Below are 144179 nucleotides of genomic sequence, written 5' to 3'. Positions count from 1 at the left end.
CTAATATGCAAATGAGTTGTTGCTGAGCTTTTTCTACAAAAAAGCCCTATGTGAAACAATGGTGATGTCAGGGTGTGACCTAATATGCAAATGAGTTCCTGCTGGGCTTTTTCCTACAAAAAACCCCCAACCCTGTGAAGGGGTATAGGGCAGATCTGCACCTACCATTGTGCCAACTCAGCAAAGTATGAATAACTGTTTGCCTCTCTGATTTATCTGATGGCTAGAACTGGGGATGAATGTGGTCACCAGTGTTCCCTCTAAGCTGCAGAGTCTTGTGAGCAAAAATTCTACTTTGTGAGCTACTGGTATTAAAGTTGTGAGCTGCTGCATAAATTAGTTTGCTCAGGAATCATCCTTCCTGAGCTAAGACAAAAATGTGTGAGCTGGAGGCTAAAAATCTGTGAGCTAGTTCATGCTAACTCAGCTGAGAGGAAACACTGGTGGTCACTTGTTTACATTTTAAAAAAATATTCTTCCATGGGCCCTCACTGTTGGAGATCCTGAAGTACACTGTGGTCCCACATGGCCTGATCTTGCTGGCCCACAACAACAGTTAACTTCATTCAACCAATTAATATTTTATTTGAGAGTATATATTCAAGATCAACTACCCACTTTTGGTTGTTTTCCAAGACCCTTCTGTATGTTTTACCTCCTTCTGAAGCAAGGTTAGTAGGCTTTTCAGAAGTGGACCTTAGATTGCGGGTCTCTCTTGCCAGGGAAGACCATCCAGCACCCTCCCTCCCTCCTCTTGTTCAGGAAACAGGTCAAAATTGTCCCTATTCCAGAGGGCTTTTCAAGAAGGTGGATGTTGAGTATTTTATACTACCAAGTAGTGGAATTTGTAGTTTTTATTCTTGTTCCTGTGTATTATGATTTTCTTAGATTTCTGTAGGACTCAATTTAGATCGATGATTATTATCTTATTTATTTTTTATTACTTTAAATTTCTATCCTGCCTTCTCCGCAAGCGGACTCAGGGCAGCTAACAGTCAGTTCAGACATTTAAATTAGTTTAAGACCAATAAAATACAATTACAATTAAAAACATTCCATGGTGCTGTACAAACTTCGATATAGGCGGGCTCTTTCTTTCTAGGTCATGGTCCTATAGTAATCGTAACTCTTTAGCGATATGGGGTGGCAGTCCTCTCCCGGTTTAGACACTAAAGGCCTGTCGAAACAATTCTGCTTTGCAGGCCCTGCAGAAAGCGGAGAGATCCCACAGGGCCCTTATGGCCTCCGGGGGGGGGGGCATTCCACATTTCTGGTGCTGCCACCGAGAAGGCCCTAGTCCGTGTGGAACATAGCCTGGCCTCCTTTGGCCCAGGGATGGACAGTAGGTTTTGTGTCCCTAAACGTAGTGTTCTCTGGGGAACATGCGGAGAAAAGCGGTCCCGTAGATAGGCAGGCCCCCAACCATAAAGGGCTTTAAAGGTCAATACCAACACCTTGAAATGGGATTCAGAACACAATAGGTAGCCAGTGCAGCTCTTTCAGCACTGGCTGAATGTGCTCCCATTGAGGGAGCCCCATTAACAGCCATGCCTCAGCGTTCTGCACTAGCTATAGTTTCTGAGTCAGGGTCAGGGGTAGCCCCATGTAGAGGGCATTACAGTGATCTATTCTCGAGGTGACCATAGCGTGGATCAGCATTGCTAAGTTGTCATGCTCCAGGAAAGGAGCCAATTGCCGTACCCGCCGAAGATGAAAAAAGGCCGATCTGGTAGTGGCTGCTACTTGGGCCTCCATTGTCAGAGAGGACTCCAGGAGCACTCCCAAGCTCTTGACGTTAGGGGCCAGTATTAGTGACACCCTGTCAAGAGCCGGCAAAGGGATGAAGTGGGAATTTATACAAGGAATAATGTGCAGAACTAGGGTTATTTTTCGTGGCGGAATAATTAATGCAAAACACAACTCATGATTTGATAGAAGAGGTCTCCTGACATAGGATCTATCATACCTCCATCAAAGAAAAAAAAATATCAGGCAGTCTTGTTGATATTTTGCTCCTGTCCTTCACATAACACCTTGTGACACTAAGTTCAAGAACGTTTATGTGTCTGTGTGTGTGTGGGGGGAGTGCTATTTGTTTAAAGGGTGTCACTAAAGTTATAAAGGATTAGTCAACATCCATAAACAGCTAAGGCTCCACCCTTTAGAAAACACACCTCTAAGAAGTTATTGTTCGGATGATTCTGTATAATTTAGCATGAGCTTCACTGTCCAGCCGTATTATGGTTGAGGATCTTTCCACACAAAATGTGGACTGGACACACTACTTTTGATTAAGCAGTGTGTCCAATCCACATTTTGTGGTTACTCCTACACGTTTAGTCTGCATGTAACTGAGAGGGAGGGGTGGACAGCTTTGCTATATGGGAATCACCTGCTACTGATCGTTCTGATCATCGAGGGGTGAGGAAATAGAAGCGATGGAAAAAGAGGCACAGCCTGAAGGCCACTAGGTAGCAGCAAAAATTCCATCTTTTTGTCAACAGGGGAGAGCTTATAATCTTTTCCTTTTTTTTTTAATAATAAATTTTATTTTGTTGAGACAGGTCTATAAGAAGAGATTATGGCCTGGCCAGGGTGTGACCACAAAGTGCCATGGATACCTAATTGTACTTCCTCACCAGATAGAGGTGGTCAAAGATCCTGGATGGCCAATCCATCTGAGCCATTATAAGCAGCATCTCATTATCAATAAATTCCTTGTAGTCCTCCAGGCTGCAACCAGCTCGGTGCTCCAGTTCTGTGCGAATCTGTAGAAGAGGAGGAGCTCAAGTCATGCCATAGCCTTGCTGCTCTTTCATCTCACACTTATATCTCAGGTCTTACTCCTCAACTCATGCCCATCCCTGCTACCCCAATCTCCCAGATTTCTCTCATTCCCTGACCTTCTCAGCACTGCTTATTGTTCTCATAACTCCATCTTCTCTCTCACACTCATTCTCTCACATTCACACAAATGCTTCCAATTTCTCAGCAACTCTTCACCCCCTCACCATACACTCCCATCATTTCCTCTTCCAGCACCCCCCTGTCCCAACATCCCACCTCCTTGGAGGTGATGCTCTCCAGGTCAGTGATGGCCATCACCTCACGCAGCTTGGCCCGGATCATCCGTTCTGTCATCTCCTGTGCTGTCGGCCTGAGGCACAGAGACGGGAGGGTCGGCAAAGCTCTCGGCCCACCAGACTTGGCCCCAGACACTTATCATACCAGAGTTTCCCCTCTATGCTCACCATCGCTATCACGAAAGGCTTATAAATCTGATACTGTCCTCAAGCTCTACCTTTCCCCAAAAATAGCCTTAATTTGGAGCTGAAACAAATGGTGCTATGGGAGCAGTACTGGGATGGGTTTTTGTTACGAAGAACATCTTTCACCAGCATTTTCTGCTCAGTTCTCATAAAAAGTCTCCTCTAATCCCTGTTGGCTATCAAGCAGTGGTGTAGAAGAGGGACTTCATGGGGAATAGTAGACTTGAGGCCACCCCAAACCTCCATGCTTTGAACTACTGCACGGTGTAGAATTCCACCTTGGAACCATCAGGTCTAGATAGCTTGTATGGCCCCTCCCAACTCTATGGTTCTGTGATTAACCCCACATAGTCTACGATGAGCCCCAGGGAAGGAAAAACAGCATCACTGACTGGTCTGAAGAAACTGCAGGAGAACTGGGCCGCACAGACTCCAGGTCAGACATGGCCAGCCACTCATTAATGCAACTTTGCTCAGAGGTCACCGCCTTCTGGTACCACTCAGTCCAGCTCAATGCGCTGCCACCTGGGAAATTATTGTTGCAGACTGCTTCACTGCATGCCTTGTGTAGAACCTGCAGTGCTGACCTGAGCGCCAAGATAAAAGAACAAGAAAAACAGGCAGATGTAACAAATAATACCAAGCAGCCAAAGTACCCAGAATGTCTGCCACCACCTCCAAAGGCTGGGGGCTCCCTGTAATGTTTGCTTCACACACAACTTCTTTCAGACATGATTGCAACTGAACACCTGTGCAATGCTTTAGAGCCAAACAAAAAACCTTGTCTTAAAAAATGTAAAACAAAGACGTACAGGAGGAATATAGATGGAGGAACCCCTCCCATTCAGTTCTCTCCCCTGCCCTTCCAATGGTATGTTTGTAATCTCTGGCAGCTGCCACTGTCATCAGAGAAATTCAGGAAATGTCTCTTCTCTGATGCAGCCCATATCCTTTTCCTTCCTCTCCCACCAATATCATTACCATTTCTCACCTTACCCAACATCCTTGCTTACCACATAGTCTGGACAGAGATGGGCTTAAAGATACGTGTCTGCCCCCCAGAGGTCACACTGAATCCCCTAGAGGAACAGAAAGAGAGAGTTGATTTCACAAGAAAAAACAGAGGAAGGTGTTTTATATATATATACACACATACATACACACACACACACACACACACACACACATATATATATGAGGGCAAAGAAACATATGGGCTGGAACCGCTGTATAACTGCCTTGAGATATTTCATAATGCCAGATCCCATTTGTAAGCAGGAAAATTGGGCTTTTTCTACCCCCAGGAACTAAAAGTCAAGTTGCTGTCTTGTGTAATGGCAAAAGCAGCCTTAATCTAAGGGTTCTAAATATGGAATGTACCAACAAAAGTCAATATGCTAAGCATCCTCGCTCTGCACAGCACGATCATGCTAGAGATTTTGAGCATTCATACAGAAATTCGATTCTTAGCATAAACCCTTTTTGTAGCAGGGAGAGATCGAAATGTGGGAACTTAGTATCCTGGGGCCTGACAACAGGCAGCTAGTTGTCAGGTCTCCTGGATAACTAGCTGCCAAGGAAAAAATGATTTGAATACAGTAGTGCATGATTTTGCTTTGGCGGGGGGAAGCTAGGAAAGTGAGGTGTACAGCATTAAGGTCTATTTATGCGATTTTTGAAGGGAAATGAGAAAGCAGCTTGTATTGTTTAGCATATGACCGGATGGGATGGGAATGAGGCTTTTGTTGCTACTTCATCCTCAGTCCCTTGAAATATTGCTTGCAGCCTTCCAACAGTTGTTATAGTACACTGGGCAGAACTTCGGGGAAGAGGGAACGGGCTCAGCGGTAGAGCATCTGCTTTCTTTCCATTCAACCTCTGCTATCTCCCGTTAAAACTATCAGGCAGTAGGTGATGTGAAATATCTCTGCTGGAGACCACTGCCACAGATCCTGTATAGATGAGGAAACCTGAAATCTGCTTGCTTGTGCCTGTGGCATAATGGGTGGCTATTATCCTGTAAGAAGATCTAGGATTTTAGATATAGTTTATTTATTTATACCTCAACTTTCTCCTCAGTAAGGACTCAAAGAGGCTTACATTGTTTGCTTCGCCTCCATTTTATCCTCATGACACAGGGAACCGAGGGTCAAGCTACACAATACGACTTCTAGCAAGCTGCAGAGTAACATGCCCCTCCTTCCCCCACACCATGGTTCTGAGCAGAATTGGGTCTTTGTAGGCTTTTAAAAGGCAGTTAAAAGTGAGCTGAGTCTGGAAAACCTGGATACAACTCACTAGAAATCACATAAAGATTCAGATTTAGCAGAAGAGGTCTGGGTGACCTCTTAGGATGAGCATGGAAAAAAACAGCCTATGTGGAAAAATAATGGAAAAATGTTTTTCTACTAAGACAGGAGGGAGGGGGGTGGCTTAATCCAGAAGCAGTCTTAAATCCCCTTCTTAGCTATTCTGGATAAACTTCATGCCACTTCTCTGTAGATATAATTATTAACTAAGATCAGGAAAAAAGACAACTATTTATTCTACTTCAGGCTTGGCACAAATATGTGAGGGCAGGAAAAAAAATCAGAACACACACACACACACACACACACAAGTGACCTCTCACTATCCTAGGCTGTTGTCCAGTTGCAAAGCAAACTTACTTTCAGAGGCTTTCACAAGGACTACCAGGGGGCTGTATGAATTGGGGAGGGAGACATAAATAGAATTTCTTACCCATCACCATCAAGGAAGACCTGGGTGTCACTCCAGAGTGGCAGCACCATCCCCAGGGTGCAGGCAGCTGAGCTGGGGAAGATGCAGAGAAGAGATCAGACAGCCCCCCCAAGGGGTTATAGGTCTGTGCTTGTTTAAAAGATATTTATGCCTGCCTGTGCTCTCCCCACAACCTGCTTTTGCAATAGCTTGGCAAACACTGTAGAACTAATTGCTGTTTGGAAATGCAAAGGCAAACAAACAAGTGATGCTACATCTGATTTCGGGGAAGAAGCCATAAATACTAGACATCAGTATAGCAGTAATGGTGACAGAGGTATCATTGCCCAAAGACGAGCTCCTGACTACGGTTAAAGAGAAGAAATGCACACATCTTCAGTTCATCCCCTTGACCAGGGAGTCCTTTTGCAACTGCTGCGTTCTAACCAAATACATAAACAAAAGTTTCTAGGGCATTCATATGAGGAGTAAAGGTGGTGGTGGTAGCGGTGGTGGGGAACGCAGTCAAAGGCTGCTAAACTCGTTTGACCAGGGAATAAAGCACATTAAGGAGGCTTGACACCTAGGAAGACAGGAAGAAACAACTCTCAGGGAGCAAAGATGCTTTAGATAAGAATTTTTCCACAGAGAGAGCAAACAGGCCATGATCTCAAGTTCTACATGATTTTACTGGGAAGTAAATCCTATTTATTTTAAAAGCACTTGTTTCTAAGAAATAGTCACAGCCTTGGTTATAAAACCAGAACCTGCAGCCCGAGTCTATGCATGGCCACTCAGGAATTGAGACCTGGTAGGTGCAATGGGACTGACATCAAAGTTAAGTGTCCATCAAGTTATGCCCTGTAAGATTTATCTGGTACTCGACAGAGAGCCAGATCTTGCTGAAAAATACTGAGCAGGCAAGATACAAGGCAAGCGAATACAAGCCACTGAGGGGCTTTCCTGATTAGGTCTGTACTTTTCATTGGTGCAACAGGAAGCTAAAGTTTTGTGCCTTCTAGTACTTTGTTCCCCTTTGTGAAACTAACGTGGCAGTTTTATGAAGAGTTACTACAGTCTTAAGTCTGCTGATTTCACCTCCTCTACTCTTGCACATCCCCCATACTATGTCTTCCAGCACACTTGCTTGTCCTCTCACCCTTCTTCAGGAAAGTCCACTCCAAGCAGCACCATCTCACTCTGGCTCTCTATCTCTGACGCTGACACAACCAGCAGGTACCGGATTCTGTGAGCTCGAGCTGACTCTAGCCTCACAGCCTGTAGAGAACAAAACGCAAATACTCATCACGTAAGTAACCTTAAAGATCATCTACATATCTCAAGGAGATTTTCTTGTAATCAAAAGCTATAGTGCTATCCCCAGATTCGAAAGGCTGTCAACTCGCTGAACATCCACAGTCATCACGGAATCATATTATTGTTTTTGAGGCCAATGCTAAGTCGTGTGTGTACTTGCGTTAAATACACACGCAACAACATTTCTGCATAACTATGGCACATTCCAGTCTGCCCCAGGCTACAAGATGGTTTAATGGTTTATTAAATTTATATCCAGTCCTCCCCGCTGAAGCAGGCTCAGGGCAGCTCACAACCAATAAAATCACAATAACATTTCAACACATTAATTACATCGTAATTAGATTAAAAATTAAAATATTAAAACAGTCAGGTGCTAATATCATTTTATGTCATTTCATTTCCGACGGGGTTCAGTATTTATTAGATATCATTCTTTACTACTGTATCAGTACCTCAGAATCAATTAAAGGCTAGCCGGAATAGTGTTGCCCTGCAGGCCTTGTGGAACTGGATGAGGTCCCGCAAGACCCTAACTTCTTCCGGCAACTGGTTCCACCAATAGGAGAAATGTGTCTCATTTCTTTGAAGCAGTCATTTGTGCAATTTCCAACATGAGAGCAGCAGCAATTTCGAAGAAAACTCTATTTATATTTATCCAGAAATGAAACATTTGTTTACAAGACAGCCAACAACTAAAGTAAATCTAAGTTGCATGTTGCATCCTACTTGAATATTTAAATCTGCATAAGAGTGCTGTCATTTACAAGTCCTCAAGTCTCAATACCACAGATCATTCCTTCAAAAACCACGATTACGTAGGGCTTCAAAAAAATAACTTGGAGCATGTAATTAAAGCTTCTGATTAATCTCGCACATTTGTAACCCGTTTTTATATTATCTCAACAGTTAAAAGTTCTAGAAATAGTCTTCTAAAAGGACATGTCTACGAAACACTTAATAGTTCTGGAGGGAGAATAGATGCATACCCTGTAAACTTCTGACTGCAAACAAATGGGTAGGGAAAGGTCAGATTTCCCTGGCTATCCTCTAGAGGCATACTGTGATGCTGTCTGGTATACAGTAGCCTATGTTTGAAATTATTTTCATGTGTGACACTGAAAAGTGCCTGTAAGCTCCTCTTCCACCATGAATGGGGCTAATATGGGACAGAAAGTAAAAGAGAAATGAAATGTAAGTGCAGATCTTGTTCTGTCATTACAGTCTGGTTTAAGCAAAAGTCAATTTCAGCCTTATGTGTAAATCGGTTGCCAAGTCCAATTCAAGAAATATCTGGGGACTTTGGGGGTGGAACCAGGAGACATTGGGGTGGAACCATAAGCAAAGTTGTGACAAACACAACTGAACTTCAAAGGGAGTTCTGGCCATCACATTTAAAGGAACCGCACACCTTTTCAATGCCTTCCCTACGTTAGAAATAATGAAGGATAGGGGCACCTTCTTTTGAGGCTCATAGAATTGGACCCCCTGGCCCAAACTTTTTGAAACGTGGAGAGCATTTTGAGGAGAGTCACCAGATGCTATGCTGAAAATTTGGTGCCTCTACCTCAAAAAACAGCCCCTCCAGAGCCCCAGATCAATTCCCCATTATACCCTATGGGAATCGATCTTCATAGGGAATAATGAAGTGCCCAGCTGACATTTCCCTCCCCACCCCCCGTTTCTGACAACTCTGAAGTGGGGGAGGGCCTGCTCCCACCTGGGGATTGGCATCTCTACTCATGAGTTGCTGAACTTCCAACTTCTTCAAAGTAACACAGAGCAACCAAAGGTTCAAGTTTACCTTTCCTATGCAAACAACCTCTGAAAAGATTGTGCAACCAACGGAAGGTCTGGGCTGCTTTCACAGCCACTGGGAGCAGCCATGCTTTTCTGCCCCCGCCCCCATTCAGCCTTAAAGACACAGACACAACAGCCTTTCCAAGTGGAGTCTGAAACCTCCGGAGGTGGAAAGGCTTCTCCCCCACCGGCCAGCTGACTGGGAGCAGGAAGGAGCCTGGGAAAGCAGGAGAACCCCTGCTGGAACCTGGGGATTGGCAAGCCTATGTGTAAAAATGACCATAGCAATAAGATGCACACACAGTTCTTGTGGGGCACTGACTAAACATGCTGAGCTTCATTGCTGCCCTACCTGAATGGAGAGTTCGCTGTAAGACACACCCAGCAATACCGTGACTCCACATTTATTCATGTCTTCAACCCCAACATTATAGGGAAAGGACAACAAGCAATTTTTCAGAGCACCTGGTCTGCCATTACTGAACTCACTGACCACCAAAACATACTTGCATTCCTCCAGCTACCACCCAGAATTTATATAAAATATAGTTTTGTAATCCCATTTGCTGTGATCCCTAAGACAGGGACCCTCAACTGAAGGATTTATAACAGATATAACTAGAATTATAATACCCACTTAAATGAAGGAAATAAACCAACTGACAAAGCCAGGCTGATACAAAAAAGTTTAAAGCTAAAAGACAAGCCCAAAGCAGATCACAATATACCACTATCTGGTCACAAGTCAAAGCAATCCAATGCATCATCAATGATCCTTGATAAAAAATATTTCTCTTTCACCATCCTTGGGTTGCAGGTTGTTCCTTGCTTACAGGTGGCCCCCCCAACATAAAACAGGTTCTCACCAACAATGCACTGCTTAACAAAGACACAAATCCGGAACCACACCCTGCAACAAATCTAGATGCCAGCTTTGCTTGGATCCGATGACATTCCCCTCACAATTCTGTCCAGCCCCTGTGGAAGCTTTCCTCCAATGGAGGGCTTACTTTTACTGCTAGCACTTCTTTGTGTCCTTAAGTGTTTCTGAAAGAGCCTCTATGCACAAAGAAGTGCTTGAGGGGGAGGAAGGGCCACAGTGGAGTAAATCCTCCACAGGAGCCAGAGAGAAGCACAAGAATAATGATGTCATAGGATTCAAGCCACAGTCCCTGTGTGTGTGTGTGTGTGTGTGTGTGTGTGTGTGTGTGTATAAAATGCTGTCAAGTCGAAGCTGACTTAGAGACTCCATAGGGCTTTCAAGGCAAGAGACATTCAGAGGTGGTTTTGCCATTACCTTTGTGTAGTGACCCTGGACTTCCTTGGTGGTCTCCCATCCATTAACTAACCAGAGCTGACCCTGTTTAGCGTCCAAGATCTGCGAAGATCAGGCTAGCCTGGGTGTTCCAGGTAAGACAGTCCCTATATAACCTGGACAATTCTATTACAGGACCTAAGAACATCAGCTACTATCTTGGCCTCATTTTCCTATGTTGTTATTTTTTCCTTTCTACTTTAATGTGCGCCACCACATGCCAACAGTGCCCTTCTACTATCTACATCAGACGAACAGGTCAGTCCTTCCGTAATCGAACAAATGTGTAGCAATAGGACATCAAAATTTTTAATATATAGGAACCAGTGAGGGAACGTTTTAAAATTCCTGCACACACTGCTTTAAATCTGAAAGCCACTGTTCTCCTACAAAAGAAAATTTCAAAGGGAGAATCCAACAGAACTTATTAAGAGATTAAGCCCTGTCCTCTGGGCTTAAACAGTAACATGGCTTTTCTTACTAACCATAACTGCTAACAGCTTAACAGTGCCCACTCTTCAGAGATATTTATGGGTTTTACAATGTTATTGTAACTATTTACATGTCAATTAATTTTTATGTTCTATATTGCATCTTCCTCTACCAGAAGTTGTGTATTCTTTTTTATTACACTGTTTATATACACTTCATGAGAGGCTGGAACTTTTGATCTCTCTCATGACTTATTATAGGTAAGAACCACATCCTCTGGTCCCTTACACAGGGATTAACACCTGAATGATTTACAGTGGGTTTCTACAACTCCTCCCCTTCTGTGATTCTGATTATAAAAAATTCTAAAAAGATTTGCCATTCCCTATGCATCTGATGAATTGAAATCAGATCCATGAAAGCTTACGGTGGCATAAACTAGGTAAGTCTTAAAGGTGCCACTTGATTCCTGTTTTACTACACTACAACAGACTAACACAACTATCCTTTTGAAATTACTGATCAGGTAACTGAAAAACTCCCAAGAACCTTCTGAGCAGCACTGGAATTTTCCAGAATTCATTTTGAAAACTACAGCCTTAAAAGATTGCTTCAGGTACACAGAGGCAGCTGTGACTCACTTTTCTAGAAAAAAAAAATTACTTCAGCCAGCTTGGAAATCTCCCAACAGTGTCCCCAGAGCTGGAATCAGGAACCGCAAGCTCTGGCTGCCAGCCCAAGAGAGCAAAAGACCTGCAGGCCATAAATGGGGAAATGGCTGCAGCTCTGGGATAAATGTCTGCCTGAGAGCCACATTCCAAAAGGAGAGGAATCCCTCCCCATCCCCCCCCATCCCGCACCAATGCATGGACAATGAGGCCTTAGCCATGTCCTCCCAAGCTGGGCTCTTGGGTGGGGGCAGGGCTGATTTCCTTAACCGCAAGAATGCCAAGCAAGAGACAATGCAGATGTTGGGACTCACACTGAGGAGAAGAAAGGCTAAGCCAGGTCACAAACAGGGAATAATATTCAACTACACAGAAAGTCTGAATCATGACAAACCTCTCAGTGAGATAGTAAACTTCTCTCTCACTCAGATAGTAAACTTTTACTGCCCATCCACAATATGTAAGTTATATAGGGTATGTAAAATTCTATTTCCATTTTTGTATTGTTTGAGGAAGTGTGCATGCTTACAAAAGCTCACACCCTGAATAAAAAAATCTGTTGGTCTTAAAGAAGAAGAAGAAGATATTGGATTTATATCCCGCCCTCCACTCCGAAGAGTCTCAGAGCGGCTCACAATCTCCTTTCCCTTCCTCCCCCACAACAGACACCCTGTGAGGTGGGTGGGGCTGGAGAGGGCTCTCACAGCAGCTGCCCTTTCAAGGACAGAGGCTCAGAGTGGCTCACAATCTCCTTTCCCTTCCTCCCCCACAACAGACACCCTGTGAGGTGGGTGGGGCTGGAGAGGGCTCTCACAGCAGCTGCCCTTTCAAGGACAGAGGCTCAGAGCAGCCTACAACCTCCTTTCCCTTCCTCCCCCACAACAGACACCCTGTGAGGTGGGTGGGGCTGGAGAGGGCTCTCACAGCAGCTGCCCTTTCAAGGACAGAGGCTCAGAGCAGCCTACAACCTCCTTTCCCTTCCTCCCCCACAACAGACACCCTGTGAGGTGGGTGGGGCTGAGAGGGCTCTCACAGCAGCTGCCCTTTCAAGGACAACCTCTGCCAGGGCTATGGCTGACCCAAGGCCATTCCAGCAGGTGCAAGTGGAGGAGTGGGGAATCAAACCCGGTTCTCCCAGATAAGAGTCTGCACACTTAACCACTACACCAAACTGGCTCTCTTCCTCCCCCACAACAGATACCCTGTGAGGTGGGTGGGGCTGGAGAGGGCTCTCACAGCAGCTGCCCTTTCAAGGACAGAGTCTCAGAGCGGCCTACAATCTCCTTTACCTTCCTCCCCCACAACAGACACCCTGTGAGGTGGGTGGGGCTGGAGAGGGCTCTCACAGCAGCTGCCCTTTCAAGGACAGAGTCTCAGAGCGGCCTACAATCTCCTTTACCTTCCTCCCCCACAACAGACACCCTGTGAGGTGGGTGGGGCTGGAGAGGGCTCTCACAGCAGCTGCCCTTTCAAGGACAGAGGCTCAGAGCAACCTACAATCTCCTTTCCCTTCCTCCCCCACAACAGACACCCTGTGAGGTGGGTGGGGCTGGAGAGGGCTCTCACAGCAGCTGCCCTTTCAAGGACAGAGTCTCAGAGCGGCCTACAATCTCCTTTACCTTCCTCCCCCACAACAGACACCCTGTGAGGTGGGTGGGGCTGGAGAGGGCTCTCACAGCAGCTGCCCTTTCAAGGACAGAGTCTCAGAGCAGCCTACAACCTCCTTTACCTTCCTCCCCCACAACAGACACCCTGTGAGGTGGGTGGGGCTGGAGAGGGCTCTCACAGCAGCTGCCCTTTCAAGGACAGAGGCTCAGAGCAGCCTACAACCTCCTTTACCTTCCTCCCCCACAACAGACACCCTGTGAGGTGGGTGGGGCTGGAGAGGGCTCTCACAGCAGCTGCCCTTTCAAGGACAGAGTCTCAGAGCGGCCTACAATCTCCTTTACCTTCCTCCCCACAACAGACACCCTGTGAGGTGGGTGGGGCTGGAGAGGGCTCTCACAGCAGCTGCCCTTTCAAGGACAGAGGCTCAGAGCGGCCTACAATCTCCTTTCCCTTCCTCCCCACAACAGACACCCAGTGAGGTGGGTGGGGCTGGAGAGGGCTCTCACAGCAGCTGCCCTTTCAAGGACAGAGGCTCAGAGCGGCTCACAATCTCCTTTACCTTCCTCCCCACAACAGACACCCTGTGAGGTGGGTGGGGCTGGAGAGGGCTCTCACAGCAGCTGCCCTTTCAAGGACAGAGTCTCAGAGCAGCCTACAACCTCCTTTACCTTCCTCCCCCACAACAGACACCCTGTGAGGTGGGTGGGGCTGGAGAGGGCTCTCACAGCAGCTGCCCTTTCAAGGACAGAGGCTCAGAGCAGCCTACAACCTCCTTTACCTTCCTCCCCCACAACAGACACCCTGTGAGGTGGGTGGGGCTGGAGAGGGCTCTCACAGCAGCTGCCCTTTCAAGGACAGAGTCTCAGAGCGGCCTACAATCTCCTTTACCTTCCTCCCCACAACAGACACCCTGTGAGGTGGGTGGGGCTGGAGAGGGCTCTCACAGCAGCTGCCCTTTCAAGGACAGAGGCTCAGAGCGGCCTACAATCTCCTTTCCCTTCCTCCCCACAACAGACACCCAGTGAGGTGGGTGGGGCTGGAGAGGGCTCTCACAGCAGCTGCCCTTTCAAGGACAGAGGCTCAGAGCGGCCTACAATCTCCTTTATCTCCCTCCCCCACAACAGACACCCTGTGAGGTGGGTGGGGCCGGAGAGGGCTCTCACAGCAGCTGCCCTTTCAAGGACAGAGGCTCAGAGCAGCCTACAACCTCCTTTCCCTTCCTCCCCCACAACAGACACCCAGTGAGGTGGGTGGGGCTGAGAGGGCTCTCACAGCAGCTGCCCTTTCAAGGACAGAGGCTCAGAGCAGCCTACAACCTCCTTTCCCTTCCTCCCCCACAACAGACACCCTGTGAGGTGGGTGGGGCTGGAGAGGGCTCTCACAGCAGCTGCCCTTTCAAGGACAGAGGCTCAGAGCAGCCTACAACCTCCTTTCCCTTCCTCCCCCACAACAGACACCCAGTGAGGTGGGTGGGGCCGGAGAGGGCTCTCACAGCAGCTGCCCTTTCAAGGACAGAGGCTCAGAGCAGCCTACAACCTCCTTTCCCTTCCTCCCCCACAACAGACACCCTGTGAGGTGGGTGGGGCTGGAGAGGGCTCTCACAGCAGCTGCCCTTTCAAGGACAGAGGCTCAGAGCAGCCTACAACCTCCTTTCCCTTCCTCCCCCACAACAGACACCCAGTGAGGTGGGTGGGGCTGAGAGGGCTCTCACAGCAGCTGCCCTTTCAAGGACAGAGGCTCAGAGCGGCCTACAATCTCCTTTATCTCCCTCCCCCACAACAGACACCCTGTGAGGTGGGTGGGGCTGGAGAGGGCTCTCACAGCAGCTGCCCTTTCAAGGACAACCTCTGCCAGAGCTATGGCTGACCCAAGACCATGCTAGCAGGTGCAAGTGGAGGAGTGGGGAATCAAACCCGGTTCTCCCAGATAAGAGTCCGCACACTTCACCACTACATCAAACTGGCTCTCCACTTAAAGGTGCTACTGGACCCTACTTTTGTTCTATTACTTCAGACCACCTTGGATCTGCTTTGCTTTGTTGGTAACGCTTGCAGCTCGCATGATGAAACGCTCCTTCGTGACAAGAGAATTCTACAAAGAAAATACTCTCATCAGGGAGAACAAGCCAAACTATTCACCCTTAGATTGTTTCCTGTGTGCAGGGAATTGTTTTCGTGTAGCAGTGCAGTCAGTCTTATGAACCCCAACCTGTAGTCTGAAGCTGACTTCCTCTGTGTGAACCAGGCCAGCGCCTTACATCCCTGTCTTCTGAAGTGCTGCTTCTTTTTTAAAAAAAACCTAACAAAACAAATCCTCTTGTTTCCAACAGTTCCATGATCTGTCTCAGCCTGTCCAGTGACTGCAGACTGAACCTGCAGGGCAGGTGCAAAGTAATAGAGGTGATGACTCCTACCAAGAGCGTAATAAGAGTTAGATACGTACGTGGGAGGAAAGGTCTAACTGGCCCTCTAACAGTGCAAAGGGGAATATCTGAAGCAGATTGGATCATTTGATTGACATGGTGAATCTGATGTGACAGCAAGAAGCTAGCCCCCTTATTAATGCAACAGCAAGAAATGCTAAACCAGGAAAGGGAATTTGCTGCAGGTATGAGGCCATCTGTGTTGTCAAGTCTGAGGAGCCAGTTCTTGGAGAAGCAGGCTAGAACAGAGCAAGAAGAGAGGAAGTGATGCAAGGCCTAGAGGAGGAAGAGAAAAAAAGGCACAGATCCCCCATTCCTCTGTCAAACAACCAAAACACTGAATTAGATAGTCCAGTCCCAACGGGGTTAAACAAAAAGGCACACAAGTCACAGTTGGTTTCCTTCCCACACTGCTGTTTCCATGCGCCCCCCCCCCCCCCCCCATTAATCATCTCACCAGCCGGATGATGTCTTGTGGCCGTAGGAGCCCCACCATTTGCTGTAAGTGCAACTCCTGCTGTCCTGCAGCATTCCCACTCTGCTTGTGGTCTGAAGGGGCTGGGCTCTCCTGCAGGGCCTCAAGCTTTTCTTCTTCTTGCAGAAGCAGAGCAGCTCCTTTGACCATGACAAAGCTGTGTCTGCAAAAGGGGGGAAATCAATATAGTAAAATAATCTAATTGTTCACAGAAGAGATCCAAGAATTAGAAAAGACCAAGGGGGTACCAAAAGGGTTTTGCTCTGAGGGGAGGGGGGAGGAGAGCCTCTTCCCTTAAAGTCCCCCCTCCCAGTTTTTTTTTTTTACAAGGTCCAGAATTCAAGCCCTTACCTGGACGGCCCAGTTCAGGGCTTGAAATCTGTCAGCAGATCTCGGAAGCTAAGTATGGTCAGCCCTGGTCAGTAATCAAATAGGAGACCACCAAAGAATACCAGGGTCACTAAGCATAGGCAGACAATGGTAAACCACCTCTGAATGCCTTTTGCCTTGAAAACCCTATGGGGGTCACCATGAGTCACTTGTGACTTGATGGCAGGAAACAAGAATTACACGTAAATCTCAGACTCTGAAGTGGTAAGACAGACGAGTTCAAATGAAAGCGAAGAAGGCTCTGCTGGTTTGAAGCATTAAGGCGTATTAAATATCCTCAGAGAAGGTGCTGCTGAACTGAAAATATTTCATTTTGAACTAAAAAAAACACTAAGGAGCTATAACTATAAGGAATACAGGATTGACTCTAAACGCAGTCCATTTACATACGTACAGTGAAAACAAACATTTTTAGAAATTGCAATGACATTTTAAAAACAAAATTATTTACTTTACGCTTTACAATCCTCCCTTTTGACCCTAGAGGGACCTCAAAAAATCAGTTTTTTAAAATTAACAGCATCTTGCCAAATTCTCCTTCTGTGCATTTATATATCATCTTGCCAAAAAACTGATGTATGAAAAGTCCCCGAGGCTCGTAAGAGTAGCGGGGAATAGTCTCTCTCTTCTAGTGGAAAATGTAATTCTAACAAAAATGTGGATGGACACTGTCTCTTAAATAAAAACATCTCATGAAAACAAACTAATTCTAGTGTACTGTAGGATTCATAACTGGAGAAAATATTCTGTTTTGCTTCAAAAGCATTTTGAGCCCCATGGTAGAGGCAAGGAAATACAGGGGGGGGTGGGTTGAAGGGAGACCCAGTAGTTTGTGGGGTGGGATTATACACACTCCTCCCTGCCTCTCTATCCTGCCCTCCAAAAGCAACTCTAAGTTTGTTTGTTTAAAAGTACTGTGCCAAGCAAAATTGTCTGGTGTCATTCTGTTTAGCATGTATGTCTAGGGTTGCCTATCCCTGATGCAACATGGAGTTGACTTTTCCCCTCTCATCTGTGCTTATGGAGGATATCTGGAACACAAAGCCATAAAACTGCACAAAAGGGGAATCAGTACAATAAGCATGCAACTATTATGCTTCCGCTGCACAAAACGTTCTTCCTCGAGCTTATGCGTCTGTTGCAAAGATTATACGTTCCCAGAAGTGAATGCAGTCTGTTTTGCGTGCAACACCAATCAGCCTTGTGGCATCCAAGACCAACAGACTTATTGACGCATATACTTTCATGAGCTAGATCTCACTTTGTCAAATGCATCTGCAGTAGGCTCTAGGCATTGGGAGCAGAGTGCCAATGTGGTCATTGTTCTAGGACGACCGGGTTCGAATCCCTTGCTCAATCATGGAAACCTGCCAGGTGTCACAATCTCTCAGCCTAACCTATCCTCACAATATTGCTGTTGTGGAGATTGAGGGGGGAACAATGTGAAAAGCAGCTCTGGGTTCCCCATCAGGGAGAAATGTTGGATATAAATTTTAAAAACCAAGCAAAATAAAAAAGCAGACACTTGAATACATTTAAGGCCAACGAAGTTTTATTCAGAATGTAAGCTTCCATGCGCTAGAATAAAACTCTGTTGGTCTTAAAGGTGCACTTGACTATTGCTTTGTTCTACTGCTTCAGACTAACATGGCTGCCCACTCGGATCTATCTTCAATACATTTGTTAGTCTTTAAGGTGCTAAAACAGGGGCCCCCAACCCCTGGGCCATGGACTGGTAGTGGTCTGTGGCCTGTTAGCAACCAGGTCGTGGAGCGAAGCAGAGGCACCGCACCTCCCCTTCCACTCACCTGGGGAGGCAGCCTCAGAGTGAGGCAGACCATCTCCATCACCCCTTCCGCCCACCTGGGACCTGGGCAAATGAAAGAGGCAGCAAAGCCTCGCTCCAAAGCACCACCTCTTTCATCTGGCCAGGTTCTTGTGTGGGTGAAAAGGGCAGTGCGGCAGTGACCTTTGCCTACCCCCCATTTAAAAAACCCAGCACTCGCCCCTCCACCCGCACCAGTCTGTGGAAAAATTGGCTTCCACTAAACTGGTCCCTGGTGCCAAAAAGGTTGGGAGCCACTGAGCTACAACACTCCTTTTTGCTTTTACTTAGAAAATATAACTGTGTCCCCAGAAACAGTCCATTGTTTTGTGGTGACCGCTAACTGAAATTTCCTTGTGAGTGTCATACTAGTTCCTTACTGGATATTAATGATGTTTAGTGACAGGTAACGCAACTCCCGCCTTTTGTTGTCAAATGGCCACACTATTTTGTGAAGTCCCATTTTCTCCATTGTTATTTTAAACGTATTGTAAGTGGTTGTGAAGTACTCCTGAAGCACACATGCAGAGCTAGCTTTAAAAGTTTTTAAAGCTGCAAGGTTACTCCCTGCCCACTCCCCACCCCATGTTTCCTTGCAATGCAAATACAGTAGGGGAGCACTTACTCAGTCCTCTTTTGTAAACAGCTGCAATCAGCAGCATGACTACACTGCAACTTTACTGCCTTCACTATTAAATCTTTTATATGAGGATGGAATATTGATGCCAAATTGCTGCTAATGAGAATATAACACTAAAACTTTTTAAAAAAATTCCTAATGTATAGAAAAGGGCACAGATACCAGTTCTAGACGTTTTACAGCTTTGCAAGCATGGTGTAGTTGACAGGATATTCAACTCGGATGTGGGAGACTCAGAAAACTTATTGGGTGACCTTGGTCCAGTCTCTCTCTTTGTCTCTCAGCCTAGCCTACCTCACAGGGTTGTTGTTGAGAGGATAAAATGGAGATGAGGAGAATGATGTCCATTGCTGTAAACTCCCTGGAGGAAGGGTGGCATAAATGTGTATGAAATAGATATTTGCATGCAAAAAAAGGACAGGATTATGAGGGATGACTCCTCACCGTCTTTGCAACTGTCTCTTCCTGGGAAGATCTTCATCCTAGAAAGGAATTCCATATGGATTAGTCATGCTAGTTCCAGACCAAAGAAGGAATATTATGCTCCAGATTAAGACATGCACTAGATTCCACATGCCCATTGCTGAACAGTTTTCTGGTCACCAGTTTGAACCAGGACCTTCCAGTGGGATAAGACTGAAATTAAACAATGGGTGATGCTTGCAAGGCAAACCTTCAGCTCTCACTTGGAGTGATGAATAACCTAATGATGAATAACCTCATCTAGAGGCCAAAGGCCCAAGTCATCATCTATGCTAGTTCACCAGTACAGCAAAAATAGCATCTAAAATGGTAATCTCTACAATCATATCAAAACAATCTACCTCATGCACATTTGAAAAATGTAAACACCCTCGTCATAAGAAACACACTTTTTTGTTATATTCCCATCCCTACTAGCTAACAAAAGTTCATTTTTTGCTGGCTAGATCCAAACAGCAGAAAGCTCAGGCAGGCATTCCATAATTGCTCAGTGGCAACTTCTTTGTACCACAACTGAACGGAATTCGGGTGTTTTTGAGCTATCTCAAACTGTTAGCTTTGTCACAGAAGCCATAGCATGACTGAATTTTCCTCTTCCAAACAACTTCTGTGCCACAGACAGAATGGAGGCCCATGTATTGTTCTGAATACCAACAGACCTTCCATGTAGGGCTGGGTACATTATGGGCTAAACCATGCTGCCTAAATTTGCATATTTGTGTTTATTTTGCATAATCTATTCTGCATCTGCATAGTTATGGAAAAAGCACAAGGTCCTAGTCTGAGTACCCAAAGCTCAAATAGCTGTACAAGCTTTTACTGATTTCTAAGCCTTCATGAGCAATGCCCACAGGTTCTTAATTCTTCTATTGTAGGGCTATTGTAAAAAAAGAGTTAAAAGCAGGGATTCTCTGACAACCAAATCCTGTGCTTGCATGAAGTGGCTCCAGACGTGGGTCGCCCTGCTTAATGTTAGTGGGTTCAGTACTTCAACCTCATTTGAAATAAAAATTGCAAAGGTGGAAATGTCTCGTAATTTATAATGACACGAAGGCCAGTTTAACAGTGGCAAATATTAAACTGCTGGTTAATATTTAATTCAAGATGAACACCATTTTCCCACCTCCATTCTGAATCTCTGTGTCATTTAAGAAGAGTTTCGGTTTGTAACATATGGTGGTCCTATTGACCTTCATTTCAGGTGTGAAAATACCTTTAAGGCTTGTACTAACCACAGATAAAGGATACTTGTCTTGTGTTATTTTCTTAATTCTTGAGCTATATAAAAGTAGCTGAAGCAATTGCTCAAGCAAAAAGCTGCATGTAAAGGTGACCAACTCTAGTAATTCCAGTAGCTGTGTTAATAGTACAATCCTAAACAGAGTTATTCTCTTCTAAGTCCACTGAAATCAGTGGGTTTAGAAGGGTAGCATTCGCAGTTTCAGGTGTTGTGCACTGTAAAGATTAACAAAACTTTATTCCTGCATAAACGTTCATAGACTACGGCCCATTACTTCAGACACTGACAGTGCAATCTTATGTACACTTACTTCTAGGAGTAGACCCACTGGCTACAGCAGGACATATCTGAGTAGGATGCATAGGATTCTGCTTTAAGACTCGCAGCAACAAGCATTTGCGGTGGATTAATATTAATGTCACTTATATGACTGATGGTGAAGTTGACCATGGGAGAATAGTGACTGGAAAGGGCAATAGCAAACCACCCCATAACAAAAAATCTGCAAAGAAAATGTTGTGATGTGATGTCATCCCATGGGTCATTAATGACTCGGCACATGCACAGGTTACCTAACAAGTATACAGCTGAAGCAACATTTAAACTAGGAGTTGTTCAGCTCAGTCTTTACCACTGCATCAACTCTTGCTTTAGGACACCAGGCCCACACAACTTGTGCCTCATCTTATTCTTGCAACTCATGAAGAGGTGTCCCCCACCTCATCTCTGGAATACCATAATATATTGCTGGATGGCTATTGAGTCTGGTAGGTCACAAGCTGTGCAGACCAATCTCATATATACACATAGGGAACAGAATGGTTCCCTTTCAGGCCACTGCCCATGCTAGACTTCCTTCTACAACTGAAAATATTCTCCTGAGCCAGCTTTGAATTCAAACCCTTGCATAACCTTATCTATGTATTTCCAAGCCTGTAAACTATTTCCTGTGACATTTTTAAGCATGGACAAAAAAGAAAAATGTTCCCATCACTTCCTAATTACCAGTTCCTTGCATAGTGCCTAATTACACTTGAAGCTCCTTCAGTCCTATACTTTTAAGCCTGGGGTGGTAACTCGAATGCTGAGTGCTCCAGTTTAAGGAACACAGGGTGTATCTCAGTGCTGGCATTGTAGCCTGGGGTCTCTTGTTTTTCTGAGACCCTTAAGCAAAGGATTTTGTGTTGCATTTTCTATGCCTGTGATGTAGCTATGTGCAAGGAACGGGCAGGAAGTGTGAGTTGTGAAATTCGCCGACAAGCCTCTATTACTGCCTGGCTCTCCACCACACCATCTTCAGTTTTCAAAACTTCATTAAATAAACAGCACATTTGTGGGGACACAAGGAAGTTATTACTATTGGCCACAGGGATGCTGCTAACATTTTTTTTTAAACCCCACCTCCCTTACATGAAGGAACTGCCCAGAGAGGGAAGTAGCACTACAACAAGCTACTCTCTGTTGCGAGGGCCCATAGCAAGAGTAGCTGACTGGTCCTTTCTCAGCAGGCCCCTTCTTTCAGAAGCTGCAGTGAGGAGGGGGTTTCCACTCAAGTAGCCAAGTTTCATACAGTCAGAGCCCTCAGGTTACCCTGTGCCTTCGGTGAAGGCCAGTTTGTGAACCTCCTCTAAACAAGGAAAAAAGCATAATACCCCCACTGCAACCTGCTGGGAAACTACCTTGAATCCCTGTCTTGTAATCCAGAATAACTACACGCACCTCTGCCTTGGTTCTGTACTCATAAGAGCTAACAGAGATGGGAATCTGGCACCACTATTTATTGTAATATACCACTGCTCCCTAAGACCATACCCAAGGCAATTTTTTTCCAATAAAAAGATGCCAAACACGCGCCCGCCCCCGGTTGAAATGCAATAAGCAGTAACTGATCTATCTTAAGAAGCAAAGCTGGGACATTCAAGTCTCTGCAACAGGCCGGAAAAAAGCCCAGAAGGCAAGAACAAGAAGTTATCTTATCCCTGATCCTATCAGCGCTTCTTTCTTCACGCAGCTCCCTCTGCAGGCAAAACGGAAGATTGGGGAAACGAGAGATCTCGCCCAATCCCCTCTGCCCTGCTTTCCGACAGCGCCCTCTACAGGGAGATACGGGAGGGGGGGGGTTGGACAAGTCTTTCAAGAAAACGGGACAGCTATAGGCTCCCCCTGCACAAGTCGCAGCATGCAGCAGCAGCGGCAGGGCGCAGGCACTTCGGTAAATAAGCGTCGCGGTTACTACTGCAGCCTACGGGACCGAATGAGCCGTTGCAGGAACAGCAAGATCAATTAAGGCGGGGTTCCTTCGGGACACCCCCAAAGGGATCCTGCCGCGCTGGAGCAGGTCTAGAAGGGGACTCACCTTGCAGCCGGTGGGTGTCGAGTGGCCGCTGCCCGACGGAGACCGACAGACAGTAACAAGAGCCATGCGCGGATCCCTGCAGCGCGCCCTCTCTCCGCTCGCAGCACGGAGAAGCAACCGGAGAAAACCGTGCCACTTAGAGCCAGCCGCCGCGGACAGCCTGCAGGGGGCGGAGGAACCGAGCCTCCCACACACCCCGGGGTGGGACCTGCCAGCCGTAAACTTTCTACTCCGGCACTCGCCCACTTCAACCAGGAAATGCAAGGATGCTGTAGGGAAGGCAAACCTCGGCACGTCCTTCGGGGGCGGCTCTAAAAGGAGCAGGCCCGAGAAGCAAAAGGGTTCCCCTGGCTGAGATGGGAAGGATGGAGGTGGAGCGTCAAGCTGCTGCAGCCACTGCTGTACTCGCTTGCCCAGGCGGCAGCCGCCCCCAGCTCCCTCGTTATCTACTCCTCCCTTTCCTTGGTTTCGGGGCTTCTTTGGAAGGAAAGGCTCAGCCTCCGCACCTGTTGGGAAATGGTGACACAATGAACAAGAGAATGTGCAGAGGGCCTTGCCACCAGCACTGAATAATCAAAGCACACATCTTAGGGCTTCCAACGACGTCTCCCCCTTCCCCCCCAGCTACCACTTCTAGCAGGCTGGATGGAGGTTGTAGGCAGAGGGAGAGCAGCTGATCATAACGCTGGTTCCCGTTGCTGTTATGGGGGGGGGGGATTTAGCCACACTTTATTATTTTTTTGCATATTGTTCACATCCATGGTGTTATTGCAATGTGTGGAGATATGTCTTGCCTTTGGTTTGATGTGGCTTCAGCATTACAAGGGAAGAAAAGGTGACAATTTGTTTTTATGTATACAAATTTTAAGTCTCATCAAAATGTATAGGTAATTAGAACTTGGGGCAGGGCATTTGTTGTAACTCTACAAAATCAGTTATCCTGGGAGACTTAACCATGTACAGACAATACACATTTTACTTCCACGCGGGTCACTTTGTAGAAAAACAGGTGGTGGAGCTCATCCAGGGATTGTTATGCAGCTGCACCTACTATTCAATGGACAAGGAGGTAGAACTCTCAGGAGGAGGAGGAGCAACTCTCAGAAAGGTTCAGGAGCTGTGCTCCTGTGAGCTCCCACTGAATCCAAGGCCTGCTTACATATGCTTTAAAGTGTAGTTGAAAGGGTTTCATTCTAGCTGTCTGCATACAACCCCTACAAGCACTGACTGAATGTGTAAAGAGCAGGACCAGGCACAAGTACACAGCATCCTTTTTCGTGGGCAGGGGAGCATACTCATGGACGTTTCCTCTGCATGTAAGTGCCTTGCTAGCACACTTGCCTGCTCCTGCTATCTTGGGTTGCTTTGAGGATGCAAGAGGATTAGAGATGCCATATGCCTGTTTCAGAAAGGCATTCTCCTGCCAAAGCCCCTCCTACTGCCCCTGCCTCCAGGACCAATAGGAAAATAGTGAGGAGAGAAAATGATGCTTTATTAAGTAGTAGTAGAAGATGATGATATTGGATTTATATCCCACCCTATACTCTGAATCTTAGGCTGATTACAGACTGGCACTTTGGGTCGACTCAGAGACGCCTCTGAGATCGACCCCAAAAAATCCATCCACACGTCAACATCTGCTAGCCACCCCTGTCCCGTACTTAGCCTGTCCTCTGGGCCGATCCACCCAGCTCAAAAAGGGACCACTGCAAAAGTGGTCCCTTTTCACTGGGGCGGTTCCGAGGTGGCTCCTGGCCATCTGGAAGGCCGGAGAGTGCCTGAAGAGTGCCCGGGGAGCCGTGAGCAGGACACGTGAGTGTTCCAGATGCTCCCTGGCTGCCCACAGCCTGCCCCTTTCTTTGAGTGCCGTCTGGAAGCTCCAGGGCACTCGATTTCTGGCCGTCTGTATTCAGGGCGGCTGCCAGCCACCCCAAAGCAGCCGTCTGTTATCAGCCTTAGAGCGGTCACAATCTCCTTTGTGCCAGTTTGGTGTAGTGGTTAAGTATGCGGACTCTTATCTGGGAAAACCAGGTTTGATTCCCCACTCCTCCACTTGCACCTGCTGGAATGGCCTTGGGTCAGCCATAGCTCTTGCAGGAGTTGTCCTTGAAAGGGCAGCTGCTGTGAGAGCCCTCTCAGCCCCACCCACCTCACTGGGTGTCTGTTGTGGGGGGAGAAGACATAGGAGATTGTAAGCCGCTCTGAGTCTCTGATTCAGGGAGAAGGGCGGGGTATAAATGTGCAATTCTTTTTCTTCTTTATCTTCCTCCTCCACAACAGACACCCTGTGAGGTAGGTGAGGCTGAGAGCTCGTACAGCAGCTGCCCTTTCAAGGCACATAGTGGAATGTAATGTCTGCTCCTTGCTTTGCCCCCAGAGGGGTGCCGGGCATCCCTAAAGAGAATGGAAGTCTCCACAGGGGGTTTGGCTTGCCATACACTTTAAAGTGGGTCCTTCAGCATATGGTACATATTGGTTTTGAGGTCCATGAAAATCCTGAAATTAAAATGGAGGTCCTTGAGTTGCTAATATTTGAAAGTCAAAGATAAAAGTTTTTTCCAGTATCCGTATTTCAATGGAAGTAGTTTAACCCTGCTTTTTTCTGACTGCGATATTAGAAGCTTTGGACATCCTATAGATACAGGGGAATAAGTTTATATAACTTTATCTTTAAGCACTATCCTACTTGCAGCCCATCCTTGGCTCCCCTAATTCTTTAGCCCTTGGTCAAATGTACCCATCCCTTCCCCTGCTGTGGGCCCTGCCAAAATCTGTCCTTCCTCTTCAGGCTGCTCTTGTTCCTAGCCTGCATCCCTTGTTCCCAAGCAGAGTTGAGGAAGATGAAGGCACTCACCCCACTTCAGAGCCCAGCACAGACAGTAGGCAAGAACTGAGCATAGAAAGGAGCGAGGCAGTGGTTATTGTTCAAACTGTCAGCGTGGAAGGGGTTTAGGCACGAATACAGCGGATAACGTAGTAGGAAGCAGGGCTAGGTGAGTGGTTGTGTGGTTTATATTTAGATAGGTAACCTGATAACTGGATATCCAACCTATACAATGGCATGGGTAACTGAAAAATCTGCCCAGATAAAATTAAAAGGATGTAATTGATCAGGTTGCATTTTCATCCAACATATTAAAACAAAATCCTAGAAGAAATAATTGAGCCAGATGCACTAGAGCAGAACAAAGTTAAGAGTCCGGCGACACCTTTAAAACCGGCAAAGTTTTATTCAAGGTATGAGCGTTTGTGTGGACTCTAACTTAGTTCTGTTGCTTCAGACCAAGATGGCTGCCCACCTGTATTTATCTTAAATTCGAATGGTTAGCGAGCAGTTGGTATGTTGTTGGGTTCCTTGTTTAAAAATCCTTTATTATTGTATATGTATGAGATGTTGTTAGCCGCCCTGAGCCTGCCTAGGCGGGGAGGGCGGGATACAAATAAAATTTTACCTTACCTTACCTTTCAAAATGTCAAAAAAAGTAGTGATTATATGTCATGTCAGTAAACATTTCAGTGCATTTTCATGCAAGCTATAGACATTTGTTGCCACTCTTCAATGTATACCCTAGCTTTTTCATATTTAAATAGCAATACACACACACACACATATATAAAATCCTTTCCTTCTGATGAAGCTAGTTCACCAGAATTGAAGCTATGAAATATTAAGCATGGGAAGGAGGTTCAGTGTCTCCAAGTAGTTCAAATAATTAGCTCTTTGCAGGGGCATTTCTTTAAAAATTAAAGCATATTGAAAAATTCTAAACATTTCAGTTAATACTACATAGTTCCCACAATTACTTAATATCAAGCCTCCAAGAGATTTATTTATTGGGAGGAGCTTAGTGGAAGCTACCGATGCGCCTCCACTAACCGGGGCAACTGGTTTTCCTCAATATAAGCTTCCCACACACGTTGCAATGTTTTGACAAGTGGTACATTTTTTCATTGCTCAAGAGGAAAGATATAGCTATTGCACCTTCCACCCCATTCTTCGACCCAGATCCTTTACATGCTGTAGGCCAAATCTGAAGTTTGCTGGCCAATGGAGCAAAAGGCTCATCGGTGGCACTTTGGAAGCAAGAGATCAGATTTCTGGGTTATCGTTTGGACTCTTTCCCTCACTCTTCCAAGCCAGTAAACCCCAGCACCATTTGTAGCATAGCTCTGCACTTTGAACCCAAAGCCACAGTGAATATTGATAGCCTGAGCTAGGCAATTGGCCAGGCAAACAAAGTTATAGGCTACAAGGTTCCTGGCAAACCTTCCCAGTGTGCAGGAATACAAACAGTAGGAGAGACTGTTAGATAAGCACAGCCAAACAATAGTTGCTGCAACATCACCATCACTCTCCTGCCACCATTCAACAGCAGCTGAACTCCTTCTTGACACTGTGCCATCACATGGCTAGTTTTCTCATATACTGGTTGTGTAGTTCCTAGATTTTCCCATGCAGATTGAGCAAGGTGAATGGGGTGGTAGTGGTGATGGGGATATTGTAATTATATCTATGGACACTAGATGGGGATAGGTATAGTAACAGACAGGAATCGCAGGAATCTATATTGTATTGTAGTTATGGCAGTGAAACCTTTAACTGAATGTCAGGGGTTCAGAATGTCCAATTGCTCAAGGAACAAAGTGGGTTTCCTTACAGCTTCTGTGAGCTAGGAGAGAATCGTTAGTGTGGCAGGGATTAAAACCTCACAAAGGAAATGGCTAGGTACTGTAGGGATCTCAGGATGCTGGGAGGTTAAGGGATAAGAGGTTAAAGGACAAAGGCTAAAGGGAAAGTACAGGACTAGCAACAGCCTGAGAAAGCGGAACCTGACAAAAGAAATGGGGAATGAGTTTAGAAGCAAAAACCTACAGAGACCAAGAATTGAGGCAAAGTACTAATCAGGGAGGAGTCTCTGAAGAAACTTCACAATACTTGAGTGATTATATGCTGAGGGGGAAGGGAGAACAGAGTACAAGGGAGGTTGGTCTGAGTAAAAGGGCTAAAGTAAGAGGGACAAAGAAGGTAGTGTCCTGAAAAGCAGAAACCTGTAGAAATAATGGATCAGGGAGACATGAAACTGAAGAAGGAAGGAGGAACAAAGGAGAAAGTAGAAGTGGGCTAAAATTAAATGGGCCTACAGGCAAGAAGGCTGTGTGCCGCTGGCAGGAAGGAAGTGTGCAGGGAAGGGAGTCTAGTTTCTGGGTCATGACAGGGCAGTTCTGCTACTTGTTGCTTCTGCTGTCACTGTACCATTATGTATAGTCCTTAAAGGGTGATGCGATTCTTCCTCAATCTCCTTTTGTCCAAGAATCGCACTGCTACAGCACCAACCCCAAATCAGACTTTTCCCTGCAGCCACTGTGGCCGGATCTGCCTGTCCCGCATTGGTCTTGTCAGCCACCAGCGAGCCTGCAGCAAACGTGGACTATTGCACCCTTCTTAAATCTTCGTTCGCGAAGCCAAGCCGAGAGAAAAAGGGTGATGAGGACCAAAACGCGTGTCTGTATGTGAGCACATGTAAGGTGAATTTCACATTATTTGAATAACCTAGCCATTCTGACTATAGGCTTTTAGTGAGTAACAACATTAAGGCTGTCTCACTTTGTGACTTCGGGGTCTAACTATTCCTATATCCCTCTTTGTTTCTCCTCTCCACTGCACTGCTCTCCCACAGAGGGGACTTTATAGAAGGCAGCACATAAAACCAACTAGGAGAGATCTGTACAACTTGAGGCTTCTCAGACTAAATGCACCCCTCTGGCTATGTATGGCACCCCATCAAGGGACCTGATAACCCTTTGCATTGGCTGGGGAGCCAATGGTAGGGTTGGTCAAATATCTGCAAGGCTGGTGGGCTGCATTCAGCATTGTGACTAATGTGTTGTATAGGTATGAGGTCAAGGTAAGACTAAACCAGCTGTTGACTCCCTGCCTGAGTTAAGCCATGCTAATGCTAAATTGCAGCCCAAACTGCAAACTGGCTTTGAATATACAAATCAGCTAGTTTGGTAATTTGCCTGAGGATCAACAGAAATCCCTGCAGTTAAAATTGGTGTGATAACCAAATAATCTGAGACAGAGGAAAGGGAAGAACAGCACAAAAGAGCAACGCTGGTTTCTTTGTTTTATTTAGTAGTTCTTGCTGCCCAGAGCCTCCCCCCCCCACCCCCGTGTCTGGTCCCCAGACAACAGGAAAAAGCCACTCAGGAGTGGGCACAGCTGTTCCCTTTCGACCCACTGGGTTCAGTTTTTAAAAAATTACACACCTCCCGCTCCCCTTCTCATATATATCTTCAGAGATATAAATAAAATAAATTAAACACACAGGTGAGGGCGGGGAGCAGCTCACGATGAGGAAGGAAAAAAAAAAGGCAGGAATGAAAGTTATTCATCACGCTGCAGCCAGGCTTCAGATCTCACTGCAAACGTCAAGCTCCAGGACTCCCCTCCCCTCTATTGCCACCTCCCCAGCTAAGCCGTGTCTCCCAACAGGCCAAAAGCATAGCAAGGACAGAAACAGCAGGGCATTTATGTAAGTCTTGGAAAACCATACACTGATGCCAAGATGACATGACATGCTGCTTTCCTCAACTTACTGCACTTCCTCTACTCCTATCTGCTGCTCCATTTCCCCCTCCCGGTGCTATATAAAACACTTTCCTCAACGAGGGATGAGGATATAAAGCAATTTTTAAAATATCTTACAGGAAATAATACCAGGGTAGAACTGAGTCCCAGGAAATGCAGAAGGTGCTGTCTTCTCGTATCCAGGCCAACTCTAGTGGGGAAAGGGCAAAGCATGGAACTCACCCCCACCCCACTAGAGGGTAAAAATACAATGAGAGCAAGGGCTTGGTAGGCTGGATGGTGTGAGGCTTGAGGGAGGCGAGGGCCCTCTTGCTGGCAGGGTGGGATGCTACTTCTCCGTCAGCGAGAGCTGGAGGATGCGCTGCAGCTCCTCGTCTTCCTCGCGGCGTTGGCGTTCCCGTTCTTCCTGCTCCCGTGAGGACAGCTCCATGGCCAAACGCAGCTGCTCATCGAAGCTGGGGTAGGGAGGTGGCAAGGCAGAGGAGCTGCCACCGTTGGTGCTGAGAGCTGGGCTGCTCTCAGAAGAAGGAGGAGCGCCATTGCTACCTCCTGTCTCCACTGTGCCCAGGCCTGGCCCTGACTGAAGGAACATGCTTTCCTGGATAGCTCTGAGGGAAGAGAGAAGGGGGAGAAAAACAGGCTTTAGCAAGTGGGTAGCCAACTGCTCACGTGGCTGCACTCCTCAGTCCTGTGTCACTGTGCTTATAAAAGTGTCTAATAGAACATTTCACAATAAATCTGGTTGTACTTAGTATCTGCAAGTTATGTCTAGCAACATCTAGTGTCGGGACAAGCAGTGAGGTTGTGTGTAGTGCTCTCATATTTCATTTCCATTTGCTTACATTTTCTCTCTATTCAGTTTTGTTTGTATCATCCCTCTCCAAACATACAATTGGCAGAAGGTCACTTGTCTTCCACTTTCTTATATCTATATAAAAACTCTTCAGGAACTGCACAATTGCAATAGCCCAGACAGGAGTCTTACAGTGGAATGTGAAATACCACAAGCCTCCAAAAACCCTATCCACTCCACATAGCACAACATTAAATTACATATGGAGGGTATTTTTCCCCGTGTGTAAAAAACAGACTTATCTGATGTATGATCACATTTTATATTTATTGGAGTGAACAAAGACCAAAGCACAAACTACTTCAACAATACCAAAGCATAAACTACTTCAACAATACCACAGCTGCAACCATGACGGCAGAAGAGGGCAGCTGGGAACTTTCTTCTTCATCCTGGTGTACCCCATAAATCGTAGCATGGAAGATTTTACCCCTATTCAAAAATGCACAATCTGAAATGTGCCTCCTGGTTGTGGCTATGTCAGTTCTTACATTTTTTAAAAAATAATAATTTATATCCTGCTTTTCTCCACAGTGGGGATCCAACAACCCTGTGAGGTGGGTTTGGCTGAGAGTATTTGACTAGCCTAAGGTCATCTAGCAAGCTTCAATGAACCCAGGTCTCCCAAATCCTAGGCTGACGCTCTGACCGCTACACCACACTCTGTATTCTTACTCTAGCTCTTTTGTGACTCAAGGTAAGGTAATGTAAGTAAACTTTAATTCTCCGTTTAGCATTTTGTTCTCCAGAAGGGCCTTCCCATAATACTTAGCAGGAAAACACAAGAGGGAAAGCTGGTGACATTGATGGTCTCATAGTTGAATGCAAAGGAAGTGACTGGGGAAGGAGATGTCAGCTGAGTCCAGGCTGCTGGCTCAGAAGAAGATATTGGATTTATATCCCGCCTTCCACTCCGAAGAGTCTCAGAGCGGCCTACAATCTCCTTTACCTTCCTCCCCCACAACAGACACCCTGTGAGGTGGGTGGGGCTAAGAGAGCTCTTACAGCAGCTGCCCTTTCAAGGACAACCTCTGCCATGGCTATGGCTAACCCAAGGCCATTCCAGCAGGTGCAAGTGGAGGAGTGGGGAATCAAACCCGGTTCTCCCCGATAAGAGTCCACACACTTAACCACTACACCAAACTGGCTCTCAGGGTACAGCATGCTGACCCAGAAGTGAGCCAGCAGAAACTGGAGCACCCTGGAGCATCCAGATGGCTCACAGAACAGGGACAGGATGGAGAAGCGTCCAGAGTGCTCATGCACCCCATCCGCCACTCCCTGGGTGCTTCCTGGCCATCCAACTGGTACCTTTTTGAGCTTGCTCCAGGTAAGTCGGGGACGGGTCGGAGGGGGGGTGGTGGTAGACAGATGTGTGCATTTGGATGCACTTTTTTTTGTGCACTCACCTGCTGTCTCTGGGGTGGCTTAAATCGCCCATCTGAACCCACCCATCATGTGACACTTTGGGATTCGTTGTCATTAAGTAGACTGAATACATTTGGTTGTGCCTCCTTTGTGTCAAATATTAGTAAGGCAGAGAAATCTATGGATATTTGGAGGCAGTGATTATCTGGCACTTCTAATCTGCTACAGACCACCTACATTGGAGCAGTAACTTAAGCCCTATCTGCTTCATGTTGATTTTACCCACTTTATGTGGCTCTTACCCTCTGCCTTTGGATTCATTTTTTGCATTACGTGCTGTGCAGATGTTTGGACCCTTGCCTTTGAAACTGAACCTTTATTGTCCCTGCTTTTACTCTCTCACTCAACTTCTTTGGTCTTTTGCTTCTCCCTTCCTGAGCAATGCGTATTGCACAGCTAGTGGGGTATTTTGAATATCTGTATCTGAACATGGACACTCCAGTTCTGAAGTATTATTACTATATATATCATATTATTGTGACTGCTTCAGTGAGTTAATTATCTCCCTCAATTAACTCTCATTCCACATTAGTCAAAGTCTCAGTACTTTGGAACTTATATCAGGAATCTCTTTGCTCTGTCTGGTCTTCTGGACCATACACGAGACCAGGTGAAGAGCTTATACCACATTTATTCTTAAACAATTATGCCTGTTACTAGTTTCTTTCTTGGCTCAAATGTAAAGTGTTTTTAAAGTCCTAAATAGCTTGGGCCTAAGCTATCTGAAGGAAGACCTCTTCCCATATTTTCCCATTTGTCCCAGAACATAATCAGACAGGGTCCTACTCATAGTTCCTTGTTTTCAGAGAGCACATTTGCAGGTGACTAGGATTAAGACCAGTTACTAAGAGTACAATCCTATGAGGGGGCAAAGTGCTTTGGGAGCAAACCTTCCCCCACATTGGTGGAAATCGCATTTGTGCTGGTGTAAGTCCAGTCCCGCCACATTGGAGGGCACTTACGTGGGCATGGGGCCGCCGAAGTGCCACTCCACCCGAGAGCGGCGCTGCTGTATGGCTGCTCCCGAGCATTGGCAGAAGTGCAGCAGAGCGAGGCGCTCCGGTGCAGGAGGGGGTGGAGTTGGGGGTGCAGCTCGGCTTAGATGGCTCCCTAAGGAGTTCGGACCATGACATGCGTAGTTACATCTGCGAAAATGGCGGCGTATCCCATAGGCACTCATTAAAACCAAAAACAAAGGTTGGCCCCGCCGCTGCAGGAGCTCGCAAACCCCTTAGGAAGTGGTGTAATTGCCTCACCAATCCCCTTACGCCCCGGGCCAATGAGCCCCCTCCCCAGCAGCCAATCATTGTTCTCCCCCACTCCTAGAAATACTTCCGCTCTGGCCTCACACAACTCAGTTGTTAGGGACAGGCGTGCGCGGCAAGAGGCTCTGCCAGGGAGCTCCCTGCCATGCGGACTTAGAGTGAGGGACAGGCATGCTGGTGATGGGCTTTTCACTGTGCGATTGCTTTGACAGTATTTTTGACTTGTGAGGGGGAGAGCGAGGTCTCTCCGTTGGAACTAACTGCTCTTGTTTCCAGGTCTCCACAGGTTCCCGGCTCCCGGAGGCTCAGCATGCGAGGCCTGCCGCTCATGGCTGGGTAAGTGCAACTGTGCACCCCCACTGTCCTCCCCCTCCCCTCGCTCAAGACCGGGTGGTGTGCAAGCGTCTCTGGCACTTGACCTGGGCAGTGGGTTCAGGCAGGGGGCATTTGCTGGCCCCGCTCCCCTGTGCTGCTGCCTGCTCCCTTCCCTTGGTCTGTCCTCTGCCGCATTCCCACGCCTGGCAGGGCATGGTGTGTGTGTGTGTGTCTGGCAGCTACCCCGATGCGAGGAGGTGGGTTGGAGACTGTCCCTTTAAGAGAGCGCCGGGCTGAAACACAGTCCGCTCCTCCAGCTGCCGCCCCTGCAGGTGCATTATTTTGGTAGTCACTTTTAGAGCCTTCTTTTCAGTTGTAAACAGATTCAATATATACTAATAACAGAGTTCAGTACCACTGTGACTTATGAAACACAAACAAGGCCCTACCTTTTTCTCTTCAAAGGCTAATAACAGTGCAGCAGTAATGTGTTGATTTTGATTGACACAACCATGCAAAGGTAGAACTCCCTCTCTACTTCATCCCTTGCATGGCCTCAATCTAAATTAGGGTCCAATACTACTAGTCCTATTTTTAAAAATGCTGGAAAACACTATCTCCGAGTGGCCTCTCTAGTTAAACACTTAGATCCTATTGAAGTAGTGAGGATTTTAGTATTATTATACATAGGCATATAGCTTGCAGAATTCAGCTTTTTTTGGCACAGGATTTCAGGGTGATCAGAAGAAGGTTTAACACAGATAACTGGTTATAAACAGAAATACTTTGCCTCGAGAGCTAAGTATTTTAAGATTAGTTAAGTTCGAACTCTAGTCTCAACCCCTTATACTCTTATACAAATACTAATCACAAGAAGTCTTTCATAGATATGATCTGGTACCACATTTATCTCTGGCCTGCCATCCTCTCACTCTCTTCCTCAGTAATTACAAACCCAAACTCTTTTAAAAGTTTCTCTTAAGAACTCAAAATGACACATTTCCACTGCTACATTTTTGTAGTCTCTCCATTTAGAGACTACTCAGTTTCCTATTGTGGGGATGGATTAAATATTTTACTTCCAATAATAAGAGTTTTTGTGTTTGTCAGATAATGGTATGTTGGACAGATATCTCTATTTTTAATGGAAGTTTTCTCTTCTGGAATTTAGGGCCTAAATTTAGGTCACCTGACTTGTAAACGGCAATTTAAATAAATAAATTAAGGGGCAGTTCTAAGGCCAGTCTATAAACTGTTTATGATAACAACTAAACCCAATGTCAGTGTAGCTTGTAGACACACCAGTAGGTATAGCATGCCACCCAAACTGCACTTGTGTAAAACCAGTGCTGGCGCACCTGCCAGAAATGAGCATCAGTGTGGGCATATTGAGAAAGGATGAAGAATTTAGTTGGTATCCTAAGCCCCGTGCCTGGCATAATGTTATGCTGGAGGAAACATTGGCATAAGTATAAATGCTTCCACTAAAGGCAGTAGGAGTGACAAGCTCCCCAAACATGCATCCCATCCAAATGTACATAAACAAATACCCAAAACACACTTCTGAGTCTGCAGCCAATCATAACTCTCCCAAGTACAATATAAAAACCAGCCATGACATCCATTTCTCAGATGACAGGGCATGCATCATAGAGCTCTGACCACATGTTGGACGAATGTAGAACATATACCCATATGGGAAACTTTTGTTATGGGAACTCTAGGGGAAGGGCACTTTGCACAAAAAGAAAGCACTTTAGATAAACAGCCGAAGAGGAGAACAATCACTGCTTCATTGCTCAGAACCTTTATAGGTAATCCATTTTGAGACAAACAACCTGGCCACTCCATCTCACTAAATGGGGGTGCAGGGACAATGTGCTTCACACAGGTGAGGAAGGGAGAGAGATCTCCTACCTGAAACTTTGCCTGCTACAAATGCTCCCCTTCCCCAGCCAATATGTACCTACAAGGTTCTGCCTTAACATTCTTTCCTCCCTCAACATTTACCAGCACTGTCTCCCACACAGGGGGCACACTGTAAGTATGTATGGTGCAGAAATCTCCCACACCACTTGGAGATATGTTGGTTGAACATGATTCCAATACCAGCACAACATCACATGTGGAAGAAACATGAAGTTCAGCAGCTTACTCCAACTATTGCTAGTGCTGACCAAACACTCACAATCCCTTTTGCCCTGCAGGATTACAATCCCCTACAGTACTTCTAACAGAAACTGAAGAGACAATTCCAATGCAATTCTCTATTAGGAATGTATGCATATTGGCCTGATGACTAAAATATCTCCCTCAGCTGGAGAATTTACCATGTGGGAATACTCAAACAGAAGGGGGTGGTGCTGTGGGAACGTAAAGAGGACTTTGGAGAAGCCACTCTCTCAAATCCGTAGCTCACAAAATGTGCAGCATCTGGGAGCCCTCTTGCTGCCAACAAATATCACTCACTACTGTGAACTGGAATCACTACATGAATAGGCTTGCCAATCCCCAGGTCCCAGTGGGGGTTCTTCCGCTTTCCCAGGCTCCTTCCCGTCCCCAGTCAGCTGGCCGGTGCGGGGAAGCCCCGCCTCCAGAGGACCATCTGCCTTTCCACCTCCGGAGGCTTCAGTTTCCAACTGAAAGGCTTCCTCTTGGGATGATGTGTCTGTTACTTTGAAGAAGTTGGCAGCAACTCGTGAGTAGAGAGACCAATCCCTCACTTCAGAGTCACCAGAAATGGGGGGGGGAGGGGGAGGGAAACATCTGCTGAGCACTTCATTATTCCCTATGTGGAGATCGATTCTCATAGGGTATAATGGGGAATTGATCTGGAGGTTTCAGGGGCTCTGGGGGAGCTGTTTTTTGAGATAGAGGCACCAAATTTTCAGTATAGTATCTAGTGCCTCTCCCCAAAGTAGCCCCCAAGTTTCAAAATGATTGGACCAGGGGGTTCAATTCTATGAGCCCCAAAAGAAGGTGCCCCTATCCTTCATTATTTCCTATAGAAGAAAGACATTTAAAAAGGTGTGCAGTCCCTTTAAATGTGATGGCCAGAACTCCCTTGGAGTTCAATTATGCTTGCCACATCCTTGTTCCTGGCTCTGCCCCCAATATCTCCTGGCTCCACCCCCCAAAGTCTCCTGGCTCCACCCCCAAAGTCCCCAGATATTTCTTGAATTGGGCTTGGCAACCCTATACATGAATCACACTAAACGACTGGTGTCTGAAGCAGCATGAACAGCCTCAGTGACTGGGGATGACGGTGCAAAACCTCAGCTTGACAAAAGGGAACATGCTGCAGGCTGGGATTCAGATGCCCTGAGCAATGAGGAGTGTGGTAGTTACAGGACTCCTATGAGGTATACCACAGGTCTCCCTTTAGTGAAAAGTATTGTGTTTCCTATGTTCCTTCCTTTGTTGCATTCTGTGGTTGGATGGGGGCAGATATGCTGGCATCACTGTGTACAGGCTTCCTGCTGTGTACCACTCAATGAGTGACAGATGCCAGTGGTATTACTATGAGCTCTAGTGCAGTTACCATTTCTTTTCTCTGTTGAAATGAGCATAGGACACTGACAAGCTACGCAGGCATGAACGATGCGTAATATCTGTAGCAGAGGGCTGAGCTGCCTGTCATCTTAAGCATATCAGTTTTATATTTAGGTTTGCTAAACGGATATACAATTCACCCTTCAGTTCTCTTATCATAACATTTCTGGCTGTGTTCTGTACACAGCCATGAGCGTGACTCTGGTATATACAGCCTGCTGCTCATGGAGTCTGCAATGCTACTTCCTTGTTGTGCCAGAAAGAGACTCACCGTTCCAGCTGTAGTTCCTCATCATAGGAGGGGGGATTGGATCCTGGTCGTGTGTTGGTCAGAGCTTCCCATATAGTAACCTGATGTAACATACAAGAAAGAGCATGCTAAAAATCAACCATATTACTTATCCCCTAGCTGGACTCAGGGACTGGTCTTGAGCTAGTTGTAGACTCAACAGATTTAGAAACAGACACACTGACTCACCTGTGTGCAAAGGTATGTGAGATTAAAATAAATACTAAGCACCACCTGGGAGCTGGCTTGCTATACAACCTAATTCACCTTCCACTTGGTATCCATGTAGCCATGGTTAGGCTACTCTGCAATTGCAGCCTTTTAAAGATCGTTTGCCTTGATTCCAGGAACCAGACAGGCTACTCATGTCTCTACTAAGGCTGAATGGATCTGCACAGGGCTTTTTTTTGGAGCAGGAACTCCTTTGCGTATTAGGCCACACACCCCCTGATGAAGCCAATCCTTTGAGAGCTTACAGTTGGCCCTGTAATAAGAGCCCTGTAAGTTCCTGGAGAATTGGCTACATCAGCGGTGTATGCCCTAATATGCAAATGAGTTCTTGCTACAAAAAAAGCCCTGGATCTACCGTATATCCTTCCCACATAGAGTAGCTGCTGCACTCACCTGGTCAGTCTCTGTGCCAGCGTCCAGAAGGCTCTGCTGAATGGCAAACTGAAGTAAGTCATCATCTTCATCCCTCATGGGCTCTGTGCGGCCTGCACCCAACATTGTGTAGCCCTGGGGCACTTCAAATACTGATGGGTCCACTTCACAGGGAAAAGGGTACACTGGGACCAAGGAGAAAGACACAATGGTTAACATGGTGGTCAGGGATGAGGGAGCTCCCATTTCCATAATTCCTCACGTCACCAAAGACCAGTTGGTTGACCTGTGCCTCGTCTTCCCATCTACAAGAGAGGTGCTTAAAAACTTTTGCCATACCAATCTCCTTAAGGTAAGAAGCCAAAAGTTTAAGTATTCCCAGGGAGATTTAAGTTGAAAAAAAATGACAATATGCTGGCAGAGCTTATTCTCATAAGCAACGGTTGCTGATTTATTAGTGATTAAGTATGTGGTAGTGTAGTGGTTAAATTGGAGAACCGGGTTTGATTCCCCACTCCTCCACTTGCAGCTACTGGAATGGCCTTGGGTCAGCCATAGCTCTTGCAGGAGTTGTCCTTGAAAGGGCAGCTGCTGTAAGAGCTCTCTCAGCCCCACCCACCTCACAGGGTGTCTGTTGTGGGGGGAGAAGATAAAGGAGATTGTGAGCCGCTCTGAGCCTCTGTCCTTGAAAGGGCAGCTGCTGTGAGAGCCCTCTCCAGCCCCACCCACCTCACAGGGTGTCTGTTGTGGGGGAGGAAGGGAAAGGAGATTGTAGGCCGCTCTGAGCCTCTGTCCTTGAAAGGGCAGCTGCTGTGAGAGCCCTCTCTAGCCCCACCTACCTCACAGGGTGTCTGTTGTGTGTTTTGGGGGGGGGGAGGTAAAGGAGATTGTGACTGCTCTGAGATTCAGAGTATAAATCCAAAGTTTAAAAAAAAGTTTAAAAAATTATTTAAGATCACCAAGCAAAAAAACTTAGTGTAAAAAATATCAGAAGTTATTCCACTGTCTTCCCACATCATCAATGTACTTGACTAGGCAAGTAGACAGATATTCACCTTATAGTGATAGTGATAAGAATATACCTGGAAAGATCGTTTCTTTGACTCTAAGGCCATCCATTACTCAAAATCTGTGCCGGAGGTGAGACAGTCAAAGGATAGTTCAGGCTTAGACTGGGAGAATACAAGGTCGATATTGATCACCATCTTGAATAAATACAGCTGGTGGGTTGGGGGTGTGAGAGGAAGATGTGTCTTCTTCAGCAAATCCTTCTTCACCAAAAGAAGAGGGGCTCACATAATTACTGGTGATCCATACCTATTACTGTTTTATGCCTCCTTCCCACTGTTTCCTCACTGCTGTTGGTGCAAAGTGGCCTAGCTGTCATAGCATGTGACCCCTCAGATAGCTATCTATTTTTCTCAGCCACAAAAGCTGTATCCTCTTGCCCACCCTCATGCCTCTGCAAAGATTCAGATCACTGAAGGCTTCGAAAGCATTGGACACAGTTCAAAGTGCCTCCCAGTCTTACCTTTGGTGTTATTGGCTGCTTCTGCCCCGGCACTCAGCTCCTCAGTGCTCCCTGGACTGTGTGTAGGAGTACAGATCCTTACTGAACTCAGGGGCTCATCACAACCACACAGGTTACTGAAAGTGATCCGAGCGTTCAGCACGTGGAAGAGGGGGATCTCTGATAATTAGGTGGGAAATATACAAAAGAAAGTGGGGAAAATTAATACTGGCAAAGGTCTATTCTTAAGCCCCATCATTTTCCCCACCTGATCTTCTTTTCCCTATCCCTTTTCCTCTACCACCATTTCCAAGTTAATTCTTGCTAATCTCCAGATCTATCTCCTTCTACAAGAGTTAGGCTTCCTTCTCTCAAACCACCCACTGCCACCGACACCCTGCATCGCTCACCAATTTTGACAGGGAAGCCAGGCGGTAACTTGAGGGTAATGAAGTCACGCAGCTTGGCGAAATGGGCGTTGCTGATAGCCATCAGATCAATGATGGGTGTTACCTGCTCCACCAGGGAGAGGGGATGATCCTCACACAGCCATAGGGTGGCCTTAAACCTAGCAAATAAGGAGTGTGTCAAATGCCACAGAAGCCTTAGCACAGGGAGATCTGCCTGCAGTTTGCAGAGCCATGCTTTCATTTCTCTTTCTATCGATTTCATTCCCCTGCAGACCCTTTTCCAAGGGGCATGTACAAACATCCTGGTTTCTTGTTTCATTGCTTCCACCCAATCCCTGCTGCACCCCCTCCCACCGCTGCGCACCTCACCTCTGCACTTTGCTGGACATCTCAATAGGGCGGCCAATATTGCGGGACTCCAAGTTAAAGTTGGGGTCAAAATATTCCTCGGGGGTAATAGCGGTTGGGTTGGTAGGGCTAGCAGACTGCAGCACGGGGGCCTGCAACAGTAGAAATCAGGAACCACCTACATGTACCCACAATCCTTCATCCATGATGCAGCTTGTTCCCCACCCCACATCTCCTTTCATCTCCCCTTCCCTGCTCTTTACGCAGCCTTATTTGTGAGCCTGGGCCAATGTCCCTTCTCCCCATGTACAGATAGGGTCTGGCCCTGTCACTCACCCCATTCTGGGCAGCATGCTGTTGGGCAATTCCCAGGAAGGACTGGAAGGGAGTCTTGGAACCTGTGAGGAAAGAGAGGAAGTCCAAAAGAGTGAATCTAGTCTGCCCTTCCAAAGGCGTCTTTTCTCCACCTCCTTATTAATGCGCAGGGGCAAAGTGATTTGTTTTAAGAAAAGATTTAAACTAAGATTTCCAGATTCAGCAAGGCACAGTGCTCCTCTGTCTTTTATAATCATTGGATCTGTCCCGTTCCCTTTTGGACTTCCTTGGCAACCAACCACAGTGTAGAAATGGGTGGGAGGCAGTGTTCCCTCTAAGCTGAGTTAGTGTGAGCTAGCTCACAATTTTTAGCTTCCAGCTCACTCATTTTTGTCTCAGCTCAGGAAAAAGTGGCCCCAGAGCAAACTAATTTATGCAGGCGCTCACGACTTTAATGCCAGTAGCTCATGAAGTAGAATTTTTGCTCACAAGACTCCACAGCTTAGAGGGAACATCGGTGGGAGGCCCTTTCCACGATCTGTTTTGACTTATTATAGATTTGCTTTCATTAGCAGACGTGATGGTTTCTGTTGAAAAAGGTGAGATAGAAATTTAATAAATAAGCAATAGTTACTGAGTGGGGAATTTGGTGGCTTTCCTCACTGCAGCACTGTGATGAGAGAAGCCACACATGCCATGGTAGCAAAGCACACTATTAAATGCTCTGCAGTGTATATGAACAGAGACTGGCTGCTCTTCAATAGAAGAAGGAGAGTTGGTTTTTATACCCAGCTTTTCTCTATCCTAAGAAGCCTCAAAGCAGTTTGGAATCACCTTCCTTTCCCTACAACAGGCATCTTATGAGGTAAGCGGGGCTGAAAGATTTCTGAGAGAACTGTGATTGGCCTAATGTTACCCAGTAGGCTGCATGGGAGAGGAGTGAGGAATCAGACGCAGTTCTCCAGATTAAGAGTCCGCCACTCTTAACCACTGCATCAATCTGGCTCTCTGATGGTTCCTTTGTGATGTCCTCTACCTGTGCCCCCCGATGGGAAGCAAAAATACCCCCATGCTAATATCCTGACCAATAAATTTAAACAACGGCAGAACAGACAGCTCTAATGGGTTACTACAGCTGGAGAAGGTAGGAAGACAGCAGAGTTTCCAGGGTTTATGTTTGAGCAGTGGATTTAAGCACTTGTTAGTTCAATGTACCTTTAGTGGCACTAGTTGCTATATAGGTATGGTATCAATAACAGAGGGGGATTACCCTGTTGTACGATGCATGGTAAGTTTGAGGCACGATTACTTCAGAGCAAAACTTGGCATGGTACAGGATATCTGGAATCAGATTGCCTATTTGTCTTTTTCTGTTTTCTCCAAGACAGCTGTATGAAATTGCCAAGGCCTAAACTACACTTTACATATAACATGTGATCAGGGGAGGGAGAGACTTCTGACTCGAAATAGCCCTAGGGCGCATTATTTGCCTCTCAGGGGAAGCTGGATATGTGCTGAATGCTCCGGAGACTGTTTCAGGTCAGGAAAAGAAAGTGAAGTGGGAGGCTGAAGACTCCCCCCACAAGTATCAATCCAAATCCAGCCCCTGTGGATTTTAAAAATGAATTCCCACTGAAAATGTGCAGACGCTCTATGGCTGCCAGTCCCCGTGGTGATTGTGTATGAAATGCAATGTGTAGTTTGACCCTAGTTTGAGGGTGGTGAAGCTGGGGGAGGGATAAGCCTTTCCCCCCTGTGCAATCTCCCTAATCTAAATTATTTTATTGAAGGGACAATTTAGAACAGGGAAATGGTTCAGGAGAAAGGGTTAATTCTCCCCCAGTGCAGCTTTCCCAATCCAATTAGCAATGCAACACAGCTGCTTTGTAGTAGAAAAACAAACAAACTCAGGGGAGGTCTGATCTTGGAGGGCCTGAGTCATATGGTGTTTGCTTCTTTGTGCTACCTTTCAAAAGGTTAAGAAGGGAGTAACTATTTTTCAAATATGCACCATTGTTTCAACTAAAAGAAGGCTCATGCCTCCAAGTGTTCTCCTTTCTCAAGATTGACACTGGAGGTACTAGACAGGTACTAGACAGACTGGAGGGTGCAGAACTCAAAGCTCCTATGTACCTCTTCCCACTTGGCATCTCCCCCAAATGCTTTACAAACATCTATTTCCTACATAATTTACTCTCTAGCTTGAAGTAACTAAGCCTGCTGCAAATGGTGGCTAAAATGAGCCTTGAGAAACAGGAAGGAGTCCTTATTTCATGCCATGTGGCCATACTATGTGCCATGCCGTTCACAAAAGCTAGAGCATTTAACTGGAGATGACTGTCCAGGAAGAAGTTCTAAGCAGACCTTAGGAACTCAGGCAAGCATGGGGACAAATCACTGGAGGCCAGAGGGCAGCAACTGCCAGAAAACATAACATACAAGCGAGTGGAGCTCCAAGAGGAGTTGGGGTGGGGGAAATAATTTGCAGAATGTGTGTGGGGTGGCCCTGGTTGGATCAGCAAGGAATCACAACTGGAGAAGGTTCAGGTATGTTTTACCCTTGTTGCGCGTTTTGTCCTGGTCTGACAGGTGCTCTGTACGAGTTTTGGTGACAAGTTCCACATTGATGGCACTGTAAACCTGGAGAAATACAAAGGCCACTGATAGCATATACGAACATATGAAGCTGCCTTATACTGAATCAGACCCTCGGTCCATCAAAGTCAGTATTGTCTTCTCAGACTGGCAGCAGCTCTCCAGGGTCTCAAGCTGGGTTTTTTCACACCTCTTTGCCTGGACCCTTTTTTGGAGATGCCAGGGATTGAACCTGGGACCTTCTGCTTCCCAAGCAGATGCTCTACCACTGAGCCACCATCCCTCCCCTATGATCCCATCCAACACAAGCTTTTTGGGAAACTGGGCTAAACCCTGAGCCATGGAAGTGTGCTATCCTTGCTGGGGAAGTACGCACACAAGTTCAGGTGGGTAGCCGTGTTGGTTTGAAGCAATTGAAAAAAGTTTAAGTCCAGTAGCACCTTTAAGGCCAACAAAGTTTTATTCTGAGCATAAGCTTTCAGGTGCATGCATACTTCATGCATGCACAAGGAAGCTTATACCCAGAATTAAACTTTGTTGGTCTTAAAGGTGCCACTGGACTCAAGTTTTAAGCACACAAGTGTCAGGGATAAAAATGGAAAAAAATTATACCTTAGCTTCATAGCCGCTGATGTTCTCCATTTTCTCTGAGCGCCAGCCCCAAATGCCAGATTTGTTCCTGCAGAGAAGGGAGGTTCTAAGTCAGGCATGACAGAATCCCTGGTTCAGACCTGGAGCTTCCTCCCTAGCGTAAGGACACAGGCTTCTTCAAATGTGGCTTTTGCATGCAAACGCACAATAAGAATCCTAACCAGCCTTATTCAGTTAAAAGACCTAGAGAGTGCAGGTGTAGCATTTGTGGTAACAGGGTTACAGGCTAGTTGGGGTCTTAACTTATCTTCTCAAAGTGGTCCTTTGGCAAAACTAGTTGCTAACCTAGGCAAACTAGATGGACTTCCTTTCCCCTATATTTGGCCCATGCCCTCCAGCACCAGCAAGTATTCCCTGGAGTTATAACCACTCCCAGAGCCTTCCCCCCCCATCCCAGCTCACCGCTCGAAGGCAATGTTCTTCGTGTCCAAGTGGGTGGAGACGATGGGTGAAGTGAGCCGGCTGGCAACGTGCTCCTCTGAAGGCTGCATGGCAGCTAGCATCAGCTCAGGCTCATGCAAGGCTAGTGACAATGTTTCAGTGTACACAACTTGCTTGTCGTGATCCACCTCCATCACCACAGCATTCTCATCTGGCCAGATTGGAAGGGGGTGGGGGGTGGGAAGCAACAAAGATCAGTATCACAGCTCCAAAGTCCCACAAAGGACCACACTGATTTCCTCCAAACAGGGATTTTGCTGACCTTCGCCTTTAAAGATGTAGCTACGCCGGCCCCGCTGCCAAGTCATGTGCTCAAAACCCAGCAAGGTTGTATCAACCCGTAGGTTTTCGCCACGCTTCCACACCCGGTATACATCACTTGGGCACATCTTGGAGACCAGGGGCACTGGGGATGGGCAGGGAGATAGACAGTAAGCAGAAGGACAGAAGTCGCCCCCAAAGTTACCACATTTGCATTATCCCTGTAATTGTCCAAGGAGGCATTCTAGCTTTGCAACAACTGTGTGTGTGGTAGTTCAAGCAAGAGATAGTGATGTGCACAAAGAAAAGTTTCATGGGTGAAGGATACTCCTTCCGCATGTGGCTAGGATTCTATGTAGCTGTCAACTTTAATAGCTGGATCTCTGCAATGATGTAATGTTTCTCATACAGCTGGATGGACCAGCGATAGGTAACTTCCAGTACATGAGCTGAAATACAACACCCCAAACCAATTTTCTCAACAACATACAGCCAATTCTCTGTTGGAGCAACTCAGGCAAGTTCCTAAGGCACTGGAAACACTGCTAGGCCTTGGCTTACTCCCAGTGTCTCTGGACAAGTACAACCATCCTCTCCTCCCAACAAACCAATATCTTCACCAAAATCTTCACAGATTTTGTTTCAATGCCTGCAGCAAAACTATAACCTGACCCTGTGCAGAACTGTTTCATGATAGAGCCATTACATTCACTGCGAGAATGGAGAAGATATCCAGCATCCCCCAAATATAGGCCAAGATCATATGCCATGCCAGTGGTACGCAACTGGCAGTCAGCAAGCCAAATCTGGTCTGTTGATGAGCACTACTTGGCCTATACCTCAGTTTCTGTCCCTTTTGAAACCAGATGTCTTTGGCTGGGATTAACCTTCCTTTTGGCTACTACTCTTGACAGTGGAAGGAAAGTTAAATAATCTGAAACCCCTACAGAATAATGCCCACTTTTTTTCCCCTGAAACTGCTCTGTAGGAAAGACAGTTCCCTGGTACAGAACTCCATCAATTGTGAATCTATGAAGGATGGGAACTGCCAACTGAGTCAAAGAGCAGGGGCTCACTGGCCCCGAGCTCTGTCCACTGAATTTTGTTGAATTTCTCATCACTACACCACGCTTGCCTGAGTTCCTAAGGTCCGCTTAGAACTTCTTCCTGGACAGTCATCTCCAGTTAAATGCTCTAGCTTTTGTGAACTTCTCCCTTTTGCTCCCAAATGGTGGAATTCCAAGCACTGACTTACCCCAGCTAGTAAACTCCCATTTCATTTCCACATAGAAATCAGGAGCCTAGTGAGACAGAAAACCAGAGAGAGGGATAGATCAACATAGACAAGAAAAAAAGACAGGAACAGCAAATACCTTCATACACATAGTGTGCTTGTACTACTATGGGTTGTAACCCAACTATAATCCCAATGGGAGTTCAGTGTTAAATTAGACTGTTACTACTAGAAAGCCCAAGTGAGTCAAACATCCCTTAGGAACCAGAGTTAAAAGAACATCAATGACAACTTGGGATTCAGAGTAACTACTTCTGTCATCCTGAAAGCGTATTTTTCAAATGCAACCTCTGAGCCTCTGGCTATGGGAGGGATAATGGTTTTTTGCAAACTTGAAACACATATTGGAGAACCACAGACAGTGAAAGTTCAATGATTCTGTACATGTGTATTATAGAGAAGTAAGAGATTTACTGCTGAAACTTGTTGCAGGAGAAGAATCCTGTTCATTTTTTTTAAATGCACCCGCAACCACATCTTCAGGCCAGAGAGAGGGAGGTTCTAATAAGATGTTAAGTTGGACCCTGTTGGCAAGGATCCTCCCTCTCTCCTTCTCAACCTCTGCTGAGGTTGCTGAAAGGAGTCCAAGATGGACTCTCCTTGGTGGATGGACACTGTAGGAGGATGGAAAACGGTCGGAGATCAAAATCAGCTAGAAGATGTCAACACATACTCTACGTAGTTTGTTGAGAAGTTCTGGGATGCCAGCTAGGCGTTGTGTGGCACGCTGGTAATCACGATACTGGAGCACCAGCTGCACCATTTCTGGGTCTCCTGTGCTCACGGCCTCCTGAAGGACTATAGCATAGGGGAAAAGATACAGAGAAACTATCAGTATTTGCTTCCTGGTACCACTCCCTGTCCCCACCATCAACTCCTTTATGTCCAGACCACTATCTCTTCTATCCTCAGTAAACACTGTGGCAGGACAGGAGACAACTGATTTGCCAAAAGGGCATATCTGACTGTCAAGGGCACAGGAATCCTGCTAATTGTTGCTCAATTCCTGAAGAAGCATCTGCCACACAAGGCACACAAATCAGGGCTCTGGGGAACATAAGCCCCCCCCCCCCCCAATTAGGTATTTCAAACTGTAGAAAAGAAGGGGAGCATAACTATTCTATCTCCAAAGCAGACAGAATGTGCAAACAAAATGTGTACTAGATTCTGGGCCTTCAGTCAGGTTGCGCACTCCCCACAACCACATCCCTGATGTCTCAAATCTTTCTCAACAGCTGCCTTCCCCTGCCCCACTTTCACAATCACCCCTTCCACATTCCTGCTCTCCTTTCTGCCTAGGATATAAAAAGCCGTCTAACTTAAATGGAAAAGCCAGAGACTGAAGCTAAGGACCTCTTCATGCATTGCCTGTGCTCTACCACCAGAAAGCTTCCATACCCGTCCAGCCGTTGGCATTCTCCCGGCCCACATTGGCATTGTGTCGCAGCAGCACTCGTGCAGACTCCAGGTTTCCCAGGGACACGGCCAGCTCCAGGGGTGTCCGGCCACGTGGGTCCAACATCTCGACATCATGCTACAAAGGATGATGTGCAGGATTAAATGTCTGGCTGGCGCTTACCTCTAGGGGGAGGCAGGGCTGGGGTTTACTTTGAACTAGAGTTCTGTGCTCTGGAACATGCTTTTTGTGCCAGAACTCTGCCCCTGGAACTGAGATGCAAATGTCACTGCTATTTTTTGCTAAAGGTGACTATTCACCTAGTACTGTTCCCCGATATTGTAGTTCTTATTTTTTAAAAGAATATATGTGGTTCTAGAACAGAGTTCACATATCTGATACACTGAACTTACTGTGAATTGCAGTGTAAGATATCCAAGCAGCTTCTTGAAGCTGAAGGACACTGATGCTTGGAGCCAGAATCCATTTTAAACTCACTTATTGTTGGGCCTCAGAACTTAGTTTCCAGACAAAAGGACTTCCCCTACTATGGCAACACTACTTTCTTTTGGTAGATCCAAGAGGGCAGCCGTGTTGGTCTGAAGCAGTTGAACAAAGCAGGAGCCAAGTTTCACTTTTAAGACCAACTAAGTTTTATTGAGAAAGTAAGCTTTCGTGTGCTCTCTAAGCACACTTCAGCAGATGATGTGCCCACAATACCCAATCCCCTTGTCTGATGAAGTGTGCTTAGAGAGCACACAAAAGCTTACGTTCTCAATAAAACTTGGTCTTAAAGGTACACTTGATTCCTGCTTTGTTCAATTACTTTCTTTTGGGATTGTTTACTAGAAATGGCCATCCTCAGCAATAACCTTTGTCCCTGCATTACATTAGGATTGGTCTTGGTGTGTTGATTATATGATTTATTTTAATTGGAAACAGTGTACACTTAAGCGTAGTGCTGAGTGAACACATATCCTCTAAACTAAGAAAAAATTAAGGCAAAAATCAGGGGAAAATATTTTTGAAGGGTGGATAATGACACTGACTCTCGTTCCTTGAGCTAAAGAAAGTGTCACAAATATTGGAGGCAAGAATCCTTGTTACTAAGAGATGGGTTGCTGGTTTCTATCTACTATGACTGGAACAGCCCAGAGTCTTCTCTTTTCAGCATTTGATCTAACTATCTTCTCTGCCCTTGAAAATCAGATGCCCACAAAAATGTTTCTGAGCACAGACAGAGTGCCCCCTTACCACCATGTTATCTCAGTCCCAGCAGCACACATTTATGATTTGTGGCATGGCTTCCAGACAGGCAAGAAACCTTCACAGGCCTTTGTATAAACTAAACTTTAACCAGGGAGTAATTGGTATCTTTTAGATAAGCACTCTGGTCTCATAACTTGGTATACTGTGCCCCTATTTCTTTTTGAACTGCTACCAGTCCTTTAAAAAAAAAATCCTCCGTGCATGCTCTGGAATCAGTTCTAATGTCAGACTTAACAAAGCAGCTAAGCATTCTGGGATACTGGTGAAAAGTATCCCAGAATGCTTAGACAGATATTTCCTCCGCTGACCCTACCAAGCCATTCCCATTTCATCTTCCTTCCTTCAGCTTCACCTATCCAAAGGTTCTCCTAGCTGGGCAAGCCAGTGCCACTCTCAAGTCCCTTCTATAATCTACAGTAGCTAGACTGGACCTAGATGCTTAGAGGAAGTACATCTCTGAATGTGACACAAGGGGAACAAAAAACCAGCTGTTGCCTTTGCTTGTAAGCATTCAATGGGTGCTTGACATTGCTGGAAACAGACTGCTGGATGAAACAAAGTGACTTGTCCCAGACCACAGAGTACAAGGCAGGGGTGGTGCCCAAACACCAAACTAAACATTTGACTCCACATTTACTGCTGTAACACCCATCTCACAAAAGACAAACTAGTGAGGCTGAGCGCATGATCACAACTACCTCTGCCTTGTACTTGGTAGGTGAACACTAAACACCCAAATCATTTTCCCTTTCAAAACCAGCCGCTTTTGAGCCAATATTTTCCGCCATGCCTTAAAACCACGGCATACAATGCTCTGAATCATTACCTATCAATCCCTTCCACCTCAACTCCAGATCCCTCCAGTTTGTAGAGACAAAAAGAAAACAGATTCAAGGAACTTGGCAAAGAAACACTCCACACAAAACACATATGGAACTTAGTGTGGCAAGGTATAGTGATGGCAATAACTTTACACGACTTTTAAAAGGTTTAGACAAATTCTTAGACTAAGAGGGAGGATCTATCAACAATTAGCAGCCTAGCCCCGTGGTGCAGAGTGGTAAAGCTGCAGTACTGCAGTCGGAGCCCTCTGCTCACGATCCCAGCGGAAGCTGGTTCAGGTAGCTGGCTCCAGGTTGACTCAGCCTTCCATCCTTCCGAGGTCGGTAAAATGATTACCCAGCTTGCTGTGGGGAAAGTGTAGATGACTGGGGAAGGCAATGGCAAACCACTCCGTAAAAAGTTTGCCGTGAAAACGCTGTGAAAGCAACGTCACCCGAGTCGGAAACGACTGGTGCTTGCACATGGAACTACCTTTACTTTTAGTTGATTATACACAAACTCCATGGCTGTCCCAGATCCCCGCTCAAATTCCAGTCCCTCTGAGATCCATCCCCAAATAATTGCTCCTCAGAAAAGGAAAGCGGATTCCTCTAAAGCCACCTGCTCTCTCTCCCTCCCTAGTCTTCTTTAACCCACTCAGCCTGATCCCTATTTTCATTCAGTTCAGAATCAGTAGCCAGAGTAGAGGCCAGAATTCTCCCATTCAGGCCCACCTTGAGGCTAATACCTCCCTTCAATCGCCTCCACTTCCAAGAAAGAGAACAAAGGAACAATACTTGGAACTGGGAGTTACTGTCCAATAGCCAGCCTGCCAGCAGTATTTATCCATCTCCACCATGCCACAATGCAGGTGCCCACATAGTGCTCAGTGCTTTTCTGTACAGGTGGGCTTTGAAGGAATTTTGAGACCCTTTTCTGTGTTCCTGTGTAAGTGCTAGCCAAGAGTTTAAACAAATCTTCTTTTAAAAAAAAATCATGTCTGATGTGTGCATGTTCACTGATATTTTTTCTTTGCTCTTTTCTGAAATGGTAGAAGTCAATGCACTCTGTGATCTGAATAAGCCACCAATGGAGACAGGGAAAGCTAGGCCTCAATGTTTATTTATTTATTACTTTAAATTTCTATCCCGCCCTCTCCGCAAGCGGACTCCGGGCGGCTAACAACATTCATTTTTACAAATTAAAACCAATAAAAAATAGCTACAGTTTAAAATTATTTAAAAACATTTCATTTCATGGTGCTGTATCACTACAATATAATAGAAGTGGTGATCGTCTGGTACTCTATAATGATGTAGGGTGGCAGCTCTCTCCCAGTTAGATCTCAAAGGCCTGTTGAAACAATTCGGTCTTACAGGCCCTGCAGAAAGTAGAGAGGATATTATGGCTATTATTATTAGTGTTCCTTCAAAATTATCTGGGACATGAATCTTTGGTGTGGCTTGCCTTCATGTGCCTAATTTTTTTAATGGAATGCTACAGGATCAAAGCTGAAGGTGCTGGGCTATGGGATTCCAAGCAGATGGACTCAAGAGGAGAAATTCTATTTTCTATGAAGCTTTTGCTGCCATGTCCGACAAAGAACCGGGTCGGGGATTCCCAGCCTGAAAGACCTGCACTGTTCATCTATGTATACAACTGTTCCCCAACCACTGGTTGGCTCAGGCTGAGAAAAAGGAGAGAGCTTAAAAAGAAAGAACGGAGCCATAGATGAGGAGTATGATAAAGCTAGGGGGTTATAGAATGACAGAGCCATGCCATTTGGGGTCAGGGGAGGTCCCCTGCACAGTTCTTCCAGCAAAGCATGTGTGTGTATTGGGGAAGGGGGGTCCACTGGAGGAGGTGGGGTTCAACAGGATGCAGAAGTAGCCACCTTAGGATCTGTGCCAGTATCTGACCCTTGCTGCTTTCCCATTCCGGAGACTAGCTTGGGATCACCTGAGAAGAAACCGACACCCTACTTTCCCCTTCCACATCTGGAACTCCAGCTGTGTAGGGCAACGGGGTGGCCCGGGATGAGAAGAAGGGGGAAAGGGGGATGACTCCAGGGCCGATCTGTGGGTTCCTTCCCACCCACCCACCCACTCCCCCCGTACCTGTCCCTTGCGCAGCTCGCTGTCCAGCGCCTGGTGCCGGTTGTGCCAGACGAGCAGGTGCAGAGGGAAGGCGTCTGCGATGCGGGCCATCCCGTCACCATGTCCCCACGTCCGGCCGGATCTCTGCTTCGATCCCCCTCCCTAGCCGAGGCCTTTCCGGGTGGCGGCGGCAGTGCCAGCGGCTCCCCTCCCCGCTCGGCTCCGCGCTGGGCCCCGCTGCGACGGCGGCCGCGACGGATGCGCTCCCGGGTGGAGAGGCAGGCAGGCAGGCAGGGAGGGGCGCGCGCGCGGCCTGGCCGGGGTTCGCTGCGGCTCCCGAGGCCGACGGAGCCCGAGAGCGTCAGGCTGGGAAGAAGGGGCGGGCCGCGGGGAGGAGACAGCGGCCGAGTGCGGAGAGCTGGCCCAACCCCGGCACTTTTGCCCGGCCTGGCGGTCGGTTTAGGCTCAGCCGAGAGGGTTTGGGAAGCCAACACCCTTTGCGTCACCGCCAGCAGCAGGCAGCCCTTTGCAGCTCGCTTTATGGGCTGGCATGGAAGGCTGGTGGCTTCGAGGGAGCCGGGGGCGTGCACATGGCCTCCTTTTTGGTCCAGGAGCTCCAGAGGGGTTGCATGGAAGAGGCAGAGGAAGAGAAGTGCGCCTCGTGGCCCGGGCCGCAACTCCCTTACAACGGGCAGGCAGCGTTTAGAGCTTTCTGACTCAGGCGATTTAGATAGCTCCTGCGAAAATTTCTCAAAATTGCAGCGCAGGGTTGGGGTTGTTGCCCGGCGACAAAAACTGGGGTCTCGAGGTTTAATTGGATCCTGCATTTAGCCCCGCTCTGCAACCCCCCCCCCCCCCCCACCACAAGCTGTTTAGCTTGTCAGGGTTCAGCTCGAATATGTGAAGGGAGGAGTGCTTGTGAGTATATGAAGAGTAATATTCTGCCCCCCACCCACCCAGTAGCCATACTCAAGGTGTGTAACCTGAGGCCAGCTCTTGAGTCCCAACAGTTGGCATTCTGTAAATTAAAACCCATAATTACAGCTCACATCTAGGATTAGCCGCATCTTTTACAATTTTGTGTAAATGTCTTTCAAACCACATTTAATTTTCCAGTAATTGATGGCTTTCAAGCCATTGTTTTGTCCTTAGGCCTGCTCATGGTGTGTTTCAAAGGGTAGAATTCACTAGCTGTTACCATCTCCCCTTTGTCAGCCTCTTTGGACCTTGTCAGGCCAAGAGGAAGCGCTATTAGGATGCAAACAACTAACTGGTGCATTTCTGGTTTGAAGACAGTGGGCACCAGGTTAACCTGTACAAAAAAAAGTAGCTTTCTGTAGAGAGAAGTGTCTAGTACAGCGGTCCCCAACCTTTTTGGCACCAGGGACCAGTTTTGTGGAAGACAATTTTTCCATGGACGATGGTTTCGGGATGATACAATTGTGCACTTTATTTCTATTAGTTTGGTGTGGTGGTTGTGTGTGGACTCTAATCTGGGAGAACCAGGTTTGATTCCTCCACTTGCAGCTGCTGGAATGGCCTTGGGTCAGCCATAGCACTCACAACAGTTGTCCTTGAAAGGGCAGCTGCTGTGAGAGCCCTCTCAGCCCCACCCACCTCACAGGGTGTCTGTTGTGGGGGAGGAAGGTAAAGGAGATTGTGAGCTGCTCTGAGATGCTGAAATTTGGAGTAGAGGGCAGGATATAAATCCAATGTCTTATTATTATTACTACATTGTAATATATATTATAATTATACAACTCATGGCCCGGTTGCTAACAGGCCACAAACTGGTACTGGTCCATGGCTTGGGGGTTGGGGATCCCTGGTCTAGTAAACAGCTGTTATGAGGCCCAGAAAAATGTAGCAAAGAAAGTGAAGAGGAGGGAAGGAACCAGGAGGGGGAGGACTGCCTACCTTTGGGGATGGGCTGGTCAAACCTGTTGGTTACCTTTGGAAGTTGTGAAATAAGTTCCCTTCTCCTTCCGTATCGTATATTCTAGACCATATTGTTAAGAAGGCTATTTTTCTCCATTTTTTGTCAGGAAATTTGACTAGAACTGCATGATGGACAGAAATTCCGCTGTGAAACTTTCCTGTCATTCTTTCTTCCAGGGTGAAGAACCTGCTTAATTTCTGCCCAGGATCACAGCTATTAAAGATATAGCCCTGTCAAATGGAAGAGGGGGCAATGACAATAATACTCTTCCCCCACCCCAACTATATCCCCACTAACTCACCAGGTCTAGTTTGAATTTTGCTTGTGCCCAGTTTTGTGTGGTTCATCAACATATGCTGCCTTATATAAAAATAAATAAATCTGGTGGTTCCTTAATGGATGTGCCATAAGATTTTGTGGACTAGAGCCCATGTTGTCAAAAGTGTTGTCCTCTGTTGTCAGATTCATGTATGTAAACAGTAAGACCCAAAGGCCATAAAATGCAAGGGTGGGAAAGTTAAATCTAGTAGAGCCCAAACACTCAAGATAAGAAAGAACTATTCAAAACTACAGTGACAGGTGATACTATTATCTTTCTAGCGATGCTGTGCTATGCTAATTTAATACCTGTATCAGGAACTAAATGTACTGTGCTGACTGAATCTAAATTGAATAGGTTTAATTTTGCTGATAAATTCTAGTGCAGCAATTTTATGCTGGCTCTCCCTTGGAAATGTTTTGGATTATGACTTTGAAATCATCAGACTGTCCTAGGAGACTGAAAGGTTCTCCTGGTTTCTGAATGTTGCTTTTTGTTTTTAAAAAAGTCACATAATTTATTATTTTGCATAGATATGGTGCAGTTTGTCCCATGTAGACAGCATAAATGCTATGCAGGATTATGAAGGCGAGTAGACAGATTAGTTCCTACTTGGATTTATATCCTGCAGTATTGTTGCCTGAACATACAGAGTGAGCATTTGGATTTGGTTGAGGTCACTCCACTATGGAAGCAGAAAGTAAGGGTGGAGGCATGTGAGAACTGAGTTTGTCTGCCCATACCATCCTTTCACCACTCTCTTTCCACTCCACCTTGATGGCTTAGCACTGAGATGACAACTGCATGCTCCCTTGCATTTGGCAACCCATTTCCCCTCCACGGCTGAAGTTCAGCTCAGCTGAGATTAAAAAGCCCAGTAAAGGGCTATGAGGGGATCATATGGAGCCTGTATTGCTCCCCTTCTGGGATTGGCTTCAAGAAGAGCATCCACCCTACTTGCAGCCATCCCAGTTTCCCCTTTAGTTAGATTAAAGGGGAGTGGTTTTTTTCCTGCTCTAGTTCAAAGAAGAGGAGTACAAGAGCCCCATGAGTCATGGTCAGAATGAGCATGACATCATGTGGAAGCTGTTCCCCAAAGCAGGGGTATTTTGCTGGCCACAGGGGCAGAATCCCCATGTGAAAATGGCCCAGGGCCATGTCTCTGTGGTTCTGTGGAATGTTCCAGTATTGATGGTAAACAGAGATTTCTGATTAGGGGGCTGCCTATATGAAGGAAAGGCTTGCCACCCATAAGCAAGAAGTTTGCATTCAATTTCCCAAGACTGAGGGGCTCTTTCTTTCCCTGATTGAAATTGCAAGGTACACGCTTAAGGATATGTGATATACCTCACATGATGTATGTTATATTTCTGATCCACTAATTTTTCTATTCCTGTATTTTAAGCGCACAATTTATCCTTCAGTAAAAGTGATATTCCGAAAGGAAAGCTGATTGCCTTGCGATACACCTGGGATAAGCCCCAAATACAGGGGGCCCCCAGCCTTTTTGACCCTGTGGGGATCTTTGGGTTTTGAAACTGTAGTCGGGGCAACGACAGAATGGCTGCTGCAAGAGCACCAACTACAAAGGGCCAGGGAGTAACAGTAACTAATAAGAATTCTTCAGCTCTGCTTAACAGCATACCCTTTGAAATGAACATAGTTTTAAAACATTTTCTTGCATACACGCAGTTTATTTTCAGTCAGACAGGGAATATCCTTGTGATTTTTTTTAAAAACACACAGCCAATCAGACCTGCTTTGGCAAATCAGAAGTTCTTTCTGCCAGGCAAAATCCCCACCTAGCCCCACCCACTTTCTAAAAACATTTGGAGGGTGCCATGAAAGGTATCAGCAGGCATAATGGCACCCATGTGCAGTTGCCAGTGGAGCATTTTGTAATCCTAAAAATGCTTCCACTCCAAAATGTTGCAGTGTGTGTAACATACACATAAGGTCCCATTTAGTTCCAGACAACACTGAAGCACAACTCTGCTCCCACTACAAATTTCTTGCCAGGATATTTGTCTGTCTAGTGCATTTTTATCCTGCCCTTCTTCCAAGGAGTTCAGGGGAAGCAATCATGGCTCTCTCTTCCATGTGCTAGGTTAGACATTGTGTGTGATTGCATTAAGATCACCCAGCAAGCAGTATGGGGCCTAGAACCCAGGTCTTCCAGATCCTAGTCCAGTATTCTAACTAACACATCACACTGACATCACAGAAGCCACAGAGGCATAACTGGTGGTGTAGTTGGGGCATGTATCCAGAAAGTATGTTTGCAGGATCCTCTGCAACACAGTAAAAGATGAGGGGTGGAGCTCAGTTCATATACTGCCTTGCAGGTAATTATTATATATGAACAAATATTTGCATCACAGGGGAACTCTTAAACACAATTCTTGTATCACAGACCATCTCCAGGCTTCTTTCTCCCACTAATGCCACAAGTGGCCAGAAATACTGTTCAGGATATTGAGTGATACATGTCATCTCTCTTCCCCATGCCACTGTGTTTTTCCCATTAAAAACAGGAATGGGTACACTAGTGCTGCAGGACCACTGCACAAGAGTGCATATCTAACCTGTTTTTGTTAAATGGACGGAACAGCAGCACAACCCCCTCCAAACGTGTGTACTGACAGCTATCATGCTACTGCCACTTCATGGTGTGAAACAGCTAAATACACTTGGCTCATGCTTTTGGTGATCATACACAAGGCCCTCTGTGCCTGTCAGAAACTCCTCCATTTTGTTGAAAAAAGCTGGACAGCGAGGGCTCCCTCTCAGTGATTCCACTGCCTCCACTTCCCCTTAGCAGCAGGGAGTCTCCACGAACAATTACACAACTCCAAGAAGCAGAGGAATAACAGCATTAAAGGGTATCTAAGTACACTTGTTTGCTTTCAGAATGCAAACGCTCAGATTACTTCCCTGTCATTCTGCCAAACCCTCCTCAGTCCCCTCCCATTAGCAGTCTGCTCCACTCTACAGTGGCCGCAAAGCCTCCTTCCTGTCTGATATAGGAAAGGTTGCCTATACCATTGGAGGTAGTGCCAGTAGATGGTAATGACCCTTGCCAGGGCAGCATCTGCTATATAAAAAATTTATAGCTGTATAGAATTTAAGACACACTCCACAAATGTGGAGCTGACTGCTTCCTACCCTCCCACGGACATTTCCCCATTTCCATCAGCCTGAGAGTAAGGCAAATGCATTCCTATGTCACCTGTTTGTGCTTCTTTCTAGCCTAGACAGATCTTCTGTTCTGTTCCTGGGAAATGATAAAAGAAAATGTAGCCATAAAGGGCCCATTGCTCAGGCAGCAGGGTTAGGGAGGATCTTTGCCCAAGATTACTGCCTGCCAGAATAGACAGTACTAGGCAAGTCGGATTGATTCAGAGAAGGTATTCAATCAAAAGCTCAAATCTATCTCAGAGACCGGTTCTCTGCATTTTGAGAGCCATAGAAGAGCCTTTAGATCCTAGTCTTGTGGGTTTTGAATTTTTTTATTATAAAAACAGTCTCTTTTTTTTTTTAACCCACTCATTAAAATCACATTCAAAAATCGGCAAAAAATCAATAATAATAACCCAGAGAGACAAACCAGAGATCAATATTTACAGACACTGCAAGGAAAGGGGCTCCATTCCACCTATCTCCTTCTGGGGATAATCACCCTGGAAGGAAAATGGGAGTCAGGTGGAAGAACAGGCAGAGGTCATCGTCGGGGGGTGGGGGGCATGCAGCAGAGGCAATCGCATGCACTTGAGCTGTGAGATCAGGGGGAGGGGACCTGACCCCTACCAAGAGCCAACCACCCTTACCCCACCCCTTTGTTAACCGCAAGTGGAAGAGGAGGGGCACAGGCTTCATTCAACCTGACATTTCTCCCCAGCCTGGGAGAGAAATAACACTGCTGTTGGGGAGGGAAATTATTAATACAGGGGAAGAGCAGGCCCAGTTTTTCAAACCCAGCCTGGCCTCTTGGCACAGAGATATTTACAGAGTCCTTCAGACACTTGGAGTTGGCGCAGGGCCTCATTCAGGCTGAGTTCCCAGCTACTGCCTCCTCCACTCCAGCCCCACTCCAGAGAGGCCCCAAGCGGAAGACAGGCAGTTCTGAATCTCTTTTGGCATGAATCTCTGCTGCCCCTCCTTTCCACAGCAAAGCAGAATAAGTTTGGCAGTGGAGACAGCAGAGCAAAGAATGTTCTCATCCTACTCCAAGGAGAAGAATCAGAGGCAACAGCACAGTCTGGGACAATCAAATGGAAGGAAACTTGGTCCATGTATGGTCTGGGGTGATAGGGAACAGGACTTTGTAGGTGCTCCACTGTGCTGCTTGGATGGGGATAAAAATCATTGAGAAATTTGGCACAATTGCTAGAGAATACTTGTCCAGGCCTGGGATAGCATAAGCAGAGGAATTCTAAGGCTGCAGAAACAACAACCTCAGTGCAGAGATCTGATGTGGAATGGCAACTAATAGGATGAGAAGAGGATGCAACTAAGGATTAAGGAATGGACTCAGGAGGACAGGATTGTCATGGGGGAGGGAAGAAAGTGGGGTAAGCCTTCATCTGTTAGCAAGTCCTTCTGGGTAATAATAGCTTCAAGGCAACTTAACCACCCTCCTAGAGTAGAAACCCAGCCAACCCTGAAAGAGATGGTTATGGCACAATGGCTGATTAACTAGTACTCTGGGCAAAGGGTAATATCAGTGAGAAACATGGTCTCTTGAGCTTTCCCTGCCAGAACCAGAGCACCCTTGATGCAGGATAAGCTGTGCAGCTCCTATCAGTGCTTGGAACTGGAAGATAAAGGGGATGGCATTCAGATTGTCAATTATGTTTCTTTCCATCTTTATTAGTTTGGGGACTCAACACAGAGGACATGCACTGCCTCCAATGCCCCATGGGGAGCAAAGCCTAAACTAGTAGGCTCTCTGATTCCCCTCAGACGCATAGTAACACATTTGGCACCACAGGGAGAAAGCAGGGAATGTTCCAAGATACACAGCACACTCCAGAACGCTCACTTCCATTGGTCCTATTTAAATGCAGGGCCTTAAATCCCAGCCTTCCTAAATGAGGGATGTGTTAACCTGTACCCATCTTTCCAACTGGGCTCCTTTCCCTTGAAATGGATATCAATCCCCATGTGCTTCGGGGAGGGCAGGAGACATGGAGAAGCTTGTCCCACGCTTTTTTTGGATGCCCCTGCCCCTCACTACAATACCCCAGGGGACTGGGGTGGACGTTACAACAATCAGCAAAAAGAGACAGGAGAGAGGATGGGGATGGTGGACAAACCCAGCCAAATAAATTAAGGATGGGAGGGGAAGTTGAGGAAGGTCAGAGGCCATTGGTGCTGCTGCTGCTGCGCTGGATCAGTGGGACCTTGCTCAGCTCCACCACTGGAGAACGGGGCTTGTGTTTCATCTTGGGCACTCTCTGGAGCAGCTTCTGAGCTTCCTGATAGGCATCGCGCAGCTCCTTCTTCCACTGCACCAGCTCAGGGTCACTCTGCAAGAAAAAGACGGAAGGGAATGCACAGAAGGTGCATGTCAAGGCAACAGCACAGACCTTGTGGTGGGGGGGGGGGAAGGGAAGGCATTCTGGGCTCATCAGGATATTATCACGTTAAAAACACACACTAGACTGCAAAGTGATGGGAAACTGTGCCCCTTTCCTGGTACACTCTGAACTACATTTCTGGGTAAAAAAAAGAAAAAGTCTTCTAATTTCTAATTGTTGCCCCTTGGGGTTTCCTATACAGCTGCCAACCCCAAGGAGCCTCTTTTTATTCAGCTTACATGCTTTCTGTATATCAACTCAGATGTAGCAAAAGGCTATTTAATCCACTGCCATGGCTAACCTCAATGGCAAACGAAGTTCTACCAGAGTTCCTTACTCATGCACTTCCAGTGCTCACTCTCAACTCCCTGTGCAGTGGCTCATGTGCGAGAGTCAGAGCAAGCTGTATAATCAAGAGAGGCCTCAGCCAAAGCGAGGGTAGAGGGGTTAAAAAGCTTTTTGCCTGTTATCCGGCTCATGGGAGAAGGAGAATGAAACAGTGTGGAGCCAGTGATTGCTGGCTTTAGTCCTTCCTTGATTCAAAGAGTGGCCCCTTTAAAAATAGTGGCTAACCAGGGCTATAAAGCTGGCCTAGAGTTCAGGTCCCAAAATGCTTAAGAGGAGATCAGTTAACCATGAGGGTTCTTCATAAAGTCTTCGCCATGGCTGTGGTTTTCTCAGACTTATAGATTTCCTTTACCTCAGAATGTCACCAGGACGAGATGGACTTAAAGTCAAACAATCCTCTTCATTGCTGTCCCCTGCCAAGCCTTTCAGTTCCTGACTTAGATTCGATCCAATCCAATTCAATTCAAGAGTGAGTATAAACAGGCAATCTTCACAGTGGAAGATGGTAAGCAGTGCGGTGCTGCAGGGCTCAGTACTGGGTCTCATGCTCTTTAACTTGTTTATTAATGATTTGGAGTTGGGAGTAAGCAGTGAAGTGGCTAAGTTTGCAGATGACACTAAATTGTTCAGGGTGGTGAGAACCAGAGAGGATTGTGAGGCACTCTAAAGGGATCTGTTGAGGCTGGGTGAGCGGGTGTCAACGTGGCAGATGAGGTTCAATGTGACCAAGTGCAAAGTAATGCACATTGGGGCCAAAAATCCAAGCTACAAATACAAGTTGATGGAGTGTGAACTGGCAGAGACTGACCAAGAGAGAAATAGATAACTCGTGGTAGATAACTCACTAAAAATGTCAAGCCAGTATGTGATTGCAGTAAAAAAGGCCAACGCCATGCTGGGAATTATTAGGAAGGGAGCAAAACAAATCAGCCAGTATCATAATGACCCTGTATAAATCGATGGTGTGGTCTCATTTGGAATACTGTGTACAATTCTGGTCATCGCACCTCAAAAAGGATATTATAGCATTGGAAAAAGTGCAGAAAAGGGCAACTAGAATGATTCAAGGGTTGGAACACTTTCCCTATGAAGAAAGGTTAAAACGTTTGGGGCTCTTTAGCTTGGAGAAATGTCGACTGTGGGATGACATGATAGAGGTTTACAAGATTATGCATGGGATGGAGAAAGTAGCGAAAGAAGTACTTTTCTCCCTTTCTCACAATACAAGAACTCGTGGGCATTCAATGAAATTGCTGAGCAGTTGGGTTAGAATGGATAAAAGGAAGTACTTCTTCACCCAAAGGGTGATTAGCATGTGGAATTAATTGCCACAGGAGGTGGCGGCGGCTACAAGCATAGCCAGCTTCAAGAGGGGATTGGATAAAAATATGGAGCAGAGGTCCATCAGTGGCTATTAGCCGCAGCATATTATTGGAACTGTCTGGGGCAGTGATGCTCTGTATTCTTGGTGCTTGGGGGAGGGCAAAGTGGAAGGGCTTCTAGCTCCAGTTGTGAACCACCTGATGGCACTTGGGGGGTTTTTGGCCACTGTGTGACACAGAGTGTTGGACTGGATGGGCCACTGGCCTGATCCAACATGGCTTCTCTTATGTTCTTATGTTCCTTCCCACTCTCAATTTCTACTATTTATCAGTAGTGTTTCTATATGAGAATCTATTAACATATATATAAAGCTACAGTATACCAATAAAACCACTGGTCCATCTAGCTCAGAACTTTCCACTTGGACTGGAGTGGCTCCTTCTCCAACCTCTGCTTGCCGACAGTCTTTAAATGGAGAGGCCATGAACATGCTGCACAACACGGGGATTTAAAAACATCTTTTGTAAATGTCTTGAGGACTCTGATCCCAACAGAAGATTTTAACCACGTATTTAACACTCCCACTGAAATCGGCAAGTCACACGACGCCTTAAACTGCAGTCTCACGCCCTTAGTTTATGGTGAAACCTGAAAATGAGCAGTTGAAAGCCAAATTCTCAAAGGCCAGAGAGAGTTTAGACAAGACTTTCAGTGATTAGCAGAAACTTGTTATTGTACCCTTGCTGCTTCTTGCCTAATGGAGCAAGTTGCCTGTTCAATGGATTAAGGAAGATCCCCCCCTAGTCTCCCGCAGGAGCTCCGTGAAGCTTGGGACTGTGCTCCAGACAAGGTTTTGGCTTTTTCAGACTCAGGGAAAACTCACATCACACTGCAGGACAAACTGCTTTCCTCCCCGGATCTTCAGCAGGATACACTTTCTGTCCTTTATCTGTGTCTCCTCCACTGACTGGATCTCTTCCATGGTGAGCAAAGATTGCTGTTGTCGAATGGATGCAAAAAGTCAATGGTGAGAGAATGGCAGAGAGCACACCCCATTTCCAGCTTTCAGTTTAAATATGCATTCCACATTCTCTGCCCATTCTTTGGGGACTGTAGCTGACAAACTTGCCAAACCACACACATATATGGCAAGTCCTCATGTTCAACGTTCCCATCCCCCCTCCTCTCACGGTGAAATTCTTCTCTTACTGGGGATTCTCCTTCTCCACGCCACTCCAACCGGTTTGGGAAAAGGTAGAAGTATCTCCTCTGCCACTGAGTAAGGAAAGGGTTCCCCAGTTTTGACATGTAGCCATGCATGATGCAGTCTTTGCCTAGGGCGTAATCTGTAAAGGACAGGAGAAGTACAAAAATGTTATAGACGGTGTACAGCAAACTGATAAGACAGGGGGTTCTTGGAAGCAGGGCAAGGGGACACTAGGCTGCTAACCCAATCATAGCCTCTCCCCACAGTGGATGAATAAGAAATTACTTCCACAAAATGTTCCCAACAGCAAATGCCCTGTAGATAGTGTGGGTTCTAAGGGGCTGAGCTGAGCAACTGGAGAAGATACTCCCAGCAGGGAGCACAGCTATTCTGAGTCAAGGTACCAATGGCAATCCAGTCCTTCATTCATGGGACTCACCTTCCTCATGGCCCAGCTGCTTGTTCTTTGCTCTCTTGCGGGCCTCCAGCTTGTCAGTCTCTGCATTGACTGTGTCAAAAACTGTTTCTGTCACCTCCTGCTGCCAGCGCTCCGAAATGGTGAGCGGGAAGTTACGATAGAGCTCCTGGTCACTATCCAGTAGCTGAGAAGAGAGGCAGGTGAGGTTACTATGGAGTTTTGGGGAAAGCCCTACCACTATCTTTCTGTTTAAAATACAGTACTATGAAGTCATTTGCATCAGCTCTGCTCCGCCTTCTTTTGCATTCTCTCACCTAGCCCACACATTCTCTTTTAGACACTCCGAACCCCAGGGCTAATGGTTTCCCCACAATTAACTCAAGTCTTCTCCATGTATGTTTGTTGTTTGTTGAGAGCCAGTTTGGTATAGTGGTTAAGTGTGCAGACTCTTATCTGGGAGAACCAGGTTTGATTCCCCACTCCTCCACTTGCACCTGCTGGAATGGCCTTGGGTCAGCCAGAGCTCTGGCAGAGGTTGTCCTTGAAAGGGCAGCTGCTGGGAGAGCCCTCTCCAGCCCCACCCACCTCACAGGGTGTCTGTTGTGGGGGAGGAAGGTAAAGGAGATTGTGAGCCACTCTGAGACACTTCGGAGTGGAGGGCGGGATAGAAATCCAATATCTTCTTATGTGGACTAAAGTTGTGTATAATAAATGGTGTTCTTGCCTGGCTCATTGAAGCTTTTAGGACTGAGCTTGGGGACTCAGAAACAATGAGCAGTAGGATCCAAATCCCTGCTGCCGTGCTCCAATCATGGGCCCCCTGCTGGTTTGAATGATCCAATGGCGTCCCTCCGCGGGAACCTTGAAGTGTATATAGTTGGCCCCGTTCTTCAGTCTTAGAGTTCAGCCATTACCATGCTGTACTTAATAAAAGAGCTATGATCACTGCAACAGCGTCCCTTCCTTGCATTGTACCCACTATATTATAATGTTCTTACATCTTCCCCCTGATCAGTTCAGACATAACTGCCATCTCCCTTTTCCCACTCCTCAAATTGTTCTTTGCTGTCCACTGAGTCTTTCAAACAAAATTCAGCTAACATAAATACTATCATTTCCAGAGGCAGGCTCTCTTCAACTGTCATTGGCCAATGGGATGACTTCTGCTATTATGTCTTGCTTTTGATTTTCTTTAAAGCATCTGGAGAACCAGAGCCAAAGTGCTGGTCCAGTGGAACTTTGGGTCTGAGCATGGCCATCCCCAGACACATAATTCACCATACACTAGCAGGTTTCTAGAACTGAGTATTCCTGCCTGAAACCCTTCATCTCGATTCTACAACAAGGAACAGATAGCAATAATCCAAGGCAGTGGTGTTAAACATGCAGCCCAGGGGCCGGATCAGGCCCTCAAAGGGATCTTATCAGGTCCCCAAGCAACTGGCTGTCATCTGCTTCCTTCTCCCTTTCTCTTGCTCCCTTCTGCATCACAGCTTGTTTTGCCAGGCTTGCTCAATCACACAGGAGCTACAGAGCAAAACCTCTATTTTCTCAATTGGGTGAGACTCTTCCCTTGGGGAGGAATGGGGGGGCAGAGCTTGCTTTGCCAGGCCCTCTCAATCGCACAGCAGAGCTACTGAACCAAGCCTCTCTTCCTTCTGTTGGCTGAGGCTCCTCCCCCTCCTGGTCCCCTAGGGAAAGAACGAAAGAGCCAGTTCCCTGGATCCCACAAGAGAAATACAAAGAAAGCACCTTTAAGACCAATGAGTGCTAATGTTTTAAGCATAAGAACATAAGAGAAGCCATGTTGGATCAGGCCAATGGCCCATCCAGTCCAACACTCTGTGTCACACAGTGGCCAATATATATGTGTGTGTGTGTGTATATACACACACACACACACACACACACATATATATACTGTGGCTAATAGCCACTGATGGACCTCTGCTCCATATTTTTATCCAATCCCCTCTTAAAGCTGGCTATGCTTGTAGCCGCCACCACCTCCTGTGGCAGTGAATTCCACACGTTAATCACCCTTTGGGTGAAGAAGTACTTCCTTTTATCCGTTTTAACCTGACTGCTCAGGAATTTCATTGAATGCCCATGAATTCTTGTATATGAGAAAGGGAGAAAAGTACTTCTTTCTCTATTTTCTCCATCCCATGCATAATCTTGTAAACCTCTATCATGTCACCCTGCAGTGGACGTTTCTCCAAGTTAAAAAGCCCCAAGTGTTTTAACTTTTCTTCATAGGGAAAGTGTTCCAACCCTTGAATCATTCTAGTTGCCCTTTTCTGCACTTTTTCCGATGCTATAATATCCTTTTTGGGGTATGGTGAACAGAATTGTACACAGTATTCCAAATGAGACCGCACCATCGATTTATACAGGGGCATTATGATACTGGCTAATTTGTTTTCAATTCCCTTCCTAATAATTCCCAGCATGGTGTTGGCCTTTTTTTATTGCAATCACACACTGTCTTGACATTTTCAGTGAGTTATCTACCACAACCCCAAGATCTCTCTCTTGGTCAGTCTCTGCCAGTTCACAACCCATCAACTTGTATTTGTAGCTGGGATTCTTGGCCCCAATGTGCATTACTTTGCACTTGGCCACAATGAACCTCATCTGCCACGTTGACGCCCACTCACCCAGCCTCAACAGATCCCTTTGGATTGCCTCACAATCCTCTCTGGTTCTCACCACCCTGAACAATTTAGCGTCATCTGCAAACTTGGCCACTTCACTGCTTACTCTCAACTCCAGATCACTAATGAACAAGTTAAAGAGCATGGGACCCAGTACTGAGCCCTGCGGTACCCCACTGCTTACCATCCTCCACTGCGAAGACTGCCCATTTATACTCACTCTCTGCTTCCTATTAATTAGCCAGTTTTTGATCCACAAGAGGACCTGTCCTTTTACTCCATGACTCTCAAGCTTACTAAGGAGCCTTTGATGAAGAACTTTATCAAAAGCTTTCTGGAAGTCAAGGTAAACAACATCGATTGGGTCCCCTTTGTCCACATTTGTTCACCATGTAAAAGAACTGTAACAGGTTAGTGAGGCAAGATCTTCCCTTACAGAACCCATGCTGAGTATTCCTCAATAACTTGTGTTCATCAATGTGCCTACTCATTCTGTCCTTGATAATGCTTTCTACCAACTTTCCCAGTATTGAAGTCAGACTGACTGGCCTGTAATTTCCCGGATCTCCTCTGGAACCCTTTTTAAAGATGGGGGTGACATTTGCTATCTTCCAGTCCTCAGGAATGGAGGCAGATTTCCATGAAAGATTACATATTTTTGTCAGGAGATCCACAAGTGCGATCACTTTTACATCTCTCACCAAGTTTTGGGCATTACTTAGGACCAAATCCAGGATCGCCCCAACCCTGGTAAGGTTGTGACTATCTGCTCCATAGCATAGTCATTGAGAGCATCTAGAAACTCAGTCTCTTTCTCTCAACCTGAACACATATTGACCCAATCAATCTGCGGGTAGTTAAAATCACCTATTACGACAGTTTCGTTTAGCCGCTATCTTTAATCCTTCCATCATATTATAATCATCCTCTATCTTTTGATTTGGTGGACGATAACAAACTCCCATAGTTAAATTTCCTTTTGGGCCCTCTATTTCGACCCAAAGCATTTCTAGAAGGGAATCTAATTCTTTGACCTTAGTCTTGCTGGACTATATACCCTGTCTGACATACAGAGCCACCCCACCTCCAACCCTTCCCTCCCTATCCTTCCGATATAACTTATATCCAGGAATCAACGTGTCCCACTGATTCTCCTCATTCCACAAAGTTTCTGAAATTCCCACAGTGTCTATGTTTCCCCCCAACACTATACATTCCAACTCACCAATTTTACTTCGAACACTTCTAGCATTTGTATACAAACATTTATAATTTCCCAGGCAAGTTAGGCCCGCAACCTTCCTCCTGCTGCCACAAGACTTCGGCAGACACTCCATACTGTTTGTCACCTTCACAATGGACAACTCTGATCCATTACCCAGTAGAAAAGTAACAGCTAACCCTTCATCTCTTTGAGGTGAGTCCTCCCGTACCTGAGACATTTCATCTCCTGTCGGCTTTCCCTCAAGATTTAGTTTAAAAACTGCTCTGCCACCTTTTTGATTTTAAGTGCCAGCAGCTTGGTTCCATCTGGGGACAAGTGGAGACCGTCTCTTTTGTACAGCTCCCGCTTGTTCCAGAAAGCATCCCAGTGCCTAACAAACTTAAACCCTTCCTCCCTACACCATCGTCTCATCCACACATTGAGACTTCTAATTTGTGCCTGTCTCTTCAGCCCTGCACGTGGAACAGGTAGCACTTCTGAGAAGGCTACCTTGGAGTCCTGGCATTAAGTCTCCTGCCTAGCAGCCTAAATTTTTCCTCCAGGACCTCACGACTGCATTTCCCCACATTGTTGGTGTCAACATGCATCATGACCACTGGCTCCTCCCCAGCATTGTCTATCAGCCTATCTACAACACGCGTAATGTCTGCTACCTTTGCACCAGGCAGGCAAGTCACCATACGGTCAGTATGTGGTTTTGCCACCCAGCTGTCTACTTGCCTAAGGATCGAATCACCAGCTCCCAAGACCGCCCCCCTCTCCCTGCTCAGGGATGGTTCCCTGGCGCGAAAGGATACCCGCATACCAACTGAAGAAGAGGTCCCTTCTGAGGGCGCATTTCCCTTATCTTCAGCACGGTGCCCTGTTCCCTCTCGACCCTCATGCTCCCTGGAAGCAATGGGGCTGCCATGTTCAGAGTGGGGCTCATCTAATACGTCCCTGAGAGCATGCTTTATTTTAAGGGTTTTTTTTTTTAAAAAAATCTTTAATTGTGTTTGTGTCCTTTGTAAAGTTTATATCTCTGTTACCTAACCTTAAATAGGAACACACATGGCCTGACCTGACATGGCCTGGCTAGACAAGGTCTCATTTATGTCAGATCCAGCCCTCATAACAAATGAGTTTGATACCCCTCATCTAAGGTTCCTGGCTTACATGTTGAAGGTCTTAACAGGAGGCAGAAGATTTAAGGAATGCAGCAGTCACACAGATATGCCACCCCATAAATAAAGGACAGCTTTAGCCAAAGACCTAAATCATTGTGCAATACATAATTAATATGGAATTCACTACCATGAAATCTGATGTTGGCTACTAGCTTAATGAGTTCTAATAAACGATTAAACAAATTCATGGAGGCACAGTTCTATCAGTTGCTATTAGCTGTAATAAACTGAACTGCCGCATCCAGATGTAGTTATCGCCAAGTAGAATTTGCTAGAAGCAAATAAGAAAGAATGGCTATTTATCACATTAGATAGATCATCATGTCCTCCTTGTGTGTTTCACAGGGATATCTGGCTGGTTAGTACTGCAAAGCAAAATGCAAGAAGGATCTTAGCCTGACTCCACAAAGCAGTTCCTATGGTCTAGAGCATCCCTTTGTCTACAGTATCAATACCTTGCCCTCCCTCATGTCCAAATTATTCAATAACAGTTCCTCCATCAGCACTATCTTTTAATTGCTGATCCTTCACAAGATATTCATAATTCAACTTGCTCCGAGTTCCTATTTTGGAGAGAAAGCAGAATACCCTTTTAAAAACCACCATGTACAATCAAGAGTAGTGAGCAGAAGTAGCAGCTGTGGCTTTCTATCCGAGAGTGCTGTAATCCCAGGAGAAGAGGCTGGGGTCATCCCCTCTGTACCTTGATTCCTTTTGTGTCCTCTTCATCAAAGGAGCCGATGTCGAAAGCATCAGCTGCATTCACTTCCCCACGTGGTGGGATCAAGGGTGGGGGGTACTATTAAGATAAATGATCGGAAATAAGATAATTTATTATTGCAAATAAGATGATTAAGATAAATGATTGGAGGAAAACTTATTGCAATTAAGAAGGGCAGAAGGAAGTTGTCTCTCCTTTCCAATTTCCTCCTTTACAATGCATGTGCAAAATATTTGTTTTTAAATCCTACTGATTAAAGGAATAAAATATATATAATAATATATATATGATAGAAGGAAAATAGTTAACACATCCATAAATACATTTTAGATATTAATAAAAGGAGAAACACAGACACTAAAAGCAAGGTTAATACAGAAGTTAAAAGGTAAGATATGCAAAAACAATTTCAGAAAACATGCAAAATAGTTCAGCAAAGACTTGAACTTTAAGTGCCCTGAGATACATTAGTAAAACATTAAAATAGTATCAAACATACAAAAAGATAAAAAATATTTTGATAAATTAATCATTTAATAACCTGAACTATAGCCCTTAGCATTCCAAAAATCTCTAAAGTATTTCCTTCTCCCCCCACCCCGATTTGGAGACTTGGGTTGTTTAATCAAAACCTTTATCAGACATTAAAGGTTTGGGTTGTTCCCTCCAATCCCATATGTAGCAGGAGATCTTGTTTATTTTGGCTACATCCCACAATTTCAAATGTTACTCAATCAGACTGAGAAGTTTGTTACATTGCCAGAACTCAGCATATACTACTGTGGCAGCTACTATCTTGTGGCAAGCTGTTCTTTTTGCCTAGGCCCTTTGCCTTTTATGGTAGTCAATAAAAAGAATCAGAGGTCCAAACACAGATTCATCTTAAATGAATTCATAATTTGCATTTAAAAATGTTACTCCTGGGCATGTACCCCCAAACAATGCATACAATCTTCACAAAACTTGATTCATCTTTGACAGACTATGTTGCTACTTTAAAATACATTCTTTCCCTTCCTTTTTTCCTTAATCATTTTAATAAGAAATTGCTGGATGCGAAAATGTTAAAAAGGTAGTTTAAGGTCACCCATTTTCTTGTGGATTATTTGATTTATAACACTGTTCCCTAACCAATGTTTAATCCAAACAATGAAACCAAGATATTTATTCTTTTTACATTTGACATAAAACATTACTGATGTTACTGTTGAATGATCCGGGCAAAGGGTCTAGTGATATCTGTCCCATACTATAAATTAGGATGGTACTGTGATACGTTTGAAAAAACTCCCTGTCTTTGACCCGTAGTACTATATTCTGTTCAGTAACTCAAGTAACAGTGTTTGGGGGTGGCTGCAGTCAATCTGGGGTTCTTTCGTTCAATCAAGGGCTGTTAAACCTTCATCTCTTCCTGGGTTCCCCCCCCACCCTTTGGCCATATAAAGCTGATAACAGATTGTCACTGTCCCCCCGCCCCCAACCCCAACCTGTCTATTGGGATATTCTGCAATAAAAGTGTCCCCCACTCTCTGCAACCCGGGTCCAGACTCACCTTCTGGAGAAAAACCATCTGCCAGTCAAGGCCCTGGAAGAAAGGGCTCTCCTTCACCTCAGCCGCCCTGTCAAAAAAATAGTAACAGCCAATAAATAGGAAGCCTTCCTTTCATCACTGAAGGGGAAGACAAACTTGGAGGCTACTGCTCCATCATGAATAGCAAACACAACTAGAATTCCTGCCTTTGCATTTGTCCAACTGTTGTGCAATTACCTTTTTTTAAAGTTCAAAACATATTGAGATTTAGTTTGAAGTAATCATTGTTAAACTATTGAACTCTGCCTTCTATATTAACTTAGCATGCTTTGCCTCCTCTGTAAGAATAGGGGCTTTATTTTTTTTTGCAGCAAAGTGATCTCTGTAGCATCTAAAAGGTAGAGCCTTTGGTCTTCAATGATCCCACAACTGTAGAAGAGCAGAGTATGTAGTGCTGGGTACAGAACTCAGCTGAGAAACTCAACTATCATTTAGAAACAAGGCAAGTGCTAGTCCTCATGGCTTCCAAGGTAAATTTGAAACTTGTGGCCAATGCCAGTTTGTACCTCACAAGCCAGAGAAGTGACTGATTAAGATTTGCAGTGCGGTTGCAAGTGAATGTCCCCTTGTCCTTCCCCAGGAGCTACCAAAGCCAAAGTAAACGATGCAAAAAGTTTTCAGACCTGTGCAGATAATTTGATACAAGAGAAAATTATGAAAAATCTGCTCAGTTTGTATGATTATGTGAGTCAGGCACCAGCTTTTCTTAGCACAGAACTCTGTCCGCAAGTGTACAGAACTGTGTCAACACAGAATCAATGCAGCGCTGCTGAAAAGTTAAGTGCCTCAGCCGAGCATGAACTTGTTTAGGCAAGAGACTCCTCCGCATCAGATGCATAATGTTAACAAAGAAGACTTGTTTCTGCTGTGACCAGGAGCTAGTGTGGTGTCGGACAGGAAACTGAGAGACCCAGATTCAGATCCCTACTCTGCCATGGAAGCTTGTAGGGTGATGTTGAGCAACTCACTTGAAGCCTAACCTACCACACAGGATTGCTGTGAGGATAACCTGGACAGAAGAAACTTGTAAGCCACTTTGGGTCTTCCCTGGGGAGAAAGGCAGGGTATAAATGAAGTAGAGGAGACTCACCATGTACTGGAATCTATAGTTTCATCTCAGTGTAGCCCATTTGGGAGACAGGACTATGTACTCTTATTTTATGGAAGGGAAAATGACTACCATAGAAGTGATAAGAGGAACCTGGCCAGGTGCTCCTGTCCACCATTCTCCTTAGAAGGATACTGAGTGCTTCAGAGCACAAGAGAGTTTCAGAAAGTAACAACAACTTATATGAACAGTGACTTCTTCTTTTGAAGTTGTCCGCAATACTCCCTCTAAGCCAGTGGTTTCAAACATGCAGCCCGGGACTGAATCAAGCCCCTGGAGGGCTCCTATCAGGCCCCCAAACAACTGGCTGTCATCTGCTTAATTCTCCCTCTCTCTTGCTCCCTTCTGCATCACAGCTTGTTTTGCCAGGCTTGCTCAATCGCACAGGAGCTACAGAGCAAAACCTCTATTTTCTCAATTGGGTGAGACTCTTCCCTTGGGGAGGAAGGAGGGGCAGAGCTTGCTTTGCCAGGCTCTCTCAAGTGCACAGCAGAGTCACGGAGCCAAGCCTCTCTTCCTTCTATTGGCTGAAGCTCTTCCCCCTCCTGGTCCCCTTGGGAAGGAAGGAAACAGTCAGAGCTTCCTTTGCCCAGTTTCCTGCATCCCACAAGATAAATACAAAGAAAGCACCTTTAAGACCAACAAGTGATAATGTTTTAAGCATGTTTTATTTTAAGGTTTGTTTTTTTAAAAAAAAATCATTAATTGTGTTTGTGTCCTTTGTAAAGTTTATATCTCTGCTACAAAATCTTAAATAGGAACACACGTGGCCTGGCCCAACATGGCCTGGCCTGACAAGGTCTCATTTATGTCAGATCCAGCCCTCATAACAAATGAGTTTGACGTCCCTGCTCTAAGCTGTGGAGTCTTGTGAGCAAAAATTCTACTTTGTGAACTACTGGCATTGAAGTGGTGAACCACTTCACAAATTAGTTTGCTCTGGGGCCATTTTTCCTGAGCTAAGACAAAAATGTGTGAGCTGGAGGCTAAAAAACTGTGAGCTAGCTGACATGAACTCAGTTAAGAGGGAGCACTGGATGTCCTGTGTATGTGTTTTCCTCCAAACCAAATTCAGAATTTTCTAACAAAAGAACAAAACAATGGAGGATAAAAATAGAGGGTCTGGGCCAGGGAGACAGAGCCATGAAGGATATTTTACAGCCTTAACAATAGTAAGAAACTCCATACAGTCCCCTCTGGCTTCTATGATGGCATGTTTAAGTACTAAAGGCTAAAGTTGGTTTATTTTAAACAAATGGCATTGACAATTCTCTATATTCTGCATTCTATCTAAGGTTCTATGCTATAAAGGAAAAACACAAGGCTCCAGCTTACAGGAGGCATGTGTTGCTGAAGTATACAGACATACCCTTTTGGTCTCTCACTACATCCCTACTCCAGTCATCTAAACTGAGTTGTGGCTCAGCTCTGAACCTGAACAATATGGCAAATGTGAAGCTTGGGGAACCTAAACTAGCAGTAGAACTCTGGAGGTAGGTTTGCCAGTCCCCAGGTCCAGGTGGAGGATCCCCTGGTTTTTCAGGCTCCTCCCCCTGCCAGGCAGCTGGCCAGCAGGGAAACCCTGCCCCAACAGCCACCATATGCCTTCAAACCTTTGCAGGTTTAGAAGAGGCTTGCAACTGTTTGCGTTTCTGAATGTGTGCGTGCCTTTAAATTTCAGGAAAGCTTTAGGGAGGGTGGGGCAAGCAGAAAACTCCATCACCAAGGAAAACTCCATCACCTAGGCTGTTCTTTCATTTTCTTATTAGTCTGACGAAGTTGGTTGAAATACAGCAGATGGTTATATTCAGCAACGTGACTAAATTGCCTTAGTGAGATCACAAAAGTGTGTACTTGCTGTGTTTATTTTGGCTGCTTTGTGAGAACGTGTATGTTCACTTTCATTTAGTGGAAGTTTAGCTGCTGGGGGATGAGAAAATTAGGACTGTATTCAGGGGAACTGCACTGCTGTGTTTTTATTTATTTTAGGGAATGGGAAAGTCTCCTGGCTCCACCCTCAAAGTCTCCAGATATATTCTGAGTTGGACTTGGCAACATTATCTGGAGGATGTTTTTCAGAAGTCCCTTCTGTACATAAAAGTGGCAGGATTTGTATCAAACCATTATATTAGTATAAAATATCATCAAGAAATCTAAAACTATCTTTGTTGCTGTGGTAACTACAGTAAGGGAAGGCTCGCCCACTAGGCAAATTAGGCATTTGCCTAGGGAGCTGGGAGGGGGGGCGCCAAATTGGGCTCCCCACCCTCCTGGCACCCCAGACAAATGCCTAATTTCAACCCCCCCACACCGTTATCGCCACCACCGCCATTGTCGTCATCACCATTTGTCCACCAGGCAGCGATGGCAGCTGGCCACCTTCTGTGTCCCCCTACCCTGCCCCAAGGCTGTGCTTAAAGAAGTGTAACTAGCCCCAGTCCTGCCCACTTTGTCACAGCCAGGCATCTGAGTGCTGGAGGAGGCTTCACTCTCCTTCACTTCCGGTTCCGGAAAGGAGGGGGAATGAAGCCCCCTCAGATGCCTGGCTGCGACGAAGTGGGCATGGCTGGGGCTAACTGCAATCCTCTGAGCATTGAGGGGGGGAAGGCGGGGGGCGGCAGAGCACAGCACTGCTGGAGGGAGGGAGGGAGGCCAGGCAGCGGTGGCCCAACCTGGGATATGCATGCACGCATGTGCATACCTAGGGCTCCCTGAGGGGTGCAGAGCGCCCAGCAGTGAGTCTGCCTGGGGCACCACATGCCCTAGGGCCAGCCCTGATTAGTTATCTTTCCAGATTTTTTCTTAAAAACAAAGAGTGGCCAAAATAGCCCAAGTTTAAAAACAAAGAGTGGCCAAAATAGCCCAAGTTCAAACCCAACTTCCATACAGTCAGCCGTTCCTTGTGTAAAAACTTGGGTAACCATAAAAAGCCAGCTCGCTCAGGCACTCTCCTACAACCCAGTCAACTCACCCACGGCCCATGCAACCCAGGCGACGATTGACATCTCGCTGAAGCAACCCGTCCAACAATGAGCGCAGTTCAGGTGAAAAGGAGTCTGGTAGCTCCACAGCCTGTGAGAATGAGCAGAAGAGGGTCACAGGAGAGAACTGGGAGAGGTGAGGAGGGCAGAAGAGACAACTCCACCTAAAAACAAGTGCAGGATATTCTAGGGAAGTAGAGAGATCCTGTCAGGATGCTGCATGAAGAAATATGTCTGCATGGAGAAATTTGTCTTCTAATTTCTAATTGTTGCCCCTTGGGGTTTCCTATACAGCTGCCAATCTCAATGAGCCTCTTTTTATTCAGCATACATACTATTTTGCCATTTGATCCTAACTTTGTATCAGTTTACACTCTTAACCCACCAGCTACATGCATTTCAGCTCACTGTCCACCATTCCCTCATCTGAAGAAGTATGCATCCATACGAAAGCTTACATTCTGAATAAAACTTTGTTGGTCTTAAAGGTGATCCTTGACTCCTACTTTGTTATACTTTCTTGTAAATCAACTTAGATGTAGCAAAAGGCTGTTTAATTCACTGCCATGACCAAACAGGATGCTGCATGGAGAAGTCCTTGAGCTATTAACATAATTCCAGCAATCTTGCCTCCTGGGTGTAAGCTGTACAAAAAACTGGGGCCATTTATTCATTCAGGTGCTAGAAGGGACAGGAATCCCTGTTCCCTGACCTCAAGGAGATTCCATAGAAAAGACTGCAGAACAGTTTTTTATGATAGACATGCAAGAACAATCCCAGGAGGAGGAGGAGGTGAGACGCACAGGACTAAAAAGCATCCTCAATCGTCAGCAGGGGCAAGTAGTTTTTAAATTCTGATCAGCCTCAGCCAACAAACATTCACAAGCACACACTTTCTGTGGAGAGGTCAGCCAACACTCCTGATTTCCAACTGATGGCACACAAGCATTGTTACGTTTTCTCCATAACTTGCTTCATATAGCGGCAGCAATCCGTTGCAAATATAAAAAGCTGCCCTCCTCTACACCCTACCCAATCCCTCCCTCTCGCTTCCCTCAGCTTCATCATGATGCCTCTAAAAGCCTGTCAGTTAGGCAGCTGATGCATCACAACTGGAGCCTATCATGATGATGGGAATTGTATAATTCTTCCCTTTTGTTGCCAGAATTATCCAGCTCCATTAAGTACAAGAAAAGGACCGTAGGAAGGAACTTACACCCTCAAGAAATCTAGCGCAATACAGGAGCTGTACTGAGGGACAGTGGCTCAGTGGAGGGACAGTGGCTCAGGGGAGGGACGGTGGCTCAGTGGTAGAGCATCTGCTTGGGAAGCAGAAGGTCCCAGGTTCCATCCCTGGCATCTCCAAAAAAGGGTCCAGGCAAATAGGTGTGAAAAACCTCAGCTTGAGACCCTGGAGAGCCGCTGCCAGTCCGAGAAGACAATACTGACTTTGATGGACCAAGGGTCTGATTCAGTATAAGGCAGCTTCATATGTTCATTAGCCTGGAAGAAAAATGACAGCCATAATTTTCTAGAAGGAACAACCCTCTAGGGCAAGGATGTTGAACATGCAGTTTGGGGGCCGAATCAGGCCCATGGAGGGCTCCTGTCAGGCCCCCGAACAACTGGCTATCTGCTTTCTTCTCCCTATATCTTGCTTCTTTCTGCATAACAGCTTGCTTTGCAAGGCTTGCTCCATTGCACAGCAGAGTTACTAAGCCAAGCCTTTCTTCCTTCTATTGGCTGAGGCTCCCCACCCCCCCAGTCCCCTGGGAAAGGAAGGAAAGAACCAGAGATTCCTTTGTCCAGTTCCCTGGATCCCATGGGAGAAATACAAAGAAAGCATCTTTAAGACCAATGAATGCTAACATTTTAAGCATGTTTTAAGTTTTTCAAAAAACTATATTTGTGTTAGTCTGCGTTCTTTATAAAATTTATATCTCTGCTACCTAATCTTAAACAGGTACACGCATGGTACACACATGGCTCAGCCCGACATGGCTCGGCCCAACCTGACATGTGCCGGCCCCAAAAGGGCTCATTTATGTCAGATCTGTCCCCTAAAACAAATGAGTTCGACACCCCGCTCTAGGGTAAGAAGAGATTTTGCTCTCTGTTTCCTAACGTTACTACTTAGAGCCTCCAAAGAGATTGACTGGTAATAGGAAGGACACAGACAAAAAGAAGTATTTTATACACAGCACAGTTAAAAAGTATAAAAGTATAAATCCGGACAGAGGATATAGCAGTGGCCAAACTTAAGTGTTAGACAAACCATCAGGCATAGATCATGACAGCTAATAAATGACACAATTTTAACATTACTGATAACTGACATGGTTAATAATACATAAAGTTTCTCGTACAGCTCAAATGCTACTTGTTGCAAGTTTTTTGTAAGAAGTGCACAGATGAGATCTCATAAGTCATAATATACACAGGATCAGCTGATTGTTTTCGGACACTATGAATTTGTTTTACTGTAAACTTTTACATTTGAATTACCTCTATCATTTCTCTTTCTGCAAAAACATCCTGGAGAAGCCCTTTAGTGCCATAAAAACCTCTGCCTGCAATTCCCTTCATATACTGGTTATTTTGCCATCCCATTTATCCTTCTAACAAAGTCAGAGGTGATTTTCTTTTTAAAAAAGAGCCATATTTGGCAGACTGTACAGAAACATGGAAGTGTGGGACTTGCCAAAGGACAATTAGCCCATTTCAGGCTGTACTGGAACATGAACCTAAGCTTCCTATGTCAAAGTTAAATCTCTAACCTGTGACAAGTCATATTTAAGACTATTTCTCAACTGAAAAGTATTTTAACAAATGTACTGATTTCAAATCAAACTGTCATGGAGCCCCAGGCTAGGGAGAAAGAGGATTATTTCATGCTCCCCCTGCAGCGGGGTAGGAGCTGGTTGTTGTACACCCAGAAATGGCTTGGCCATGGTGACAAGAAGACTATTCCTATCAGAACTGCAGGAATCACACTTATAGGTTGCTGCTAGAGGCAGGGCCGGCCAGACGCCCTGGGGCACCCTAGGCAGACTTGCTGCCTGGCACCCCTCCCCCGCGGCTCCCCCCGCAGCTCCGCACCTCCCTACCACGCCTCCTCCTCCTCCCTCCCTTCCCCATGTGTCAATTGCAATGCCAGAACCAGCTCCAATGCCGAGCTCCGGTGATCTAAAGCCGCCCCCCCCCCCGCCGCCGCCTCACTCAGCAGGTAAAACCGCACTGCGGGGCCTTGCTTACACTCTGTCTGGACTGGCGTCTTGAAAGGGCGGCCTCACTGTCTCCTCCCCTCCCCTCCTCCTGGATGGGAGGAGTCAGTGACAGCAAGGTCGCCCTTTCAAGACACCGGTCCGGACAGAGTGCAAGCGAGGCACCATGGCGCGGTTTTACCTGTCGAGTGAGTCATCATTGGTGGGGGGGGGCTTTAGATCGCTGGAATATGGCATTAGAGCTGGTTCCACAATTGCAATTGACACGTGGGGAAGGGAGGGAGAAGGAGGAGGCACGGCAGGGAGGCAAAGGGAAGGGAGGGACAGTGGCGGACGAGGTGCTTGCCTGGGGCACCAGGAAGGCGTGGGGAGCTGAATTTCCCGCCCCCAACCTCCCGGTGCCCTAGGCAACCGCCAAGTTTGCCTAGTGGTAGAGCTGGTCCTGGCTAGGGGAAACCTACAGATTGTTACTCCAATATAGCTACTAGTAGAAGGGACAAAAGGTGGGGTGAGATAAATATCAGACAGAATTCTCTATAGTCCCACTCCTTTTAGCGAAGTCCTTATTCTATGATCTCAAGTAGGTTTGTCAGTCCCCAGGTCCCAGCAGGGGATCCCCCAGTTTTGCAGGCTCCTCCTCGCCTCCAGCCAGCTGGCCAGCAGGGAGAAGCCCCACCCCAGCAGCCACTATGTGTCTTTGAATCTATGCAGGCTTAAAAGAAGCCTGCAAACTGCCAGTGTTTTGGAATGTGTGTGCACTTTTAAATCTGAGCAAGGGGAAAACTGAATGAGCAGGACAAGCAGGCAGAGCCATGTGGGTCTTCCCGGTGAGTTTGTGAAGCATGTGAGAAAGGAAGAGAAATGAGCAGAGTCCTTATGTTTGTTTGGAGTAAAACTCCACCCCCTAGGCTGCTCTGCTTTTATTTTCTTGTTAGTTTGAACTCTGAAGAAGTTGGTTGAAATACAGCAGATGGTTACATTCAGCAACTCTCATATATGAACTGCCCCAGTGAAATCACAAAACTGCGTATATGCCAACTGTGTTTATTTTAGCTGCTTTGTAAGAGTGTGTGTGTGTTCACTTTCATTTAGTGGAAGTGTAGCTGCTGGGGGTTGAGGTAATGAAGACTGTATTCAGGGGAACTGTACTGCTGTATTTTAATGTATTTATTTATTTACCTCCTGGTTCCACTCCAAAAGTCCCTAGATATTTTCTGAATTGGACCTGGCAACCCTAATCTCAAGCTGATCCAGCTCGAGGTGGAATGCCGCATACAAACACGGAACAATCTTGTATGGCCTCCATAAATGATACCGATTTATCTAATTCATTTTTATCCCTTCCTTCCTCTGAGGAGCTCAGAGCAGCACATGTGAATCTTCCTTCCTCAATTTTATTCTCACCACAACCCTGTGATTAGGGTGAGTGTGTGTACTCCCAGCATGCTTCAGGACATTGTAGGGATTTAAAACTGTATTTCCAGAACTCAGTCCACCATATAAACCATTATCCACCACTGGCTCGTCAGTTCACTACTTTCATAATCCTCATAAGGAACCCTGTTAGGGTTGCGAAGTCTAACTCAGATAATATCTGGGTACTTTGGAGGTGAGGCCGAGAGACTTTGGGGGTGGAGCCAGGGGACTTTCCCTAAAATAAATAAATAAAAACACAGCAGTGCAGTTCCCCTGAATATAGTCTTCATTTCCTCACCCAAGCAGCTACAAATCATCTCTCTCTCTCTCTCTCTCTCTCTCACACACACACACACACACACAGAAGCAAAAACAAAACAGTTTGCAATTCCACACTCGTGTGGTCTCACTGGGGCAATTTACTCACGAGTTGCTGAACTTTCAATAACACAGGGAAACCAAAGGTTCAAGTTTCTTTACTATGCAAATGACCTGAAAAGCTTGTACAACAAATGGAGGGTCTGGGCTGCTTTCACAGCTACTGGGAGCAGCCACGTTGTTCTGCCTGCTCACCCTGCCCCATTCAGCCTTAAAGACCCAGACACACCATCCAAAAAGGAAGCCTTTGCAAACTTTCTCCTAGCGTTCTGAAGGGGAAAGGCACATGGTAGCTGTGGGGGTGGAGCTTCGCCCCACTGACCAGCTGACTGGGGGCAGGAAGGAACCTGAGAACGCCGCAGAACCCCTGCTGGGACCTGGGTTCAGCAAGCCTAAACCCTGAAGGCTGTACTGCTTTGACAGTGAAGACTAGACCCAGTCTGAACAGTAACATTTTTTTAGATAGATAGACAGACAGATAGATGTAGATATATAGATATATACACCCCCCCACACACACAAATAATACACAACATCTGAACTGTCACCAAAATGCCATTTTCATATCTGATGGTTACCTACAAATATACTAGAGTCCTGTTAAAAAATAACTTATCTTGATACAGTGGGGTTTTTTAGAAGTATATCTTTTTCAATTATGTATTGAACTACAGGAAACAAATTTATTTTAGTATAATTAACTCTGAGATTTTACTCATTATAAAGTAGTCCCAAAGTCAAGCTTGCCATTGCTCAATTGTGGGTATTTTTTAATCTTTCGACATAGCTACAGCCAGATTTACAATGGCAGCTAAAAATATTGATATTAATTTTATTTAACTTTTATCTTTTAAAGGTTGCTTCCAGATATCAAGTAGAGACTGTTCTGAAATTAAAGGTAAGTCATAATTTGTTATTTGTTTAATTTGTTGAAAAATATCTTTCCAGTACAACTGAATTAATTCACAGGTCCACCAATAGTGGATAAAATCTGTCTGGTGACCACAATTCTTATAACAATTTGGGTTATAATTTTTGTTTATTTTATGTAACTGACTTGGCATAAGATACCCTTGTTTGCATTTTCAATAACTGGAATTCCCACTTTCTGTTCTCCTGATATTAAAAACAGCAGAGCGAAAGCTGGGAGAATTCCAAATCCAGTCATCCTTTTCTAAATTATTTTGACAGTCTGTCCAATGAGATTGATAATTTGCAAACTGTTTACTTTCTATTTGAACCATGATCTATCTGTGAAATGAGACCTTTTGATATTTAATCTTTATTTTTAAAAAGAAGTTCCAAATCTGTCAAAGGTCTGGAAAATGTCTTATCCAGATGAGGAGATAGTAATGTGTTTTAACTGGAGGTAAGAATACCAATTAATTTATTACTTGATATTTGTTCCAATTTTTGTCTTTCTAAAGTTTTTCCTTTTATCAGTTATATCACATAAGCAAAGTAATTTCGAGTGTCCCCATTTCTGAAAATTTTTATCCTGCTTCCCCAGTAGGAACTAATCCTAGTTGGTAAAAGGAGAAAATAATGAAATTCTAGTGAACAGTTTTTTTTCTAGTGTCATAGCAAATTTTTAAGGATGATTCCAGAAATTTATTCTGTTTAATTGTAACTTGTCTCTTATTAGGTGTTGTCCAATAAGCCTCAGGTAAAGAGTCCAGATAGGAAAAATACTGTTCTATTTGTAACCAATTATTTTTTTGAATTTGTGGTTAAGTGCTTTGAACAATTTGCTACATAATGCTATATAATCTAAATCAGATCTGGAAGGTTTAGACCTCCATGATCTTCTGGTCTCCAAAGAACTTGGAAGCTCCCAGATATCTCCATTTGTCCATTAGTCCAATTATATGAAAATTTATTTTTTAAAATGGATGAAGTTTCTAGGGACAGGTAATTAGAATAAAGATCAGAGTTTGGGAGATTAATATATAACCCAGAGATTCTACTAAAATCCAATATAGCAGCTTGTAAATTAATTATGGGCTGGTATGGGTTTGCGAGATAAACCTCTAAGTCATAAGCATACATACTTTTAAAATATGTATCTTCCACAATTTTTTTTTTGCAAAACATTTTTTAAATTTCTTTTCTTATTCATCACATCATTTCATTTACAAGGTGACCAAAATATGCGTCTCCTACAATTTGTATGCCTGTGATATGGGTATTATTTCAAATAGCCTCCACTAGTGGTTCCATTGCTAAAGCAAACAGCAAAGGCAACAAAGGACACTCCTGCCTAGTACTTTTGGACAAAGTAATAACATCTGTTAAGTAGTTGTTGACTTTTATCTTGGCTGTAGGATGGGCATATATTGCTTTTATGGCATTCCAAAATTTAATAAAGTAAACTTGCAGGGGTTGGGGGGGGGGACTCTAAAGATTCTTTGTTGTGAAACTTTGCAATATACAATGGATGCGCAGGAGCACAAATACAACCACAGAGCGTAACATCACTGCAACAGCTGTATTGGGTCGGGTCAATGGTTCATCTACTGATTCTGCCTCCAATAGTGACCAGCTGCCTGAAGAAATGTGCAACTGAAAGCAATCTGCTCTCTGTAACCTTCATCCTTTAGCAGATCAAGGCATGGGAATTGATTTATTAAAATATTTATATCCCCTTTCCCCATGACTCAGTGCAACTTATAAATTCAAAATTTTAAAATACAATAAACCTTCTATTCCACCCACAATGTCTGCAGCCCACATCCCATGCAAATTCCAGGCAAATTGAATAGCCTTACAGACCTCCCAAATTCCACTAGGGATGGTATCTACTCTTACCTCCTTAAGCATCGGGAATGCTACACTGACTATGCGATCTAATGAGCTGGATTTAGTGATCCAATCACACAAGGGTTGTGGATCTTCCCACTTTCTGTTCCCCTAAGCAATCCCCTACATCCCTGGAAATTTGATTTCTTGGGTCCTGGGATTTATGTGGAGTAACACCCACAGCAGTCGTATGGGCTGCTGTGAGGAAAAGGGTAAAATCCCGCCCCCTCTTTCCTTCAGCACAATTCTAATGACTGAAGAGGCGGGAAGGGGCGATTTTGCTCCCTTTCCCCTCCTCACTGCATCCTACTGACTTGCATGGCTATTACTCCACAGGAATCAAGGTTGCTAGAGTCATTGCTTTTGGAGAAAGGAAAATGGGGAAGATCTACAGCCACTAGTACACTCCACTGATGGATTGTGGATCCAACCCAGTATCTTGTTGTTCTTTCTGTATTCTCCAAATGCTTCTAAATTCTATCAGTAGACAAAAGTACATAAATGCTCCATGTTCACTTTTCTCTGTTTACACAATTAAATGATATCCTATCTTTTCTGGCAGAATCCCCATTCATTTAAGCAGTATAGTCATCTAGAAGCTATCCCAATAATATCAGTGACTATTTTAGATTTGTCTGAAGGACCTTTTGTAGATCTTATATACCCTGAAATAAGGTGTTCAGAACTTCCCCCTGTACAGCATAATGAGCATCTAAAGCTAAAAAAAACCATTCCGGGGGGGGGGGGGGGGGGCGAGGAATACAGTGGTACAAATCCTTGCACGAGACCAAAGAAAATGGGAGATTTCCAAAGCAGCAGTGATGTTTCCCAACTATGCATTGTGTTTACGTATTAGAACCCATGACTTCAAAGGAAGTATGGAAGCAAAGGAAGTATGGAAGCAAAATCCCAGTCATTCTCCAACAGATCTTAGATTTTTTTGCTGTAGCAGCAAAGAGGAACAAGAAAAAGTTATTAAATCCCAGTAACTTCTTTCTCTCTGCTATTGCAAGCTCCCATGAGAGCCAGTTTGGTGTAGTGGTTAAGTGTCTGGACTCTTATCTGGGAGAACCGGGTTTGATTCTCCACTCCTTCACTTACACCTGCTGGAATGGCCTTGCGTTAGCCATAGCTATCGCAGAGGTCGTCCTTAAAAGGGCAGCTGCTGTGACAGCCCTCTCAGCCCCACCCACCTCACAGGGTGTCTGTTGTGGGGGGGGAGAAGATAAAGGAGATTGTAAGCTGCTCTGAGTCTCTGATTCAGAGAGAAGGGCGAGGTATAAAGCTGCAATTCTTCTTCTTCATGTCCCAGTGGGTGTTCCCTCACATTTGGGTGCTTTGGCCCCCCACTGGCCATCTGGCCAGTGAAAGAAACCCCACACCAAGTAGTGATGATGTCACTCTTTGGTGATGTCATTGCAATGGGTATGTCACACGGTGATGCTCTGGCTTTTAGGCTAACTTTATAGTTTTGAAGCCAAAAAACCATAGAGTTTTTGCGTAAGAACTATAGAATTGCTTGCAATGTCTCCAGCATAATGATGTTACTTCTGGGTGACATCAGATGTGATGTCTCACCCACTCCTGAAATGCCCCCCAAATCCCACCAAAGCAATGGCAGGGTGACCTGGCAAATCTGTAAATCAGAGGATGTGCAGGTAGGCAGGTGACAGTGCTGACAGAGGGATACAATCAGCCTTTCTAGTTGCCTGTAGCACCTGTTAGAATCTTCAGCTGCTACAGTAAAAGACAAGTCTTTGGTCCACATGGTGAGTCTGTTTAGGCCTGTTGTGTAAACTGGGCCAGGGAGAAAATATTAAAGGTATAAAGAAGATACATCAGACTAAGAGAAATTGTGTATGACATTCATCAATAAGCCATTTATGTATTTCATTCAATTTATAGCCTACTCTCCCTAAAACTGGCTTAGAATGGTTGACAACATCTGATAAATATACAATTAAAAGCTTTCTAAATATAAGAAAAACTACAGCTCTATTATGGAGCTGAGAGAACAAATGGAAAGAAATGATCACATGCCAAACAACAAATTACAATCAAATTCTCTGGAGGACTCATCTGTCCTGAGAATTCTGGCCACCTCAACAACACTTGTACAGCTTGACCAGCCAACCACACATAGAATCAAAAATTAAGGGACCTCCAAGGGTCATCTTATCCAACCCCTTGCACAATACAGGAAATTCACAAAGACCTCCCAAAAACACATACATCCCCAGGGACCCCTGCTCCATGCCCAAAAGATAGCAAAAACCTCCAGGATCCCTTGCCAAAATGGCCTGGAGAAAAATTGCTGACTGACCCCAAAGTGGCAATCAGCATTTTCCTGGGTGTATAAGAAAGGGCCATGAGAACTAAACATTGATGCAACCCTTCTTGTCCTCTTTCTCATGATCTGCCTAACTCACAAAATCAGCATTGCTGTCAGATGGCCATCTAGCCTCTGTTTAAAACCCCCCAAAGAAGCTTGTTCCACTGAGGAACCACTCTTAACTGTCAGGAAGTTCTTCCTAATGTTTAGCTAAAAACTCTTCAATTTCAATTCGTTGGTTCTGGTCCGACCTTCTGGGGCAACAGAAAATAATTCTGCACCATCCTCTATACGGCAGCCCTTCATGTACTTGAAAATGGTGATCATATCACCTCTCAGTTGTCTCCTTCTCCAGGCTAAACATACTCAGCTCCTTCAATCTTTCTTCATAGGACTTGGTCTCCAGACCCCTCACCATCTCCATTTCTCTCCTCTGGACACATTCCAGCTTGTCTGTATCCTTCTTAAATTGTGGTGCTCAACTGACTACTTTAAAAGTGATCTAAAAAGGTAAAGGCAGTCCCCTGTGCTATTTTATGGAGTGGTTTGCCATTGCCTTCCCCAGTCATCTACAAAAGTGATCTAAGTAAGTAATCAATGCAACGACTAGAAACATCTGTGAACTAAAGAAAACAGTTTCCAAGAGAGACTCAGGACCAACACTTGAGTTTGATGTATAAAAAACACTTACCATGGTGAGTGTCATGCGGTCAATCTCGTGTTTGTCTTTAGTCTTGTGCTGCCGAAAAGGACTGTGTCTGAGGTAAGAAGAAAGTATCAAAGCAGACTTCTCCTAGTATCACCCTGTCTTAAAGTTTGTCTTTCTCTTGCTGCTCTTGCATCCATCTTTTAAAAATGCCAACTCCTCCAACATGCCCCCTACTCCCTTTTCAACTGATGGTCCTACCTTTTCCCCCACCATCATCTATTACCCTTTCTCCATCTCAGATTCTTCCCCCACTCCATTTATATCCACTTACCCCCTCAGTAGTTTGAAGAGCATGCAGCCTAGAGAGAACCAGTCAGCACTGCTATCATAGGCCACACCTTTCTGCAGAACCTCTGGTGCCATGTACCCATGTGTTCCCCTGTAGATACACAGTAAACAAAGAATCAATGAAAGCATACTACTTGGAAGGCTATACGCTCTCAGAATGAGGTATCAACACAAATGAGATTCTTTTTTTAAAAAATCCACAGGAATGTGACAAAAACCCTCAAACATTAACATTAAGGGGTCTGCTCTTGAGAATTTAAAGGCACATGTGTCTTTTACCTACAACTAGAATCCAATTCATCCTTACAAATTTAATTACAAGAAGGAGCTACAGAAACTCTCTCCCCATGAAGTCTTAATGGAAGCAGCATTAACTGGAAACTGGTGGTGGAGGTGAGGAAGCTACTCTCTGTAATTCCACTGTCTCCCAACAGGGTGGTTTCCACAGCAAATATTCACTCTTTGTTGGGAAAAACCCTATATGTAGACTTCAGTTAAAACTTCAGTAGGATTTTGGAATCACAGTGGCTTAGTCACATTTCCATAGGGGCTCTGTTTGAAACATTCAGCACATGGATTTATATACACTCTGATTTTGTGGCATACAGCTAACATATTTTGGGCCTCTGCACATCATATGCTGCACTCAGAGCTCATAGGCTTGCACACAAATATGTCGGAGGGACATGGCCAGGTTGAAGAGCTCATTTCCAGCCATGTACAGAAATAAAACATTTGTATTAGGCTGGAGAATCTGATGGTTAATGAATTTCCAGCAGCCTACATTATAGCTGAAGATTCCAGAGGGGAGAATCTCCCTACATCCACCAAGCTCCATCACTCTCTGACGGAGAGCACTCATAGGATAACCTGGTTGGGTCAGTAAAGATCAGAATCACTGGTTGAAGGAATGGACTCCTTTCTGGATACTCACACACTGGCATGAGGTTTCTTCTTGGAGAAATCACAGGCAAGACCCAGGTCTGAGATACGGACATGGCCAAACTCATCCAGCAAGATATTGGCTGGCTACAGAGCGGGGGGTGGGGGTGGGGAGAAAGACAATGAACAAAAGTTATAGGGAAAGCAGAAGCTGGTGTGGCGGTTAAAGTGTTGGACTAGGACCTGAGACAACAACGTTGGAATCCCCGCTCTGTCCTAGATCATTGGATGAACTTGGGCCCATCATATAGAAGAGTGAGAGTCTGGCTCTTCAGACCTCAAACCGAAGAAATAGATGACATTATTTGCCTCTTACAGAAGTGTGCTGCTGCCCCAAACGAGTCAGGAAGGACAGCACACCAGCTTCTAAGAAGGGGCAGGGCATTAAGTTTGAGAGGCACTCAAACATAACTCAGAGTAACCCATAACTCTATGGCATGGCAGCGGGTAGAAGGGTGTCATTGAGGACTTCTGTGCAGAAGACTGCCAATGGTTCCCCTTGAGGAAAGATAAAGCCTGTAATGATGTGGGTGGAGCACAATGTAGCCAGTGAGTGGGCTGGAGAGTGCTCACCTTAAGGTCACGATACACCACAAAGCGGTTGTGCATGTGTTCCAGCCCCAAAATGATCTCTGCTGCATAGAAACGCATCTCAGTCTCAGAGAAGACCCCATGCTGGGACAGGTGGTAATGTAGGTCACCCCCTGCAGGGAACAGAGAAGAACACCATGTGATGCATACATCCTGGCCAGTTTTGGAGGCAAGGAGCAAAGAGTTAGGATTGTGTGGCAGCCAGGGGATTCTAGAATGAGGAGGAGGACGAGGGGGAGATGGAGAAGGGGTTCCTATAGGCAGGGTTCTGGCTCTCACCATTCATGAGGTCCAGGATGAAGCTGAGCTTGTCAGGTGTTTGGAAGGCATACGACATGCACACGATGAAGGGGCAATCCTGGCAGAGACATGAGGTACAAAGTCACAACAGAAAAAGGCAAAACAACAACAACTAATCACTACGTATGCATATGCATTCATACAAACGGTTCCCTTTCAGGTTCTGCTGTTCTATGTCACACACATTTGTGTTCACATCCTCATGACTCTTGCATTCCTGCTTCCCTGCTACACATTCTGCTCTCTCAAGAGACATCCCTTCCACACACTTCCAGGTACCATATTCACTTTCAAACATGTATGCATGCAACTGGCAATTCTGTGGGACGAGGCTGCGCAACAAATCACTCTGTTACCGTACAGAGTACCTGACCAATGCTTTAATTGTTGTGTTTTAGTTCCTCTTTTAAATTGTTTTAATGATGTGTGTGTTGGTGGTGGTGGCCTTAATGCTTTTAAAAAGTGATTTTTTTCGTATGTGTTTTAAATTGTTAATCGCCGTGATGGTCCTTGTGAGGGAAAAAAAGGTGAGATATAAATTTTGTAAATTAAAAAAAACAAACATTGTTGATTCTTCCTTTCATCCTTTATTCTTGTCCTACACTTTCTGTAGGGGTCTTTGTGCCAGCTCCTACACAGCCATCACACAACCTTTCTGCTTCCTGGCATCCTGGACACACACATACATGTGCCTCATGAACCCCTGCAGCAGGCTTCCAGACTCTTTTTACGCACCTGGCACACAAAGCCACCACCCACCCCTCCCCCATTTCTGTCTCATGTGCTCCTTCTGCTACTTTGCCTTGCTTCTCCTCCCTTTTCACGTGCATGATACACACTGCACTGCCTACACAAATCCCATCCCTGCTGCTAGTCTTCTGCAAACATCACACTCCCAGCCACATGCTCTGCAGCACCTCCTGTAAATATTCTAGCCCTCTGATAATGACCGATATGCTCATCAGAACACCTGCTACGTTTACAGCATCACATCATAGCCTTGGCTGAAAGCACACCTCCCGCCCGCAAGCACTCTCCCTTCTACACAGGTCACAGAACCTCTTCCTCCTCCCCAGCAGAAAGGCACTCTATTGGGAAGATTCAAAACTTATATATTATACTACTAGGAGAGTCAAGCTCACCCCAGTGCTGACGAGAGACAGCATGATGCGCTCATTCAGGGCCAGTGTCTCCCCCTGTTTCATCTTAATTCTCTTCTTATCCAGACACTTCATAGCATACCTGCCAGGAACAAGAAGGGCAAACAATCCTGCTGCTATGTCCTTGCCAGTACCTAAAGAATCATGAGGTCCCTCTACATACCTCCCCCAAAGTGCAGCTCCCAAGGAAGCACAAGCAGATATCTTTTGGCATGGTGCTGTCTGAACATATCCTTCCAGCAGCCATCAGAATTTTAAGCCAGACCAAACTCCTACATACACATCAAGAGAGGAGGGGTTTTTTTTGGGGGGGGGGGATGTTCCCAGGATGCCTAACCATACAGGTTCACAAGTATATCAAAACCATAATGGTTCAGTTTGTCAATGACTAGATTAAACCAATCTCCCTCTTATCTCATAAATCTCACCTTCAATTAGCAATGAGCATATTAAAGGAAAACAAACCTGCCTTTGTTTCATGTTGTGTTTTATTGGCCTGGCAGAATAGAAGCTGGAAGGGGGTGAAGGTGGGGAGAGACCAAAGAACTATGCTGCCACCCACAGAGGAGGAACTGTAGCGTGGTTTTAGAGAAAATCGGGGTTTCTCTCAACTGGCACAGGTGTCATCTTTACCACAAAAGAAGGGCCTCAGGATGCTCTAGGGGTTGAGAAACCGGAAGATACCTACTGTACCTTATAGGCTCAAATCATGTTTACATTTTGGTTTGCATGCAGCTGTGCTATTATCTCCCTTATAACCTGCCCTACTCTCGTCCTTACCCTCAGTATAGTCCTTTTTAGTTTATTACAAATAGAGAAGACAATTTGTTGGCTAAGGGTGGGGAAACTGACGTCAATTCCGAGATGATGGACAGTTCAATCCTATGCACGGTGCCGTGGACTTAGAAGGGAGTAACTCTGTATGGGACTACACTGTGATTCTACCAAAGCAGTGACTGTTCCCTGAGCTTTTTGTACACTGCTTGGGGGACTCTGGTTCCAGTGTAGGCTCTGCTATGGGCTCCCAGGAATTGGAGGCAAGCTGAAAAAAGACCTTCAGGAAGCTTGCAAAGAAATAACCCTTAGATGCAGCTACAGTGATTCTCCTCTCCTGGCATGTGTTAGTGAACATGCTGGCAGGAACACACTCCTGTTAGTAAAGCTGGATCAACACAGACTACCCCAGCCATTACTGAGGGAGGAGGGCAATTCCATCAAGCCCCCTCCTATTGACATTCTGACTGCTTATCATGACAGGTATCTGTGGGAAGAGCTGTGTGGCAGGAAGAGCTCTGAGCTCCCCAACCCTGACACAGTCTTCTGTTGTGCTGCCAACACTCTGACCAAGGCAGCAGAATCACCACTGTCATTGGCAAGGAAGGGCAACTGTGGTTTGAATTCAGATGTTCAAGCTTAGTTGTAAGGTGCCTTGAAAACTCAAACGGCAGAAACTAAATGTTAAAATGAATAGCCTAAGCTTTGCTTTGATGGAATTCTCACTGCTCCCTCAACACAATGCCAAACATTACATTTTGCCTGTGTCTGCTTTCCGGCAACCATAGACCTCGCCGAAGCCACCACGCCCGATGATGCGGTGGACGCTGAAGTCATTCATTGTCAGCTGGATCCAGGGGAGAAGGTGGGGCAAAAGATGAAGGGAAGGGAGAGAGGAAAAGAGAGGGAGGGCAGAATGTTAGCATTCTAGGAGCACCATTTTGCTCCTATAACATCTCAGAAGCCACACACGTTATATGCTCAACTTTTTAGCGACATGCCAGTCACAGACCTGGATGGCTTTCCCCACATTTCTCCTTCACCCCTAGTCAGGGCTGCTTGGGAAATTATTTCAGTCTGATTTTAGATCCTGATTCAGAGTCATCTTAAGTCATGTGTAAGTTGAAAAAAAATTTGCTCTAGGGTACTAGGCACTGGGCTGGGTTCACAATCTCTCCGACCTATACAGAACCTTCAAACCCATCATTTCACTAACAGTGGAATCCTAATACGTTCCTGGAAGTAAGCCTCATTCAATAGACCCAAATAGGATCCAAGAAGGGATGTTTAGGGTTACTCTCCAAGTAGATAACAATAATAAAATAATAAAAAAATATTTCCCTGTGGCAACAAAGACTATAAAGTTCGCTGATGCACGAGCTAAGTTTCCCCTGCATAGCCAGTGCTGTGTGGGTTCTGTAACACTCTGGCATACACTAATACCTGTGCCCAGAGGCAGGTCTATGCTTTAGTCTTTTGACAGCTCTTGCCTCATTACTGCAACCCTGAGGAATGCCCTCCCACCCTCTGTGCACTCACATGGATGTTCAGCTCTACATTCTTCCACTGGCAGAACCGTGTGAACTTGTCACTAGAACAGAAAGGTAAAAGAAAAACAAAAATGAGAGAACAATCAAACACTCAATGACAGCTATCTCCAATGCACACATCATTCCTCTAAAAGAAATCCCCCATTCTAGTTCTTTTACTCAAGCCCAGTAAGCTCTACTAGAGATTCAACAAATACTCCTGAATGAAATGATGCACATAGAAGAGGGCTATATGAAGATCTATCAGCTGTAGCTGTTTTTCCCCTGTATGGAACTAAGCAGCTTTTTTTGGGGGGGGGGGCAGAGGGATGGCACAGGAGGAAAGAATTAAACTACCCCAGTGCTCTGGCCACAATCAAGTTTAACACTTTTTTAAAAAATCCAGGGAGATCCTGATCAGCTGTCTTCCATGCAATACCTAGTTCACTCCCACATCTCACTGAGTTCAACAGGACTTGAACCTAATTAAGGGTACACCGCATTACTGCTTTACAGTCTAATCCTATGCATATTTACTCAGAAGTTAATTCCACTGCATTCAATAGAGCTTACTCCTAAGCAACTGTGCAGCTTTCCATCTTTGGAGAAGTCTCCCATTCCCAGTTACTCCACAACAAGGTTTACACTTCATATCAGATTCATCGTTGTTTTCCAGTTATTTCCTCAGATAAACCCATTAAGCATTACTTAGGCACTTTCTCCCACTGCATATCCCTTGCCAAGAATTTTCCCATGAAATCACAGCCACATGCCACATAAAGTCCATGGTCCTTGACACTCACCTCTCAGAGTATTTCTGGAAGATATCACCACGCAGGCATTGACAAATCTCTTCAATGTATGGCTGTCAGAGGAGGAAACAGGCAAGAGATGAACACCACAAACCTATTATATTCATCCTTTTACCCACTGCATCTATTTTCTACTTGCATGATCCCTGAGGATGCTTACACCAAAATCCCTGGCACACATGACTGTAACCAGCTGAATTGAGATTTGGCTCATAAAATGCATATATCTGAATTAACTAATGGTTGGTTCCACACACGCTAATCTTGTCGGCCCTGGGCCAAATGAGATTCTGGACTGGATGTATACAGTGACTTAGACCAAAATCACATGTGCATTATAGAGTCCAGAAAGCTTGAAATTAGACTGTAAATATTTTTTTTTCCCTGCATGGTGGCTGTTAAAAATCTGGCACAAACACATTTAGAACAGCTTTTCTGTTTCCCCCCCATGTGTACACAAGGGTCAAAAAGTGCTTTACAACAGTATGGTGAACTCAGTCCCAGCCTATTGAGGTGGATGTACCTGGAACAGATCAGGCGGTACTTGCTTCTTGCTGAGACGGCTCTGCACGTACTCCGTGGCAGTCTTGGAGAATGGCTGTAAAGAGACACAGAAGTAATGAGCTTGGATACATAGTTCTCCAGCCTCGCTTTCAGGCAGCTTCCCACCATGCCCCCATCATGGCGGCAGTGGCAAGAGGTATGAGAATAGGCAGGAACAGTGTCCACCACCCAACCCCAAAGACAGGGACAGTGTCAAGCCTCCCAGCCCCAGCACTCACTGCTGCTCACTCCAGCCACTGCCTGCCCATGTATCCACCCACATCCTGCAGCCCTGTGCAAGTGACAGTAATCATAAAGAGAATCCCCTCACTTTCCCTGCCAAGCCACACTACAACGCTGCAGGTCAGCTTAGTAAGGAAAAGGAAGGGTTTGTGCAGAGGTGGGAGGAGACATGGAAGTTAGTGCTGCCATTTTGAAACGGAGCATATTCCCCCAACAGCAGCGATTGAGAGAGTGTCCACCCAGATGCTTCACCTGCAACCACTTGCCATATCCCCCTTTAAACAGGAGAAAAACGGGCATATTTTTTCTCCCATTTAAGGTGGAAAGCTGCAGGGATGCTTCGGACGCAGCAGAACTTCATATGGAATGTCTTCTTTAGTGTTTGTTGCTTTCTATGCAGGAAAAAAAATCCCTGTGTGGAAGCAGCTGTACTTAATTAGTCATACTTAATGATTAGCCTCAGGGAGACATCTTGGGGGGTGACATCCAGTTCCAATTTTGCTGTGACTGGGGTTTTGCTGTGACTGGGGTGAGATGCTGTGACTGGGGTGAGATGCAAGAACCAATCCACCCACAGAAATCAAAGATGGGTCACAAAATCTGAACCTGGCTTGACAGTTGAGAGAACAGTAAAGGGCTGGCCACAGCCAAATATTGAAGTTGTATATTATCCTTTTTCTACACGCAAATGGCTGCTGAAAAGAACCTTCTTCCTGGTACTGAGGAAGAATAGTGGTTTGGTTCCAGCCAGCTTTTTCGCCCAATCTCACCCAATTCTTCTCCTTACTGCTGCCCGTTCCACATGGCTTTTTGTCCACGCAGGTCCCATAATCTCTAAGTGTAGCCTTTTTGGGTACTCAAACCAGACTCCCTCTGTCTTTTTCACTGGTGGAAAAGCTCCTTGGATCCAACTCACTGCTTCCCACAAGTTGATGCTCTTAGTGGCTGCTTTTTCATTTTGCTGTCGAGTTGCAGCTGACTTATGGTGATGCCATAGCGTTTCCACAGCAAGAGAAGAACAGAGGTGATTTGCCATTGCCTGCCCCTGCACATTATCCCCAGTGTTCCATAGTGGTTCCCCATCTAAATATTGACTGGGGCTGACATTGCTTAGCTTCTGAGATTGGGCTAGCCTGGGTCATCCAGGTCAGGGTAGATGGCTGTCTACAATTGGTCAAAAGTAAGGCCCAAACAGGAAATAGACCCTGTTGTAGAAGAAAGGAAGATTAAAAGGAAGATGCACATTGGGACAAAAGAATCCTAATTTCAGGTATAGGCTAATGGAGTCTGAACTTGTTGAGACTGAAAGGGAAAAAGACCTTGGGGTCATAGTGGGAGCTCAATGGAACTGTCAACCCAGTGTGCTGCAGCAGTTAGAAAGGCCAACTCTGTGTTAGAGATTATTAGGGAAGGGATTGAAAATAAAACGGCCAATATTATAATTCCCATGTATAGCTCTAGGGTGCAGCCTCATTTAGAATACTGTGTACAGTTCTGGTCTTTGTATCTCAAAAAGGACATTGCAGAGCTGAAAAAGTACAGAGGAGGGCAACCAAGACAATTAGGGGGTTGTCGCACCTTCCCTATGAGAAAAGGGTGAAGGGTATGGGACTTTTCAGTTTAGAAAAGAAATTACTAAGGGGACACACGATAGAGATTTATAAAATTACACACGGGTGGAAAAAGTTGACAAAGAGAACTAGTACTCCCTCAGTACTAGAATTCAAGGGCATCCAATGAAGCTGACTGGCAGCAAATTCAAGATGAACAAAGGAAATACTTCTTTACACAGAGAGTGATCAATATTCAGAATTTGCTGCCAGAGAATGTAATGATGGCTCAGGCACAGACAGCTTTAAAAGGGGATTAGATTAGATTAATAGAAGATAGGTCTCTCAGTGGCTACTAGTCACAGTGACTAAACGGAACCTCAACATTCAAAGGCAGTCAACCTCTGAATCCCAGGGCCAGGAGGCAACATCAGGGGAAGGCCTCCATGCCCTGCTGCTGGATCTCCAGAGGAACTTGTTGGCCAATTTGTATGAAAGGACGCTGGACAAGATGGACCACTGGTCTGATCCAGTAGGGCTCTTCTTATGTTCTTAAAAGTCAGGGTTAATACTCCTAAACATGTGTCATGTATCGAACCACAGAAAATACTTAGCCTGTTGGAGAGCACATAATGCCACTTATATGGTATGAACGTATGAAGCTGTCTGATAACGAATCAGAATTTTAGGTCATCCAGATAAGCATTGTCTACTTGGACTGGCAGTGGTTCCCTAAAATCTGAGTAAGGAAAATATGTTTTCAACATCTGCTGCTTAAATTCTCTTAAACTGGATATGCCAGGGGCTTTCCACATGTAAAGAATATGCTAGATCACTAAGCCACAGCCCCTGCCTTAGTTGACCAACCCCTCTCCATCAGCCTGTAGTCTCAGAGATTGTGCTCAAGCTGATTATGGAGCAGATTTTCTATGCAAGTCCCAAGGGCTTTTCAGACTCTCCTACGGACATTATTCGAGATGCTCACATGAGAGCACGACAGCAGCTCCTTCATGATATATGTATCAAAGATCTGGCGGCTCTTAATTGCACGTTCCTCCTCAGAATCCAACTTCTCATACTTCTTGATCTGGAATGAATAGGCAAAGCCACATCAGAGATGCAAGGCAACAGAATCCAGTAATTTGCATCTTCCTACAACCATGACCTGAACCAAATGACTGAAAGGTTAGGTTTGACATCAGTTTTTAAAAACATGTCTTGTTTATATATTTTATTTGCTTGTGGTGGTGTTGGGGAGAAGAAGATTCCAGTAGAGACTGCGCCAATGTTCCCTCTAAGCTGCAGTGTTTTGTGAGCAAAAATTCTACTTTGTGAGCTACCGGTATTAAAGTTGTGAGCTACTACATAAATTATTGTGCTCTGGGGTCATCCTTCCTGAGCTAAGACAAAAATGTGTGAGCTGGAGGCCAAAAATCTGTGCGCTAGCTCACATTAACGCAGATTAGAGGGAACATTGGACTGTGCTTCTTTCCATGTAGGTAATTTGCACCAGGTCAGATGTTGGGACGTGGGTTTTGTTCCTGTTTCCCTACAGCACCACAGCATTTCCATGCACCACTTGGGTTTTCTTCTGTGATCTTTCTCACACCTGCTTTCCAGTGATGTTTTGGGGAAGATCTCAGCGAAGCTAGGCTGGTTGCTATGAGAGTAGGAAAGTCTGGATTTTTCCCAGTCCGCTCACGGAGCAGCCATTTTAGCCTCCATAAACCGCCCCCGCCCACCTTAAACCATAAGGGACTTTTGGGGCTTTTTTTTAAAATGCATCTGGCGTGTCAATAAAATGATATATTAGTACGCTAATTGCAGCTTTAAAAAAACACTCAGAAACCCCACTCTCCTTGTGTGAGGGGATGGCTGCCATGGGGACTGGAGACCCTATTGCTATTGTGCTGCATCAATACCTGCAGCAACACTGGGGCTTCCACAGGAAAGTGTTCCCATGCAGAAAAACATGTAGTGGTGGTAACAGAAAAGGCTAATGGGTGCGGACAATATGTAAGCAAGGTCAAAGGGACAGGGACAGGAGATTACAGAGAGTCCAGTGCATACAAACTTACTTTAAATCTATTTTTATTTTAGAACTGAGACAAAAATGGACAATTTATATCTAAATACATGTAGAGGGTTACACAGTAAGGAAAATAGTGCATAGTAAACTTTTTCGGCCTTTGACTGTTTCAATATAGACTTACCTATTTTTAATTTTTTTTCTCTACAACCTCTGTCCAAAAAGGCAAGGTCTTTCTGGATTTTGGCAGACAACCACAGTAACTCAAGTTGTAGGTTACAAATTCACCCTGTATCTTTATATTCACCCTCAGATAGGGAAGCAAGGTAGTTGAATCTTTCCCACCCCCAGCCCCACTCCTATTGTTTGGCCTCTCCCGAACCTGCTGTAAGATGCAGGACATCAGAGACAAAAGTACCAGGAGAAAAATGGGCAAGAAGGTCCCACAATTACCTCATCTCCTGAAGCAGTCAAGAATTTAAAGGTACAGTGGGAACCTCTTGAGTTGCAGTCTAGTAACCCGAATCCTAATAACCAAGATGTGCCACTATGCAAGGCATAGCTGTTTCTCAAGTGTGGGCAGATCTGCAGATACCTACACCCACCAATCTGGCCCACACTGAGAGAAAGGAGATTTTTCTCCAAACTTGGGCACATCCGAGTTTGCAGAATTTTTTTTTAAAAAACTGTTTTAAAAACCAAACATGGGAGGTGGGGGGAGGTTTAAATCTTCCTAGAACAAAAATGTTCTCTGTGCACATGCTGGGCACTTACTGGAAGAGGCCCCTGCTGCAGCTTCCTTTGCAGTGGCTCCCAGGGCCACCTATGCTGCAGATCCAGAAGGCCCTGTCACCAGGTGCCTGCTGCCAACATGGTGGCTTGGGAGGGTCCTGCTGGCTGCTTGGGGCCCTGTAGCTGCCAATGTGGAAGGAAAGGAAGCAGGCAGGTGGCTTGGAGAGCCTCACCACCACTGTGTGTGCAGGAGGGAGCAGGTGGATTGCTGGGAGAGTCCCTGCTACTACTGGGGAGAAGCAGGAAGTGACACGGAGAGCCTCCTGCTGCAGGGAGGGAGGGAGGGAAAATGGTGGGCAGTGGGTACAGAAGAGTGGGAGAGGAAACTCCTTCTAATCCCCATCTCTGTGGCTGCTGGCTCAGCTGCTCTTTTAAAATGTTCTCCCAGCTTCTAATCCATCAGTCTTCAGGAAGAAGTAAGCACTAGAGGTGGTGGTGGTGGTGGGGGGGGGGGGTTGAGGAGGATACTTTGCTTCCCTCCTTCCAGCTCCTGAGCTGCTTCTCCCCTGACCAATTAAAAGTTGGGATAAAGTTTTAACGAACTGAACGAACAGCTACAGAGACGGGAATGAAAAGGAGCTTCCATTCCCACCCCTCTGTAGTCACCGGCTCAGCTATCCTTTAAAAACTTCCCTCTTCTTTTCTAATCAGTCAGGTAAGGAGGGGAAGGGGATAAAAAGAAATGGGAAATGTTGATAAAGAAGGGTAGTGGGGAAGAGAGGAGGGTAAATTGTCAGAGAAGGGGAGGGGGAGAAATATAGGGGGCAGACTGACAGAGAAAGAGAGGTGGGTAAGATTGTCAGGGAAGGAGATGGGGACAGGGAGAAAAGGGGTGGAGATTACTTGAGAAGGGGGAAAAAAAGGAGGCAAAAGTTATGGGGGTGGGATACACCTTCCCCACAAGTTTCCTGCAGGTTTCCACTTGTAATCAGGTTTATTTTCATCCCTTCTGGAACAGGCCTCCTCACTACTGGAAAGGGATTCTCATCCCCAAATTCGTTATGGGAAATGGTCTTTTGTCACAGTGTCCTAGGGAATTCAACCTTTTGCGTTCCAGGGCAGAGGAGGCAATCTGGATGCATCTACAATGGAGGAACTGGGATGGATGAATCTCTCTCTCACACACCCAGAGAACCTCACCTCTTCATAGAATTCCACCAGTGGCTTGGCCTCCTCCATCTGATTTAGGCAGAAGTCTCGAAATAGCAGGTACCCTAAAATAATAGATACAATTGTCAGCAGTTAGGGACTGATGCCCCTTCCTCTAAATCAGCCAGTTGCCCCTGTCTGAACCAGCAGTTTCTGGAAAGTGTTGATTCTGTATTCCAATTCTCATACCCTTAAAACCTGAAAGGGAAATTTGTCTGACATGGAGCATCATGCTGAAAACACCGGTAATTTTTTGTGTTGTTGCCATCTTAACAACAGAAGACTTGCCTGGCTGAATAAGACCAATGTCATTCTAGTCCATCTCCAGCACTCTGTTTCCACAACTGGTCAAGCAGTTATCCTGGCCTTGCCACGTCTGCTAGCCAACAGGGTGGATCAAGCCCTGTCCTGGATGTGCTAAACACACATACCTTTATAAATACTGATGAAGCAGAAGACAATGCAACTTTTAGTCCCCTTCTTTGCCTTAGTAAAAACAGGTCTCTGGTTTTGATTACAAACAGCAAAAGGAGGAGGGTGAAGAAAGAGATCAGTAGAAAAATGAGGTAGAAAAACTGCATCTGCATTGTCTCCCATTTTCATTGGTACTATTTTAAATGCATATTCAAGTTCTTATGTTGCACCCTGACATCCCTACAGGAAAATTATTACTTTGTTTTCTTCATTTATACCAGTGGAGACCCAAGGTGGCTTACATCCTTCTCTCTTCTCCTCCATTTTATCCTCACAACAACCTCGTGAGACAGGTCAGGCTGAGTGTGTGTGAAGGGCCCAAGGTCACCCAGAAAGCTTTGAAAAATATTCAAGATGTACAAATCAAAAAGTGCCAGCAGATACAGCATGTAAATGATAAAACAAAATGGCAGCTGCAGATCAGCTTTCAGTCCTAACAAAATTCAGTCCAACACCTTTTGAAGTAGAAACATGTGAACCTCTCATCCAAAGATAAGACAATCCCCCTAAGGATGAGCATTCCGTAGTCCGGGCAAAGTCACCAAGAATGCCTTACTTTGATTGATCGCTTTAGAGCAGGGCCCCAGTCCTTCAGCTACCCTAGTCCTACATTCCGCAAGGCCCAATTCCGCAAGGCCTGCAAAACAACATTATTTCGAATGGCCTCCCACTAAAGCACAGAGCTGCTCAACATCATGGCATGGAACTTAGCACCAAAACTGTTGTTTTATAATTGTTTCGTATTTTAAATTGCAATTGTTTTTTACTGTTTTTTTACTGTGTTTCACTGTTTTTTACTGCTTTATGGTTTTACTGTTCAATATATTCAATGTTGTTAGCCGCCCTGAGCCTGCTTCGGCGGGGAGGGCGGGATACAAATACGAAAAACAAACAAACAAACAATAAATAATACATTGCTTAAGGTCATTGCCAGCACTTTGATTTATATCTAGGAACAGAATGATAGCTGATGAAGTCAATACATGATTGGTGAAGGCTATCCTCATGCGCACCCTGACCTGGGTAGCCCAGCTAGCCTTATCTCCTTCAGATCTTGGAAGCTAAGCAGGATTGACCCTGGTTAGTATTAGCATCGGAGACCACCAAGGAAGCCTAGAGGCTTTACAAAGGGGCAAGCCACGTCAAACCACTTCGGAACATCTCTTGTCTTGAAAATTCTACAGGCTGCAAATCAATGTTCTCTCTAAGCTGCGGAATCTTGTGAGCAAAAATTCTACTTCCTGAGCTACTGGCATTTAAGCTGTGGGAGAGCGATTTGGCTGCTGCATAAATTAGCTCAGGAAGGATGGCCCCAGAGCCAAGACACAAATGTGTGAGCTGGAGGCTAACAAACTGCGAACTAGCTCACACTAACTCAACTTAGAGGGAACACTGGTTGCCATAAGTCAGCTGCAACTTGACAGGAAAAAAAATAGTGTTTTGTAGTTAGAGCTATTCTGTTACCAAAAGTGGAGATTTAATTCTATTATCTTGGCTAATAGCTGGCATTCATCTTCCATGAATGTGTCTAATCCTTTTGAAAAAGCCATTTAAACCAGTGGCTATGAACACATTTTGTTTTTATGGGAATAAGCTCTGTGTCTTTAACAGCAGCACAGAAATCAACAAGTGTGACATTTTTTAACATCATGCATCTCTGTGCTGAAGAAAGCAGTGGCCTGCCTGAGGAGGTCAGGAAAACTCCCATTTCCGCAAACTACGCAAAACTTAATTACTCAAGAGGGCTCTTCTATGCAGATAATAGGGTAGCATTGTACAAAATGATTCACAAAGTCACTTGGATAGATGATTAGGGACGTCTATCCTACTGCGTATAGTTTGCTGTAAATTGGATCCTATCATATAATTTTGCTTAAATTAATGTGCTTTGCTTCAGTTTGGTTTTTATATTTCTGGTTGGTTGTACAACCCAAATCCCATTTTATCGTTTACTGAATGTCCCATCCTGTTGATTGTATTGCATTGACTCACTAAGTGTACTCTGCCTTGAGTCCCAGTGAGAAAGGCAGAGTATAAATAACATAAATATTAAAGGAAAGGGGCCCCTGTGTGTACACAAATTGGCAACTGTTATCATCTAATTTAACTTTGAGCCATGAAAGTTAGACAAAGATATTTGAAATTTCTGACAAGAGACTTTAAAATATTTGTACTTCTACTGGGGCAATTTTAGTTTTGTAAGCTGCATAAAGACTCCTGGAGATCACAAATTCTCCATTTCTCCCCCCCCCCACCACCACCGCAGAGAAACATTTTCCACCAATTCATCTCCATGCCAGGTGAAGCTTCACCTCCTGCATTTCTACTGTTAAAAAAGCATAACAACAGAGCTGGTAAAAAGATGGGAGGCAGCCATATTGCACACATTTGTCATCGAGTTCCCCTGTCAAAGCTAACCATGATGACTCATCAGGGGTACATGTTACAAAATTCCTGTAAAAGCACTTCCATGGGAAGACCTGAAGGAACGCTACTTCAGGATCATAGCATGCAACCAACCACAGCTTCCTAAGTGCATACATTAGTGCATGTAAATGCATCTTTCAAAATGAGTGAGGCAGGCTTTAATTTAGTGACTTTCAAACGTATGTGAAGTAAAACAAATGTATACAATGCAGATACTAGTCTCACCAGCACCAGTTATGGCAACCGTAAAGGAGCAGTTGAATAGGTTCTGCTTTCCACACTCAGGGAGCATATACTGACTTCTCATGCATACACCAGCTTCCGCCTTCCCTCGCTCCCTGGTTGAACAACATTCACTCCCGTTTGTGGCTAAATGGCTTCTGATGTTAAAAGTCTTCCCCCAAGCTAGGAATGTACCACTCTCAGGTGAGAGGGGAAGAGGGGCACAGTAGCCGTTGGGAAAGCAACCATGGAGAGAGGAGAGAACATGTTGGTTGTGGGGCGGGGGCGGGGGGGGGATGAAAGCAGGGTATCTCATGCGGAAACCACAAGTAGCTGTGGGTGTAGGAGGAAGCAACAGTGTTTCCTGTTGGGCGGTGTATAGTAACAGAAAGGGGGAAACCGTGCTGCAAGCAAATTCTACGCTTAGTGTAGACGACAGTCCAGTGTCACCTAGCCAGTCCTTAGCAGTTACTCCCTCTCGAACCTAAATTCTCCTCAAGATACATGATCCCAGTAGCCATCATAACAAGGCCCCAACATTACTGCGCTGTCTAATAGAAAAAAATATAACAGCACCCCACTGCAAGCAGCGCTGCAGTATTTTTTAAAAACGTGACAAATAGAAATTCAGTAGACAACCTCCCCTTTCATTTATACATGAGAAAAAAAGCCGCCCTAGTTGCTCAACTCCCTTTTATTATGCACAGGAACTTTATCAAGGGGAAAAAAACGACAACCTGAGACCCCATCTTATAAAGATAAGGCTGGAAATCTATAGAAGATGCATAAAGTCATCTTGGTGGTATTTGTAAGGGAAGGCACAGTAATAATGCTTTTCAATCAAGCAATTAGATAGAAGGGAATTCTAACAGGTGCAGCTTATCCCGTTATTACAGAAATGGGGGAAAGTGCACCTAAAAACAGGGCCATAGCCAGGATTTGGAAGGTTGGGGGGGCCTATAAATATTTTAGGGGGCACTCAGCGACCCCACCCCATAGACTTCCCTCCCACTCCTTTCAAATAAAACTGCCCTACATGATTTGGGTGATGGGGAAGGGAGGGCAGCAGCTACTAGAGCACTGACTGAACTTGGCAAGTGCTGCAGAGGGAAACTGACAAGTATTTTACCTTGGCTTTAAGCGGTGGGGGGAACCCCTCCCCCCCTTAAAACCAAGGGAAAACGGCGATTTCCCTCTCCTGCACTGGCTGAACTCGGCCAGTGCTGCAGGGGGAAACTGACAAGTGTTTTTCCTTGGCTATAAGGGGTGGGGGGAGTCCCACCCCACCCCTTAAAGCCAAGGAAAAATGGTGATTCCTCTTTCCAGCGCTGGCAGCAGAACTTTACAGGTCGGGCCTGGTGGCAGGGAAGGAAGGGACTGCCCTCCCTTCCCTGCCACTCAAATAGCGTGTGCGGGCTGATGGGCAGCAGAAGCAGTCCCAGCCTTCCCTGCCAGTTAAAGGGCCCGTGGATCAGCTGATCAGCGGGTGCTTTAACTGGCTGGGGGATGCTTCTGCCATCCACCCCTGCATAGGATTCGGGTGTCAGGGAAGGGAGGGTGGCGGGAAGGAGACCAGAGGCCCTGGGGGCTGGTGGGGGCCCAAGGTTAGGGGGCCTTGTTCAGAAGTGGGGGGCTGTGCCCCCACAGGCCCCCTCGTAGCTACAGGCCTGCCTAGGAACATCCTTATTGTACACAGAAGGCCACTTAGGGTCTGTGGTAGTAGAGGCGCTAGAGAAAGAATGTTTGCTGCCCATAATCAAGTCAGGCACTTCAGCACCACCAGTCTTGCTTCCAATATCCCTCAAGTGAGATAAATGTCCTAGTCCCCTGAACTAACAATGGAACAGGAACCATTGCAACAAACACGAAGAGGAAGCAGAATTTCTGCATGAATCCCAGCAGTTCTCCCCTTCCCCAATTTATCAGCACAGCTCTCAGTTCATCTCCTTGAGATCATTACATCACCAGCCTGGGATGCAAAGAACAATAGGGCGCCTTTTCTTTTCTTTTTCTTTTCAAAGACAGAATTTCTTTCTGTTCCGATCCTGTAAAATGACAAGTTGCACCTTGCTGAAGTCCCTCTCCTATGAAAAGCAAAGGAACCCTACCCTCTTTTACCCTGATCATGCAGGAGAAAGCTTGTTAGCTAATGATATGTGTGAAAGGTTCCCTTGTTCAGAGGGGTCTCTTACTCACCAATCTTCTGAGAAAATATCTTGTCAAAGGTCACCTCACCCCGGTCTTCCAAGTATTTCTGCATAACACTGCGGATGCTGCCAAGAGACAAGGCACATAAGCCGGTTAGCAGGAAAGCACCTCTTTAGCTTTGCAGATTCTTTCCTTAGAGAATCAACATTAATAATATATTCAGAGGAGACCATGAATAGGGCATGGGCTCCAGCACTAGTTACCCTTGGTTTAATTCATAGGTTATGAGCAACTGGCTATTTATTTATGTAATTCATTTGATTTTTATCCCGCCCTAAAGCAGGCTCAGGGGTGGCTTACACACTCATGTAAATACACGGAATGTAAAATCACATTAAGATATAAAAACATAAAGATATAAAAATCAAACCATTTCTTTGAATTTTCCTATTCTGTTGTTCCAGCTGGCTGTTCTATAGAAAGACCGCTTCTAGGTTCATGTTCAAGGTGGTCCAGTTGTTTCGGAGTCTGTTGCAGCCTATGATCTTAATTTACAAATGCCTGGTGCAAGAGCGCCGTCTTACAGGCCCTGCAGAACTGTACGAGCTCTCGCAGGGCCCTAACCTCCTCAGGGAGCTCATTCCACCAGCTTGGGGCTACAACAGAAAAGGCCCTGGCTCTAGTTGTCATGATCCTGGCCTCTTTAAGGCCAGGGATTCAGAGCAGATTTTGTGATCCTGACCGAAGTGCTCTCTGGGGAACATGTGGGGAAAGGCGGCCCCTAAGGTATGCAGGTCCCTGGCTATATAGGGCTTTGAAGGTAAGAACCAGCACCTTGAAACGAACCCGATATGCGATGGGCAACCAGGGCAGCACTTTCAGCACAGGGTGAATATGCTCCCGCAAGGGAAGGCCCATTAATAGCCTGGCTGCAGCATTCTGCACTAGTTGAAGCTTCCGGGTTTGAGACAAGGGCCGCCCCATGTAGAGGGCACTACAGTAATTCAATCTCGAGGTGACTGCGGCATGAATCACTGTTGCCAAGTCGTTACGTTTGAGGTAGGGGACCAACTGCCTTATCAGTCGAAGGTGATAAAAGGCTGGTTTGGCAGCGGCTGTCACCTGGGCCTCCATTGTTAAAGAGGGGTCCAGCAATACCCCTAAGCTTTTAACCTTAGGCGCCAATGTAAGTGGTACTCCATCAAAGGTTGGTAATGAGACCTTTCTGCTCCCAGGCCACCACGACTTAGATAAAGGACCTTCATCTTCGTCGGATTCAATTTCAGTTTACTCAGCCGGAGCCACCCTGCCACAAGCTTGTAATGCCATGATCAGATCTTCCAGGGAGGAATCAAACCAGCCACCCATCAGCAGGTAGAGCCGGGTGTCATCTGTGTACTGATGACATCCCAGCCCAAACCTCTGGGCAATCTGGGCAAGAGTGCGCATGTAGATGTTAACATCGGAGAGAGAACCGCCCCTTGTGGCACACCACACACAAGTGGGTGCCATCGGGATAGCTCCTTCCCTATTGCCACCCTTTGTCCCCGACCCTGGAGAAAGAAGGAGAGCCACTGTAAGGCCAACCCTTGCATCCCAGCATCGGCAGGATGGTGGGTCAGTAACTGATGGTCAACCATGTTAAACGCGGCTGACAGGTTTAAAAGCATCCGTACGGCTGAACCGCCTCTATCCAGATGCCTCTGGAGGTAATCTGTGACGGCGACCAGAACCGTCTCCGTCCTATGACCCAGATGAAAACAGGATTGAAAAGGGTTAAGCACGGAAGCGTCATCCAGGAAGCTCTGTAACTGCACTGCTACCACCTTCTCAATAATCTTGCCCAGAAAAGGCAAGTTTTACACTGGCTGATAGTTTGCCAATACAGCCGGGTCCAATGATGGTTTCTTTAGGTGAGGGTGGACCACTGCCTCCTTAAGAGGCTGAGGGAAGGTCCTTTCAAACAGGACCTGTTAACAATTTCCCTCAAAGGAGCCTGTAATTCTCCCCGGCCAGCTTTTATTAGCCAAGATGGGTATGGGTCCAGACTACAAGTGGTTGAGCGTACAGTGGAGAGCATTCTGTCAACTTCCTCCAGGCTGAGTGGAGTGAAATAATTCAAAATCTGACTAGAAGACGTTGATGGAGCCTCGAGTTCATTTATTGTTTCAACTGTGACAGGGAGGTCATGGCGGAGCAACATGACCTTATCTGCAAAAAAGCTCGCAAAAGCCTCACAGCCTAAATCCAATTTCCTAGCATTCGTTTTGCCCTGCGGTAGGGTAGTTAAAGACTGAATTGTTCTAAACAATTGCACTGGGCATGAGTTCGCAGATGCAATCGTGGCCGTAAAATAGACTTTCTTAGCAGCCTTGACTGCCATCTCATAGGTTCTCATAAACGACCTATAAGATAATCTTGTTGCTTCGTCACGGGCACGCCACCACTGCCTCTCTAGCCGCCTGAGCCTCTGTTTCATCAGCTGTACTTCCAGGGTATATCATGGCGCCAGCTTTGAATGGTGGTGGAGAGGGTGCCTGGGAGTGATCTCATCAATGGCCGTGGAGAGCCTGTTTTGCCAGGTCTCCATTAGCTCATCTAGAGCAGGGGTCCCCAACTCCTGGTCCATGGACCGGCTCCGATCTGTGGCCTGTTAGCAACTGAGCCGTGAGTTGTACAGTTATTTCATTATATATTACAATGTAGTAATAGTAATAATAAGAAGACAACAACATTGGATTTATATCCTGCCCTCCACTCCGAATCTTAAGAGTCTCAGAGCGGCTCACAATCTCCTCTACCTTTCTCCCCAACAGGGTGTCTCCTGTGACGTAGGTGGGGCTGAGAGGGCTCTCACAGAAGCTGCCCTTTCAAGGACAACTCCTATGAAAGCTATGGCTGCCCAAGGCCTTTCCAGCAGCTGCAAGTGGAGGAATGGGAAATCAAACCCGGTTCTCCCAGATAAGAGTCCGTGCACTTAACCATCACACCAAACTCATAGAAATAAAGTGCACAATTGTATCATCCCCAAACCATTACACGCATATCCCGGTCCATGGAAAAATTGTTTTCCACAAAAAGGTTGGGGACCGCTGATCTAGAGAATTGCCAGGGGGCCAAGGATCCTGTAGAGCCATCTGATGCTGCACAGGATCCATTTGGCTCCGTAGGTGAGCTAGAATGTGCTCGCCACCCGAACAGAGTTGGAGTGGGACACTCACGTGGGCCTTCAGGGCATAGTGGTCCGACCATGGCACTGCATCAGCAGTAATATGGTCCACTGTCACCCCCGCCACAAAGACCAAATCTAGCACGTGTCCAGCCTGGTGGTTGGGAGTTGTTACACATTGAGAGAGTCCCAGTACCACCATGGATGACACCAGGTCCGTTGTCGGTGTGGAGCTGGCATCATCGGCATGAGCATTGAAATCACCCAAGACAAAAAACCTTGGGTGTTCCAGCACCCAGCCTGCTATGGCCTCCACAAGGGATAGTAAGGCACTGGTCGATGCATTGGGCAGCCGGTACACCAGCCAGATAGCCAAACTCTCTCCAGCATCACACACCATACTGAAACATACAATGTCAGTGATCTTTGGGGGCAGAAGAGCCCGGAAGGAGTAAGCCTCCCGAATTAATACTGCCACTCCCCCCCCCCCCCGCTAGTCTGTGATTGGTAAAGGACTGAGAATCTGGGTGGAGCTAATTGGGAGAAAGCAATGGTCTCCTCATCTCGCACCCAGGCCTCGGTCACGTAAGCCAGGTCCATATTCTGTTCTAGCAGAATGTCCCGAAGGACAGAGGTCTTATTATTAATGGACCTGGCATTATACAGCACCAATGTTGGGAGACAGGTACCTCAGCTCAGCCCTGCTGTCTGCAACCGCTGGGATGGGACGCCAGCTGGTAGGAGGCTGAGCATCCTGGTATCTCAGTCTCCTTCCCTTAAAAGACTCCTGTTCCTACTGCTGTACTTTCCCCTCCCCAGGAGCACTGAAATCCCCAGCTCATTCATCACTTCTTGCTGATGGTGTCTGCAATTGCCTCAGACTGATCAGAGTGTAACAGCTGGGTAACAGCAGCAGTACAGAAAAGCCCCAGTCCATACTTGGTATGCCTCTAACTTGATGGTAACAATGCCTTACTAACCTGTTTAGTCCCTCCTTAAGCCTAAACGAATATTCTAACAAAGTTGATTCCTGCCTACGAAATTAATTAAACCCCTCAATGTTGCCAATTAATCAAAACCTCCAACTAGTACTATAATAATCTCCAATCCAATCAAAATACTTCTAATTAATCAGCAACCTCTAACAGTTAGTTTAGCAGCCAATTTCTCTAAAAAGAGGGGGGGGGGAATTCTGTTTTTCCTATCTGCTCTTGAAAAGAGAGCCTCGTCTCTACCTGCACCTGATTGGACCCAGGAGCAGGAATAAAAGAAAGGCAGTTTCTCAGACCAGAAAGTGAATGAAAAGAAGTTTGTTACTTGCCTTATAGGAGAGGTCAGACAGAATTTAATCTGTGCCTGTGAGATGTGAAATAGAAGCCCATTAAAAATGTGGACAATACTAGCCTTTCTTCAGCAAGAAACTGCAGGTTTGATTAAGGATAAACGTGTGGGCTCATAGGCCTCAGGTAAGGAAACAAATACGTGGAACCTTGGGGCTGCTGCCCTGAATCCATCCATTCTGGTAAATGTAACATTTGGTTTTTTTTAGAGAAGGACAGCGACACTAGAAGATCTAAGATGCTAAGTGAGACGCTAGCTAAGAGTACTCCTACTTAAGAATGAACCTACCTTTTCCAGAGTTGAAAAATACACCAATTAAACTCAGGGAAGAGCTTGCAACATTCCAAGTTGCAGCTTGCAAAATACAGTAGGTGATCTAACCATTAAAGCAGGGGTGACAAACTCTTAAAGGGCTGGAACACTTTCCCTATGAAGAAAGGCTGAAACGCTTGGGACTCTTTAGCTTGGAGAAACGTCGACTGCGGGGTGACATGATAGAGGTTTACAAGATAATGCATGGGATGGAGAAAGAAGATAAAGAGGTACTTTTCTCCCTTTCTCACAATACAAGAATTCGTGGGCATTCGATGAAATTGCTGAGCAGACAGGTTAAAACGGATAAAAGGAAGTACTTCTTCACCCAAAGGGTGATTAACATGTGGAATTCACTGCCACAGGAGGTGGTGGTGGCCACAAGCACGGCCACCTTCAAGAGGGGTTTAGATAAAAATATGGAGCAGAGGTCCATCAGTGGCTATTAGCCACAGTGTGTGTGCGTGTGTGTGTATAATTTTTTTGGGCACTGTGTGACACAGAGTGTTGGACTGGATGGGCCGTTGGCCTGATCCAACATGGCTTCTCTTATGTTCTTTTGTTATGAGGGTTGGATCTGACATAAATGAGACCTTGACAGGCTGGCCCATATATGTCATAAAATGTAATGCCAGGTAGTGGAGATATAAACTTTATAAAGGACACTGATAAACACAATTAAAGATTTCTTTAAAAACATAATATGCTTAAAAGTTCAGTACTCTTGCAATAGTTTGTTTATTTAACGGTCTCTGATAACTGACACTTCTTGCTCTGAATTGCTGCATCAAAATCTGGAGACAATGTCTGTGCTGCAGCAATCTTGAGTATGCTGTCTGGTGTTGTTCAGGTATGCGTGTGTACGGGGCTCATTTGCATATTAGGTCACATCCCCTTACATCACCATTGTTTCACACAGGGCTTTTTTGTAGAAAATGCCCAGCAGGAACTTACTTTGCATATTAGGCCACACCCCCTGACACCAAGCTAGCTGTAACTGCGTTCCTGTGCGTTCCTACTCAAAAAAAGTCCTGTGTGTGCAAGTTGCAAACCTACTTTTGATTTATTGACATTCATTACAGAAATCTTATGGTCAATGCTTTGAGCCGAAGACCCAGGGGAAATCATGAAATGGCTGGGCATTGTGAGCTTTTGTGCATAAGTAGCTTCATGTCCTGGTCAGCCAATAGAGAAAACAGAGGCTTTGCTCTGTAGCTCCTGTGTAATTGAGCAAGCCTGGCAAAGCAAGCTGTGATACAGAAAGAAGCAAGAGAGAGAGAAGGAAGAAGATGACAGTTGATTGCTTACGGACTTGATAAAAGCCCTCTGGGGGCCTGATCCAGCCCTTGGGCTGCATGTTTGACACCCCTGCAATAGAGCTGGGTTAATGTATTACTGCTGGGTTAATGTATTACAAAGGACAGGAACTATCTTGAAACCATATACCCTCTTTGCAAGCTGGGCTATGACTGGATTTCTTTAATAGACATTAATTTATTATGTGATGCACACAGAACCATCTTCTATGTAAAAACATTTTTGCGACACCTCCCCCCCCCCCCCGGGCTTTTCCAGGGCTTTCAAGTGTGAACACTTATGCTCTGCTTGCAAAAAGAATCCTCCAAAAAATACCTTTGTATTCTTTTACCCGAATTCTAGTCATATTTATTTAGAAATCACACTAAATGAAATGGATTATTTTTGTACTTTTCAACAGCTTGACCTCACCCTTGTTTACTTGAAAGGTATTCCTTTGGTTCGTAAAGGAGGTTCCTTTGATGTAAGTGTGATTGATTGTAATCACAATGCCTGCCATATCAGTACAACAGTGCTGAGTCAGTGTTTCTGACATGCACAGTTCACATCCTGATTGTACAGTTCCTCATGCTGATTATTGCTGGACTGGTTGCAGCAGACAAGGGGGAGATCAGGATGGCTGATGCAGCAATTGTAGTACAAGAGCAGGGAAAGTAGGGTCAACCTACTGAGCTAGCTGGTCTCTCTTATATTATGTACTTTCTTACAGTTAGCGATGGAAACAGCCATGCAAAAAAAAAAAAAAAACCTCCTTGGGGCCAGCTACACAACTGTCAGAATTGAGTGGGAAAGCTTTTCTTGACTTGTTCAGTTGCAGGGGAGAGGACAGTCCGTCCACATACAAAATGAGCATGTTGGCAGATGCAGCTCTTCGCTCTGATATGCTTTTCTATATGCAGAGAAGCATTCAAACGTGCATAATTTCCCACTTGCAGCCTGAAGAGGAACAATTAAAAAAACCCCTTTACCACTTCTTCCTGAATGTTCACATAGGCCCTCATTTGGCCTTAAATGCTTGTTGAAACACAAAAAACACTACAGCCTTAGTGCAAAGCAGGCCCATAGCTACAGGGGGGGCAGGCCACTCCATTCAACCCCACCCCCTCCATCTGTTTGGCCCCTCCACTGGAGAGCCTCTAATCTGTCCTCTTTGCTCGCCACCACTTGCCACTTCTCTGAACAAGTGTGGCATTGCTACTGTAGGGGCTTCACATTGGCACAGGGCAGAAGCCTACTTGCAGCCGGATACCCCTGGAAGGTTTACTGAATTAGACAAATTGGGGGGGGGGGGGGTCTGTTGCTTCACTTGAGAAACAGAGAAAGGGTTTAAGGCCAAACTGGGCGGCCCCCTGGGCCCCTAAAAAAATGCTGCTGCGGGCCCCACCAAATATGAAATCCTGGCTACATCCCTGGCACAAAGGCAACTGAATTGTCTTTAGAGAACTGGGGGTGGGGAAGTGTTCTTTACTTCACCGTTTAGCCTAGGCTGTAAAATGAGGGGTGGTGGCAACAACTTCATCTCTGCATTCCGATGATAAAGCCTGAGGCTTTTCTGAGTTTTTTTTTCTTCCACGGGATGGCAAAACAGCAGTGATTTCTCTTGTGCAAGAAAAGGATAGATTTTTCAATGGAAGAAGGATGGCTGGCTGCATTTCTGGTGCTTGGCACTGTTACGGGATTGGGATAATACATCTCCAGTATCTCCATGACAACTATATCTGGGATGGGGGGTGGTGGAAGATCTAATTGTAATATTATATAAAGTGTTCTGTGTGCAAAAGGGCTTAATGCTCATGCACTGGGTATCCTTGCAGTCTCCTGGTCAGGTAGTCAAGTCACAAGCCTTATTCCCTTGATGGCAAGAAACAGCAGGACAGAGGCCTGAACCCAGTTGGGTCTTCTCATTTCAAGAGGATTAATCCATGTCAAAAAAGCACACATATGAAAAGCTTCTCTGGTCATCTGTAGTCAGTAAGAATCTACTTCATACAACGAGATAGGGGAACAAGTCAAAGACTGTTTTTATAAGAAGCAGATAAGTTCATGCATGCTAGAAAAATCACATGGGTTAGAACTTTGGTTGGTTTAAGTAGCTCTTAGCAACTGTACATGTCTTTTTACTTGCGGCAGTTGGAAGAATAAGTGCTGCTTGGTGGAGGGGGGTTTAAAGCAAACTGACGGTGGCTTCAGCTTTCTGCTTAGTAAAGGACGGCAGTAGATACTGCAGTCAGTTATCTAAAATGTTGGCTCTCTTGAGCTCTCCTAGCACAGACACTTAATGAAAGGCAGCCACTACTAAAAATAATCAGCCAGCTGTTGACAATGCTCTTGTTTGCTGAAAGGCCATTGGGGAGGAAGTGGCATTTGCTTGCAAGCATCCTTGGGCAGAGGAGAGCACAGGATTGGATGGCCCTTTACTGTATTTTATTTTGTTTTTTAAGCTTTTATGAATTAGAAACCTCCAGGAGCCTGGCTCCAATACTTAGGGGAACACTGGCTGCCTTCGTAGCCAAGCAAAGAAAAAGGAAACAAATACACGGGATACAATTCCTTAACATGACAGCAAACAATAATCTGTAGTAACACTGGCCAGTTTATGTCCCCCCCATCTTGGTTTTCTTAGCAGAGGGGAGGTTAACTGGTTCTGATGAGCAGCATCCTTGAGTTCCATTTACAATTTAAAAAAAGTTTTATTAGTTTCAGAAAGAGTAAGGGTAGGGGATAGGGGGAATAGAGAGCGCAATACATTTTAACCTTATTCTGCATAAAGATACTTTCAAAAAATACAAGCTTACATCTACAATACTTTCTTTACATAAATTGTCCCATATTATTATCTCTATACTAAACATCATCAACATTTTAAAATTTTATACTATAAATCTTTTGGTTAAATTATCTATTAGTTTTGACAATTCCAGTAAAGGCAATTTTATAATATAAAATACAGGGGAAAAGGGAGAAATAAGTTCACACCAGAGAATCTTGATTGTCTAACCAGGCATAAAATTTCATCCAGTATTTCCTTGCTTCTTCCTTAGATCTCCCAGCCAACAGCTAGGCTAGAAAGTCCAGCTCTGCTGTTTCCAGAATTTTTCCCACCAAGTCCATTTTCATGGGAATTTCCTGAGATTTCCATCTCTGTGCCAACAGAATCCTGGCTGCTGTGTTGAAGTGTGCCAACAAACGTCTCATTTCTTTGGAACAGTCCTCAGGAAATATATTCAATAAAAAATAGTTCTGGTTTGAATTGGATCTGTGTCTTCATAATCTTCTGTAGTATTTTGTGTACCATTTTCCAATAACCCTTCACCGTCTCACATGTCCACCACATATGGTAAAAAGAACCAACCTGTTTAGTGCATTTCCAACATTTGTTAGACATATTAGTATAAATCTTACACAATTTCTGTGGGGTCAAGTACCATCTATAAAACATCTTGTACAAGTTTTCTTTAAAAATTGCTGACCTAGTTAATTCAACATTGAGCTTCCACAGTCTCTCCCATTCTTCTAATGTAATATTATGACCAAAATTTTTTGCCCATTGAACCATACAGTCTTTTACAACTTCATCTTGTGTCTTCATCTGAAGTAGCTATGCATATAATTTGGAGATTAGCTTTTCCTGTGGACCCAAAAATATTTTGTCAAATGAGTATTGTTCTGTATTGAAACCTGTCGTCTCTTCTTTAGCATACCTCGATTCAACTTGCATTCTCAACCACCAGCTCATTTTGATGTCCATATTTTCCAACCCTTCTCTGGTTTTCGATTATCTTTTCCCAACAGGTCATCATACCTATAATTCTGATTTGGTTTTAGAAGATTTGGATGAGTAAATGCTTCTACTGGAGACACCCATCTTGGAATTTTTTGATAAATTCTGGTCTTTAGCCATGACCACGTGTGGTACAAGGATTTTCGAAACCAATGATTCTTAAAATAGGAATGGCCTTCAAGTCTTTGATACCATAGATACGCATGCTACCCCATAGTGAGATCATGTCCCTCTAACAACAATTGTCTCTTATCATTCAGTAGTATCCAGTGTCTTACCCACAGAAGCTTTGTAATACAATTGCCAGTCTGGAAGGCCCATACCTGCTCTTAATTTAGAGTCTTGCAATGTCTTTAGTTTGATTCTAGGTTTTTTGCCTTGCCAAACATACTTAGAGACCATCTTGTTTAGTTCTTGAAAAAATCCACTATTTAAAAATACTGGAATAGTTTGAGACAAGAATAGTAGCCTTGGAAGGATATTCATCTTTATTAAGGCTATTCTTCCCATTAAGGATAGATTCAAGTCATGCCATTTTTCCAAATCTTTTTAAAAAAATTTAAGTAGTTTATCATAATTGTCTGATTTTAAATTGCTACACTTATTTGAAATAAAAACACCTAGATATTTGATTATTTTCTCATACAAAAACCTGATTTTTGCTGGAAAGATTTAATTTGATCCATTGTCATATTCTTTGTCAAAATTTTTGTTTTGTGGTAATTAATCTTCAATCCTGCCCAGTAGCCAAATTGTTTAATCTTGTTTATGAGACAGTCTATTGAGTCTATTGGTTGCTCTAGTATAAAGACTAGGTCATCTCCAAAGGCTCTGAGTTTACATTGTTCATCTTTTATCACAGCTCCCTTTATATTTGTATCTTCCCTTATTTGGTTATTCAGTACCTCTAGAGATAAGATAAAAAGCAGAGGTGACAATGGACAGCCTTGTCTTGTACCTTTTTGAATATTAATTGCATCTGTTAATTCACCATTCACTGTCACCCTTACACTTTGAGAAGAGTATATTGCTTCTACTGCTCTCAGGAAGTTTTCACCACATTCCATACCTTTCAGTTGCTGTAGCATAAATTGCCAACGAACATTATCGAAGGCCTTCTCAGCATCTACACATATTAGAGCCAGTTGTTCCTCTGGATGAGTGTCATAATATTCCAAGATATTACAAACTGTTCTAACATTATCTTTCAAATATCTCCTAGGAAGGAACCCTGCTTGGTCATACTGTATTATAGACTGTAAAACTTTCTTCAAATGTGGTGTCAATATTGCAGCGAAAATTTTATAATACACATTTAAAAGGGAGATTGGACGATACCTTTTATTATCTTTCAAATCATTATCTTCTTTTGGAATCAAAGATATTGTAGCGTCTTTCCATGAAACTGGTATTTGGCCTTCCTCTTGAATCTTTTCAATAAGACACTTAAATGGTAATAGTAAAGACTCTTCATAAGTTTTGTAGAATTCTGCAGGTAATCCACCTGGACCCGGAGTTTTGTCATTTTTTTGAGATACCATTACGTCTCCAAGTTCCCTTATTGTTATTGGTTCATTTAAAATTTTTGTTGTTCTTCTGTAAATTTATTGAGATTATTTTGGTTGATATATTCTTCTAAATCTATTTTATGAGCTTGCTTATCTTCATATAATTTTTTATAGAATTGTTTCACGATTTGACATATTTCTTGCTTTTGAGTTTTCTCTTTATTATTCTCATCTTTCAGTGTCGTAATTATTCTTTTGGCCATTTCTTTTCTCATCCTATAAACCAACCACTTTCCAGGCTTGTTGGCATGTTCAAAATTTTTTTGTCTATTATACCTCAATTTAATATCCGTCTCCTCCATAAGAATCAAGTTCAATTGGTGTTGCATTTGTTTCACTTTTTTTAAAATTAATGTTTTGTTGGTTGTTTTTTAAGATTCTTTTCAGCTTCTCCAGCTTGTGACATTAGCTTTTGAAAATTTTCAGTTCTTTCTTTCTTTTTCTTGATACTATATCTAATTGCAAGGCCCCTATAATAAGCTTTAGCGGTGTCCCAAACTACTTGCATCGTTACATCTTGTGTTATGTTCTGTTTGAAAAAAGATTCCATTTCCAGTTTAGATTCTTTAAGAAAGTCTTTATCTTTCAAAATTAAAATATTTAGCCTCCATGATTTTCTCATTCGTGAACCTTTGAGCTTTATCATTACAGGACTATGGTCTGATATAACTCCTGTTTGAATTTCTGTCTCAACTAGATCTTTGATCATGCTTTCAGAAAGCCAACACATATCGATTCTTGACCAAGTTTGGTGGCTAGAAGAATAGTAGGTAAAGTCTTTAGAGTTAGGATATCTTGTTCTCCATACATCAACCAAATCCAGTTCTTCTGCTAATTTCCAAAAACTTATTGGCAGTTGAAGATTTTTACTTTTAGTCTGTTTGTGCGTTTTTTTTATCCAGTTGTCTATCAGAGACTGCATTGAAATCTCCTATTAGACAATATTCTACATACTCCAATTTTGATAATTTAAGACGCAAATCTTGAAAAAATTTCTCTTGTCGATCATTTGGGGCATAAATATTTGCAAGTAATTTTTTTTTTATTATCCACTGTAATTTCCACTAATAGAATTCTTCCCTCTTCAGAAGCATACTGCAATTGTGGGTTAAATTTGTCTTTAATATATATTGCCATTCCCCTTTTCTTTTTATTAATGTCTGTTGCTGTAAATAAATTACCAAGTTTTTTATTTCTCAAAAGATGTTGATCTTTAGTTAGAATATGAGTTTCTTGTAAGCAAATTATATCCATTTCCATTTTTATCAAATATCTAAAAGTCTTCCTCCTTTTGACAGGAGAGTTGTCCATTCACATTAATTGAAACTATTGAGGCCGTTATGGGTTTTGCTTATCATTATCTTTCTTATCTTTTTTGGAATGCTGTCTTGTGTGGTATCTCCGTGGTTCATTTGGATTCTCTTCACCAGAACTTTCTTCCTCCTCCTCCTCCTTCTTTTCCTTGCCTTCTTTTTCCTTCACTCTATCCAGAAAATTCTGAGCTTGAAAAATGGAATTTATCCTGTATCTATTCTCTTGGTAGGTAAAAAGAAGGCCTTTTGGCATTAGCCACATATAGGGTATTTCACTTCCTCTCATAAAGTCTGTTAGCGCTTGATATTCTCTCCTCTTTTGTCTCACTGGCCAAGGTGCCTCTCTTAGAATGTTCAGCATGTTTCTGGCTATCATCATGGGTCTGTCTCTTACTTGCTTCAAAATGTCATCTTTAGTCCTCTTTCTTGTGAGCTTCAAAGGAACTTCACGAGGTAATTTGTTTCGTCTTGTATAACTTGATGGCACCCGTCTGACTTGATCAAACACTTCTTCCATCCTCTGAGGAGTCACCTGTAAAATTTCAACCAAGGCTTCGCTTAAAATTTTCTGTAAAACTTCAGTTTTCTCTTCTGGTATATTTTGAAACCTCAACATATAGGCAGCTTGTCTACTTCCAACTGCAAAAGTCTAGAATCATGTATATTCTGTTCTTTTTCCAGATGTTCCACCTTTTGGATATTCTCTGTCACTTGACCATCTAATACTTTTAAGGCTTTGTTAGTCTCAGCTGTCTGTCTGCTGTTCTCCAAAAGCTCTTGTTTAATCTCTGCCATCTGTTCACCAATACTGTCTACTTTACTAGTCAACTGTGCTATAGCAGTCATTAAGGTGGTTTGCATTTCTTTCATGTCTCCCTGCATGGTCATAAATTTCTCTGGCCCAGGAGGAGCAATAGGTGAGGGAATTGGTGGCTTTCCTTCTCTGTTTTCTTTTTCTTTTTACTGTTTCTTTGAAAACAATCCCAGCTTTATTTTCCATTCTTATTAGAATAAGCACACTCACAGCCACAAGTCCAATAATGCCTCTTCAGAGTTTGTTTTAAAACACTATGTTCCTGTTTATAACAGATAAGCTAATCTCCACCAAGCAATGCCCTTATTATGAAATAGTTTTAAAAAGAAACCAGCCTTCTAGCTTCAGTCAACAATTTGTGGTAGCCAAAACAACGGTAAGAATAATAGTAAACAAAACTTTTTAGCCAACCACACAATAGTCAATAGGCAAAACAATTCAGTTCACAGCAACAACAAGAACTCACTATTACAAGTCCTCTAGCAATGCTGATTCAGTTGAAATCCAAGTCACTACAACGTCTTTCAATAGCTTCAAATTTCAGGAACTTCAAAGCATAAATTTGTAGTCCAGGGCTGAATGCCCTACTTGTAATCCAAGAGTGAAATCAAGAATTAAAAATTAAGCCAATAATAAAAAAAAAGAAAGGAAACCAGGCAATCCCAAAAAGAAAAGCAAAAAATAATAGAAAGTAGGAAAAAGTTCCCATATTTGATAATGCAAAAAAAAAAAGGAAGGGTGAATAAAAAAAGGAATCCAAAGCCAAAAATATTTAAACTATGTCAAAAATATTCCAGCCACAGATAAAAGGAAGAAAAATAAAAAATAAAAAAAGGTTAAAGAGTTATATCCATATCATCCAACAAGAATAGGTAAGAATCCACTTTGGAAATTTGCCAAAGTGTTCTTCTTCTTATTACTTTAAATTTCTATCCCTCCCTCTCCGCAAGCGGACTCAGGACGGCTAACAACATACATTTTTTACAATTTAACCAATAAAAAACTACAATTTAAAATTATTTAAAACACTTAAACATTTAAAACATTCCATTGCATTTTTTGTGCTGTATCACTATAATATAATTTAACGTAGATATAAATGTAAATGTGATCATGGTACTTTGTAACGGTGTAGAGTGGCAGCTCTCTCCCAAATTTAGGTTAGGTCTCAAAGGCCTGTCGAAACAGTTCGGTCTTACAGGCCCTGCGGAAAGTAGAAAGATCCCGCAGGGCCCTTATGGCCTCTGGGAGAGTATTCCACAATTCTGGCGCTGCCACCGAGAAGGCCCTAGCTCACGTCTGCCGCAACCTAGCCTCCCTTGGTCCAGGGATGGACAACAGATTCTTGCAACCAGAGATCCTGCTATGTCTTATAAGTCAGTATAAAATGCCCACCAGCCTTTAAAAGTCAGTTGGGACTAGGGTTGCCAAGTCCAATTTAAGAAATATCTGGGGACTTTGGGGGTGGAGCCAGGAGTCTTTGGGGGGTGGAGCCAGGAAACATTGGGGGAGGAGGCGAGAGCAAGGGTGTGACAAGCATAATTGAACTTCAAGGGAGTTCTGGCCATCACATTTAAAGGGACCGAACACCTTTGAAATGCCTTCCTTCCATAGGAAATAATGAAGGATAGGGGCACCTTCTTTTGGGGCTCATAGAATTGGACCCCCTGGTCCAATCTTTTTGAAACATGGGAGGTATTTTGGGAAGAGGCACTAGAATCTATACTGAAAATTGCCTCTATCTCAAAAAACAGCCCCCCCAGAGCCCCCGATACCCGCGGATCAATTCCCCATCATTCCCTATGGGAATTGTTCGTGGAGGTGCATGATGGCTCTGGGGGCGGAGCTTCCCCCGCCAGCCAGCTGGCTGGGGGAGGGAGGAAGCCTGTAAAACCGGGGGATCCCCCTCTGGGACCTGGGGATTGGGAAGCCTAGTTGGGACTCTTATAAATTCATTCAGAGCACTTCAATTTAAGCTTCAGAGTATTAAGCCAGCTGTCCTTCACATCCATATAAGCTTGCAAGCAAGCAACTTTCCCAAAATCCAAAACTTTTTCTCCCCTAAAGGGGGTTTAAAGCAAATCAGTTAACTTCAGCCATCAAGTCTCTTGCATAACTAAAAATTGGTGCGATCTCCTCATGCAGGTGTTATAAATATTACCAGGATAGGCAGAAACTTTTACAAGCCTTGAAAAAGAAGGAGGGGGATTCCCCCCCCCTTCTCAGTCTTTTGCCTCACTTGAAGTCTGCTTCAGTCCTAGTCCTCCATTTCCCTGCTTGTCAAGGATATTGCCATTCACATCAATAGTATGAAGAAAGAACACTTGCAGTAGTAGGAAGATTGATGCCGCTTGTCTTAGTATTGCAGAGTTTTAAGGTCCAAAATGTAGAGTGCAAGAAGAAAAAAGAAGAAGCCGGTGGCTGACCCCCTTGCCATTTAAAAATGGCAATCGGAGCGATGAGGCTAGGAGCAAGCGGGATTGGGGGGCAGCCGCCTCCGCTGACACCCCTGTTCTACCGCTCAAGCACCCTGCCTTCTGGGACCCTTCCTGGGCCCCAGAGTTGAGTCATCCTTCATGGGCAACCCCTCTAACGATCCGATTTAGAAGCGGCTCTGGATGCACCGGTCCAAGCCGCTTCTAAACGCGCGTTGCCGAAACCAGAAGTCTTGAGTTCTATTTTCATTCATTCCCTCTTGGAGCATCTGCGTAGACAAAGCCTCCCAGTCTTTAATGTACAGAGACAATGTAGTTTGTGGATTTGAGCATTAAGCTGGGATCCAGAAAACCCCAATTCAAATCCTTGCTTGACCGCAAAACGTACTGAACAGCTGAAACCAAGTTTTGCTGTCAGTTAGCCTAACCTCTCTTTAGGATAAAACATTGCCTTTGAATTCCTTAAGAGTAACAATGTAAGAGAACAACAAAGTTTGAGTCTAATAGCAACTTTAAGACCAAAAATCTTTTATTCAAGGTATAAGCTTTCGTGTGCATGCACACTTCTTCAGATACAATGAAACAGAAATTACCTGTCCATACATATAAGGTGAGCAGTAAATTACAGTAAGAGGGTGAGCAGTAAATTACACACAGCATAATGAAGGTGTTTAACAAATTCAAAGACCAAGTTTAGTTTATATAGCTAAGAGGGAATTGGATAAAAATATGGAGCAGAGGTCCATCAGTGGCTATTAGCCACAGTATATATGTGTGTGTGTATGTGTATATCTATGTATGTATGTGTGTGTGTTATATACACACACATACATATATTGGCCACTGTATGACACAGAGTGTTGGACTGGATGGGCCACTGGCCTGATCCAACATGGTTTCTCTTATGTTCTTACCATTTGTTTGGGTTTAATTCCTGGGGGAAACATTTTAAAGGGAATAAATATGGGAAAATATGAAATATAAATTGCAGATCAATGGGCAGATGTATCCTTAATTGTGGAATACTGAGAGTAATTAACTGAGACCCTGCCATTTTGCTCCTTCCATCCTGAGGGTGACCTCAAACAGCTACTTTGAGACCACCCACTGAATGTCCGATTTGGAAGGCTGAAGCTGATAGTTTGGTATGTTGAGTAGCTGAAGACATATGCAGGGCTTTTTTTTGAGCAGGAATGCACAGGAACACAGTTCCATCTGGCTTGGTGTCAGAGTGTGTGACCTAATATGCAAATGAGTTCCTGCACAAAACAATGGTGATGTCAGGGGGTGAGGTCTAATATGCAAATGAGATCCTGCTGGGCTTTTTCTACAAAAATAAAGCCCTAAATGTAAAAGTTTATTGGTCAGTAGGTTTCCAGTTTAAGGTGTTGTTGTTGAATGCCTGGTGGAATATGTCCAGAATTTCTTTACAGTGTGTCCAGACAATAAGAATATCAATTTATTGCAGGTATAGTATACCTATGATACATTGATGACATTTTTATTGTAATGACGCCCTGGATGTTTTTATTGTAAAGATACCCTTTGCTTCTCTACATAGGGCAAACAGATCAAACCCTACTCCAAAGGATAAATGGACACAAATCTGACATCAAGAATCATAAGACTGAGAAACCAGTAAAAAATGCTACAACCTTCAAGAACAAAACTTCAAAGTAGCTGTTTTATTGCAAAGGAACTTCAGGAACAGACTAAAAAGAGAAATTGCTGAGTTGCAGGTTATTGCAACACCCAGAACAATGGAATCCCCAGGACTTAACAGGAATATTGGTTTCTTATCACACTACATATGCTAACCTAATTCAGCCTTTACATCTCTATTCTCAACAATCCCCCAGAAGGGCCATACATCCTCTTCAATGTTTTTCGTATTTGGAATAACAGATTAAAATAGTAGATTGTAATGTAATGAAATGTAGAACGTAGTGTAATTTGGAATGGTAGATCAGAATATATTTCTCTGGTCTGAGGACAGGGGACATAACTCTACACAGCCAGTTACCTCCACTTCAAAGAAGATGATGCTGTAAGGTCACCTGCATGCTTGAGAGGAGATGAAGATAGCATAATGGTAAGGTCTCAGTTAATTACTCTCAGAGTCCCATAATTAAGGATACATTCGCTCACTGATCTTCAATTTTGACATATTTATTTCCTTCATTACGTTTCTTCTCGGAATTAAACCCAAACAAATGGTAATCATATAAACTAAACTTGTTATTCCTGCTTGGTCCTTAATCTGTTAAACATTTTCATTATGCTGTATGCTAATTTACTGCTCACTCTCTACTTACATGTATGGACTGGTAATTTCCATTTCATTATATCTGAAGAAGTGTGCATGCACATGAAAGCTTATACCGCAAATAAAACCTTGTTGGTCTTAAAGATGCCACTGGACTCGGACTTTGTTCTGATGCTTCACATCAACGCAGCTACCCATCTAAATGTAACATAAATAAAGGAAGTTCCCTGCTATTTAGGTAACGAACTCAGCCATGCCACGCAGTCCTTTTGCTAATGTTCATCCTGTTTAGAAACTTGGTTCTTTTATTTTTCCAATCCTGGATGGTCAGCTAGGGATGGCCCTGTACATGCATTTTCACAAGGTTACCCAGGGAGCCTGCAGCCATCTTCCTGTCTTCAGCTCTTTTGATAAATTCCCCTTAATTCTGAGATAACAGATGAAAAACAGGAACTGTCCAAGAAGAAATGTTCATGAAAGGCAAAGTGTGCTGGGGCCAAGTGGCACGTTGTTTCCATAAGCCTATCTATTTGGTAAGCAGCACGGTCTTTAAGAACAGCTACATTGTATTCTCAAGACCAAGGCTTTGTCTGTGCCAAGATCACAAAAATAGTATGGGCTAAAGCAACCAGCACCCTCGCAAACTGTTTTTCCATTAAATTAAATCAAAACCTAAGTTTTGCTTTGCATAAGCAACAACAATGGTACATATATGTAAAATTATGAAATGTCAGGTAGAAGGATTTGGACAGAAGACTTTATGTATTGTATTGCTCTTCCCACGATGAGAGACAGAATGCACTATGTGAAAACATACCCTACTTATTTTGCACATTTATGTTTTTGTGTATACAGTTCTGCTCATTACCTATCTCCTCTAACACATTTTCCTTGCTCATGAGACACAGTCTGCTTAACAGTCTGCCAGGTCAGTGTGCTCATATTAAAGGGAACCTAGAATTCCTTTGGACTCTGTTGATCACTGGCCCTTCTAGGCAATTCTGGCCATTTTCTCTTTTTTTTCTGCTGGCTTCCAGAATGAAGCCTATGAGGTCAAAATCAGAAAGGTTCCTAGGGGAAGACAGACAGAAGCAGCATGCCAACTTTCCCCCTACAGAACAGAAAGGATTTTCCAGCAGTATCTGCTTCAGACAGATATTCTGGACCCCAACAAACCCTGACACCCACGTGGTATCCTCACCATTCTTGCTGATGTATCTACCGTATTTCTGCTCCTCAGAAAGCCCCCTGCTGGGACCAGACCTCACTGCAGAGCTCATATTCCCTTATTCAGTCCTTCTCAGTCTTTCGTATTTTACATCCCAATAGTCACTCTTGGGTCCTACCATGATAAAAACAAAAATCCCATTTTTCCCAAGGACGTTTATATGTTTACATGTGTCCTGCTGTTAAAGTTTACCATAAATAATAAATCTAAGGACATAACACATTGCAGAAGCACAAGAGATAAATGCTAGTGAGACATGGCACATCGAAGAAATGTGGGATTATGAGAAATGGTGGTAGGGAAATGTGGAATTATGAGAAATGTTGAGCGTCCATGGTTATGATTAAAATGCCGAAAGACCACAGATGGATAATATGTGACAGGTAGCATCGCCAGAACACAGCATGTGAACTTTCAAGCAGGCAGAGGATTGAAGAAGAACAAATTCCTAGTAACTGTTATGAAACCCTGCATTCCATCAGTTGAGAACCACCGCTACTTGTCTTCTAGGACATAGCCTTGGTTCCCTCACTGACCATATGATTCCTGAAAAGAGAAGCTGTCACTTTCAAGATCCCTCTTTCACAGACAATCCCAAAGGTATAAGCAAGGGCATAAACAAACTGGAATCATAACAAAGGACATGTGATATGATTATACTATAGTCCTAAAATAGGGAGTCAGACATCAGGGCTGCCCTGGAGACAGAGAACAAGTGAAGCAAACTGGTTATGTTGCTGCCTCCCTTCTGCTATCCCCATCTCTCCAAAGGCTATGGAACTTTGGGCAAAAGTCCTCATTTGGGTACTTCCATATTGCAACAGCATTCATGTGAAAGACCACAACCGCTGTTAGGACCTTGTGTCATGGTAACAAATTTGCTTCAGCCTTCGAAATGGCAGCTTTGTACCATGGGTCCTCAGCAGCTGTTCAAGTCTTCCTTCCGCAGAGTGGAGTAATGGGAGGTTCTGACCAGACTTCTTCAATTGGTAAGGCCTCAGGCTGGAAGGTGCAAAAATGACAGGCCACATGGAAAGAGAGAAGAGGCCTGCTTTTGCTCACCTGTTGATGGTGCATGATACCTGTTAGGTCCAACCCTGTTCCCCTTGGTAACTCTTGCTAGGAAGCAGAGTTAAATAAAATGTGGCCTTTTGCCCCAATTGGATGAGCTGGGAAGAGATCTGACTTAGTACTCTGAAACATTTCTGTGTCTCTTGAGTAATAAAGATCCTTTCCTTAACCAGGGCCTTGGCCTACATGCATTTCCCCTCATTTGCTGATAGAAAAGCTATGCTCCAATGGCTACACATTAGAAACTTGCACTACTGTGAGTGCCAGCCCCCTTCTCAATTGAACTCACAACTGCCACAAGGTGAATAAGGGCCTTAGTGCTATTTGCAGCGCCAATCTGCACAGCCACTGGGTGATTATACTGATAGATGTCTCCAGGCACCAGATTCAGTGGCAGCTCCTGAACCTTTCTGAGTTCCACCTCCTCATTCTGAGAGTTCCACCTCCTTGTCCATTGAATAGTATGTGCAGCTGAATAACAATCCCTGGATGAGCTCCACCACCTATTTTTCTACAAAAGGACCCCTGGATGTCTCCCCTTCCCCTCCTAGCTTTATGCCTTAAGAGTTAACGAGAGGCTGTTCTATGCGCTTGTGAACGGCCCATACCCTGCACAGGGAATACTGTAAAACAGGAGACTGCACTGAGAGTGTTTAGGGCATCGCAAGAATGATCCCAGCCACTGCCACAGCAGGCATCTATGCCTTGGCTCTTCATAACACAAAGTAGCATGGCTCTGAAAAGAAAAACATGCTCTTGGCACATACAGTCCAATACCTTAGCTTATCTCTTTGCTGGAGTTTAACAATCGCACATACATACAAAGAAAGGGGGAGACTGTGATGTCAAGCTTGGGGGAATTTGTGGGGGGGGGGGGGAGAGGTTGCTCCTCTAGAAGCGCCAGGATTTCTGCTGTAAGGAGTGAAGGAAATAATACCCAGCTATCCGGGCAGAGTGAAGAATCAGGAAGCGGAGCCAGGGCACCCAGACAAGCCATCCTCATGCCCAATATGACAATACAACCACGTACACGCAAAGATGTTGTTTTAGGGGAACACCACCCCCACCACCCCCCTCCGGTTCAACCCAGATGCCAGAGGTGGCTCCAGATGCCTTCTGCAGGAGGTGAGGGGAGTTGGATTGGTTTCAAGGCACGCACACACTCACATCCAGGGCAATGCAGCCACTAAGCCGCCTCTACCGCCGCTGGGCCCCGCACCTGCCCCCCAGCTCACCTCGGCTCAGGTAGCACGATCTTCTTGCTTGCTCTGGCTGCTGGAGTAGATTTACTTTTCTCCATAGCCATCAAGTAGCTCACATCAGCGAGCACAGCCTCCAAGTCGGCCATCTTGCCAGGAAATATTTCTTCTGCTTTCCTTTTTTTTCCCCCCACAATCAATTCTCTTATTATTCCCGCGGCCTCTGCGGCTCCCTCGTCTCCTCTTCCTTGTTGGGGTGCGCGCGTGTGGATGCGTGTGTTGAAAGGGGGGGAGTGGGGTGGGGGAGGGAAAGAGAGGGGATCTGGCCCCCCCACCCCGCTTACAAACAGACCCACATGATGCCTGTGCAGAGAAGCAGCGGTTCTTCCTTATTTCTGGGCTGCTGCTGCTGCTGCTACTTCGCCCCCCTGCACTCTGCGATTGGCTTCCCTTCCTCCAGGGCTGCGTGTGTGTGTAGGGAGGGGACAGAGGGAGGTTGCTGCTGTTGCGCTCGCTGCCTGTCAACGCCGATCCGAGTGGCGGAGGGAGGGAGTTTAACCTCGATCGTTGCCTTATCTGTCACTGCTTTTCTTTTTGTGTGTGTGTGTAGGGGTGTGATCCGGGCTTGGGAAGGAGAAAGCCGCGACCACAGCAAGAGGGATGCCGCAAAAGTGGGTGCAAAAGCCAGTGCAAACACGTACAATATCAGTGCACTGATTAAATGCTAAGCATAAGCGAGCGGATCCCGAGTTCTCACACTTCCTTCCTTCGCCTCCTCCTATCCTTCTGCTTTGTTTTTTTTTCACCTTTTGCAGACGCAAGGAACTCCACTGCGCACCGCAGCACTCCTCGCTCCCTCTCTGACTCGGGCTTAAAGCAACAGTGCCCGGGCAAAATAAGGGAGGGGAGGAATGGAAGCCTAAAGTTCACCGCCCGATGCTGCCCCCTGGAGACTACCGGTGGACTTGCACTTCAATTGGCCTAGGCCGGGTTTAGATTCAAGCGCAGCCCGAGGCGCTGGGCGGCTTGTGGGCGTTCCAATCGAGGAACGCTCGAAGGCCTAACTGGGCGCTTGAGTTTGTGACTGCCTTAGGTGTAGTGCAATAGAGAGTCAAAGAGGTTCTTGTTCTTGCCTGCTGCCTAAATATCCTTATCCTAAATATGAGATGAAAGTTATGCATTCTTTACATAATATGTGACCAAGGAAAATATTTATTGAATACTTGCCAAGAGTTATGCAAAAAAGGATAAATTAAAAGGGCCACTTCCATGGTGGTGGGGATTGGAGAAACAGGTCACCAGTGTAATCGTCTAAAGAATGCTTCAAATATTAGCATACACATTCCCCAAAAGTGTGATGTAATGTTCAGATACTGCAAATGTCTGCTGTCTGGTATTTAACTTTTCAAATACTGTTATGGAATTTGATTTCAGTTTCAGACTTCTAAGATCTTGTTCTCAAGGCAGAAAGATGGTATTCTAATCAACTGTTTGAGGCATTTTGGAAGGTAAGTGCCACAATATTAGGCAAATTTCTGCTCACACGATAAGTATAGTTGGCATTTTATATTTGTGCCAAGTATTGGATATAGTCAGGCTGTGCCTCCTGAGAAAGTATTGGACAGCCCTTCATCCCACCCTTTTAAATGTTTCCTTGCATGAATTAAGTGTTGTACTTTTCTGTATCCACTGAGGTAATTTCTAATTTTTAATCTAACAATGTGTGGTAAGCAGTAATCATGTGGTCTTATGCTCTAGTGCTATTTAATACAAGGGGTTTTCCAATCTGAATGTTCGCTTTCCTACACAAAAAGGTCACGTAGTATGTTCTCAAATAGATTAGAACCAAAATGTGTGGGATTTACAAGGGCTTCACCTGTAACTTTTGAATATTCTGGAGGGGGGCATGGAAATATTCTTGAATTAAAGGTTTATTCAGGAAAAGGACCTAGATTTACACACACACACACACACACACACACACACAGGAATGCAAATATAAATTGTATTGATACTAATAATTACTACTGTGAAGAAAATGAAAACTAAAATCTTCAGGGAGAGGTGCAACTAATTAGTTCAAGACAGATTTGTTAATCTATTGCACAAAAAAATAATCAGGTATTTCATGGCACATTAAATACAAATATGTTTTTATTTTCACAGACTTCTGTGGATAAGCCCACTTTGTCAGATGCAAGATTATTAATGCACATTTAAATAAAAGCTTTTTTTTATCTTCTAACGTGGGGCACACTTCTACTGCTATGCATTTATGCTCAGAGGCACAGTTACTTAGGCTTGTAAACAAAAAGACAGTGAGAGATAGTGCAGTTTCCCTAAAATAACTTTGCAACTTACAGAAATTCGATCCAATAGCAAATATTTCAGTTGCTTTTTTCAGTATAACATAGTGGAAGACAATCAACAGTCTGCATAGTAAAACTTGTTTTACGCCTTTTTCAGAGTTACTGGTTGAGAATGTGGTGTCTATACAGTTCATGTGTGGGGAGTACAAGGCAGACTTAGATTACAGCTGCCTTATTTGATTTCTGTTAGCACGATGGCTGGCAACTGAATGTACAAACAGATTCCATTTACAATTGCAGTACAGCTGATGGAGGGGATATTACTGTTCTAGTGGTACCTGCCAAGAGCAGGAGAGGACTAGTAAGGCAGTGTTAAAAGCTTCAGTGCTAGTTGGTCAAGAGCAGCTCCGAGAAGCTCTTTGGGCACTTTGAAGCACAAAGGGGGGGGGGGAGGAGCTCAGAACAAAGCAGTTGTAGATGGGAGATTTAAAAAAACTCCCATGAAGGAGAGAACCTGTCCATGTGGCACTGATGAGGTGGAATCTATAGAACATGTACTGTTTTGTTGTCGTTTCTATCAGGAAGTTCGATCTAATGTAATTTCCCCTCTGCTTAATAATTACTTATTTTAAGGAAGCTTTTGATGGGTGTGAATCCACAGGTCACTATTAGCTGTGCTACATTTTTCTCAGCAGCTTGTAGAATTCGGTGTGAAATTTTAGATATAGATTCTAAATTTTAGAGCTTCATAATAGGTCCAGATTTTAAATTCTTATGTATGGATTTTAAATGTTTAATCTTAGAGATATTCCTGTTTTATTTAGATCAATTTTATTCTTAAATGTTTTATTGAATATTTTTTGCTTTTTGACTTGTACTGGTCATTAGCCAAATAAATTGATTGATTGTTCCAGTAGTAGTGAAGGATCTGTGCTGCCCTGTTCATACATGGGGGGGGGGGGGAGGTGCCAACACTTGCTGTTCTTGTCGTCGCAGTCAGCTCTGGTCGACTCAAAACTTGGCTTTTGATTGCAATAAGCATTAGCATACTCATCTCTGTACTTTGGTCAATGGAAAACAAAAACTAATAGAATTAGCATAGCTTGATTTTTGTCCAGGAAAGTTTTTAAATAAATATTTGAAAAAAAGGTCAGTAAACTGTTTTTGTATAGTTTCAGTTGGGTAAGCCGCACTGGTTTTAAGCAGCAGAACAAAGAACTCTGTTCTGCTTGTTTTGTACAGTTTGTCATATGTACCCTTTAGTCAAGGACTGAGAGCCCTGAGAGGCAAGGCCTAACTAAAAGATGTGACCCTAGGTTAAATATTAAGGGTAGCTTGGTAATACTTAGAATGGTTCTCCATAGATACAAGATACCAAAGAGGCTGAGAAATAGGTTTCTTTGGATGTGTCAAACTAAAGACAGGGCCTCTTTTAACAAATGAATATTGCCTCAAAGCAGGAAAAGGAATTATATGACTACAAAACCAGGAACCTGTATTTCCACCAGGCTCTTAGGAGCTCAATAGAACTGTGCTGACGATAGAGATAGACAGACAGATAACTTTACTTACCTGGATATGAATATAAGGTGAAATGATAGCAAAAACCCAACTTTCTTGTATAAATTGCTTCAAGGTTGGAGCTGAGTGCTAGAAATGCACTAGCCAGGGTCAATTCTTAGTCAGGGTAACCTGGGAAGCTACCACAGAACCTGCACTGAGAGGCTGCTCAACCAGTCAAGGTCCCATCCCCTTAATGCAGGCTCCCGTAGCTGCTGCATCTACCCCATCTGGCGCTTAGGCAGCCAGCTTCCAGTGGTGCTAGCTATCCCTTGCTTGACCCCAGGAAGGTGGGCAGTGATTATGGGGCCTCATCCTGGACTTTTGCCTAGGGCCCCAAAATCACTAAGACTGTCCTTGGCCCTAGATCAGGGGTGTCGAACTCATTTGTTATGAGGGCCGGATTTGACATAAATGAGACCTTGTCGGGCTGGGCCATGTGTATCATAAAATGTAATGCCAGGTAGCGGACATATAAACTTTATAAAGGGCACAGACACACAATTAAAGATTTTTTTTTTGCTTAAAATAAAACATGCTTAAAATATCAGCCCGCTTGCAATATTTTGTTTTACAGTCACTGATAAATGTCACCTCTTGCCATGAATTATTGCATCAAAAACTGCAGACAATGTGTGTGCTCTACCAGTCTTGAATATGTGCTGTTCAGGTGTGCACATCTGTAAGTTGCAAACCTACTTTTGCTTATCAAAGATTTCAGGTTTTCACGGCTGGTAACATCATTAGGGTTTGTAGAATCTTTCGGGATCAAGTGCCGTGTTCTACTGGAGAAAGTTTTCCTTCCAGAAGTTTTCCTTCACAGAACAATCAGCACAGTCAACAACCATCTTCCTTATCTTCAAACCCCTTCCAACCTTCCCAGCAATTAACACAGAACAATGGTCACATTCAACAGCCAGTTTCCTTATCACTACCCTTCCAGGAAGCCCCACCAAACAATGGGCACATCCACAAACCAATTGCCCTTTCATCACACCCCCTCCAGCCTACAAATAGCAGCTCTCCAGCAGCCCTGGCCCCACTCAATGCACAGCAGCCAAGAAGGTCTGAGCGCCTGCTCCGGCTGCAACGCCACTGAGGATGTTCTCCGCAGCCGAGAACGAAACATCTGGAAGGAAAACTTTCTCCAGTAGAACACGGCACTTGATCCCGAAAGATTCTACAAACCCCTACTTTTGCTTCATTGACATTCATTACAGATATCTCATGGTCAATGCTTTGAGCCTAAGACCCAGAGGAACATGAAGCAGCTGGGCATTGTGAGCTTTTGTACAGACGTTGCTTCAAGTACTAGTCAAGAACATGTGAAGGCACTATAGCACAGACAAGCTATGTGCTTGTCTACAAAACTATAATTTCCCCCAGAAAAATGACTACAACTAAAAAAAAAAATACAACCCCCCCCCCCAAAAAAAACAACTGCAAGAACAGAGAGACAGCCATGTATAGTGGTCAGTGTCAGCTTACTATCTGGGAAGTCTAAATTCAAGACCCCCAAACAAAGGAAAATGTGAAAGAAAAAATAAGGAAAATTTGCTGGGTAAACCTGGGGTGGAACACACTCTCAGCCTAATGCTGATATTTCTCTTCTAAATAAAGAGAAAGACTGGAGGGCATGAGTACAGTGAAAAAGAGGAGGGGAACCCAGTTACAAGCCCAACAAAACTCTCTCTCTCTGTAGCAAGGCAAAAAGCTCATACCTCCACTAAAACGTTGCTAGTCTTAAAAGCATTCTTTATAGCTCTCCTGATGGTGGGGACTGGCAAAGGAAGCTCTGGCTCTTTCTTTCCTTCCCCAGGGCAGGAGGAGGGGGAGGAGCCTCAGCCATTTATTAGAAGGAAGAGAGGCTTGTCTCAGTAGCTCTGCAGAGTGATTAATTGAGCCTGGCAAACTTAATCACCCAGCAGAGCTATAGAGCCAAGTTCCCTCATTGGCTGAGGCTGCTCCTCCCTCTTCCTCCGTTTGGGAAAAGGGAGAGGGGAGAGGGAAAGGCTGCTTTGCTGCTCTGGCCTGTCGGGGGAGAAACACAAAATGGAGACTGAAAAAAGCAGGCAAGGGAAAATGAAGCAGGTGACAGCCAGTTGCTGGAGGGCCTGATTGGAGCCCTCCGCGGGCCTGATCTGGCCCGCAGGCCGCATGTTTGATGCCCCTGCCCTAGATCCTTGGCACCGCATCATAGTTCTTGCTAGATAGTGCCTTTGTAATGGTTATCCAGGATGGCCTTGAGCACCAATCTTGCCCAACGGCCAGAGGGATCAGAATGAAGAAAACAGCCTCCCAGTCCGAGGCAAAATATTACAAACAGTACAATCTAGATGGGAACAGTAATGACTTCATTTTACTGATTGTTAAACACATGACCATGCCTTGTACTAACTCAGGTCACTGGTCTATCAGTCTACTCTGACTGGCAGCAGCTCTCCAGTCTACCTTTTAAACTGGAAATGTCACAAACCAAATCTGAAAGCTTCTTCATGCAAAGCAGATACTCTGTCACTGAGCCATGGCCCCAGTAGCCTCTTGTGCAATGGGCTGTGTCTTTAAAATTCAGGTAAGATCTTCATTCCCAAAAATAAGTGCCATGAAACATAACAGATGCTCCCTATTTTAGAGTCCTGCACAGCCAGGGAACTAATACTGGAGCTCTGTTTACCTATTTTTGCAGTTTAGAGCTATCAGCTCAGCAGATCACTTATGTCTCTGAAGCAACTCCCCTCATCTTAATTTCATGTGCCCATAACTCCCTGTATACCCCTCAAGGAGCATCATGCTTGTTCAGTAACAATGTATTGGTAAAGGCCGTCCCCAAAGCAGTCTGGCTGTCCTTGACCAGGACCAGGGCCTTTTCAGATTGGGCCCCAACCTGGTGGGACTCTCTGTCTAATAAGGCATGGGCCCTACAAGACTTGGTTGAGTTCCACAGGGCCTATAAGACTGAGATGTTCCATCAGGCATATGGTTGAGGACAGTGATGGATAAAGACAGGGACAGCCCTAGACTGGCACCCTAGACAAGGCTAACTTCTGGTATGCCTCCCCCCTCCCCGAGTCACATGGGGCACTCAATTTGGCACCCCCCAAAGGCCAGCACCCTAGGCAATCACCTAGTTTGTCCCGTGGCAGGGCCAGCTCTAGTTAGAGAGTTCAGCTGGCCTCCCTCTTCCCCCCCTTTCCTTTCCTCCCTCTTGCTCATGGATGAGAGATAGATTGTTGAGCACCATCTGACGTAGCAGTTGATTTAGGTTTTAATTTGTAATATTGGATTTGAAAAACGTAATTGCTGGAAGCCATCTTGAGCCCTGCTTGCAGGGGAAAGGAGCTTGGTATGTCAAATAAACAAACCGCTCGCGGGCCCCCACTTTGACTTAGCAAAAAGCTGAATGGTGTTTTTTAACTATCAACTTTGCATCAAATAATCATTCCTGCATCAAATAATCACGTCTTAAGTCTATGAGAAATGACTCACACCAAATATTTAGAGTAGCTGCTGTTAGTCACAAGATTTTTTTACCTGGTCAGGGCTTGTAGAAAAAAGCCCAGCAGGAACTCATTTGCATATTAGGCCACACCCCCTGACATCACCTTTGTTTTACATAGGGCTTTTTGTAGAAAAAGCTCAGCAGGACCTCGTTTGCAGATTAGGCCACACCCCCTGGCACCAAGGCAGCCGGAACTGTGTTCCTGTGCGTTCCTGCTCCCCCCCCCCCAAAAAAAAAGTCCTGCTGGTAATCATACACTCTCCCAATTGCTGAATTCAGGAAAAAAAGGGCTTCCTATTGCTGATGTCTGTAATATTTTTCCTCACAATGTTCTCCTAAGATTACATCAACATTTTTTACTTGTGAGCACTACTTAGCCTTGTTCCTGATGGTCTGGTATTCTTTCATATTTGTTTTATCCCTTCTCCCTTCCTCTTCCATGTTTACAACTATTGGCTGATTTTCTCTGTTGTCTTCACAGTGGGACTCTGGCTATCAGCAGCTTAGCTACTGGAGAGTCCCTCAGAAGAGCTGGTTAATATTGGGGGGGGGCACACTAGAGACCTTAGAATCTGACTTCTGATGTATAAAAGTATCCTGTGTATTGGTTAATGTCATCTCTAGCACTATATCATGAGTTTTTGAGCTATATTTTCAAGCCACAGAGTTGCTGAAACAGGCTTTTCTGAGAAAGGGACATACCTGTTTTTATAGCTAAATGTGATGAACTGTTAGATTCAAACTTATAGGGTTTTCTTTGTCCTGCTTATAAAAGTGTCATTGGCAAAATCACTTAGTTTCTTGTTTGTGATTAAAGGGAAAACAGCATTCTCACTTAAGGACTGATCATTTCTTGTACGTTTGGTAACAGGCAAGAATCATTTGTGAATATGATCTCTCTTCCCAGTAACAGATCAGAACTGACAAAACTGCAGTCAGGAAAGATAAGGAAAACAAACTGTTTAGAAGTATTTCAAAATACTTTGGAAGCTGTAGTTGTTTGGAAATTGGCTACTCAAATTAACTCAAGCTTTCTGAACTATTTCCTAGCACACCATAGTGCAGTAGGACGTCACTTTCGACACTTTTCCATTATAAAGATAACAGCAAGTTAGGGATTCCTTGACTAAGCAGTGAATTTTGATAAGCTAAAATTTCTAACCCTCAAGTGTGAAGTGATATCTTATTACTGTTTGAGCCTTTGAAAGCTAATCAGCCTGCAAGGGTCTACACTGACTCTGCTGCCTTTACTGAAACATGGACTATTCTTCCCTTTTGAAAATGTCTTTATTTTCCATAGATGATTTTTGAGAGGATTTTGCAGTCCAGTTATTGAAATTATTGCCCTTTCTTTTACATCTGTTTCTCATCAACTGCATTCATATAGGGAAGTACAGAGTGTAATGACTGTTTTTACACTGGAACAGTGAAACCTGAAGATATATCTTGCTTAATCATTCAGTGAACATTTCATTTGAATGTGGCAGAATACTTCTATGAATGGATGCAGGAGCATTATATACAGTATGTCACAGAAGTGAGTACATCCCCTTACATTTTGTAAATATTTAAGTATATCTTTTCATGTGACAACACTGAAGAAATGACACTTGGCTACAATGTAAAGTAGTGAGTCTACAGCTTGTATAAGTGTAAATGTGCTGTCCCCTCAAAATAGGGTGGCCAGACCGTCCCGGGCACCCGGGAATGTCCCGGTTCTGGCCCCCTATTCCCGCCTCCTGGGCTGGCTATACCGGGACCATTAGAGGTCCCGGTTTAGCCAGCCCCGGAGGCGGTGGGCCGCGCGCGCCGGCGGGGAAGGCGGCGAGTGAGGGAGGGAGCGCCCCTGCACACGCGCAGGGACGCTCCCTCCCTCACTCGCCGCCTTCCCTGCCCGCGGGGGCCGGCGGTGGTGGCGGAGGCCGGGGAGACGGCGGAGAGGCTGGCGCTGGTCGCTGGAGGCCCTCCAGAGACTCTGGAGGGCCTCCAGCGACCAGCGCCGACCAGCGGAGGCGGCGGAGAGGCTGGTGCTGGTCCCTGGAGGCCCTCCAGAGACTCTGGAGGGCCTCCAGCGACCAGCGCCGACCAGCGAAGGCCGCGGAGAGGCCGGCGCTGGTTGCTGGAGGCCCTCCAGAGACTCTGGAGGGCCTCCAGCGACCAGCGCCGACCAGCGGAGGCCGTGGAGAGGCTGGCGCTGGTCCCTGGAGGCCCTCCAGAGACCAGCGGAGGCCCTCCCCAGCCTCCGCAGCCGCCGCCAGCCCCGCCAGCAGCACTGGATGAAGGTAAGCAGGGAGGGAGGGGGCCGAAAGCGGGGGGGGCGGCTGGCGGGGGGGCGGCCTGCCTTCCTTCCTTCCTTCCTTCCTTCCTTCCTTCCTTCCTTCCTTCCTTCCTTCCTTCCGTCCTTCCTTCCTTCCTTCCTTCCTTCCCTCCCTCCTCCCTCCCTCCCCCCTTCCTTCCCTCCCTCCCTCCTCCCTTCCTTCCCTCCCTCCCTCCCTCCTTCCTTTCTTCCTTCCTTCCTCCCTCCTTCCTTCCCTCCCTCCCTCCCTCCTCCCTTCCTTCCCTCCCTCCTCCCTCCCTCCCTCCTTCCTTCCTTCCTTTCTTCCTTCCTCCCTCCTTCCTTCCTTCCTTCCTTCCTTCCTTCCCTCTTTCCCTCCCTCCCTCCTCCCTTCCTTCCCTCCCTCCTTCCTTCCTTCCTTCTTTCCCTCCCTCCTTCCCTCCCTCGAGCCCGTCCCTGTGTGTTTCGAGCCCGTCCCTGTGGCATCGGTCCCATCATTGTGGGGCCCAGGGGGCCGGCGCAGTGGCACGCTGAAGCAGCCTGTCGGTCACTTCCGGGTTCCTGTCCTGCATCTCGACCTGTGTTATTAGTGACAGGCTGCTTCGGCGTGCCGCTGCGCCGGCCCCCTGGGTCCCACAACGATGGGACCGATGCCGCAGGGACGGGCTCGAAACACTCTATAACCCCTCAAAAGAACAGCAGTCTAGCTCACTTCCCCCGAGCCCTGCCGCCATAAGCCTTAAGGGGGCTCATTTTGCGGCATCTCCTGGCGGGAGGGTGGCATCCGCACGGGACACATATCAAATGAAAGAGGGGGCGCAGGGCTATCAGAAACAGCCAACGGAGGGAGTCGGGAGACCACCCCACTGGGGGATCCACACCCCGAAAGTGATGAAGGTGGCGCAGATAGAGCAAACAGGACAAAATAAATAGGCTGCATTATGCAGCACAGTCTCACTGGAATCTCACTGGAATCTGACTGGCTTCTCAGCGTGGAACCCGTTCTCTCTAGTCTTCTCACTTTGAAAAAAGTAAAAAAAGAGTTTTATTTAACTTTATTTCCCCCTTTCCCTCTCTATAAATAATCTTGGTGTTTCCGGCGGTGATATTTGGGGGATTTTTGGGGACGTCACAGGAAGTGCTGTGAAGTCACTTCCTGTTTCCAGCAGTGGCATTTGGGGGAAATGATGTCATTTGGGGGAAATGATGTCACAGGAAGTGATGTCACTTCCTGCTTCCGGCAGGTGGCGCGGGGGAAATGATGTCACAGGAAGTGATGTCACTTCCTGCTTCCGGCAGGTGGCGTGGGGGAAATGATGTCACAGGAAGTGATGTCACTTCCTGTTTCTGGCAGCGCGCACGCTCCGCGCGCGCACACCCCTACCTTCCCCCCCCCAAAGGTGTCCCTGGCTGGCCTTCAGACATTATGGCCACCCTACCTCAAAATTACGCATTAATTACACAGCCATTAATGTCTAAACTGCTGGCAACAAAAGTGAGTACACTCCTAAGTGATAATGTCCAAATGGAGCCCAAGTAGCCATTTTTCCTTCCTGGTGTCATGTGACTCGTTTGTGATACAAGGTGTGGAGGGGGAGCAGGTTATCTGAGCCACTTTGGTGGGAAGGGTGGGATATAAATCGATTAAATAAACTAAACTAAAAAACTAAACCATCTCCTTCACTCCCTCATACTGGTCACTGGAAGTCCCACATGACACCTCATGGCAATGAACTCTGAGGATCTGAAAAAATGAATTGTTGCTCTACATAAAGATGGCCTAGGCTATAAGAAGATTGCCAAGACCCTGAAACTAAGCTGCAGCACGGTGGTCAAGACCATACAGCGGTTTAACAGGATAGGTTCCACTCAGAACAGGCCTCGCCATGGTTGACCAAAGACGTTGAGTGCCCGTGCTCAGCATCATATCCAGAGGTTGGCTTTGGGAAATTGACATATGAGTGCTGCCAGCATTGCTACAGAGGTTGAAGGGGTGGGGGCGTCAGCCTGTCAGTGCTCAGACCATACACCACACGCTGCATCAAAGTGGTCTGCAGGGCTGTCGTCCCAGAAGGAAGCCTTTTCTAAAATTGATGCACAAGAAAGCCCACAAACGGTTTGCTGCAGACAAGCAGACTAAGGACATGGATTTCCGGAACCATGTCCTGTGGTCCGATGAGACCAAGATAAATTTGGTTCAGATGGTGTCAAGCATGTGTGGCAAGCAACCGGGGGGGGGGGGAGTACGAAGACAAGTGTGTCTTGCCTACAGTCAAGTATGGTGGTGGGAATGTCATGGTCTGGGGCTGCATGAGTGCTGCCGGCACTGGGGAGCTACAGTTCATTGAGGGAACCATGAATGCCAACATGTACTGTGACATACTGAAGCAGAGCATGATCCCCTCCCTTCGGAGACTGGGCCGCAGGGCAGTATTCCAACATGATAACAACCCCAAACACACCTCCAAAATGCCCACTGCCTTGCGAAAGAAGCTGAGGGTAAAGATGATGAACTGGCAAAGCATGTCTCCAGACCTAAACCCTATTGAGCATCTGTGGGGCATCCTGAAATGGAAGGTGGAGGTGCGTAAGGTCTCTAATATCCACCAGCTACATGACATCGTCATGGAGGAGTGGAAGAGCACTCCAGTGGCAACCTGCGAAGCTCTGGTGAACTCTATGCCCAAGAGGGTTAAGGTAGTGCTGGAAAATAATGGTGGCCACACAAGATATTGACACTGGGCCCTATTTGGACATTATCACTTAGGGGTGTACTCACTTTTGTTGCCAGCAATTTAGACATTAATGGCTGTGTGTTGCGTAATTTTGAGGGGACAGTGCATTTACACTGTTATACAAGCTGTAGACTCACCACTTTACATTATAGCCAAGTGTCATTTCTTCAGTGTCACATGAAAAGATATACTTAAATATTTACAAAATGTGAGGGGGTGTACCCATTTCTGTGAAATACTGTATGTACTGGAAGGGACCAGAAAGTCATTTGAAGTCCACTGTGCCACTTCAGAATACAGATGACAAATGCCATTATCAATGTTCTCCCTAGTAAATATTTGAAAGTTACAAAAAATCCCAGTACATCCTTTCTTCACCCGTGCATTGCAGAAGATCATTTGAAGCAGACTGGGTGCCTTTATTTTCCTGAAGGGAACCAGCTTGGAAGCTACTGACAAGAAGTTAACCTAACCCACCACATCTGTAGAAGGCAGGAATCAGCATTTCTGACCAAATCAATATGTGCCCTGGCTCCTTAATATTATAAATTGTAAAGAATATTACACAACCAACAGAAATAGAGGGACTCCTGGACAGAGATAAGGCACCACACTATCATCTTGTGATGACCCAAGTAAAAAACCCACTTCTATGCAGGAATGCTCCATTTCAGCCTTCTAGTGATTCATTAACTTCTACACAGGCTTATAGCTAAAATTAAAGTATTAAAACCAGAATATCTGTACAGGTTTGCAATATTTGCAAAGCATTAACACAGAGAAGAAACACATCTAAACTTCATGTGGCAATCTGTGCTTTTAAAAATGAGCTGGGCTCATAAGCAGTCTCCTGCTAGAGCAACTGCTCAGGCAGCAGCCTCTTGGGTTCAGGAGTGACTCTAGAGAAATTAATAATTTATTCTTAATTAAGCCAGTTGGAACATTGGAAGCTCACCTGAGGAAGTAAAGGATGGAACTGGGATTTAGAGCAAGTTACTCCTGAAATATCCATCCTGCGTCCTTTCAGAAGAGGGCTCCTTTTCACTGTTCTCACGTCTGTGCTAATATTGGCTGAGCACCAGGACAGAAGGTACTTGGAAGCTTCCTCATATTGCAAGATCTTGACTTTGTATATCTTGATCTGGCTTTCATTAATTCGGTCGTGGAGAGGGATGTTTGGCATGTGTAGTTTCTAGCTTCAGCACGGTACTTTGAATGAAATCCTATTTGGGCCCTCTTTAGGGTTAGTACTTAAGATCTGTGCTGAATACCATCAGGGCCCTGTGGGATCTTATGTAATTCCACAGGGCCTGTAAGGCAGATGTTCTGCCAGGCTTTTGGTTGAAGACAGTGATGGTTACCATCTTGGCTGGCACCCTCTTCTGCTCTCTCCATTGGTCTTACCCCTCTTCCTCTCTGCCCCTGAAGTGGGTGGTAGTCTGCAACTGTAATAAGATATTGGCATCTGATTTTAGACTGTAATATAATTGTTGTTTTAATTGCCTATTTATGCTTGATGTTTTTATCTTTGTTGTACATCGCCCAGAGCCCTGCTGTAGCAGGGATGGGTGATTCATAAATCTAATAAAAGGAATAAGTGAACTTCTCCCTCCCCCATGTTAATCACATGCCTACAGTCTAAGGATGGAGAACATTTAGAGCCATTAACTAAAACTATAACCAGTTCAGGTTTCCAAGCTTTGCTCCAATATGCAAAAATCAAACTATGGGCTGGAAAAGTGCTAAACCTCAGCCTATTTTTAATAAAGTATTGTATTCATTTAAGACCGAATGAACATTTTCATAGGTTGTTGGAAGCCAACTGCAACGTACAGAGAGAAAGCCAATCCTATCCCCGTGAAGCCCCAATATGAGAAACTTTTTTATTTACTGCAAGCCAAAATTCATGTTAGTCAAATTCTGCAAGATGATCATGATCAGAATTACATGTTGCCCGAGGGTTTTACCTAGTCACTGAAATTGTGTGTTTTAAAAAATCAAAACAGAAGTCTCACAAGCAGCAAACTCGCAATTATCTCCTCCACACTGGGTTATACACTAGATCGGGGTGTGAAACGTGTGGCCCGCAGGCCTAATCCATCTCCCCCAAGAGGACTCCAATTAGGCCTGCCAGCAAATGACCCTTGTCTGCTTCTCCCTCGCCTGCTTCCGTTGGTCACCATTTTTGTGCTTTTCCCTGTGATGTAAAGAAGCCAAACAGCCACTTGCTCTTTCCCCCTCCTTTTTCTCCAAGGGAGGAGAATAGGGGAGGAGGAGCCTCAGCCAATAGACAGGCTTTGCTTTGTAGCTCTGCTTTGTGATTGATACAGCCTGGCTCTTTAAAAAAAAAAAACAGCAGAGCTACAGAGCCAAGACCCTTCATTGGCTGAGGCTTATCTTCCCTCCTCCCTCGAGGAAGAGGGAAGGAGCAGAGGCTGCTTTGCTAGGCTGCTGTAATTCCACTGAGAAATGCAAAAAACATCCCAAAGAGCTTTAACACAGTTTTATTCAAGGTATGAGTTTTTGCCTTGCTACTCTCTCCCTCTCTGTAGTTAAGCTTGTTTTGTCAGGGCACTCCTGGATGCAACTGGGTTTCCGCCCCCTTTTCACTGTATTCATGCCCTAATCCAATCTTTCTCAATAGGAAAGCAATGGGAACAGTTTAGATGAGGAATAATCACAATCCACAGTGAGGTGGATTAGGTTGAGAGTGTGTGTCCAGCATATTTCCTGTGTGGATTGCGAATGTTGAATCCAGGCTTCTCAGATAGTAGGCTGATAGTGACCACTATACTGGCTCTCTCTATACTTGGACTGCCTCATAGAAGTTGCAGTTATTTTTCTGGGGAAGATTGTAGTTTAATACATAAACACATATCCCTCAGTTTATAGTGCCTTCACATGTTCTTGACCAGCACACAAAGCACTTATGTCCAGAAGCTCACAATGCCCAGCCATTTCAATAAATCAAAAGTAGGCTTGCAATTCAGATACACACCTTAACAGCATAGTCAAGATTGCTACAGCACAGACATTGTCTCCAGATTTTGATGCAATAATTCAGAGCAAGAGGATCAGTTATTAGGAACTGCTAAACAACGTATCGCAAAAATGCTAATGTTTTAAGCATGTTTTATTCTAAATAAATTTTAAAAATCTTTAGTTGTGTTTGTCTGTGCCCTATAAGGCTTTTTATCTCTGCTACCTGGCATTACACTTTGACACACATGGCCTGGCCCAGCAAGGCCTTGTGTCAGCTCTGGCCCTCGTAACAAATGAGTTGACACCTCTGAATCCTGTTGCATGTGCAAAAACACAAAATAACAAAAACAGAGAAAATCAGTAATCTTCTGAAAGTATCCAATAAAAGCCTTCACTAAAAACCAGTCATCTATATCTGCCAGGGTGGTATTCCAAAACCCATGTTGGCCAATGAAGTTAGCAAAAAAAAAAGTGCTGTTTTTTAAAAATCAGTGTATCCATAATTGGAAACACCACGTTTGAGTTTAGCAACTTGAACTCTTCAGAGATCATGAATGAACTCAGCAGGTAGCACTTCTTCAGAGAGGAGGAATCTAATAATGAACAACACCTAGATGCTAAACACTTTAAGTCAAGTGGTGGCAACATACAGTGCTGAGGCTTTAGGAGAAAGGTAGGGCAACAGAAAGAGCAGCTTTAATTACTGTTAAAAGGGAAGTGAGGCTTAGCTAGAACAGGAAGAGACAAACAGAAGTGTGACACTGAAGACAATTTTAAAAAGAGAAATGCAAGAATTACATTAAGCACCCACTTAACTACCTTATACAGTCAGACCACTTGGTTCATCAGTCTCACTGACAACTCCAACTGGCTGCTGCTTTTCCAGGGCTCCAAGCAGAAAAGGCTCTTGCCCTGTTCATTTTGAGACCCTTTCACGGTTGTTGGGGTTTTTGCCCCTTCTAATTGCCCAATACATCTATGGAGAAAGTTCTTCACCTTTGTCCATTAAGATTCCGACCCTTGCTCTCTTGCCCTTTATAACTTCCAAATAGTACAACCCTGCTCTGTCACCTCAATGAAAATTCTGGTTCATGCTATGGCTGGCTTTTGACTCCCAGTTCTGCAACTTCCTCCTTTGGTTTCCATCACTATACACCACTCCCTCATGTCTCAGAACTTCACCACTGCTTGCATCCAGGAAACCTCTTTTCCTTATTATCAAAGCCTCCCTTTTATATCCTGATACATTCCTGCCCTGGACCCCCCCCCTTTTTTTTTGTGCATGGAACCACCTTTCAGACGATGGGTATGTCATTCTTCAAATCTCTCCTAAACCCCCACGTTCTTCAATGTAAGCTTTTGTGCACACCCTTTAATCCCTCTCCTTTACGCAAAGTAAGCCTCTATGCAACTGGAATGAATGCATGTTATTTTAGGGCCATCCTCCTCCTCTTCATTTTCCTTCTCTTGCATCACATATTCCTTGGACAGACCTGCCTTGTGCTCTGTACATTTGTTGTTGTGATAAAAACCAACTGAACTGAGGACCAGAGATTCATTCAGCTAGAGATGCCAGGGGTTCAGTCTGCGACCTTCAACATGTCGAGATGCACTTTATCACCAAACTAAAACAATTCCTCTTTAAATAAAGCAACTTTCCTTGACAGACAGGACATACATTGTTTCTGTCTACCATCGTAGTATGAATAGTATTACTTCGGGGTGCAGCATCTCGAGACTGCTTGTACAAGACTGCTTGTACCGCCATTTATAACTTGCTTACAACTTTATAGTTTTTATTGCATTTAACTATCCGGATCTTCTGCGCTTTCCCTCAAGCGCCTGGAGAAAAACCGTCCTGCTCAGTGCAGGGCCGGGAAAGAAACTGGCGAGGCCTGGGAGGTATAGACCACTCCCCCTCCGGATCGATTGGAGGACCCGACCCTGTGATGAGGAGGAGGAGCCTATACCCAGTAGTCGGACCGACCCACTGTCCAGACCACCGGAGAAGAGTATTACTTTGGGGTGCAGCATCTCGAGACGGCTTGTACAAGACTGCTCGTACCGCCATTTATAACTTGCTTACAACTTTATAGTTTTTATTGCATTGATTTTACATCGCTTGATTTAAATTGTAAGTTTTAATTGTTGTTTTATGATATTGTTATTCACCCTGAGCCCGTTTCTGGGAAAGGGGAGAGTATAAATAAATAATGATACATAAAATACCAATATGGCACCTGCGCATGGTACCCAACTATAGCCAGGATTAACAAAAGTACACGCACACATTCTCTAAGGGGAACTATGTAAACTATACATTGAACAAAGTAAATGTCTACTGCTGTTCCCTATGGAAACCATCCTCAGCTAGCTTTGATGTTCTCACACACAGGAAGAGAAATGTAATACTTTCTCACAGATCTGAAGAAAACAAGGGCTCACATGATACTTGTGTCTCCTTATAGGTCAGTATATTTCATGCTGAATTTCCTACTGCTGCTGGCTGTGTCCGGGCATCCCGGAAGAGCGCTGGACAATTTTTGTGCGTTTCTTCAATGAACCATCTCAATTAGCTGTTCTCCCCTCCTCTTAGGACTTTGATCTTCATAGCCTGAATTATCAGCAGCTTTTATAAAGCCTTTACTAGACTACTGCCTTGTCAAAAAAGAAGCCTTGTTGTCAACACAGATAATGAGTCACACAGGAGAAAACGCAGCAACTATCAAGGTTCCAAGTTTTTCTCGATGGGTTTCATCGTGTTTTGAAAATTAGGTCTTAACCACCTTGGAAATGGAAGTACAGTGGTCTAAAAAACCCTACCTCTTCAATATGTGAGCCCAAAAACCTGGGTGAAAATTCAGGTACAAACCTGAAGATGAACAGATGAGTAGTGAAGGCCATATCTCAGTCTATCCAACTGTATCATATTGCAAAAAGGCCTAGATTAGAAGAGGTATTTATGTGAAGGATATAAAACTAAACTGTAGCTTCCAGAACAGCAACACATTGTGAGAAAATATTCACATTTGATTGGCTTCAGCTGGGAAAGGAGGGAAGAATTAGGGGATGAAGACAAAGCAGCTGCCAATGGGGTACGAGGTTCATACTTTGTTCATCCTCCTGACCGTCTTCCTGACAGGATAACAGATTGAAAAGAATGGAACCTTATTTTCAAGGGGGCTATGCCTCCAACTTACGAAGCACTTCATCCACTACTAACAAAGCAAGCTACAGAATGCAGTAAAAAATAAAGCAGCACTTTTCACCTTCGGCAACTTAGAGCCAGCTTCAGATGTTTGAGTCACATGGCTTCTGAGACTCTGCTTTCCAGCTAGTCTTAATACTCTGCTCTGCCCCCTCCATCAAAAAGTATCAGTGATTTGAGACAGGTTTATAACAACCTGTGTGAGTAAACATGGAAACCTGAAGGGGGGGCTGGGTGACTGGAACAACCATTCTCACACCAAGAGTAGAAGGTGGCAATTAAAGAGCATCCATCTAGCACTTTAGACTCCTCTCAAGACCTGAACTCAAAGAGCCTCGTTGCGCAGAGTGTTAAAGCTGCAGTACTGCAGTCCTAAGCTCTGCTCACGACCTGAGTTCGATCCCCGGTGGAAGCTGGGTTCAGGTTGCCAGCTCGAGGTTGACTCAGCCTTCCATCCTTCCGAGGTCGATAAAATGAGTACCCAGCTTGCTGGGGGGGGGGGGGAAGGTGTAGATGGCTGGGGAAGGCAATAGCAAACCACCCCATAAAAAGTTTGCCGTGAAAACGTTGTGAAAGCAACGTCACCCTAGAGTCGGAAACGACTGGCGCTTGCACAGGGGACCTTTCCTTTCCAAGACCTGAAACTGGGTTCAAAACAAATTTTTCAGTTAAAAACTCCTATCCAAGACCAAGAAAGGCCTATAACTATGGGTTTTTGGTCCAGATGATGTCAGCTATGGTTCTTTGCCATATAGGCATACTAGTATGCATAGTGTAATTCCACAGGAATCCAGCATGTGGCTTTGGGTGCAGAATTAAGTTTCCTGATAACCTCAAGTTCCTTTTTGAAACGAGTCCCTAGAACTGTCAGTTGAGAGTTATTTTAACTCATTCTCGCCTTCCACAAAAGAAGTATCTAACAGTTTAAAAACTACAAAATATGCAAGATGTTACACACATTTGCATACTATACACATGACGAAGTTCTAGCTTTTCTTAGTGCACAATTCAGATTGTGTGAATGCAAAAGATGAAAGGCATGCGATCTATAAAAACTTGGATTTAGGTAGACAACCTGATGGCACAAAGCTACATTTGAGTACTACTTCTCCCCTTCC

At 45.0% G+C, this 144179-nt stretch overlaps 3 protein-coding genes and 1 non-coding gene across 6 annotated transcripts in view; 1 reads left to right on the top strand and 3 right to left on the bottom strand.

Moving 5' to 3' along the window:
- Nucleotides 1-23372, bottom strand: part of SSH3 (slingshot protein phosphatase 3) — a 29456-nt gene extending 6084 nt beyond the window's left edge. Inside the window, exons 1-9 of one of the 2 annotated variants that reach the window (XM_060262077.1) lie at nt 22962-23372; nt 19327-19364; nt 16010-16190; nt 7150-7268; nt 6012-6083; nt 4283-4348; nt 3662-3856; nt 3064-3157; nt 2640-2768 (exon numbers count right to left, since the gene is read on the bottom strand). In XM_060262077.1, coding sequence (XP_060118060.1) covers nt 2640-2768; nt 3064-3157; nt 3662-3856; nt 4283-4348; nt 6012-6083; nt 7150-7268; nt 16010-16190; nt 19327-19364; nt 22962-23027 — 960 coding nt within the window. In that variant the 5' untranslated portion in view covers nt 23028-23372. The remainder of the gene's footprint in view (nt 1-2639; nt 2769-3063; nt 3158-3661; nt 3857-4282; nt 4349-6011; nt 6084-7149; nt 7269-16009; nt 16191-19326; nt 19365-22961) is intronic. The other variant, XM_060262078.1, reaches the window with a different exon arrangement.
- A 5704-nt stretch (nt 23373-29076) lies between these two features.
- ANKRD13D (ankyrin repeat domain 13D) lies at nt 29077-51457 on the bottom strand. 2 transcript variants are annotated; one of them, XM_060262000.1, is made up of 15 exons: nt 51288-51457; nt 47082-47217; nt 46357-46481; nt 45645-45690; nt 44391-44534; nt 44090-44279; nt 43649-43733; nt 43000-43081; nt 40463-40524; nt 40148-40278; nt 39779-39936; nt 39390-39548; nt 37880-38043; nt 37238-37317; nt 29077-30161 (listed from the first exon to the last, which is right to left on the bottom strand). In XM_060262000.1, exons 1-15 carry the CDS (start codon nt 51375-51377, stop codon nt 29882-29884), a joined length of 1932 nt encoding a protein of 643 aa, XP_060117983.1. In that variant the 5' UTR covers nt 51378-51457; the 3' UTR covers nt 29077-29881. The 2 variants fall into 2 exon arrangements, with proteins under 2 accessions (XP_060117983.1, XP_060117984.1); XM_060262001.1 differs by lacking the exon at nt 51288-51457 and having other exon boundaries at nt 43649-43715.
- Nucleotides 51458-57018: 5561 nt separating this feature from the next.
- On the bottom strand, nt 57019-125358 carry GRK2 (G protein-coupled receptor kinase 2). Its single transcript, XM_060261506.1, has 21 exons — nt 124530-125358; nt 102728-102804; nt 97400-97473; nt 94424-94525; nt 91626-91700; nt 91094-91155; nt 90301-90352; nt 89517-89608; nt 87970-88069; nt 86807-86885; nt 86510-86640; nt 85929-86023; nt 84978-85085; nt 84689-84755; nt 73839-73939; nt 69721-69787; nt 68151-68246; nt 62421-62583; nt 61984-62120; nt 61658-61771; nt 57019-59052 (listed from the first exon to the last, which is right to left on the bottom strand). Exons 1-21 carry the CDS (start codon nt 124640-124642, stop codon nt 58882-58884), a joined length of 2076 nt encoding a protein of 691 aa, XP_060117489.1. The 5' UTR covers nt 124643-125358; the 3' UTR covers nt 57019-58881.
- LOC132590351 (small Cajal body-specific RNA 11) lies at nt 101719-101842 on the top strand. The gene has a single exon (XR_009556691.1). It is a non-coding gene; the product is annotated as a small Cajal body-specific RNA 11 (non-coding RNA).
- Nucleotides 125359-144179: the final 18821 nt, after the last annotated feature.

Source organism: Heteronotia binoei, chromosome 21 (assembly GCF_032191835.1).
Source record: "Heteronotia binoei isolate CCM8104 ecotype False Entrance Well chromosome 21, APGP_CSIRO_Hbin_v1, whole genome shotgun sequence".
Lineage (NCBI taxonomy): Eukaryota > Metazoa > Chordata > Lepidosauria > Squamata > Gekkonidae > Heteronotia > Heteronotia binoei.
Note: the sequence above shows the minus strand (reverse complement) of the source record. Positions and strands in the feature narration are given on the sequence as shown.

Bases quoted from the DNA above. Each gene is read 5' to 3' on its own strand.
- GRK2 (XM_060261506.1), bottom strand. From the start codon at position 124,642: ATGGCCGACTTGGAGGCTGTGCTCGCTGATGTGAGCTACTTGATGGCT. The intron at 84,756-84,977 runs GTAAGTGGATAT...TTCTTACCTCAG, and splicing joins CTCTTCAAACTACTGAGGGG to ACACAGTCCTTTTCGGCAGC. The intron at 59,053-61,657 runs GTGAGTTTTCCC...TTTTTCTTGCAG, and splicing joins AGTTTGTCCTGCAGTGTGAT to AGTGACCCTGAGCTGGTGCA.
- ANKRD13D (XM_060262000.1), bottom strand. From the start codon at position 51,377: ATGGCCCGCATCGCAGACGCCTTCCCTCTGCACCTGCTCGTCTGGCAC. The intron at 45,691-46,356 runs GTATGTGTTGAC...CTGTCTCACTAG, and splicing joins TTCTCAACAAACTACGTAGA to GCTCCTGATTTCTATGTGGA. The intron at 38,044-39,389 runs GTAAGACTGGGA...CCTTGGTCCCAG, and splicing joins AGCAGCCAATAACACCAAAG to TGTACCCTTTTCCCTGTGAA.